Consider the following 144,179-nt stretch of genomic DNA (forward strand, 5'->3'; position numbering starts at 1 on the left):
AGAGGAGACAGAAGCTAATGGGTTGCAAATAAATTTCCTTCCTTCTCCTTCCTGCTTCCCCATACATTGAGAGATCTCCCCTCTCACTGCAGCAAAGCAAAGGAGCAATTGTACTACTTCCTTCATTTTCACAGAGCCATGTCATGTTTTATCATGTGGCTGTAGGAAAATTCTTCACTGATGTGACACTGAGAAACCTTTCTCAAAAAGAATATGTCAATACAGTTGAAGCTAGGAAGCTCACTGTAAGCAATTACATGGAAAAAGGAAACCAGAAGCTAAAACACCCTTTTGCAGCTGGGAATTCTTGAGTAGCACAATACTCACTCTGTCCAAACATTTTAAAATGGCTTGTTCTAAGAATCCAAGGACTCAGTGTCATTTGGCTAAACATCTTCATAAATTATCTTCTAGAGATCTAGCTAGCTCGTTGAAAAAGAAAGCTGCTGCCCCAGGTGAGAAACAGATTTTAATCTAAAACATTTGGACTTCAGGGAAAGCAAATGGCATTTCATATGCAACAGAAATTAGACACAGATTATATTTTACCTGCAGCCGTTATGTCAACATCCAAATTATTTTATCACTGTATCAGCACATTATATAACCCTCAAAACTAAGTGTTGCCCTGGTGAGCACTAAAACTAAAATTCTAGCAACAAACTCAGCTACCTTGTATTCCTAGATTATCTGATAGAAATAACAGGCTTACCCAAGAAAAGTCTGAAAGTCAGCCATGTGATGTTGTTGCAAAGTGCTATGCTGGAAAACTTAGCAGAGGTAGCAAACTGCAGAAGATTATATTCTATACAGTGTAACTCAAAGATGAGCTTGCATCCATAACAGATGAGCATACAACAAGTTTAAACTGATTTAAATGAATTTATATAGCAAACAATCATTTTAGTACCATTGTCTAGAAGAATACAGGTATTGCTACTGTTACTCTAAATAGGTGCTGTCACCTTTAATAGTGAACATTCACTGTTAAAATAGAAGAAAGTGACTTTTGTCTTGGGTCATTTCTCCTATATTTTCTGCATGATTTTTCACGTCACACTCCTTCAGACAGTAAGAGTCTTTCCAGGCTGTTTTTGCCAGCTGTTTTCTTAAACTTCCTTAGGATTAAATGACCTTTGCAAAATTCTACAAAAGTGAGTTTTGATGGCAACTGTACTTGCTGTAGTTGTCACTGTATAGTTGGGTTCCTTTCAGTTTCAGGCATATGTTGGACCCCTTAAAACATTGCCTCACCATGATTATTGTTATTTGGGATACTACTGAAGCAGAGGGAAGTTCAGAGGTCACAGTGAATATCATGTGAAGAGTACATCACATTAAAAATAAATACCTCATGCCCCTTGCACAGCAGAAACCACATTTATGCATTTTAATTGGCAAATTCCGCTTTAAAAGTCAGAATCATAGCACAATCTAGCTTGGAGGGGACATCTGGGTGGCACTTAGTGCAGACCACTGCTCAGAGCAGGACTAACTGCAAAGCTGACTTGAGTTACCCCGGCCTTTATCCTGTAAAATCCCTAAGGATGCAGATCCACAGCCTCTCTGCACTAGTTTCAGTGCTTAACCTATTGTGAATAATTTGTTTTGCTTTGCTTCATAGCAGCATGAAGATAAATGTCGGAATTCTCTGCTGAGTTAGAGCAATTTTACATCATGTAAATTAATTGGCAGCAGCAGGATCAACACAGCTTAAGGCATTCTCGGGGGCACAGATGTTGCCAGAGAAATACCTCATCCTTTTCATTCTGCATTTGGGGGGCATGGGAAAAACAGTCCTTGGGGAGGCAAGGCCATCCATGAGATTTTCATGATCAGCCAACACACAGTGCTGTTCAGGGAAGATTTCTAAGACAGGGAAATTGAGCCGAAGGGAATCTTAAAGACATTTGTACCTAAAGTACCTAAAAATCTGTGCTTACCACATCAGCTGAAGAAGTTTTTGTAGCTGAGGCTATGTAGTGATGAGTGCAATGACCACATGCACAGAGAAACCTTCAAAGTACAGGCAAATAATTAGGTCTCCAGTCACCTGGCTGGAAAACAGAGGTGAGAGTTTTGGCAGGCAGAGCAGTGGAGACTTTATTACTATGGGAACAGGAACTGTACCTTCCTTTGATTTCAGTGCAGTTCTTCATATTAATCGGGAATGTGTTGGTGAGTAATGGTTCTTGTAACTCATCTTTGATGTTGGATCAAGCTGCTGTGTATTTATTCTTGTATTGAAGCACAGAAGTCAAGGTGCTGACATTACTTGATTTTCTTTCAGTTGTAAGATGTATGTTCCCCTGGGGGACCCTTCAGACAGGAAATGAAGGAGGGAGCCTTTCATCCCTGTGATTGTATATCATCCCAAAGGCCTGTGCTCAGTGCTGCCCAGGAGCTATAAGAAAAGTCAAACGATTAAAATTTGCTGTACACACAAAAATATGCATCTTTTTGAAGGGTTTGTTTCTGAAGTGCAACCAAGTTTCTACACATGAGGTAAAAAATGGAGATTAAGTCTCCACTAAATCCCACTGACTGAAAGCCTTTCAAAGTGATGACATACATGCAATTACAGATTGGTGTTTACAGAGTCAGGGACAATCCCTCCAGCACCCTTAATTAGAGGTTATGCTAGGATGTGGTTACAAACATTCAGCTTCATCCAGACACTTCCCAAATCCCAGGCCCTTATTGCCAAAATGCCCTGGGTTTTATAACCGTGGTGTTGTGACTGAATGTGATGATGTGACAAGATCCCTGCTGAGGCTGTGCTTTTTTTTGGAGATCACAGAAGCTGCACAGCAATTCCAAAATGGGTAAACATGCTCAGTGTTCCTTCTCAGCTTGATATTCAAATTCATTTGTGAAAGAAGCAGAGCTGTTATTCTTCCCCAATAAATGTTGTCTTTTGTACTCTTGCATATCTCAATTTGCCACATCCTGGGTGGAACAGCTCCAAATTATTTTAAGAAATATTTGTGGTCATAGCATATTGAGATGAAGAAGCAGTGGAGTGGAGGAACGTACCAAGTACACCTTTATGAGGCTGACATGGAACATGAAGATTGCGATAGCCTATTAACAATACTGGGAACTGCCTAAATAGTTCAATTATTTTACCCATTGATACTCTAGAAAAGTATTCCTCTTACTTGAATTTCTGTAGATGCCTGTTCTTGATTGCTATGTCATCTGAGAGCTGCTAAATCTTTTTGTTTTATTCCTTCTCTCAAATGAATATTTAGGATTTGGGGTTTAAATAAAACCTCATAGATACAGTTTGGATGAAGCCTGTAATTTCAAGACATTTAAACCACTCTACCGCAAGCTTTTCTTAGTTGATCTAATATAAAAATTATTCTGTAATTTACCAAACTTTCTGAGTTATTGTTTACAGGAAAGCCCTGTGACAAGGCTTCAGTTTTCTTTGGGTCATTTTATACTGCTGCATACTTTAATACCACTGTGCAAGGTAAAATGGTCATTTTAACTTCTGTTTAATCTTTGTCTTCTCAGACAAGGTTTCTTTGACTTTCTTTTCTAGTGTAATAAAATTTTCTAATAACTTTTTTTTTTCATTGTTCCCATTGTTTTATAGTGCCATTCTCCTCAGTAATGTCCCTCTACTTTATATTCCACTTCCTCCCAAGTCCATATCTGCATTTTCTCCCAGCGAAATGTCTGGTAAAAAGGGATCTAACTTGTAAGACCTTCCAAGTGGCTTGTTCACTCACAGGCAGGAGCAGAGATGCTCTCATTCTCCATCATTGCTCCATGGTTGTGGCTTCACTGCCACAGCAGTTCAGCACCCCTGGACGTTTAATATATTTTGCCTTGTTACAGGCCAGTGCAGAATGGAAACTGCCCTGTAGCACTTTTTAAGTGGCAGCAAATTTTGTGACTTCTGCAAGACTATTTGTTGGAAGGGACTTTGTTTAGCTTTGTTGGCCAAGTAAGAAATTCTTGTTAGAACCTTTAAGTGTGTTTTTATTTTTTTACTGTTTTCTTTACACTTTCAAAAGTGTTTTTATTTGTTTATTTGGTTGGTTTGTTTTAATTTTATTTTCAAAAGTTTTTGGATTTTATATATTAACTATATGTAGTTTATAAACAGATGGCAACTCTCTGGAACTCCTATATTTAAGTGAAATAAAATTTCTCATGCAAAATAATTATGATGGATGTTTAACTGTCCATTGTCATTTTGTTTTCTGGGATATTTTCTTTTTTTCTTTGCTAACAAAAACTTGAAGTGATGAACTTTGCAATAGTAAGTTTTCTGCTCCTCCTGTAGGACATAAAGAAACTAGTTAATTCTGACAATCTTAATTTGCATGCATCCTAATTATATTATTTTTAGCATTTTGCTTATCACTAGGGTTTTTTGTGTTGCCTCTGTTTTGAGAAGATTATTGTGGACAAGAAATAGTACAGTTGTGATACTTAAAGATTGTAAGGAATTCAGGTATAACAAGAAGATGAAAAAGACATTGTTGAACTATTCTATTTGGAGCCTGCAATTCAGAGACTGATTTTGTGGTATGAAACTGGAGTAACAGCAGATCTGATGTTACAGGATCAGTAAGGGGTCTTAACAAGTAGGACTTCTTTCAGTGAGATGCATGTTATGTACCTGGAAGCTGAAGCAGTGGTGCTGTTATAAGAAGACAGTGGAAAGCTACCACACAAGTTGACTTCTGAATAGGGGTGGTACAAGATTGCCTTTTAAAGCACATACTTATGCCTTAGTAGGAAAACAAAAAAAGCCACTGGGGCCATCTCTCACATGCTCTTTCTGTGTGAACATATAGTCACAGCAGTTTTCCCCGTAAAAGCTTCTGTGATTCCATTTTCCCAGTCATGTGTGCTAAAAAAGTGAGAAGTGCTTGAGAGTGAGAAGTATTAGCTTTTGATGTATTTATAAAATTAGAGATGTTGACAAAATCCAAGTGTGGCTTAGGCTTTCAATGTCTATGTTTTCTTTGCTTAGAAAATTTCCTCCAGGTATTTTGCAGAACCTTTTTAGAGCTACTGTCATCTGCCATTACATAAAAACAGTGTGCCAGTGTCCTAGTCCTATTAATTCTTCAATAGTCACTTAACTTTTAATGTGAATAGTACTAGTGACTCGTGAGGTTTTCTTTTACAGGAGATCTGTGCACAAGCAAAAGTGATGGCAGGATTCAGGTCCAAGTTTATAAATAATATGTTAATAAACTGCGCATAGCTGTCATTGCAGTTATGCCTAGGTTACTGATTAATGCTTTTAAGCACTATCACAGTAAAAAGCACAGTAACAGATCTCTTTTCATGCAGCACAATCTCTCTCACTCACCTGAGGTGGTAGATGTGCTTTCCAACATGCAGTGAGGAAAAATAAACTTCTTGAGTTCTGCTGGAATGGTGGTAGCAGGAGCATGTAATCTCCTGTAAATGCTGTGACCAAAAGTATAATATCTGTCTTTGTCTCAGTTATCACAAAAAAGCACAGAGGAGAAGATCCCAGCTCTCAAGCAGATTGATGCTTAACCCTTATAGCAATGTGTTTCAGCAGACTGTGTCATCTCTGGATGACTGTGTACCCTGTATTCTGAAGGGTTGCTCTGGCTTTTCCACCTGTGTCTGTAGAAAATTCAGTGGCTTTTCCTCTCATGACAGCTAGGTTTACAAGCTTTTTTAAAGTGCATTGAGTGTAGCTGCTTCTGGTCTTAATACTGCTGTAGATATTTCACTGCAGTAAAGCAATTTAATCTTCATGGAACATATTAAAAGAATCTGTACATCACATTACTTGTCAGACCTCTTTCCTTTTGGTCTTCATCAATTCCTACACACATTTCAGTCTCATGTAGTACCTTTTATCATTATTGCACTAGCTTCTAGAAAATATTAGCTCCCTGTATAATTTCACTATTGTATTAATTTTATTAGCTACTTCTCATAGTTCTCTGTTGTCCTTTTTACTCATGGAAGAAAAGCTTTGGAATGATTGCTTCTTGTCTTCTTATTGTCATTATGAAAGCCTATAAGAATATTATTTTATATTTTCGGCACCTTATTGAAGGACACCTGAACCAAAATTAAGCTGTTTGCTTAGAGAATGTATTCTTAAGCTATGAAGTGCAATTCATATCATGCTGTGTTAATTTGACCACCTACCTCCCAAGAGTGATTCTTCCAAACATTTCAGGGAGCACTCACTTTCAGCTTTAAGTCAGGGGCGAGAGATAGCTAGGTTTGGTCCCTCAGTTTCACAATGTCAACTTACTACAGTCGTTAAATATATATATATATGTCTACAGTCCTTACAAATTAATCAACTCACAGATTTTATTGTGCAATGAAGATTCTGCTTTAATTACAGTGGAGCTTAGTGAAAAAGATTGGAGGTAAAAGCATAAGCAGCAGTGCACTCAGACTCTGCCTTCCAAATGGTGTTCAGCAGCTATCATCAGGTTAAAGTTTGGCTTTTTCACCATTTATTTGATGTGGCCAACATTGGAAGTCAAAAATAAAATCTCCAAACTAATGTGTTTTCTATTTGCCAAACACAAATACGTCATTCTTCCACCTTTTCTTTCCCTGAGATCAGTGCCAGGGTTATGGGAAGCTGTGAGAGGTCCAGTGAGAAGTGAAATCAGGACCATAAGCTGGGCCACAGGCTCCTATTTGTCCTTTGCCTGCTCTATATCTTTTTGTCATTGACTGTGTGGGCCCTTCACACAGAGCCCTGTATGGCTCTAGTCTGGTTTGGCCCCCGGTTTATCTGAAGTCCGAACATTGCTAAGTATTAGTAGAACATGCTGGTAGAACCCAATTTCAGCTCTGGAACAAAAATGAAATCTTTCAGGTATATGTTTACTAACAGAATTGCCTCAAAATACCTGTTCCCATCCAGCACATGTCAAGTTTTCAGTATGGTTCTTTCTCATTTCTGGTCAGAAATGCTTAGAGGAACCATGACCTCTTAAATCTTCCTGTTTAAACATTTCTTGCAACAGATATGATTATTTAAAATTAATTTCACTGCAATGAAACTGTATGTTTAGAGTACGATACATTTAGTTGAAAATGTTGTAACTGGCTCTATTTGTTCTCTGCAACCAAACACAAGGGCTTTTACTACACTAGAAGAATGATATAATCTTAGTCTTTTGAGAACTATCTTTTGTTCTCAAAACAGATTTTTAAATGAGGAAATATCAGTAGGTATCTTTAAACTTAAACTGTATTCCAGACCTTGGCAATGAAGCTCTACTGCAAATGAAGAACTGGTTAAATAATATTTTCCCAACTCTGCCTGATCTTACCACTGTCTGTAATTTTTCCAGATTTTTTTCCAGAAAATTTCTGTATGAAACCTGTCACTCAGAGCTAAGAGAGATGAGTAATCAAGTAATGTCAAACCTTTTTAAACAGTGTGTGAATCCCTTCAGTTTGAAGCATTATTACAGCCACTGATCTTTTTATAGTTATACAGCATGTAATCTGTTTTATTCTCTTAGGTATTTCAGGGTTTCCTTCTGTAATTTTCTTTATATATGCTCCATAATTTAAGAAATTTAGTAAACAGACTAGTTTTTATCGAAGACTTTGTACATTTACAAAGTTATGAGAATAATTCAGATAACCTAATAATAATGAAGCCTACAAACAGGGAAAAAAAAAACCCTCTTTTAAAAAATTATAAAGGGGGAAAGGAACTGTAAAGGCTGCTGATGGCCCTGAAATTGATGAGGGAAAAAAAAAAAAGTAAGAACAAAATTATTTTTCTTTCATTAATCTTTGCAGGTTTTACCAGACTGACACTGAAAGCACTAGTGTGAATGACGTGGAGAATGTAAGTAATCACCCTGGACCAGTTTAATGGATCAACCTTTGTCTTATCCTTGTAATCAGAACTCATTTGGATAAATGTATTTAATTAAGAGTGTAAATGGCATGATGGTATGTGGTGGGAAGGGAACTATGGCAACAGTAACAACAGCACTTACTGCCAAGTTGTAATCAATACAGATATTTTACCTTGCAATGGGTGGTGAGCGCAGGTCTTTAAAACTGCGCAGTTAAATCATGGAGGCATGCTCTACTATTACAGTAATACGGTAAGTGCACTTTGAACACATCTTTGTTTTCAGGGTTACTGCCTTGGACCAGAACTTCCTGTTGCCTTCAGTGAATGTTTGGAATACTTCAGAGACTGATGGCCTGATAGCTAGGAAGTAGTTTGATCTGGGTCACTTGCTTTACTCAGTCTTCCCACTCATTTCAGTTTCCAGTCTGCACAGACTGAGAATGGGCTTTTCAGTGTATTATTATACAACATTAAAATCACTAGTGGTTAATCCTAACCTTTTGCAAGAACATACACTTTTGCAGGCTGTGCCAAGTATGTGCCTTCCAGATCCATCCTAAAACTCATTTTTATTGTCTTGACTAAGCACAATGTCTAGTGCCTAGCCACTATCAGTTCCATCCTATCAGTATAGGATGGAACCTCCACAGTAGATGAAACAATGGTAGTGCTCTTTTAATTGGGGTATGTTCAGAGTCTTTGAAGCAGGTACCTGCATGAAGGTGGAAGCATCCCTCAAACCTTTTACATAGCTGCCTATTTTGTAGTGTCTGAATTTCTTCTACCTGAAGTGGTTTGTCAGATGCAAAGCTCTACATGGAGTTAGCATCTAGCCGTCATCCCATTTCAGCTTCTACATGGCATAAAGACAGGCTATAGAATTGTTTTTTGTTTATCTTCTGCTGAAAATTTTGGCACTTGTGAGAGGACAGCAAATGATATGAATGGCATTCTAAGACGGGAAATCTTTATCAAGTAGGAAGACTTTATGTCATTTCCTAGCTATGGTTAGACTTTCATTCCAATCACTCCTGGCTTGTTTGCTCTACACTCAGACCACCTCAAAGTAAGCCCTGAAGGCACTGATCTCCACTGGCCTGAGACATTTTCCAGGCACTCACAGTTCTCGTTCTGTGTAAATTCTTATTGACCGCAGCCTGACCAAAGTGCCAGTTCCTCAAGTGGAACTCAGAACCCAGAGGGGTTAGTCCTGCTCTGTACTTAAAGTACATAATAAAGGCATAATTCAGGGGTTCAAAGCTGCTTGAAGTTCCTCTTATAGTCAATGAAGAGAAACTGGTGCCAGTGAACGTCAATTTAAAACACTTAAATCCAAAGAACAATATTAGACTATATGAATATCACCAAAAATATTCCTTAACAAAATGTTTTAAGTGACCCAACTGAGTTGAGGCACTTCGAGAATGTTACACACTAGAAGTATTAATTTTTCAAATAAAATGTTTCCACTGTTTTTAATGGTCAGAATATACCTTACTTACAGCAGTCCAGTGTTTACTGTAGAAAGTTGCCTGAAAATCTACCTTGAGTATGTCAAATCTCCATTTCTCAGGCCTGGAAGTACCTCAGACACCAAACTAGAAGCCTCCCTACCTGCTGTCACTGTACCACTGTGCAAAAACACAGGCAAGGTTGACTGAGTGTGAATAAAAGAGACCCCTTAGCATCATAGTGAGAATATGGTCAGAAGAGCACCAGCCCTGTGCCCAGACTGAGCCTTGTCCCTGCATTCCTACTCTGAAATCGGTTGTCAGAAGCAGCAGAGCTTTTCAGCCCCAAACTGCATAGGCAGGTCCAGTTTCCAGGTGATTTTTTAAGAGAAAAATAAGAATTTTAAAATTCTTTCTTAAAATTCCTCTGAGAACTTTTAAAATCATGGGAGAAGGGGAAGAAACTTCTGGCTGCTGCAATTGGTGCAGTGGGCTGCAGCCCTGTACTCAGAAGCCAGCCTGCTCTGGGATCAGGGCCAGAGTCATGCAGCACATCTGGGGGCCCCATTGATAGGTAGAATGCTGCTGGAGAGTAGGGACTGCACCCTCCTGAAAATTTGGTCAATAAGTACATGAAAATATACTAGAAATTGCTTTAAGATACAAGCATGTGAATTCTGAACAGCAAATCCTTTGGGGAAAATTCAAAAACAACGACAACAAAAACAACTAAGATTTTACTAAACAGAACTCTAAGCCTTTCAAAAAAATCTCATTCAAAAGTAACTATGTGGGAAAGAAGGGAGTTGGAGCCTAGCACTGCTTTCTAAATCAGCCCTGATGTTAGAGACAATTCTTTGAATTGTTTCACTATTAGGTTGACCAAAATTGGCTTAGAAAGAGCATGGGAGGACTTATTACTAGATGCATTCCTATTCCTAGGCAAATAGAGAAAATATTCTCGATAAAGGCTTCCCAAAAATCTAACAATAAAGAAACCACTGCTAAAAGGAATCAACAGCAATTAACTATAGTGAAGGAAGACACACACACTTTATGTACTGTTTCAGGAGAATCTGTTTGCTTAGATACCAGTCCTCACATTTTGAATTCATTACAAACATACTTCATGGACAATGGGGAGGTAATGAAAACTGTTTAAAATAGCAAAACTTAATACAAAGGTAAATTTGCAATTCCATATCCTAGCTTAACTCATAAACTAATCTGTTTAATGGTTAAAAGTTCAAATTGTGCACATAAGGAAAACAAGGATAAGTTATGCAATAAAACTTCCAATGCAGATTGAATTAAATATCTTGGACTTTCCGAAAGTCAGTTCTTTAATGTGAAATCTCTTCTCCTGAAGTAGCTAACAGTAAAAAAAAAAAAACAAACAAACAGCTTCCTCCCACCCCTCCAATTAAACCAAGCCAAATTACTTTCTCATTATTCATATGTTTACTGTGGCATTTTTCATAAAATGAATATAAAGGCAATTCATGTGATTGGCAAGGACAGACATTATTAGAGTCCACCATTTGTCATTAACTTGCTGTACTTCATGGCACTACAGTTGTGGTTTCTATTTACTTTTTACTTTAATCTAAATCTGTCAGGATTTTTTTAAGATTGAATATATTTCTTAAACTTGTTTGAAGTCATTCTCAAGTTTCTGCAGATAATAATTCCTATTCCGCAGTTCATATGCAACACTGATTGCACCTCTTATTAAACAACCTGCCATTTTCCTTTGCTCAGGAATTGGATGGTTAGTCAATATAACACAAAAGCCTATCTATAACAGCATTCATAAAAGAAGTGAGAGCAATAACAATCCTTTCAAACAGAAAACAAAATTTCAAATGAATAGGTGCAAAATACTCTGCCTAGCTGTAATATTTACAAAAATCATCACAAAAGGGTGCATCCATCAATTTTCTGTAGGCATTGTAGGATTTAAAGAATTTTTTAATCAACAACACAGGAACAGGGTAATTTTAACCTTTTGATCCTGTCTGCATTAAACACATAGAAATCTTTAGGCATTTGCAGCTGGAGCTGAGAATTACATCATTCCTTTTAAAGATAATGGGAGCTGAAAATATTTGGCTTGTCACATGTCATGTACCAGTGCTCTCCCACACCAAATCAAAACCTCATTCACTTTGAAAACATTGTTAATTGATAAAAGTTAGGGAGATTGACATAAAGATGAATCTTTATTTCAGAACCCGAACAACGAATTTCGGGAGTCTCCTGAAAGGCCTTATTCTTCTTAATGTCAGTTCTTATCTAAAACTATCTAGCTTGTTTTGGCTTTCACCTATTAATGAAATACATTGGACTGATAGCCACTCTGGACCAGGAACATGAACCTAGAGATCACACAGGAATGTAATTTTCAGATTTTCCTGTTTATTTTCTCCTTTCATTTCATTGTGCTAACAGTACAGAAGGTAGGCTATCTGACTACATTCTATCAGCTCATCTTCTGGTCCTGACAAAGAAAAAAAGCAGAGTTCATAAAAATGGAAGTTAATAATTCCATACGAATATACTGCACTATTTCAGAATGCCTAAAGGGCATAGATCTATTTCAGCTTGGACAATCATTCATATTGTTTCTTCTTTTTTCTGATCCAGTAGTCTCCAAACATCTCTAAGATATTTAATTCACCTGCTGGGTTGCAGTGAATACAGACAGACAAGCAATGGAAGCAGAAAAGACATGGCTTTATTTATGCTTTTATGTATGCCTTTGAATTTATGGTAATGTGCCAGGATATTGCCCCCGAAGGAGAATCATTATGATATTCTGAGAGATAGATGGATACTGCACTCAGATTTGGATCTTGTTATGAGTAATCTTTGCTTTAATGAGTGTATTTATAGGTACATTACAAACAGCTTATCATCTCAGAAATCAATGAAGGAACTTACAAAAAAAGCTAAAAATTTCTTGCTGCCTGTTGCCCTAATATGTTTTTAAGTAATTAAAGGAAATTAAAAAATTCTGTTAAGGACAGCAGGACCTTGTAACATATAAGAGAATAAAATTCATTTTATGAAACTAAATTTAAGAGGTTAGTAAATGGCTTACAGTCAAGACTTAGAAAAATGTGTAGTTTCCAAAAATATTAAAGGCTGTTTGCTTTCCCAAAACTCTCCCAGGATTAACAAAGGGTCACTTAAGGAGGCGGTTCATTTTATTCCCATGTCTGTGCAGTTGTATGAGGTGGGTGATATTAGCATCCCTTCTCCTTAGTTCCTTCATTCCTAAAACCTCAGAGGAGGAACACCCTTCAGGTTTTACTGAACTGACTTTCCTGCAGGAGATTGGAAGGATTAGGAAAGTTAAAATAGAAAATGGGATTATTGTTTAGTGGCTGGACATGGACTAAGGGTGACAGAGGCTGCTCTGGCACAGCCGTACTGAGTGTCAGTGTCAGCTGGCTGCTCTGTCACTCCTGCTGAGCGAGGGGGGCAGCATGCTGCTGCCACCCAGCTGAAGCTCAGAGTGAAAGGGACATTGCTGCTTTCAAACATGCCTCTGAGAGCTGAAGTGTCTTGTTTAAAATATGCATTTTCACAAATTCCTGTATGCATGTGCCTTTGCGTTCATGATTGTTGTGGCTATTTCAAAATTCTTAAAACCATATTCTTGGCACGGTTGATAATAATTTGTCAGCATCGATACTGAATGGATACTGCATTTTCTGCAGCATAATGGAGATATTCAGAGAGAATGCCAACCCTATGATTAGCTTACCTAATAAATTCAATTTTCAATGGAGGTACTGGATCAAGCTGGTCATCCTAGTCAATTAACCTAAGCAATATTTGAATCAAATGCAATCAGAAAACATAGGCAGTATTCAGAGAAGTCAAGACAGAGTTAATAGGATCTAAGCCACTAAGATGTAATACATGGTCATAACTAGAAACATTTTAGCTCTTTATGAGCTCTCAGTCCTGATTACACGGTTATCAGCTTCAGGCTCACAGTTGTCTATGAACAACCCTTCTGTGTGCCTTTCATAAGCACTTTAAAACACTTCAGCACCAAGACAGAAAATTTCTTCTTGCTTTCTGGAAGACACAGAGTTTTGAACAACTTCTGTCCTAAACTATATTCTCAGCATTGCTTTCAAATATGTCTTGCATGGAACTGGAACTGAGCTCTTGTGCACAGTGAACAGGTTATGCAAGAGCACCCCCTGGATAAAGCAAAAAGTGAAATCATTTCCTCTTCGTCATTCTTACAGATTATTTTGGCAGATTCATTGTATTGCTTTGAATTGGCTTGTTTCACAGAATTGTTTTGTTTTTCCTGAGAAATGAGTTAGAGCATGTGTACGTGTGTTGAGGGGCAGGAGGGAGGAGAGAAAAGGTGTTTTGCTATTCATGTTCATTGCACACAGATACATGATAGCCATTGTGCAGAGTTTATCAGAAAATAATCTGGGTGCAGTGTTATGCACAGAGACCAAAGCAGATAAATCTACCCCCTTGTGGGCCAGTTCCCAGTCTTATTTCTTTTCTCAAATACCAACATCTCAGAAGGCCTGTAACTGCTGTAATTGGCTGTTATCTACACTATGACATTAAACGTAGCCAAGGCATAGGCACAAGTAGTGTCGTGTCTTCATAGTTTAGTTGTTAGCATGCACTATAGCAGTTCTGACCCACACCAGCTGGCATCTTCACAGACTCATAGGTGCAGTCCAAAGCTTAGCAAGGACCAGAGGTGCTTCGTACAGAGGAGTGTGGACACAGCTGCTCTTTTAAGGAGAGAGAATTTAATTGTATTATCATAAGCTGGACCATGGCTCTTGCTTTCAATCTGGAGAAAGACTTCTGAGCTATTTTACTTAATTATTGGCTTTTATGGAGTAAAACAGCATAGCCCTCTTGATCTGCTACTGGCTTGCCACCAAAGAGATCTGGGTCCATGTCTGTATTGTACCATGAACTGCTAGGTTCTCTATGGTCTTTAAGATTACTCCTTTCCCACAAAACTGAGGTACTTAGATACATTTGCAGACCTTTATATATCCACCCAATGGAAAGTAAAGTGGAGAAAATATTGATCTCCTGTGTCAATGAATAGTAATATTAAAAAGTGCAACATACTGAAATCCTATGGTCAGGGAGACTACATTACTTCAAAAGGCAGGAGTGGTGTGCAAGGAGGGGATTATTTGTTCTTTATCTTTCTTTCCCATTCCTCACATCCTAATCTGATTATTTGCCTGTTTCTTTGTGAATCTATGATACTTACTATTACTGTAGAGGTTGTTTCTCATTTCTCAGATATGAGGGATGTGACTTCACATTTCCAGTTTTTAAGTCTTTGTACAGTGTGTGCACTTGATACCTCAGTGAAGTCACCATATATCAACATACACTCCTTATTTTGGGCTGATGTATGATTAAGGGAAAATCCAGAAATAGACTGAAAATAGAATACAACTTTAAAGAAAGGCTGTCTGTTGAGAACTGAAATTTGTATTTGAAAGTTATTATCTGTTGTCATATCCAGTTACCAGATCACAGTAGGGTAATAATGATAATGCACGTAGTGGGACTGTAAAACTTTATGGCCATAGCTCCTAGATGAAGTTACGACTGTGCCTTAACTAAGCATTACTGGAAATGTAGCAATTGTGACTACCAGATTCTGGAGTGTCTAGCAGAGCTTGCTGTCATTCTGTACTCATGTTTCCATTCTCTATGTCCTGAAATATCCCTTCTCTTTCATAATTTAGCTATGGTGCTTCAGAAAGGACTCCATGTGCAATAGCCATAAAAACAGGAGATGATTACTGCATGGTTGGAATGATAAGGCACAAAGTGAAAGTCTTTATGTAAGAGGACTGTGACTTTCAAATTATACAAAAATCAGAGTTCTTAATTTTAAACATAAAACCACTTTTATTCAGAAAAGTTAGGAAGGCATCATGGAAGTGCCTTTCATATTCTTTGAAGTAAAAAAGACACAACACCCCATCCAAAAGCTTAAAATGTATTCTGAAGTACTCCCAAAATGATTTTTAAGCTATTGTGTATTATAAATAAACATAGTTTCAAGGGCTTTTGCACTCTTTTATGTGTCTTTGACATCATAAATCACAGTGGCTCAGGTTTGTATAATCAACAAAGTCCTACATGGAGATGTAACTTCAGAATTTAGAATTTGCCTAGTTTTAACTATACACAATTCTTACATACAGGCTCTGCCTTACTTTCTCAGTATACTATTCTTGACAAGCCCCTGTTAATGTGGAAAAAAGGGGTAGATTCAAATTTGCCCTTTTCTGGACTGGCATTTCGAAGCATCTATTTTTTCACTTCCTAATCTGTCTAACATTTGCTCCCGAATATAACATTCTCATAATATTTTCTGACCTTCACTGCATTTATCTCTTTCCAGTGCAAAATTTCCTGGTGATTCCTGTTTCCTGATAGCCAAATAAAATAATGCTCTTTGTGATTTAAAGCTCCTAGAGGTGAAGTAATTTTCAGGGTGGAAGGTATGTGAGATGTTGCTTTTTATAGCATACAACAGTGAGGGTAACACATTTTATTTCAGATGCTGTAAATCACAGAAGTGTAGTTACAACTCCAAGTCATGATAAATGTGGCAAATGTGTATAGCACAGACAGTTCTTTTGATTCAGCCCACAAATTCTCCTTTAAATATTGTCAGTCTCTAGAAAAGATTGCTATCCAGACATGCATGCACACATAGAATCACAGACATATCAGTACCTATTATCTGGGGAATGGACACATCACGGCTCATTTGCCATGAATAATTTGGTATGCAATCTCTTGCTCGACAGTATGTCACATACATAGGCTAGTTACTCAACAACAAGATATGTTGTTATTTTTCCTTGGATAAACAGACCTGCCAGTTCACAAATCAAAGTAATCTGTTTTTACTACAGTAATGCTAGGAGGAATCTCTTTATTAGTTTAGATCTCCACTGATAGAGGTGTACAAGGACTCCTCACAGTAACATGCATGAATTTTCTCAAGGACATATACACTGCATGTCTTGTTTGCTCTCACTAATCTCTAAAGAGGCATGGTGCACTCTCAGAACGCAAAAGTTAATGTGGCTGTCTTAATTTTACTATCACAGTACTTGTACTTTTTGTTTTCTGCTAAAGCTTCCTCAAACAAAAATAATTCATAACTAAAATGGGGTCTTTCTGGTCAAGGTTTCCTTATCCTGAATGCATGCTTAGTCTCTCCACATTCATAAATAGCTCGAGATCTTTCAGGCATCTGAGGTAATTGTGCTTCACACAATTGTTCTTTGTTGTGCTTTGTGAAGGAGATTACATGAGGGCAAGCTGGAATTCCTGGATATCATATTTCTCACTATTGAAGGGCTATCTCTTTGAATAAAAAAAAGCAATAAGGCTATCTGAAGTGATCTTGGCAATTGTTCATGTGTTTTATGGCATTATACAATTAGATGTAAGTTCAAATCAAGAAGTCCCAGAAAATCAGAGGGATCATTTTCAGATACTAGAATGTCTCTGAAGTGGTGAAATTTTTCTGGATGAACAATACATTTTCTGAAACATAGCTTTATGCATGGAACAATGTATTTGATTAGTATTTTCCTGCATGATTTAACCCTGTTCTATTACTCCTTTGTCAGCAATTGCTGATCTGTTAATCCCTGTAAGCATATTAAAATAAAACATGTAATGGAAAAAAGTTGCTGATCACTTGGGGTAATTCTTAGTAAGTAGAGCCAAAGAGCAAATTACAAAGAATCTAATTATTGATAAATGAATATTACTAATGCAAGTACTTGCTGGTATTTAATAGATAAAATATTCAACACCATATAATAGAAAAATATGCTAAATTAATTTCCTTGTAGTGTGATGAAAATGAGACATGCAATTGAGTGTAAGGGAAAGAGTCTGTCTTCGCTCTTTAAAAAATCATTTGATACTGCTCCTTAGTGAGAGATTAGTAGATCTCCAACCCCTGCGAAATCCACACCCCTATCCACACTTTAAAAAAGTAAGAGAAAGAAAACTTAGTAACAGTTAGATGATGGTTTGTTTTGTTCGTTTGTGGTTTTGTTTGTTTGTTTTGCAGGTATGGAGTGTACCTGTGCAGAGCTAAACTTAATAAAGATTTTTGTCAAATATATTCACAGATAATTTACCATAGTGTATTCATTAAGGGAACGGGAGTTTTGCATGTGTATTATATTCTTGTATATCCATTCTAAACATCCATTATTTTATATATCCATTATATCGTTAGTACTGTGTACTGCCCCAAGAAACAGGAGGCATTTGTCCTTATCCCACCAAGTCCCCCATGACGGTGGAGTCAGGGAAACCCTGTAACTGTTACTTCAGCTACCACATCTTTTCTATGACTCTGAATTACACCTGAGAAATATCTTTCAAACAGCTTTCTGATTAAAACATAAAACCATACTGATTTAATGTAGACATTTTCAAAGTGTGACAGTTTTGTTTCAAAAAGATAGACTGCAATGTCAACAAATGTCATTTCAAATTTCAGGAAAGTTTATATTTTGGTTGTGTTTTGAAGCTACGGCTTTGCTTTCTGTAAGATAAAACATCAAATATTTAAAAAGGTGAATTTGTCAAAATGCATTATTTCAACTAATGAGAAACTGTCAGGATTTTTTGTTGTTTTGGGAGTTCAGAGTGGGTCTCAAACATCTGCAAACTTTCTTAAAGACAAATGAAATGTTTTAGATAAAGAATTTTCCACAACAGGAGCTTTATTTGACAAGTGCTTGAAATTTTACTAATTTTAGGCTTCAGTTAAGAGGGAACAGAGGTACAAATATAGCCTTTTTTATGAAGTTCTATTTCTTCATAGCCACTAATGTATAAAAGTATGAGATGGATTTTCTGTGTCTTATGAGATTACAACTAGCTGTATTGCTTTAGTAACACATCTGCATAGAGCACCTTACACAAGCATATGTTACGTTAATGAGATTTCACATGAATACTTACCTGGTCTGCAGTCCAGCATCCACAGACAGTGTTTGGCTCCCCAAAAGTGTAATGAAACGTGAATGCACTGTATTTTATTGTATTTGGCCATGTTTTTCTATCTTTAAACAAAAAAATTCCACAGTCACAATAATTTTGCATGCTTCTAAGCAAAACAAAAGATAGAAGGACGCAACTCCTCAGTTCCTTTGCTGTGAATGGAAGCAGAGTCAGCATGTTTTAAATGAAGGAATGTTAACTCAGATCTGTGAAAGAGCAAGAAATATAATAATCAAAAAGTGTCCTAGCATTATGTTTGCAGAGTTTTCGGTAGACAGTGTAAACATAGGTATTTATAATATCTTACATCATTCAATAGGGTCAGCATGAACAGGGATTTGGTGTTAACTACCTGCATCCAAGCAAGAGCTAAGCATCAGCTGCTGGTGATGCTTGTAACTCCAAAATCCAGTTTACAGGCTAAGTAGGTACTTACAGCGTTCAGAAAGGTCACAGATTTCAGTCTGCTTTGATACTCACTTACAGCCCATGTACCTCTACTGTTGATTTTGGACTTCTGCCCAAGGAAGTGGAGGAGGAATTTAACATGGCCAGAAGTCTCTAAAACCTTCCCATTTACTAAGAAGGTCCATTGTGTAAAACCTTCATCTTTGCTAAGAAGTTTTATTGTCAGGCATTTTTCTAGGTTTTCCAGTTTTCAACGACTATTCTCTTTTCCCTCTTCTTTGAAGAAAGACAACATCCTGTCCAACCTCAAGTAGGAAAACCGCCCCCCACCATGTGTGCGTGCGTTTTAGCATGAATACAGTCCTATTCACAACTCTTGGCAAATACTAGTGTGTATTTTTAAGCAACTGGTAGCTGGATTTGAACTCTGACTTAAGTGTCAGTATACCCAGGGGTCGACTGTGCACCTTTTTAGCAGAGGAGAAAACAGAGTAAAATCCAAACACGCCAGTTAGGGAGATAATAGAAATACAGAAAAGCTGCATGTATATGTATAAATCATAGCTACAATCACAGAACTGGTCTGATTTTTGGTTGAAGGAAATTTGAGAATTAAGTAGAGTAAAAATCCTACCTCCTTTCCACAAATAAGACACTGACCTCCTGTCTGTTTCTTTTCCTCTTCTTTTTTGTGATTTTCTTCCTTTTTGCCATAGGTGTTACATCATCCGAGGAAAAGACTAAATGCTTGTCTTGCCAGAGATCTCTCTCTTGACGTTGGACATCTCACCAATATTTTATCAGCTGACAGTGCTTCAAGTGACCAAGGACTGAAAGAATTCCATCAAGGTCATTTGATTATCCCAAGTTCAATGAAACTCAGTTGAGAATTTTCATGGGATGACCAGAGGATTCAACATGAGTTTGTTATCTTGTTTTCCAGACTTCTACTGCATGGGAAGCAGTCATAGTGGGTGGTGATTAGGGAAGCCACATAAATTCATCTGGGATATTTTTGGGTAATGAGAAACCATGTAGAGTTTTAGTGCTATCTTCCTGAAAACCCCTATAAAAAATATTACTTAAGCTGAGATTAGTTATTCAATAATAAACACACTAATCATATTTTGTCAATCATAGCAGCAAGGGAAAATTCATCATTACATTAACTTGACTATCACAGAAATCTTGAAGATGTAGACTCAGATTCAGACTACTTAACAATAGATACCTAGCTGAAATATATTTCTTAGGATTATGTCAGCCTTATGCTGTTTACAGACAGAAAAATAAGTAAAAGGTAATTTCTATGGACTGTAGAATGCACTTTCATTAGCTAGGCTCTTCTCCCATATAATCTCTAATTTTAGACTGAACGAGTCTAGGCCAATGTCCTTGTTCCTTGAAGATTAAAGTTCTACTATGGGATGAGATGAAATTAATTATAACCTCATGAGGATATTTCTGCCACTTAAGAATAAACTGCAGCAATCTTCTCTTGTATGTCATGTAGGCAATAACTGAACACAGGCAGAAATACTCTGCAAAAGAATCTGTAAGCAGCCCTGAGAAGATTAGCTGGCTTTCTCCAGCACTAGTGAGGTTCATGTTTCTCTGTATCATATAAGTTGGCTTTCCCCAGGTAAAAGTGCTTATTGGTCATATATACAATGCTCTCATGGTCAAAGAACTGGCACTTCTTCCTTGGTTTTTAATATCTACTTGGGAATTAATCTTGGAAGATTCTGAGCAGATGATTTTTAGAGAAGACAATAGATGTGAGGACACTTGGCTATCTGGATTAAATCAGGGGAGCTCGAAGGAGAGACATGAAAGAATGAGCATATAAAAGCACAACGTACAAGCTGTGAAATACCTGTAGTATAATTAGCAGTTGTAATCAGTGAATGCAAAACAGCTTTTCCTGACAGACTTGCTCAGCTCTTTAACCTCATACCACATATAAAGCAAACCATATTCTTCCTTCCTAATATTTTTAAGAATACACTAAGGCCAGTTAAACACAAGTAAAAATGTACGATTGCAATTGTACACAATTTACAGAGTTTTTGACTAATGAAATATTTATCTGGACTTTGTGGGAATCATGTTATTCCCTTTATTTGCTTTGAACAGTAGCTCCTAGTGCTCAAAGGCCACTGAACTCCATACCAGAATGAGTAAACCAAGAAAGACTATAGTCATAAAATCTGAGATGGCAAAAACAAAGGTGAGGTCTGTAAGCACTCTGAAGAATAGGATCAGGATTCAAAACAATCTTGACAAAAATGCAAAGTTGTTCCAAAGCCTTACAGTATGAAATTTTGTGAGACCACAACAAAATACTATCAATAGAAAGAATAAACCAATAAATGGCTGACGAAGACAAATACTCAGGTAGGCAGAGGTCCAACACAAAAGTATCTGGGACTGCCGTAACCAAAATTCTGTCAGCAGAAGTCAGTGTTTTTATGCTACAGGTCAGGGTAATGGAAAGGCAAAGTTTATTCTAAGATGTGTGCAAAGCAAGAAAGGCAACTATTCCATCATACTCGTGGAGTTTTTGCTTCATGGAGATCATTGTGAGCAGTCCAGGATTCATATGTGCAAAATGCCTTATGGGTAAATACTTGTGCAACAGTTATTGATGTAAGTTCTCTCTGCTCTACTCATACTGGGGAGGGGGAGAAACTGTGTGTCTGTCTTAAAACAGTCCCGAGCTCAAGTTTATAAATTTTACTGAGTCTCAGTTCAGAAACTCAGGTTTTCTGACATGCTTATATGAACTTGCAGAGTGGGTTGATGTTTTGGGGTTTTTTTTCTGTTTTTTTATTTTTTTGGTCAGAGCACAAGCAGAGGAAAAAATATTGGTGTATATGCAATGAAAGACAGAAAAAATGAAGGTATGAAATATGACAGGCCATAGGTGGAACACTGGATAAATAGCATAAATTGGGAATGATAGGACCCAAATGGCTGAAAAAGAGGAAAATAACATGCAAGTAAAAGGAGAATGAGGCGAGAGAAAAATCGACAGGAGAGGAGAATAGGGTACTAAGCAGAGGAAGTTGGTAGAGAGAGTGGGTGCTTTAAAGTCCTTAGTCACGGCTGTCTTACTTGTCACTAACAGCCTTGAGCAGTGAGGTGTAACTAATCAACCACATGGCCATTACCTCTGCTGGAAAGGGAAAGGAGGAAAAAATACCAGCTTCTTCCAGATGAAGACGTATATGTTTCTGTACACATGACGTATTTTCCTAAAATAGAGTTTAACTAGGATGCTGACTGAATATGTTCCTCTCAGAAAGTTTCTCAGGCTTTTAAAAATATCACTTGGTCAACAGACTTGTGTCTTATCCCAAAGGTAGCATCATTTTCAATAGCAGAAGTACCCACAACACCTGAATTTAGGATTATCTCTAAAGGAGAAACTTGTCTTTGTTATTTAGCTTTTCCCTCCCCACAGCTGTGGACAATCCAGGGCAGCCCTTTTATTATATAATACAGCTTGGGTCATGCATACATCTGCTGGACTTTCCTCTCACTGCTATCCATTTAATATTAATGAATATGGAGTGCATGAATCCAGAGACTGACACAGTTAAACGGACAGTAAATTAATCTGACAGGTGACTGACAGGTCCTTCCTCCAGTTTGTCAGCTCCAGCACAGAGGGAACTGTTCCTGCCAGAAAAAGGGATCATGTGACCGGGGGTGGCGTAGGGGGTCTCATGTGCCCCAGCTGGGACCTGTCCCCAGTCCCGCTCCCAGCTGTGCATCTGAGTGACTGCAGTGGAGAATACCTGCAGGTGAGAGGTGTATTCTTCTACTTTGAAGTGTAACAGAGGAGTTGAAATTAAGAAGCTTGGATGAGGGGTTTTTTTACTTATTGTGTGGTTTTGCCCTTCAGACTTTTTGCTGCTCCTTATAAAGACAGATTTTTTATTTTTTTTTTTTTTCCCCCGCAATTACGCTGTATATTGTCTGCTTCTTTGGGGTGAAGAAGATACCGCGCATGTTATTTTTTGGGTGTTATATGAAAAAAAGCTTTGGGTATATATATTCTTAAAGGGGGAAATAATGTGCTATACCACATTCTACAAATTCTTCATGTTCCATAATCCTAGCAACTTGGATTTTGCTTGCATGTTTTTAAAGTAGAAGGCATATATTCAAAGGAGCACAGAAAAAAATTCACCACAAATCTAGTCTTGCACACGCAATGGAAAAGCCAGTAGTACAAACTGTAGACTCTAGCCACCTTCCTTTGTGTTTTCCTGAGGAATAAGGAAGCGAAGTAAGTGTTTTTATAGGAGAATTTTATGTATAAAACCTGGTGAAAGCCAAATACCTTAAAATGGAGTCTGTTGTAAGGCTGATTTGTTAAGATGTCACTTTCTTGCGTCACTGTACCTTGTGTCAAATAAACTAATCATGATCACAGCTCTGTTTCTAGTGGGGAGGGTTTTATACTACAGGAATTAGCCTTATTGCACAGGTACTGACTGTACTTGCATTCTTAATGTGTCAGCAGGAATGAAAAGTTGAACTAGAGGGAACACATTGCCTAAATGACTTCATTAAAATATGCTGTTTCTCTGAAGCTAAAGCATATTAAGGAAACCAACCAGATTAGTGGGAGGTTTCAGCTCCCTTTTTTTTCTTTACTTTTTTTTTTTTCAATGAGGCAGTCTTTACCCTGTGAGAACACAACCAGTCTTAGATGCAAGGATTCCTCCCGTTGCTATACCAGATCAAGCCATCTGCTCTGAGTCTGAGAGCCCTCATTTCAAACAAATGCTGTAGCAACTCAAGGTTCTTGGATGTGCCCTTAACCACTGTATGCCACTGACATAGTGGCTCTGGGCTAAAGAGCCTAGGTGCTCTTTTCCCCTTACTTGCAGCAGTAGCTCCAGTCAAAAAAAAAAAAAAAAAAAGCCACCTTTCTGATTGAATATTTCCTCTCACACATGTACTGAAAAACTGATCAAAATCTGTACCTCTCCATTTTCACATAACCAAAGGGGACAGCACTTGTTTTACTGTGCAACAAAAAAGAACCTGGAAAGTAAGAGGGCTGCTGTGGGAGGAGGTGCTCCTCCTCCAGCTTGCTTTCATGCAAAGTCAACAAGCTACACCCCTCTAAGCTCACTGAAGCGCCTGGGGAAAACAGTCACTTTTGTTATACAGCCTGTATTTTTTTCTTGCATAAAAACAGAGGACTTCAGTGACTTGAAATCTCTTACAAGTACTCAGAAAGAACAGCTTAAGAAGGAAATGACTGTGGCAGATTGACCCTGGCTGGATGCCAGGTGCCCACTGAGCTGTTCTCTCACTCCACTTCTCAGCTGGATGGGGGAGAAAATATAACAAAAGTTTTATGGGTCAAGATAAGGACATGGAGAGATCATACTCCAATTACCATCACAGGCAAAACAGACTCGACTTGGGTAAATTAATTTAATTCATTAGCAATCAAATCAGAGTAGGATAATGACAAATAAACCCAAATCTTAAAAAACTTTGCCCACTCCTCCCTTATTCTGCTGCTCAACTTTACTCCCAACTTCTCTACCTCCTTCCCCCAAGCTGCACAGGAGGATGGGGAATGGGAGTCATGGTCAGTTCATCACTCGTTGCCTCTGCTCCTCCTTCCTCCTCATGCTTTTGCCCTGCGCCAGCATGGAGTCCTTCCCACGGGTGAGTCCTCCATGGACTTCTCCCATGTGGGTCCTTCACACAGGCTGCTCCAGCATGGGTCCTTTCCACAGGGTGCAGTCCTCACAGAACAGACTGGTCCAGCATGGGTCCCCTGAGGTGTCACAACTTCTGTCAGCAAACCTGCTCTAGTGTGGGCTCCTCTCCACAGGGTCACAAGACCTGCCACTAGTCAGCTCCAGCACAGGATTCCCATGCAGTCACCGCCTCCTTCAGGCACCTACTTGCTCTGGATTGGGGTCCTCCCTGGGCTGCAAATGGAGATCTGCTCCACCACAGGCTTCCATGGGCTGCAGGGCGACAGCCAGTCTGACCATGGTCTGCACCATGGGCTGTAGGGGAACCTCTGCTCTGGCACCTGGAGCATCTTCTGCCCTCCTTCTTCACTGACCTTTGTGACTGCAGAGATGTTCTGTCACATGTTCTCACTCCTCTCTTCCAGCTGCTGTTGCACAGATTTTTTTCCCCCTCCTTAACTATGTTATCCCAGAGGTGCTATCACCATTGCTGATCTGCTCAGCCTTGGCCAGCAGTGGATCCATTTTGGAGCCAGCTGGTGCTAGCGCTGTCAGACATGAGGGAAGTTTCTGCCAGCATCTCACAGAAGCCACCACTTAGCCCCCCTTGCTACCAAAACTTTGACACACAAACTCAATACGCTGATTCATTGGCCTTTAAAGTAATTTTGAGCTGGGTCTTTTCTGGAGTATGGACCATGGCTCAAGAAAATAAAAATATATGATATGACTTTGTCAAATTTAGTTTTTTGGGTACTGCCAATTCTGCTTCCTGTAACAGAGACAAGATCAATAGTGCTAAGCAGCAGAAGTGATGCAAAAGATTTGATGTCACAATGCTTTAGTAATAATTTAAACTGGTCAGAAAAAAAATTCAATCCTATCCACACTTGGTGAGTCTGTGAAATTGGAAATGTCAGCAGACAGTGTTTCTCTGGAGTCTGCACGAACCCTTTCTGGGTTTCTGCCAGGGTATTCATCCCTGAGCCCAACAAGCAGGTTATGAGGGATCCGGACTGCCAGGAGCCAATAGATCTGTAGCATCCCCAGTGCATTACTGATCCTGCAGTCAGCAGTTCCAGCACGTAATGTTTGCAGCTCTGCTAGTTGGATCTGCTGAATCTCCTGGATGAGAACACTGGAGTTTCAACATGCCAGGTAATGAAGCGTACAGTTTGTGTTCCCTCACTGGCTGGCTGCCTGTCAGGGTTTCTGAGGAATCTGGGCTTCTGTCCAGATTTGGTGGGACTGGGCTTTTCAGTATTTGCACAGCAGGCAGTCTCTGCTAATGCTCTGGAACAGGACTCTCAGTCAAAGGTTTGACCTTAAAAAGGAAGGGGGGAGGGAAACCAATTTTCAATGAAGCTGGTTTGAAATTCAACTTCTGAAGTGCTCCATGTAATGGAATTTTCTTGCTCAGACTAGCTCTTACAGTTATTCACAGCAGCATTTCTAGGTGTAGAGAAACTCATACTTCAACTACTTGCTGATATAAATGCCTCGCTGTTCCCAGGAAAGGTTAATTTCTGTGAAGAGGAACTCGCAGATGCAAATCCAGTGTGACTTAGAACAACAGGACTTTCTGTATACGAGCAGATAAACCTAGCCACAAGCTAATGGGTCCAAGGAGATAACAGCTGGTTACCTGTGAAGTATATTATCAGCATTTAAATAAGTAAGGGCTGATGCTACTTTACCACTTGATTAAGAAACATTGGAATGCTGTTATATATGGGATGAAGCACTTAACAGTTATAAGTCAGGAAGCTGATTTGACAGCTTATCTTGTAGCCATCTTGCTGTTTCATTATTAAAACCAAACACTTGTGACTATGCATACTAACAGCAGGAGAATTTCCCATCTGTGGTGTAATTGCTTTTGTCAGTTTGTTTCAAAGTAAAAAGGTGCTGCTGTTTCACAGTGAATTTGGTCATGAAGGTTCCTTAATAGCAATTGCTGACCACTGGTGTCCTGCCAAAGTTGTAATATAAAACATTCCCTCTTTACTTTGCAATATACTTGCCCAGACTGTGTGCCTCTAAAGCCAGGGAAGAGGGGAAGTAGGGCTGAGAGCCTACATCAAATCATTTGATACCAAACTTGTTTGGCTTTAAGGTAAGACAGTACTATTTTTTTCCTGGATTTTCAATGCATTAAAAAGCCTTCCTCCGACTTAAATTTGCCTCAGTTAATTTGTCCTCTTTTTCTGTTAGCTCTATTTAGGTTTATTTAATCAAAAAATATTATTTTTAAATGAAACAATTTAAACATTTTGTATTTCTTTTTCAAGCTCTAGTAGTCAACTCGAGCTTGAAACTAATAATGAAATTTAGTGGTAATTTTTTTTCTCTGAGGTGATTCTTTAGTCATTTGAAAACTTGCTCACTTACTTGTTAGAGCCTAGAGATGGACAAATGAGGCAGGCAGGTTCAAATTCTCTGGATTTTGTATAAGAAATGACATGGCTTACAGACTAAAGCCCTACCTGTTCTTGCAAACATCCACCCTCAAGTCTCAAAGAGGAACACACACATTGTACATTGTTAAATACAGGTTTAGGACTTCAGGTCCTTCAGTGATTTTGGTGTTTTCACACCTGGTGCCTTCTCAAAGCTGTTCTTTCCAACAGCAGCTCTTCCATGAACCCTCAGAAATGAAGGAGAAAGTCCTAAGATCAGAGTGTGGAGTGGTACATGTTCTGTAGGGGAAGAAATGCTCTGAACACAACTATTAAAACTGTAGTTAGACTATGCTTATTTAAAAATAAAAAAATTCGTTTAGGAGGACCTATAATTCTTGGTAGTTTGTGCAGTGACAGGTTGGGGCCTTGTGCTCAGCTCCTGTCATCCTTTTCCACAACTAGCAGTGATAGCTTCTTACAGCTGCTGAGGTTGCAATATTACCAAAGAGGAAAGACCTGTTGCAGAAATAAATATGAGAGATCTAACTGTCTGGCAGTGTTTGCTTGTGGAGTGATATTAATAGCATGGTGTTCTGGCTGTGGAATTTGAAGAAGGTGGAAAATTGCAAACACAGGTGAATTTTTGAGGCCATTGTGATGCTTCCATGTTCAGTTGTATCCTCTACTGGAGGGAGTTCAAACCCATATGCATCATCTTGTCCTAGGTACCAGGATATGGGCTGCTCTGCCTGTGCCTGTAGCTTGTTCCAAGGCCAATAGATAAAGTGCCTAAAATATTCTTAGGAGTAAGTACTCTTCCCTTCTGGTAAGTGTGATGATTACCTGGGTATTGAATAAGGTTGCCACTTGTTTTCTCTTTCTGGCTAAACGGACCTTGAATTCTTTTTCTGTGCAGAACAGCTTAAACAAGATGAAGCAACCTTCTAGTGCAGAATGGCAAATAACAGTTTGGAATTTTCCTTATAGATGTGTGAGTTTGAAACCCCTCAAGTAGGTGAACCTGGCTCTCCTGCTCACTTGAGAATGCTCTTCGAATACATTGTAAAAGAAGATACACGTACTGAGATCTCTTCAGTGACAAAAAAGGACCTCACTTTGAGGGGAAAGAGGAAGGTTCTGGGCTGCACATCCTGTCTTGGCAGAGACATTATCTTACAGACTCCCTGAACTAAGCTGATATGAGATGTGTTTCTGTAATCAGATTTTCCTGCTGGCTATCTCTAGACAGCCCTGTAACAAGCACTTTGTTCATGAAATGATTATTATAGGGATTCTGACATCTACTATTCAAGCAGTGTGACACTTAACTTGCACACTTTGAAGACTGGTATAGGAGCCAAACCAGAGTCCTTAATATCACATGCAGCATATTTATATCATAGCTCTTCCTTCCCTTCCTGCCTCTCCCCAAATCATAAGACTCTCAATACTGAGCAAAAAAATTTTCACCAAGTGCTGCAGTAGGATTTCAAAAATGTATTTTTATTTGTTTTCAAAAATGCCACAGTCTCAAGGTACTTTGAATTTTAAAGGAAGATTTCATTTGGCAAAATTCTCACTGAATTCAGGAATTTTGCATTGAGAGATTTAGTCTCTAGAACACTGAGGTATAGGGTTGAATTTGCTTGTTCTGATATATTCCAACAAATATGACTAAACATTATTCTTGTGAATTTTTTTTTTACTTCCTCTGATGATTCATAGCTTAGAGTCTATTGTTAACATTGGATACAGGCCACTTTCACAGCTGAACATATTGCAGATATCTAAAAACATTTTTGAAAGGACTAGATGACAAAATTATTAAAAGCTCTTGATGGTATGTAGTGTATTTGTAGCTCATGAGTGGGAGAACCTGTTGCCTGCTAACCATTGTTCAGAAATTATAACTTATAAGCTCCTTTGCTTACTGAGGAAAAGCCTTTCCTATGTGTATTTTTGAATAATTGAAGTTAAGGAGAAACATACGTGAGAAACATATGTGAGAAACATACGTGGTGAAACTGGCTGATCTCTTAATGAGGAAAGGGTGTCAATAAGGCTTTGTTGTCATAGTAAATGTATATGGCACTTGACGGAAGTCTGTTGTCCCCAATCAAAAGAGTAGTTCTCCATCTGGATTTCTCTCTCTGCCCAAAATTTAATAAACCTTGTAACTGAGGTCAGTCACATTTCCCAGACGGTGTCCCTGATGAAGGGGTGTCTGCTTCCTCCAAATCAGTTGAACAGTAGTGTTTCCCTTTGCTTCTTAACCCACTCCACAGTAAGGAGACTCAATTTCACGTAGCAAAACAATTGGAATCTCCTCTGTGAAAAAACCTATTTGTGCCTGTGAATAAACCAACCTATTTGTGCCTGCAGACTCCTAAATGTTAATTTGCATCAATCAGAAGTTTGCTCTACTACAGAAGAGAGCACATGACTAACTACTGCATTTACCTAACTTTAGGGTTTTTGTACTCCTGACACTGACTGTACTATATGAGTTCTTCCTATATGTTTCACTGTGAAATAAACAGTCTCACTGGATTTCATAGTGCATACATTGTCTCTTTAGTTGGGATTGTGAGAGAGTGTGGCTTTGATGATAACGTTGGCAGGGATTAGAAGCAAAAATAAGAGTCAGTCTTACAGTGACTGAAATGTCTAAGAAGGTCTTATGGCTTCCATAAAGATGGTTCACAATTCTGTTTTTTTGCAGCTGAATCACTATGGTGAAAAATGCTTGGTCTTGAAAGTTAGGACCAGAGCTGTACATTCTTGGCAACTGTCATGGTTTAAGCCCAGCTGGCAGTTTAGCACCACACAGGTGCTCACTCCTGTGCCCCCACCCACCAGTGGTACGGGGGAATCAGAAGAGTAAAAAGGAGAAAACTCATGAGTTGAGATAAAGACAGTATAACAAGAAAAACAAAAGTCGCACACACAAAGAAAGCAAAACAAGGAATTAATTTGCTACTTCCCACTGGTAGGCAGGTGTACAGTCACCTCTGGGAAAGCAGGGCTAACGGTGACCTGGAGAGACAAATGCCATCACTCTGAATGTCCCCCTCTTCCTTCTTTATGATGTTGTAAGTTATGGAATAGCCCTTTGGCCATTTTGGGTCAGCTGTCCTGTCTGTGCCACCCCCAGCTTCTTGTGCACCTGGACATTTCTCACTGGAAAGTCTTTGACTTGTCATAATTATTGCTTGCCAACAACCAAAACATCAGTGTATTATCAACATTCTTCTCATGCTAAATCCTCAACTCAGCACTATAGCAACTACTAGGAAGAAAATTAACTCTATCCCTGCCATGCACTCTTTATTCTACATAATTTATGTCACGCTCAGGTCTCACTGTATCTGATGCATTCTCATTACTCAGCACTATCCTTTTCATCCTTTGATATAATACACAGATATCATTCCTTTGGTCTATGGACCACCTCTGTGAAATGTCTGTAAAATCATCACAGATGTCCACAAAATGTCCATTGAGGTCATCTAGTCCATGACTTTGGGCTCCATCTGTTATAATGGTCACTCAGGACAGGAGAGTTGTTGTGTTGTGTGAAGTTACTGGGCCATAAAGCCAGCTCAGTTCAGATCACTGCTGCACTTGATTCTTGTCTTTTCCTCTGTTGGATCAGGTGGTTCCTGCAAGAGTGATTCCTATAAGATGCAACTCAGATAAAGGGTTATAGCAATTTAAAGATATTTCCACTACAGTCTTCACCCCTAGTCCCTTTGGGCCAGGTTATAGGGAGGTTTTAACATTGCAATGAACTTCTCTTCTTGCTCCTAGCATCATTAGCAACAAGGAGTTCCTGCTATAGTGATATTCACAACATGCAACTCAGATCATGGGTTTAACTTTACTCATGATTTTCTCTACCTCCTCCTCCACCCATGTATTGCAGGTGGACGGTGAAGAGGGACTGAGATTAGTTCATCACATATTGTTTCTACTGCTCCCTCCTTCTCCTTCACTGATCTTTGTGTTTGCAGAGTTGTTTCAGCTTCAGTTCACATTGGAGTTCCAGCCTGTCCAGTACAACACCACAGGGAGAGCAGTGATACCCTGGCCATCTACCAGCCCAGGTGTATGGATATTGCTGTTATCAAAATGTTCCCAGGCACAGCAGAGTAAGAGCATAAGTAATACAGCAAGCAGCAAAAGCAAAAAGGAGGCACTAACGAGCACAAGACTCTAATTTACAGTACAGAAAGCAAGCCTCATGACGAGCACAGAGGCCTATTAGCAGCTAAACAACAATAGCTATCTAGCATATTCCAATCAAATCTATCTTGTTTTGAATACTTTGAGTCCCACGTTGGGCACTAAAAAAGGACTGTCATGGTTTAACTCTGGCTGGCAACTAAGCACCACACAGCCAGTCATTTACTTTCCAGCTCGCTTACTCTGAGAAGAAGTGTGGTGTGTTTTCAGCAACCTCTGGGTGGATGAGAGGTGCAGCAGTGCTGGCTGTGCAACCTATAACCTAGGTGCTGGCCTTCATGATCCCCTGTGGGTGAGAACAGTCTTTTGGCTGTACTGTAATCAAGGAGTACAGTTGCAGCCATGCCCTTGATGTGCGTCATCTAAAGAAGTCCCAGTAGCTCTGCAATCCTGTCTATACTTCCTGAAACCTAAGCTGCTGTCATTTCATTACTATCAGTTCCTTGGCTAGGCAAATCAAATTTACTATGGTTATAAGCAAGAGTTGTTTTTGCAGATGTATCTTGTAAAAGGCCTCAATTTCCCTGTCTTGATTTGATCAGCAACATCTAGTTGCTAAGGGTCTGATTATTTTCTTAAGATTATCCGTGGGACATTATGTCATTCTTTGTTACTGAGGAAAGGACCACATGAAAAGATGGGTCTTGCATTATGCTCTAAAAATAGTGAGGTCACTCCCATCAACAAAAGATAAGATTTTTCAAGTTAAGGAAAACCCTGTGTAATCTTACACAGACAGAGCACACAAGACCAAGGCAAAGTGCAGGAAACACACCAACAAAACCTAATTGTGGGAAAAGACATACAAAATACTTTGCATTAGGTTAACGAGAATATCTTTTTCAATAAAAAATTTACCAAAATTGAAAGTTTTCTGAGAAAAGTTGTAAAATTATTCTGTTGAAAACCAAGGGCATGTCCTGAGCTCTTGGCTTTGGGAAAGGTGAAAGTGAGAGAGAGCCAAAGGAGCATTTATTTATAAAGTAGTATCAGAGTAGTGCTTTAACGTACTGCAAACAAACCTATTGGAGTTCCTCTCCTATGAGATGTATCAGTGTTTCAGTTTTATTTCCAAGGAAACAAAACATCTGTCAAGTTCTTTCTCATAACAACAATTGCCCAGAATGAAGTAATGCAGCAGAATTCATATGTGTAACAAAAAAAGAAAACATTCTTATTTTGGTGCCCCCAAGGACTCCCTGACCAGTTCTTAAGTTTTTGGATCCCAAAAAAGAAGGTGAGGCAGGAGAGAAACACCAAGTAAATATAATAATCATAAAATAAAATTTGGGCATTACATTTGGGCTTAATAAACTAAGAAACGCAGGGTGTAGTTTAGTTAGCCTTTGTATCAAGAAAGATGTGAGGAGACTAGTAGGGGCAAGACCGTGATCACTGAAACAGTATAACTGCCTTGCATAAGCAAAATAAAAGTATTTGAAATATTCAGTATACAGGGTGTTCTGTGAAAAGCAAAGGCAGTGGGAAAGAAAAGGAGGGACTGCAATGGGAGCATTTCAAACTGCCACCAGAGTCCAAACATCTGCAGACAGCAATTTAGCAGAGCTGACATTCTGCATGGAGGTAGGGGTCAGTAACAGTATCTTAAACGTAGGTTCTACACCAGTTATAATATGGGTCCATGTTAGTACCTGAAGATCTGAAGAGTTTGGATATTTTGGGGGATAGGAGGAAGGGAAGGTTTTCTGCTTATGTTAGTGAGATAAACCATGTGATATTTGGCTTATGCAAATCCTCCTATTTTTAGGCTAGTTTGACCTTCACAGTATGCAAACTTCTTTTAAGGACAGTAAGCTTCCGATAAATATTTATTGGCATTATCTACCAAGTAAACTATTGTAAGGGATAAAGAGGAAAGGTTTTACAGGCATTTTAATATCTTCTGAAGTAAAAAGCATAGAGAAAACAAAGCAACAAAAGACCTTACAACTCCTTTTCCAGAAATTTAGTATTTTTTATGACTTGGAAATCAGTAGAAGTAGAGAACATTTTTCTGAATTTTGAGATAGTGATAGGAATTTTTACTAGAATATGCTGGGTGTTAAAAAATCAATGGCAATTTTCAGTACTAGGTTCTCTGCAATTATATTTTAAGATACTGACTACTGCTACTGACTTCTGTGGATACTGCTTTTATAGATTTCACATGATATTTGTGTAAGAAGTATGGTGAATTTTGTTTTTCCTCCTACAAGACTGGTCTGCTAGGTGTTAAGGGTAATTTCAGCAAAAGAAGCTGACTATTTCTTTTTTTGTTGTTTTCAGAATTCCAGGTCATTCCCAGATCTCCTGGGTATGTTGCCACTGGGGTTTATATACATATCTGTGCTAAAACATTGTCCCTCTGATGTCCCAAACTCCAGACGAGTTTGCCCTGTAAAAGGTTTGTCTTGACTTAAGCATTCGAAAAGCAAACAGTTCAAGAGGTTGAAACCTGGATTTGTATTTGTTATGAACATAAGGCATAGGCTAGTAATAGTTTTATGGAATTCCAAAGGCAAGTTGGAAATCCAAGATTTTGGTGGGTCTTGAGAAGTTTGCCAAAAAATATCTCAAAGACTTTTCTGCCAATATCTCAGTCAAATGTGGAGCAGATTCATAATCTGATCTACCACTGATAGCAACTGGGAATTCATAATGTTCCCTAAAACCAACCATCAAAGTATTTCAGATTAGCTACCAAAATGTCTTGCTTGTTTCATAACATGCATACAAATATGCAAATTTCTGACAGTCACCAAGCTAGGACCAAAGTCTGCTTTAAGCATTATTTCTGACATAGTTTCTTTTAGTTTATTTTTCAGTGAAATGAGAAATATTGACACTTTCAACTTGTGGCTTGTCTCTTTTTTAGAAAGATGCACCTGAAGTAGGGTAGCTTTAGGGTGGGGATCATCCACTTGTCCCTGTTCACTGCAAAGGTAGCTCAGATGTAGACAGCTGTGTCCAAAAGAACAAAACCATCACAGACTTGCAAAGACAGAAGCATAGTCCTTTGTTCTTTGGTAGCTCCAACTGTCATAAAGCTGATGTTGCATGTTATAATTATTGCTAGGATGCTGAGAACATTTGGCCAAGGGTTTTATACTACCATTTTCTACTCATAGGAAAATACATGCTGAAGTTGAGTCTGCTTCTTGTAAGGGAGGGAAATTGAGGGAAAAAAACCAAACAAGCAAACAAAAAAACAACAACAAAACATACACACACACACACAAAAGAGTAGACAAATAATGATTGTTGGAGACAAAATTTGAGCCAGGCAAGTTGATTGTATTACCTGGGAAAACAGAATGGCACAATTAATTCAGAAAAGATCTGAAAACTCAGAACAGAGTTTCCTTAGAAATATTACCTTCTTCTTGGTTCTATTCTTTTTCAGTTTCCAGTATCCCTTTGTGAGCTAAAAGTACCATGCTGTATTATGAGTCAAAGGAATATGCTCAGAAAAACGAAGAAAACTTATCAACTTATCAAAAAACGTGTGGGTGTTATGAACTAACTGGCACAATCTTACGCAGGTATATCAGTGATCCCTCTAAAAAAATCCCATGCTAGTGCATATCTATATAATGGATTTAAAAAAAAAAAAAAAGGCATTAACAGCTGAAAAGTGAAATACCTTTCTTGGGATTTTGAACAGGCAAAAACATCAGGCTAAATGAAATAATATATTTCCATGGGTCACAGGAAGTTTACCTATAAATAGAACACCCATTTATTTCATAGCTGGCAGACAGCAGAAAACAGCTCTTGGTGCAGAATTGCTGTAGACAAAAGGCAGAGTGAACTGCACTGGTGTAAGTTGTATGCACCTACACAAAATGTTGCTACTGGGGCTGGAAAACTCAAACTAGACAAGGCTTTACCTCCTAAGATTTTTCTTCTCAGCTGAAAGTCCTGAGAGCTTTACAAAGTCTTAATTCTGCAGGCAAACTGAAACAAGAACGCAAATGCACGAAGTGTTCCAGTTATGTCAATAAACTGCTAGCTTGGGAGCAATACTGTAATCTTGTATGACCTAAATGTCTTTACAGTACTTCCAGGATACTGGAAGTGACATTCAACCCAAGTGCTAAATTTCTGGGTTTTATTCTGTTCTACATAAGAAAATAATTGGAGGACAAGTAGCTCTTCTATTGAACATTAAAATGAAAGAATAAATATGTACCATAACAAATATGAAATGTTTCTGTGTTATTCATCTACATATTTAATTTAAGAAAAATAAGCTGTTACTACAGAGTGCATGGGAGTGTCACTTTCTGGCTAGCTAAACTCAACTTTGTATATGGGAACTTTCTTATAAACATGTGGATTTTTGCCAGCTACTGTACAGCTTTTATGCAGAAGAACAAAGTGCTGCTACTAAAGAGACCAAAATTATTGTAACTGGCCCTCATACCAGTTATGTATGATTCTTCCAGTCAAACTACTCACATCATTTTAAGACCAGAATATGAACCTGATTATTTGCTTCTTTACTGAGGAACTAATGCATTGATTTACTTCCTGCTAATGACTTTTGTCAAGCACACATTTGGGTTAAAAATATATAAGTAAATCTGACCATGCACATTCACATCTCTCAAACTGGTTCCATTGAAAAAGCTGAGTAAACAATTTGGTTAAAATTTCCATGTTTCTGAGCCCTAGCCTTGATAAAACCTGCTAAGCAGGTATCCGGCACACTGCTCCCAGACTGTTATGCTGTGAGATCCTCCTAGAACTGTGGAAAGCAATGCAATTCTTGTTGTGCTAGACTTCAGGGCATATAAACAATGCACTGTACAAAAGAGTAGATTCAGCTGTTTTTCTCTTCATCTTGGAACTTTCTCTATATGTATTCTACATTGACGTCATCACTTCCAGAAAAAAAAAAAAAAAGAAAAAGAAAAAAAGAAAAAAGAGAAAAAAAGAAAAATGGAAAAAAGAAAGGAAAAGAAAGGAAAAGGAAAAGGAAAAGGAAAAGGAAAAGGAAAAGGAAAAGGAAAAGGAAAAGGAAAAGGAAAAGGAAAAGGAAAAGGAAAAGGAAAAGGAAAAGGAAAAGGAAAAGGAAAAGGAAAAGGAAAAGGAAAAGGAAAAGGAAAGGGAAAATAAAATCCTGTGGGTATAGAGGTGTGGAAGAGTTTTTTCATGGTTCACACAGCATCACTTAACACACGCAATTAGGTCTCTCACCTTACCTCACTTGACCCTTGGGAGGATGAGTTTGTTTCAGAAAGACACTCCCCATTTTAGATTCATCTGAGAATAAAAATATCTCCCAGGCTCCCTTTTAGCCTCTGAGAAAAGAACTTAATGACTTGCAATGCTCTACTCGCATTGCTACATTCACATGCAGCTCAAAAAATTGTTTTGCTCACATGGCAGGCTACTGCAAATAGCAATCACATGTAGGTGCTTTATTATTAGTGCTGACTGAATAACCATAACCCTTTGGCTCTGATTTCAGTTCATTCTATGGCCTTCATTGACTAAGTTCTATCATAAATCTTGGCTCCTAATAAAATCCATGGAAATAAAAGTAGTAGCTTAAGTTGGGAATGTGAATATTTTCTCTGTCCAGTGCACAACTCTGGTCTCTAACTGGTGCATCCGGGAAGATCCAGAAGAAATAGATCTGTTGGAATTTTGGCTGCTCTACTGGGGATCTGGTCGTCACCAGATTATTTATTTTAACTGATCAGAACTTATATCTAGGAGCTGCACACAGATGCAGTAAGTCCTCGGGGCTGGTACCATGCAGGTGTATCATGATTACATGCATTGCTGGTAGCTTCTTTGTTTTAGGTAGAAGCTGCTTTAACCAGCCAAGTAAATGCTCTCTCAGCATGTTCCAAATTAGAATTTTTTTTGGTGACCTGTCTTGTGACTGATGTATGACTCTGATCTAGTCTCCAAGGCAAAACCTTGGTGCAAAAAGATTTCACAACATTGTCTTAGATCAATCATGTCCAGATGTCTTTCAAAACTTTTATTCCTTTGGCAAAATAAATAATTACATAAAACTGTACAGGGGTTTTGACTGCTTGCAGGTTGTTGTTACCTTGGAAGATCTTACTGTCTTGGCTTTTATCTGTCTGAGCTGAAGTGACTAAAATCCATTCTTATTCTGTCTCTTGTACAGCAAAGGATCAGGCAAGTGAGGCAATGTACAATTAATGTCTGATTCTGATAGATGGTTTAAGTGTCATTAGAATATAAATCAAACCAAATCAGAAAAAAAATTACTCCCTTGGAGGACTAGAAACAGCGTCCCCAGGTGGATATCTAAAGGCAAATAGGGAAATAGAGCATGTATCCAGAATGCTGATATTGTCCAGATTTAATGTGAAGGAAAAGTGAAATGCAAGGTGGTGCCATTTTGTCCTCTTTTTGTTCTTCCAGTGCTATTCATAGCTTTTATTGGTGGAAAGTCTTTCATCACTTTGGATAGGTTCTCAAACCATCTGACTTGTGTTTTATTTATCTTGGACAGAAACGTGTAAAATGTCCCTTGTCTTTAGTCTTTGTTATGTGGCATCTCTCATGTGGAAAGTCTTTTGAGTACTACCTTCCTCTCACAGTTTCAGAGAATATCTTGTCTTGTTTTAGTTTTTTGTATCAAAATGTTCATTATGTTAACTATCTTTATCCTGGAATTAACAACTTATTTCATTAATGTTTGTAAGACTTGCAGACAGGAGGTGATTAATGTCTATTAACTCTCATTAATTTATATTAGATACATAAATATTATATTAGAAAAGTAGCTCTTTAATTTTGATATCTCTAGAAAATTCCAGCACAAGCCTAATTACATCTCGGCTATCAGTTATTGAAGAAATCATGTCTACACTGGAACCAATACAATTGACTAGACTGCTTGTTGCTTGCACAAGGTGAACATCGTGCCAGGTAGAGAAGAATTTTATTAACTTCTTAAATGCCATGTAAATAGAACACAGTTAAAATGGGTTAGAGGAATAATTTTCTAGTGATAGATCAATAGATTTTGAAGTGCATACATTTCTCAGCATGAAATATGATTTTGCTGAGACTTTTGTTGTCTTGGTAGTGCATGATGGACAAGGTGGTATGTTCATTGTATTATCATAATATACCATACCTACTGATTTTTTAAATTTCTTTCCCCTAGTCTTTTTGCTCTTTCTTGCCAATGTTTCTCTATGCTACTTGCAGCTTTCTGTTTATTTCTTCCTCCACATTCTTTCTTACTGTTTAACTTGTGTCCCACAAAGTTTCTCAGAACAGTGCTAGTCAGATGTGAGGAAATGTACCCAAACCGAACCCAGCAGCTGAATGACACCTGTGTTAGATATTTTGAAGCTCTCTTATGCATTGTCACCTTAAATCTGATAAGGTAATGACCAAGGGTTTTGTTCCTCCTAGGAGGATCATAACCTTTTTTATTAAATGGTTTAAGCAATGTAGTTGTGTATTTAAATAGTGAATGAAAGGTTCCAATACCTGAAACCTAGAATTTAATTTTTCAGTATTATCAGAGATGCCTTCACCCTCTTTAGCCTGTCTCCTCAGAATTGAGTTTAGCCACATTTGTATCTCTTTCTCAGTGTCACTTGGTGTGTGTCTTTTAGCAGAATGGAAAATGACTAGGCAAAAAGCATCCTGTGTAATAATATTGGAGATACCTACAAACACTATAGAGCCATGGGCTCCTTGGGGCTAGGTTGATTAGGCTCTGTATGGTGTTAACAAAGATGTGCCATCCTGCATTTCTGAGTTAGCTGGGCAGAGTCAGACTTTCTGTGGGGCTTGGTCAGGCTCTTGTGAATTTCTGAGCCCTGGTGAAGCAGCCTCTGCTGTTGGGAGCCCGCATCTGTGGGCTGATGGAGGATACCATTTGGCTGACCTGAGTCTAATTTTTCAGAGAACCCTCATTTTAAATACCTGGACCCTACATCTCTAGGGTTATGCAAACCTGATCTGGGAACTTGTGCCAGATGCTACAAAGAGGGCTTTAATTCACCACTTCCTTGAGCTTTCTGTTCTCGGCCTGGAAATCCGCTGTTGTGCAGATCCCTTGAGGACAGAGTTTTCTGGATGGATTACATCCCATGTGATGTGCTAGCCTGCTTTACCTCTTTGATCTGCTCTGGTGCAACACAGGAGTAACTAGCCATTGTTAATCATGGGAGACAGGCTAATCAGTGAACCTGGGAAAAAAATCAAAACTTAATGTACTTTTATTCAGTGAGTTAATATTGAACAAATAACCAAAGTATTTTGTCAGAAGAAGGTCTCAAAATTTGACTTTTTTTCCTTTTCATTAGTGTTTACTGTAAGAAGTTCAGTGTACTGCAGTTCCTTTCATCACTCAAAAAAGTAGGCAGCATCTATATCAGAAGTTCCTTGGGTTTTTTTGTTGTTGGATTTCTCTCATAATCTTTTGGAAGACTTTCTACATCGGTGTCTCTCTTGGTACTTATTTCTTCCCGTATTTTTAATTTATGCCTTCTCCTAATGAAGTTCTTGAGAATCTTCAGCTGCCTGTGACAGGAGTTTCCTGAATGTTAACCTGGGGCTGTGTCCTGTTGTGGATCACAGTAATTGTGAGGTATTTAAAAGAATGCTAAGTAGCTGCATTTTGCATTAGGAAGCATACCAGGCTGTCATTCCAAATCTGCAAGGAGGCATATGTATGCTACGGTTCATCTCCTGTGCTTTATTTCAGTACTTCCTACTGAGAGTCTGTGAATGAAACTGGATTCTGTATTAAACAAAGCTACCTCTCCACTATGGGGAAGTGAACAAATGTAGAAACAACATTTGTGGTATTTCCCTGTTTTTAGAAAACAACGCATGTCCACAAAACCTGCTGACTGAGAGGGGTCATACCATTCTGGCAGCAATCTCCAGTTTCGTGCTTTGATGTTCTTTCCAGTGAGGAGTTTGTGGAAATAGACGTGATCACATCTGAGCTTAAGTTATGTTGTTAGGTTAGTTTACAAGACAAAACTGGGAAGGAGAGGGAAGAATCAGGATCTGCATCACAGTGAAAGTGCAAAATATTCCATATCAAAACACTTGTCCAAGCAAACATCTTAACACCTTTTGTCTACTGTTGTGATATTAAACTGCCTGGGCTTCATAATCTGGCTCCTCCGATTTACATATTCATTATCTGAATGAAAAAAAAAGAAAAAATCTATAAAACAGGATTCATTGTATTATCTCCTGAAATATATTAAAAAAAAGTACTACAGGATCTATTCAATGTTTATTTGGAGAAGTGATAAAAACAGAGTGAAGACACATTTTCAGCAGCACACAGAGGTCCTCCCCTTTGAAGGATTATTGAAATGTAAAGGAAAGGTGGCTGTCAACGATATTCTGGAGATAATAAACAGAAATTTGCCCACTGGGCTGGAGTTCTCATTCTTGATTGCCCAAGGAACTCAACAGGGTAGAAATGGTAGGAGTTATGGCACACCTGTTTCCACAAAATGCCTGTAAAATAACTTTCCGATATAGTTTAGGTTGAGTTTTGTCACTTGGGGCCTTATTAAGATCTGCTAATTCAGTAAGGAGTCCAGATCTTTACCACTATCAGGCTATACTGTTTTTTGAATCAGATCTTCCAAGCTGTCTCGGGAATTAATGACATTGTTTTACAGGCTCATGTTCTCCTGAGTTTTAATTTAACTGATCAGCTCAACAGGGCATCACCAAGGCAAGGCATGCCTTGTCAGACTCTTCTAGTGTAGTTCAACCTGCTGAAACTTTTCCAAGAAATGTTGTACTAGCTGTTTGAATCCAAACAGTTCTCTCATTTTAAATCAAGACTAAGTTGAACTGATGAAGATGAAACATCTGTTTAAAATATGTTATCCAGTTTAAGTCCCAACACTCAAACAGGTGAACTTGTTAAAGAGACTCTATTCACATATGGGGAATATGGAGAAACATAAATTACAGCATCACAAAACAGTTGATATTGGAAAGGACATATGGAGATTGTGTAGCCCCACTCCACTGCTCAAAGCAAGATCAACTAGATCATGTGCTCAGGACCATGTCCAGTCAGATTTGGACTGCTTCCAAGGGTAGAGAATAAACTCCCATAGGCAATCTGTTCCAGTGTTTGGTCACATTTTTTTGTCTACACGGTTGTTCTTGTATTTGAATTTGTACTGGTGAGCCCAGAACTGGACACCGCACTCCAGAAGTGTCTCAACAGTGCTGTGTACAGGTGAAGGGTCACTTCCCTCAACTTGCAAAGCACTTTCTAATCCAGCCCAGGATGCTGTAGGCTGTCTTTGCCTAAAGGACACACTGTAGGCTCATGTTCAGCTTTGTGTCCACCAGCACCACCAGGTCCTTTCCTGCAGAGCTGACTTTCAGCTTGTTGAATTCAAAGACTAAACCAAAACAGGTGTGTTATTGCCCAGAGTTATCTCACATATAACTCCCTGTAAAGCTGATCATTGCTACAGGTGTACACGAGCAGTATGAAATTACTATTTACATAGCTGTAAAATGAAGTGTTTATGTTCTACTATGTTCAGTATTAGGCTTTCAGGTGTCAATAGCTGCCAAATTAAGTGCCACTTCCAAATATGTAACAGGAAAATACAAAGCACTAGTATTTAAAATTACTAGGCTACTGGGATGCAAAATAACTTAAATTATCTAATATTCTCTGCCACAAACTGAGTTTGTAATTTGTCTTATGAGTATACCTGCAGCTATGACAAGTAAGTTCTTCAGTTGAATCTTATTTTATTCCCTTTATATCAAAACCTAAGTATGACCTACAGGTCTGTTAGTGGTGACTTTCTAGGCTGACTTCTACTCAGTCATTCTTTGGCCATTTCATACAAAAGCTGTGGCAGTGAATGAGGAAAAAAAAATCTTCAAAAAATCTCAACATTATGCGTTATGTTATTTGAAGCACACAAAAAGAGTAGCAACAAAAACCTGTGCACAATCCTCCACACAGACTTTAATAAAAGATAGAAAAAAATGCTAACATGCATTTAATTTTTAAAAAGAAAAAACAATTGAATCTACTGCTTAGATGCAGTAGGACAGAGGAGATGCTGAGTTTTTCCAGCCTGAAGGGCTGGTCCCTGTGACCAGGTGAGCAACCTGTTTCTTAGCAGAATTTCACCACTTCAGCACAATTGCTCCCCATCACAGGTCTGTCCCTAGCATGTACTCATGTTGCTGCTGAGAGTGGCAGGTGCCAAGAGACTTCCACCTACTTCTTGCCTCCAGCTGTCTTGATATCTTCCAAACAGATAAACAGAAAGGACACAACCACATGATTTCTTCAGGGAACATAGGCATATGAATAAGGGTTGAACTGTAGCTTCCTAAACTGGGTAGCTAGAGTTCATGATGCAACCTGTTCTGTGAAAAATCTTTTTTCATGTTATTTCTGGCTGTTTCTGCAATGTGTCATCAAATGCTATTCATACTATGAAGCACAATGACTGCATTGCTTTTTTTTTTCTTTCCCATCAAGCTTGCTGTGCCTGTTGATTAAACAGCATGTGGGCTACAATTAGCTTCAATATAAAATGCAAAATTGACTTCTACCTGCAGAAGAGAACCACCATAGTAGACAATGCTTTTTTATTTCATTCTTCAATCACACACTGAGTTCTAGAGCCCATCAGTGTAATCACCATGCAAATACAAACGTGGACAACTGAAAATACTGTTGGTCAGAACCTTGAAAAATGAAAATATTTTAGTCTCAAATTTCAAAATAATTCAGGCTTGACAACTACTTCTATTAGAGTGATCCTTGTCTCTTCCATTCCCTAAACCCCACATTCAACACTTATATATTCTTCTTCTTCCTCCCCAGAGAAGTACTAGACAGGCAGAGCTAAACACATTGGCTTCCAATTGCTTTGACCAGTGAATATCTTTAGTATCTAGTGATAGCTGAGATCATGATGGATACCTTCCTAGTAGCATCTCTCATACTTTTGGTGTATAGTTCTCATAAAATCTGCATGAGCTTTCACTGAGACTCCTACAAAGTCTCAGTAAATTTTAAATTCATTTGAAATTGGCTACAGAGTTCCGAAGTTATTAGGAGTAGAGGCAGAATAGGCAGTTTGTTCTTATTACTTTAGATTTCCAAGGAAACACGACTTTGAATAATTCAAATGGATTTCCTACTACTTTACCAAGAGAACGAAATGAAAAGAGCAGAAAGTTACAAATAAAGACAGCAAACTACCAGGAAAAAAAAAAAAAAAAAAAAGTTAGAATGCAGTATGCCACTATAGGTTCAATATACCTTAGTGAATAAATGAGTAATTAGGAATGAACTTAGTCTACTGAGTTTTCTCAAGGAAGATACATTCTGCTAAGGAACTCCATGAATAATTTTATCCCATTGCTTTTCTCCCATAAATCTGGATGAAAGTCAGCACAGCTGCCTATCCACTGGGTTTGATGTAACTTCCGAAACGCAAACAGGGGGTTTCTAAATGCTGTAGTTTTCTAAAGGTTTTAGTTTGAGTCGTTGCAAATAAAAAATTCCTTCCACTTGAGAATGACACCGTCAACCCAAATGAGTCTTCAGAGCAACTCCTTCCTCTGAGTCTCACCTTTTCATTTTGTTTCTCCATATCTTGCTCAGCTTCCCCACCAGTTTTAAAACTAGGAACACTTTTCCAAATAGAATATCTGATATTCAGATATTTTAAATTTAAATTTAATTGCTCTACATTGTGTAGCAGAACTAGAGTGCTTCATCTGAAGCAGTGACAGTATTCCCATTGTCTTCAGTGGAGCCAGGATATGAGCTGAAATGTTTCCAAGTCCCCTCTCACCCCAAGGCCTGTAGGGACACCCACTGCCCCATGGCAGGTTCCTGCTCTTGGCCACCTGGTCTTTGCTCTGACTGTATGTGCTGCTCCCAAAGGCTTGCAAAGGTGGTTTCAACTGCCTGTAATCTCATTTTGCCCTTCCCACAGTCCCCCAAGTTCTTGTTGAAAAAGCTTTCATTCCATCATTTGCACTTTAGTCAAACAATTATTTTCAAGTGATTGCTCTGCTTCTCACATACGTGCACAGAAATCTCAACACCCGCTTTCTTTGTTGCATACAAAATAAAAATATTTGTTAGCTAGTTCTGAGTTGTCCTACATATGAGTTTATTACCTATAATGGTTTCTTTGAAGCATTTTGTTTCTTCTTTATTTCTTTGTCAGGATCTATTGAAAAAGACTTTTCCCAATCTGAATATCAAAGTTGCTCCCTACAAAACGAAAATGCCTTGAACACTTGACAATCATGATTATATCCATGTCATAAATTCAGCCTTTTCATTCTTCAGCCTTTTATTATTCCGTGTATAGAAATACCAGCTGTGTCACTCACACATCACCTGCAACCAACAAGCGACCAACAAGATGGGTGCTATCTAGAGGAGCTTATAAACAAAACACAAGAGGGCATATATCTCAGATAAAGAGAAATATTTGAAACAAAAGACAAATCTGTGAAAGGGTACAAAGGAAGAGTTGGCATGACCAATGTGACAGGCTAATATATTTTTTGCAGTAGTATTTCCTGATGAATATTGATAATGGGATAATGTATTGTTTGAAGCAAGGAAATGGGATTTTTTTTTTTTTTTTTTTTTTTTTTTTTTTTTTTTTTTGCGAGAAAGATTGATACAAAAGATGTTAAGTGTCCCACATAAAGAATCCAGCAGTTTCAGGAAATGTGTCAATGTGTACTTCAGGTTTCAGGTGGAGGGAAGAAAAAGCTATGTGTTTTGAATTTAAGCAGATAGCGTAGTCCACAAAGTTTCTGATGGGATAGATTTGTCTGAGAATGTCTGAGAAACACCTTGCTAGGTCTCAGCTTGAGTTTCTGGCAAGATCTTTCTGAGGAGGTATCAGAGTAAGCCTGAGAATTTTAGAGGAGAAAGAGACTAAAATTCATTTGCTGTGTATTTGTTCTTTCCTTGTAACGACCTACCGGATTCCAAATAATTCTTAACCACAGTCATGTTGGCTGGAAGGGACATCTGAAGATCATCTGTTCCAACCTCCAGTTCAAAGCAAGGGTGAGTCCAATACCAGGTCAGATCACCCATGGCTCTATCTAGATGTGATGGCAATTCCACAAAGTCTCTAGGCATGCCAGTGCTGCACCCAGCCTCCTACACAAACAGGAGAATGGCGTAAGAGAAAGCAGTGGCTGGGAGGTAAACCTACATAAGCTGAAATTAGACAAACTTTCAAACATTTAACTCATAATTTAAACAGTGAGAATATTTAATCACTGCAGCAACCTTTTAAGAAGTGAAAAAATGCTGCATTTCTTGTTATCTTTATGCACAGACTACTTTTCTGGAATGAATTTTAACATGTATAACATGTACGTCACTGAAGTGCAAGTTATCAGGTTTTGAGTAGACATAAGGGAGAGAAATTTAGCATTATGTGATGTAGAGGAGATTAGGAAAAATTGTGCTGATTCTTTCATCCCATCTATGAATTAATAAAATATGTGTATAGTGATTGTGCACACAAAAATGAGCATTAATATGTCTGACTTGATCATTTGTATGCTTAGTGTCTCCTTTGTAGGCACATATTCTGAACATTTGGATTCTTTCTTTGCTCCACAGGGATCACAAAGTGGCTTAGACCTAAGGGAAGAATTTCAGCACACAGCAAGAGATCTGTAAGAATTTCTGTGTCTTTAAAAAAAAAAAAATCCTGAATCATAAGCTCATTCTAGTTCTGGAAATCCATTAGTGATTGCTTATTTATCACAATGGCTCAGTGTCTTTCTCATGACTAAAAAAAGGTCCTTCCAAAATAATATAGTCTTGCTGGCTGGGCACTATGGAGTGGCTCATATTTCTATCCAGTTTGCTGTCCCATTTTTTAAACATGACTTCTGAAATCCAGAAGTATCTGTCCAGTGATGCTTTTGTGGCAACTTGCAGTAGCACTGAAGTATCAAAAAAACACAGGATTGATTCTAATCATCATCTGTAGCACTTCCCATACTAGAATTCTAAATTTTCCAGACAGGATAATAACACCTGGTAACATGGATATAACATGGATATAACTCTTTAGGCTTTTAGTTTCCATTACAGGCCAATATTGCTTTTTTTGTTTTGTTTTTGTTTTGTTTTTGTTTTGTTTTGTTTGTTTGTTGTTGTTGTGCTTTTTTTTTTTAGGGCAGGGCCTTGTTTTTCTGAAATATGAAAGCAAATGTCCAAATACCATACTAAAACCTTAAAAGCCTTAAAAGCAGATATTTGAGCAGACTAAGCACTTGTGGGCTTCAAAATCTTCCTGTTAGAGATGAAAGCAGCCCTTATATTTTGAGAACTGGGGCTGGCCACAAAGGAGGTATAGTATTTCTCTGAGTTTTGTCCTATGTCTTATCTCATGATGTGTGTACAAAAGGGGACAATGTGAGGGCTGAGTAAACCACTTCTGTGTGTGGCATGTCATGACTTAAAGTTTTAATGATTTATTAACTTCCTCTTTTCTCTTTTTATGTGCTTCTACATATTTAATGAAGCTCCCATTTCTGAAGGTTTTCGTCTCCTTTATCTACCTTAACCCTTCAACAGCAACTCCTTGGAGAGCAGCAACGTGAATAATTCTTCTGCAGGAGTTGATCTAGACTCCCCATTGATGGGGAGTAGAGAACAGTTGAGTTGAAAGAAGGGCTTAATTCTCCACTTGTTCTAATTATCAAGAAGGTTCAGTGGTTTCTCTGATGAAGTCTTATCAAAAGGGTTCCAGTTTCCAATGCAGGAAAAAGTGGATGAAACAAAAAAAAGGAAGTTGGGAATTCCTCTGTGCAGTGCAATTCTGTCTCTTCTGTTGTTCATGGAGCAAGTAATAGCATCAACATTTTCAGGAGACCAGATCATCATGCTCCTTTCCCATCGCATGAGCAGGTAAGAGAGGTACTTAGGTAGCCAAAGCCTGCTTTCACATGGATGACAAATCTCAGCCTGCCAGTTATCTCACTGTGAGTAGGTATCTATGCGTAAGATACACAGCAAACAAGAGTTCTCTGAAATAATTGAGACCAGGACACTTGTGTTCTTCTGACTTGTGCCAATCCTAAACTACGTTACATTACATTAATACAGCCCCTGTAAGGAGACTGTCTAAAAAATGAAACATACTGCTTCTCTGCAAAGAGCACTTTAAACAAAATATGTGAAGGAAGAGAAGTAAAGGGAGGTTTCAATGTGATCTCCAGACCACACTTGTCAATGACCAGATTTCAAAGCACATCTCCTTACTTCTGTCTTTTGGGAGAGAACAGATACACACAGACTTAGGGCACACTAGGTGCCTGTGAATGATGTGGCACAGATTTATTTGAGGAAACTTGTCCCCACACTTGCACTGTTGCAGTGTGGGCTCTGTCCCACCTGCCAAATAAATCCTGCAGAAACGTGATATGTAGAGTGTCTGTTTCCTGCTAAGCAGTGGCCTGTGACCCTTGGCAGCAGGAATCTCTTTCCTCTCCATCTCACTGTGCTGCTCTGTGTCCTCTCGGGTGAGAGTCGAGAGTGTTGCTCCCTTGGAAGGTCTTGGACTGAAACTCCAGGTAGGAAGGAAGTGGCGTGCAGCATCTTTTGTCAGAGATAAAATGTAATTAGGCTAGAGGATGTGCGAATAAAGGAAGTTACAGGAAAGAAGAATCACGTGACTCTGGTGAAGTATTTAAAGGCACTTGTTGCAAAAATAGGATAAAGTAAGTTACAGTACAGGAAAGCTAGAGACCTTAGACACAGACTGTTCAGACAGCCCAGATCTAAAAACCTATCAAAATGTACCTTTAAGTCCCTGTGAATTTTCACAGAGCAGGTGGTTTTGATGTTTTTATTGTTTGCACTTGAAGTCATAACAACTGCAAGGCTAAACTGTGAACCTATGTGATTTTGAAGATGTATACCAAAAAATAACATTTATAATAATAGATCTTCACATAGCATGTCATGCCTGTATATAATTTTCAATAAGGGCAAATAAAGAAAAGTTTGAATCTGTCTGGAATTTTTCTTGGTTGTCAGTAATGATGATTAAGAGTATCAAATCTGCATAACTCAGTTTCAAATCCAATCTAATTATAATAGTTTATTGCTACAATGCAGTCGAACTCCTCTTACTTACATGGTCCTTCTGCAAGTGAAACAAATATTAATTTTCTATGTTGATAAAAATATCAAGGTAGCAATTAGTTAATTAATAAAGTTTTGTCTTAGCAGTTTTGCACGTAGTTCTGATGGTTTTAAGTATTTGATTTAACCAATTTTATGACTGCAATTGACACTATAGGTAGAGAAGACATATCATATTTGAATACGAACATAACAAAAAAGTCAGGGGAGGAGGTGAATAGAGTAAATTCAAAATGACTTACAGCAGAGTGACTTTCCCAGAAGGTCAGCTTACTAAGTTCATTTCACAAGGCATGTTTTTAGCAATTTGGAAATTTAATTTAGAACAGCCTGCTTAGATGTTACGTGAAAATTGGAAGTAATGGCCATGGCTTTGTAAACAGGAAAAGTCTGGTCTAATTTCACATTATAACACAATTTGGGTTAATTTTGACACAAAGAGAACTGAATTTTGGACACATAAATTGATAAATACATAGCTATTAAAGATATCAAAGTGGCTTCAAAATGTGATATTTCTATCCAGTACAATCTATATTTGTTTATCTAAGTGCAGAATGATTTTAGCTCTGCTCTTCCTTTGTTGCAAAACTGAAGAGCATTTGTTAAAAATATCTCCCAGCAATGACTGAAAGGTTCAATAGACATTCAATAGATTTTCTGATATTGGTACTGTCCAGATATAAATTTGTTACGTTTGTTTGAACATAGGAGAAAAGGCATATGACATTTCTGCAGGATTATTTATAAGATCTAAGCAGACTGGAGCAGTTCCCTGTGGACCCCCCATTTCCTCTGCGTGTTTGAGCTATGCTTAGTGCAAGGTCAGAGAGCAGCCATCATCGTAGCTTCAGGAAACTGAGGTGACCAGCCGCTGACCGCGGGCTGCTCTCTCCCTCGCAGCAGATCAAGAGCCATTCTGGTTTGCTCTCAATTTCCTCATCAGGATGTAATGATACATCCAAGCCATGAGCCATTTCCTTCGATTGCACCTTCTCCGCTAGTGCTTGGTTAGATAAGGGATATTATATAGCCTCCCAATCTCTTTGATGACACAATTTATCAAAGGGACATCCTACCCTTCCTTGAGCAACTAGGACTGTGTAGTGCTGTGTACGTGCTCCTGATCATGGGACATCGAACTGTCAAGACAGTTCCGCTTCTGCTAAGGAAGTGCTGGGGGGTGGTAAAACAATGGCACAGGTCCCAAACTCAGTACCAACACGGATCCACAGTGATTTTTAAAATTCATGTGGTACTTGACCCCCCAGAATTTTGTCTTTTCTGGCCTACGTACCTTAGGTTCATGCCTACTATTTCACAGCTGTTACAAAATTATCCTCATTAGTGATCATAATCACTCATTTTAAAAAAGGCACTGAAGTGAAACACAGGTGTCAAATAGCCACAGATACTGATCTCTATGATAATATACACAGAAGATAACCTGTCCACAAAATTTACAATTTAAAACAAGTGGCTCCCAAATTTCTTCTTGCAGCCAGCTCCTGTTTCCATTGGTAGTTAAGGTTTCATGAAAATGGGGTTCATGACACCCAGTTGAGAAGTTGTCATGAGACAACAGGTAGGTCCAAACAAGGGAGGAGATGGTGACATGATACTGATTAGCAAAAGAGGCAGTCTTCAGAGTATCAGGACTTTTTCAGGATTCTTACTGTGTATTTTGGCAAATCAGTATTTACAGAGCAATCATAAATAAAATAGGTTTGGTTGGGTTGAGTTGGGTTGGCTTGGGTTGGCTTGGCTTGGCTTGGCTTTGGTTTGGTTTGGTTTGGTTTGGTTTGGTTTGGTTTGGTTTGGTTTGGTTTGGTTTGGTTTGGTTTGGTTTGGTTTGGTTTCTCCAAGGAGGTTAGCAACAGTATGAAAAAGACTAGGAAAGGCTTACTGAGAATTGTGAAATTTGAGAGTAATTGGTACCACAGGTTCACTGGAAGTAGAAGTCCACAGTTTCAGGGAATGAGAAGGTAAAAGCTCACGTCAGGCCCTAGTTTTTGGTGGTGGTGGTGGTGGTGGTGGTTTTTAGTTTTTTAATATACTTTTAGAGTAATGCAGAATTCTCATCTCCACATCTCTTTCCCTCTTCACACGGAAGAGGGCTGATGTGTTGAAAAGGCAGCCAGTGTTGCAGGTGGGGATGCAGCGATATCAAGGTAGAAGACAACCTCTCTGTTATGACTAAACAATACAGAAACCCATAGCTGCCAAGAAGGAAAAAGGAGAAATTGAAGAGCAAATAAGGATTCTTCGTTAATCACCTAAGAAGTTGACTAGCTTCTAATGAACTGAATGTCATAGGAAATGCAAGTGGAAGGATGCAACATTCAGACTCACACAAAAAGCTTTTTCTATTTAGACTGGCCAGGCTGCTCCTGTTATGGAGAAAGATAATGAAGTAGCAGTTCCCAAGGTTTCTTTGGTACCAAATATAAAATGAAGAACTGTCAAACCTTTTTTATACAGTTGTTGAAGGAAGCATTAAATATACCTTTTATTTAACCCTTCCATATGTGCTGGAAAACATATCAAGCAAACAACAGAATTAAAGCAAACAATAAAAATTAGTCCATTTCAGCACTTCAAAACTGTTGATGATAAACATTTCATCCTCGTACCAAAAGTAGGCAGATGGTCAACCATGCAACTGATAAAAAAACTTGTTTCTTTTGTAAAACTAATAATATTTTAATAAATGATGCAAACTGGCTATGGTAAAGCAGAATAGAAGTGCTTCTTTTCTATATTGAATGCAAATTTGATCACATAGCAAGTCATAGTGTTTTCTAGCATATCACAAGACTTGCCACTCATATATTCATGTCTATTACTTAAGGGAAAAATAGATGTATTATTGAATCTCAGGATTCATGATCCTTTCTCTCAGTACTTGTAATACTAGTTTCTGACTTTCTATGCTCAGAATTCATTCTCTTTTCTTGCTTCTTGAGAGTTATATTTTTTAATAATTTCTGAAGTTGATAGTATTCTCAAAAACAGTACATCCTATTGCATTCTGAAAATTTCAAAATGGAACAGGCCATAATTAGATGAAAATTATTTTAGACTTTAGGAATCATAGCTTACTTTGATTTCCCTTATCTAAATTTCTCCGTACCGGGAAATTTGCTAATTACTCTTATAAAGGTTTTAGTGATAAAATTATTGAGAAGATTTGTCACACACCCTGCATATATAAGGAGATTCACATAAGTAATATAGATGAGATTTGTTTCCTGTTACTTTTGTAAAAGAAAGTGTTTGGAAGGGGTTTCACATGGCACAATAAGATAAAAACAGTAAGATGCTGAAAATTTGGGTCTCAACCCCATGAATCCCTGGGACATATACTTAATGTTCAGTTCTGGGATCATGTCAGATCCAATGGAACCATTGAATTAGCAAACATAAGCATGCTCAAGTTACCTGCTGGATTAGAGCAAATATTTTTTGCCTTGTACAGGATGCAGTTCCTTAGATGAGGATTTAACAGTAAAAAAAGGCTAAAATTTCCAACCTAACACAACTACACCTTCCACAACGATTTGTTTCTACTTTTCAGTCCCAGTTAGAGATTTAAAAAGGCAAGGTATCCATCATTTTAAACTCCATACAACTACAGTGGAGGATTTCTGATTCACAGGTTTCCTACTCACCCCCTTCACCTTCACAAAAGAATTAAAAAAACTTTCCCTTCCAAAAACAGAAGCTACCATGACCTCTTTTATGTCCTTTTTTTTTTTTTTTTTCCCCTAAATATACTGTCAAAGACCCTCCATAGCCATATAACCTAGATGCCAGAGCAGCTAATTAAACTAAGTGACATCAGTTTCCCAGAGCCATATGGGGATGATGAGGGTTTACACTTTCAGGAGTGCCCCTTCCCACAGGTACCATCCGTCAGCCAAAGGCTCAGTGTCAGCCCCCATGGGTGACTAGGCTGCCATTTGGGCTCTGATATGCCGTGTCCTGGGTCCTGTCGTCAGACACCTGGGCCCACACAGCAGAGTATGCTAAGGTTCAGACCAGGTAGATTTTCTTTATTATACTGACCACAAAATCCTGAAAACTTCCACCTTAAATCTTGAGGAATATGCTGTGCAATCCCAGCCTGGAGGCAGCTGCAAGTATATACGCTTTGTAAGTGCAGTAATCTCTGCCCCTGCATTGTTCAGATGGAGAAGTTTCTTTGAATTTCTCTGAAGACTTCAAGATGCTAAGTTAGGGCTATTCAGGGATGTGGAAGAACTGAAACAATGATATACAAGATAACCTTTCAGTGCTCCGGTCCCCTTTTCTGGGTGCACTCTGAGGACACGTCCTGTAGGTGGGGTAGATGTAACTATTAATCAGGTGTAATGATCAGGCTGTAAAGATCTAATTATTTTGACCTTCACTGAAAAGCTTGAGCAGGCTGAAATCGAATGGGCAGGAGTTAAAGATCATTGTGATTATTACTCATTATATGCACTTCCTCATATTCCAATTCATTATACCAATAATAGAAAGACTCATGAGGGGATATTTCCTCTACCCTAAATTTAACTTCCATACCTTTCAGTTTTTCTCTGTTTCATACTCCCTCTTTTTGCTTATACTGTTCCTGAAGTGAAGTTTGATTTTATGCATTGTTGACACCATCTGTGCTTGAAAGAAATCCAGTTCGTTTGGGTTTGGGTTTTTGTTTGTTTGTTTGTTTTGATTTGTTTTGTTTTATTCCAAACCTGATGGATGTATTTCAGCTTATATAGACTTTTCATTCAGTTTCAGGACCACATGCCAACTCATCTTCCTACTGCCTTAGTTATTTTATATAAAGATCCAGATACAGTGGGTCTCTTCTCCAGTTATGCAAAGATGAATAAATATCTGAGAATGCTAAAGGGTTTGGGGGAGTTATCAACCCTCTGTTTCTTCAGAGGTGTCCCTTGGAGAAAAGAAAAAGTTTATAAATGGTGTAACAGATGTGCCTCTCTAGCCGAGCTGAACACATAAAAGTCCTCAGTGCTTCCAATGCCCTCCACTAACAAAGCAATTGGATATTGCATGCACAGCTTGTATTTGTTTGTTTGTTGATGTGGCTTAATTGATGTCTAGAAATCTGACAGGTACTAACATACTAGTAACCGTAGTCTGTCATGGTAAGTCAGGTGTCAGGCTGCATGAGATGTTGGTTGATAGCCAAATTTTTAGACATATAAATATGTCCCACTCTGACCAATATGAAGGGCAGTAAATCTGTTTAGGAGTGAAAAACTCAGCTTCACATCCATATGGCACCTGAGTCTGCTAATCTGTTGACTGTTCAGTGGTGAGCCACACTCAGATTCTCCATTGACACACACTATTATGCACAAACTTCCATCACGGCAGGATCTTCAGACTCCACAAACCCAAGGCCACCCCTGTCTCTAGCCAGCTGTTTACATATTTCTACACAACAAAACAGTTCCGGCAGAATATAACCATTAATAAACTCATTAATCTGTGCACAACATACATTTGAGTCTTCCACGTGTCACACAGACACACTAACACTTGAGTTATTGATTATTTATGGAGGGAGGGAGGGAGCAATGGAGCTGTTCTTCCATTTTTCACTCAGGTAAGGTGGAATGCCTCTCTCAGGAAAAATATATAACATTGACAACCCAGACCTGGCTTTTCATTGCAGTCTGTATCTGGTTCCTGGCTTGGCAGTAAAGCAACAGGGCACACCATGGTCACAGCGTTCAGGGCCACAGAAAGCAAATGTCTCTGATTCCAGCATGAAAACATCACTAAGCCTCTGGACATATATTTTTAATGTTCATTGGTATCCCCCTGTGAGCTGATTAATTTTGTGTATTTGGTGGCATTTTTCAAAAGGTTCGAGAAAGAAGTTGCAGGCGTCACAAACTAAACTAATAGCAAATACAGTGATAAAAATGCCTCACATCCCCATGTCCAGGTTTGAAGTTCAGTCTCTGACTTATTTCCCCTTGGCATGCAACACAGCTGCATTTTGACACTGTAAATTTTAGCTTTACTGGTTCATGCAGGAAACTTACAGGCAACTAATAGTTCAGCACAGATAGCTGATAGGAAAAACTCAAAACTCTCTGATTTGATTTGCAACAACAGTTGGCCTGTGCCTGTACTATTTTGAACCACCAATAGCACTGTTGATTTTTTTCCCCGTCTAGTCTCAGATGAATACTAAAACAAAGAATAGGCCAGGAAAATACTCTATACAGCCTCCTCAGTTTTCCACTACAGATGGCAGCCCTGACCAATGCAGATTTTCTGACTTCTGGCTCAGAGTGGGTGTAAAGATAACGAAAGTGTCTGTGCAGTGGGTGTTTTGCACAAAACTTGTGTAATTGTGCTAAAACATGTCACAATTAACACTTGTTTTCTTCCTTGGGATCAACACCATATGGCCTGTAGCTTTCACTGAGCAAAGTCAACTCATCTCCTTGTTCATCCCTTTTGTAGCATATCAACTCTTGAACTTTTCTAATGTGTACAACAAAAGCACATGTTCAGTTTTACTTTCAGAATAGCTTATGACCCTTTTTCTTACCCATATTCTTGTAAATAGAATAATATGTTTCTTGGCCAGTGTTTGTCCAAACTCCTGTCCCTGGGCATTTTTCTTTATAGCATACAGCTCACATGGAGGTGACAAGATCTGGCAAGTGCTGCAATACACTGCTTTTACTTACCTGAGGTTGGAGGTATCTCTTGATTTATTATGTTTAACCTCTAGCTACCAATTCTTCATTCTGAACTACTTGAAAGACACAGATTGCTTCTCATCTTTTTCCTCCTTTATCTAGCAAGGCTTTTCACATTCCACCAAAAATGCATGTGTTTGTCTCTTTCATTCATTAAATAACAAGGAGCTACAAACAAGTACTGAGACGTGAATTAAAAGAGAAGATTAAATAAACCTTTTTTAAAGAAAATGAAAGGAAATGTTGAGGTGATCTCATCACAATCTAGAAGTATTTACCAGCTGGAGAAGAAACTCTATAAAACTCTATTGGCATCTAAAGCTGGAAAATGTAGTTAGACATATCATGGCTTCACATCTGTTTTTAATGTGTTATCAATAAAGAAAAAAAAACAAACCTAACCAAACCAAGCACCCCCCCACTACCCCCCTGCAAAAACAAAACAAAACAAAACAAAAACAAACAAACAAACAAACAAAAAACCACAAGACCAACCAAACAAAAAACCCACACAACCAAAAAAAAAACCCAAACAAACCTGTCAATTCACAATCCTTGAAATTAACACTGGATGGGCTTTCAAATGTTATGGCTTGGCCAGAAGTGTTTTCTGTCTGCAACATCAATTAGTAATGAATTTATCAATGCTTATTGTTCTCACATTGGTGTCTCTAGTCTAAAACATACTAGTTTTCTTTGGATAAATCAAAATTTGAACAACGTGTTACTCAGTTTTTAGCTTATCCATATTAATTTTATTTTGCCAATCTCTGTCCCATTGCTCAGAGACTTGTTTAAGAGTTTGTACTAGGACTACTGTATTTCAGAGTATTTCAGGAGTGCTGAAGTTCACCAATAGCTCATTTGATTGCCTTTGATCTAAAGAGTTATTTATCGCCTACTGCTGTAAAGTAGGAAAGAAGAGCACATGCCCGTTTTTGGAAAGTACACCCTTTCTGCTCTCACTGTCTACACTCTGGATTTATGAATCTTGGCATGCAATCCTTAAAATAAGCTTCTTCTGTGGAAAAGTGGGGACACTTAATTGAGAGACAACTGAAAAGAATTTGAAGAAGGAAAAATAGCCTGAAGAAGTGGTTTCCTAGGAAAGACAAAAATACTAAATGACAGTTAACAGAGTAGTGGATGAGCCCTCCTTCCACTTGGAGGGAGACCTATGAGCAGAAAACTATCCAGATAGGTACAGTCTTAAACAAAAACAAAAGGGCCTCTCAGGTCACCCAGTTTTGATAAACTGGGACCAGTAACTTGAATGCCTTCAGAAAGGACATGCAGGAGATTAGAGAAACAGTGCCTGTACCAAATGCTAGCATGCATCTCTGTAAATATAACACATCTCTTGGTGTTAAACTCTGTTGCTCCATATTTCACACATTTCCCTATTTAACACCACAGATAGATACATTGTGCATTAAAGCAATCCATAACAATGTTAATGACAGATTCCAGTGCTGCAATGTTTATGTCTAAAAACAACAAAGATGTTGGCATAGTAATATTCTATTATTTCAACTGCAAGTCTAATCAGAATTAGTCTGATTTCTTTCAACTTCTCTCCCTCCTCCTCCTCCTTCCCACTCACAGTGATTCACTTCTGATCACGCAACAGAAAGCAAAAACTAGATCCTAAAAAAAAAAAAATTCAGGTCAAAAAGCTGGAAACTAAAAGTTAACAAGATATTAGATAGAAAGAATAGCAAATATAAATTTTTTAAAACCATTATTCAAATCTGGGAACAAAGAATAAAACAAGAATGGGATCAGTGTAAAGAAGACAGAGCCAGTCTCCAGTGGTCCTCAGTGACAGGACCAGAGGCAATGGGCACTAACTGAACCACAGAATGTTCCCTCTGAACATAGGAAACACTATTTTACTGTAAAGGTGACTGAGCACTGGTATAGGTTTTCCATGGAGGTTGTGGAATTGTCATCCTTGGAGATATGCAAAATCTGTCTGGACCGCTGGGTGATCTAGTCTAGGTGGCTTGAGCAGAAGGCTGTACAAGACCTCCAAAGGTCCCTTCCAGCCTCCACCCTTCTGTGATTCTGAGATTCCGAGATGCTACAACAGAATGAACAGCCTGAAAGTCATGCAAAATTTCTGCTGTTCATTTTTTGTTTATGTTCACTATCCCAGGTTTGTGAGATAAAATTTCCCTTAGAAAACATTAGCTTGGGATAATTTTTCTACTGTGTATTGACATGAAGAGTGTTGCTTAGCTGTATGGAATGAACAGTAGTAGTTTCAGTTTACTATACAGAATAGGCTGCATATTACATTAATATTTGATATTGTTTCTTGTAGTGTTTATTTTGTTGCATTAAAATGTTCTAATTATGCTCATTTTGTCTATTTGTGAACACTTTTTGTTTTGAATGACATCCTATATGCTCAAATCCTCACAAGTCATCTTTGGAACATGGAACATATTGATCTAAGTGTTGCATCTATTTATATCTGCATATGCACTATGGTCCTGCAAAGATCTGAATTTTCAATGGGCCTTTTAATTAACTTTAGCCCAATTCTTCTTTCTTTTCCCATTTTTCTTCCAAAAACTTTCCATTCAATACACAGAAGAGTTAGTCTATTGATGCAAAGTACCTTCTCTGCACAGTAAAGGCTTCTTTCGTCTCACCCACAATGTGCCCAGAGATACAGAACACTTCTGGAATGTCTACAAACAGTTGGGCATACAGGCAAACTATTTTACCACTAGAAAAGTAATTTCTTGCATGTTATACTCTTTCTTTCACTTCTTTACCCTTTTCATTTCCAGAGATCTCTGACTCAGCCTATCAAACTCTATAGTTTTCCCCCTTTATTTTTAAAATAAATCACTGGTTCAATTTCCTCCTGCTATTTCAGAAGTGAAAAACAAAAAAAAAAACAAAACAAAACAAAAAAAAAAAAAACACCACACAAAAAAAAGGGAAATGCATTAAACAAAATTGTGTTTTCTCTGCTCTAACTCCTCCAATCTCAACACTACTGGATACTCATTAGCCAAGAAACAAAGAAAATGAGACCCATCAACATGAATCAGATGTTCAGCAGGTTCTGCACACAAAGTCTTGCCTTTTTTGCTGTTTGTTTTACTTTTTACAGTAATATTTGGGTTTTATTGTAAGAGGCGAGTTCCATCAAAACAAGTATTTAAAGCTGACTTTGTTAGAATTGTAATCTGTGATTAGCATCAAAGAAATGAAGGGAAGGAGCAAAAGTCACCAAAACCCAAGTGCAACAAACCAGACGCTATTCCCCTACTAGCTTCCATATTTGTTGATTTTCAGATTCTTCATCTTTGGCTTTGCCATTGCCAAAGCAGCACTTTTCTTTTCTGAAAATTTTGCCTTTTCCAGCTGTAATTGTAGACTTTCCAGTACTTTTACCAAGTATGAATTAAGACAGCTGAAACGTTACTGTGAGTTGATTAACCAGATTTACAACCCAGGCATCAAAAAGTAACTTTCATTTGATTTGTGTCTGGCTTAATCTATAATGTCTGCACTATGTCGTTTTTTATTTCATTCTCTACTTGTTATGCTGCTCTATCTCTGCCCAGTAAAGCATTCATAACTGCATAGTTATGTTTTGCCTGCCTTTTGTTAATGTTATAGTAGCCCAAGCAGAACTCTACACCTTTGGCTTCATCAACGAACAGCACAGGCAGCTACACATTACTGTTATCTGAGTTCCAAAGTCAGCCCTCATTTTAAAAGAATGCTGCAGTCTCTGAGTCTCAGCTTTCTCAATTCTCCATATGTATCCCTCTGTATCCTGCAGATCTCCTCTATGACTACTGGATAAAATTTCAACAGTGAAGTATTGCTGAATTTCTAAGTGAGATTTTAAGTATATAGAAAAATCCTATCTTTTAATTTAAGAGAAAAATATGTTAATCTCTCTGCCCTTATTAAGTCTGCCCTTTTTAGGAGATTTATGGTATATTTTAGGCAGTGTGACATTTCACGTCTTGCTTCTTCTTTTCTTTTTTGTCAAGTGCCAAGACATTTTTTCTCCTTAAACCAAGGAGTTCTGCAAGATTCTGAATATCTCAAGGCACAGGATGCCCTGAGCACCACTGAATGCTCAAAACATCACCCATTACAATTCAATTTCACTAGGAGCAAAAATGCTTTTGTTGTTGTTGTTGCTTTCAAAAGGAAAAAGGAAAATATACTCCTTTATGCCTTGGCATGTGAGGTGAGATCCACACCTTCATATTAAGAAAGAGATAGCAGAGTGAAAGCTGATCTGCACTGAGTAAAACTAGCATAAAAAAACCCTGGCAATGTAACCCATGACTGCCTCATGCATGACTTCTGCAAACTACTACACGTTGAAGAATTTTGGGCTCTGAACTAAATTATGCCACCTGGCAGCTAGGCCAGGATCAAATCTCCTTTTTCACTGTATCATATCAAGAAGGTATACAAATCCTGCAAAAGCTTTGTGAAGACATGTTTGTTCAGAAGCTTCTTGGAGGGCTTCTTTGGCATAGACTTCCAAGAGTAAGCCAAAGTTCCTCAGATTCATGATGCTTTGAATATTGTTGGAGTTGGGTTAGGGCACTGTCTTTAGAAAATTTTGGGTGTATTTCAGTCTTCTACTTCTCTTCCTAAATTGCAGAGCATCAAATCTCCTTTTTGGTTAAAAATTTGAAGCATTAATTTTATATGTAACTGTGACTCTAGGTTGTGGGACTTAAGGAACATCAAGTCTCAAAATATATGTTGCTGTCTGTTCTGCAAGTTGTAGATCTTAAAAAACAAGCAAGAAACAGAAAGACACAATATGACATTGCTTGAAGATGTAAGTATGCCTGTCTAATATCATTAACAGTAATATAAATGATCACTAAAACAGGCAGAAGAGAACTTCTTCATTATCCAATGGCTCAGAAAATATTTCCCAACAGTGTTAGGTTTCATTTTCCTTGCAGGCCTCACATACTATGTTTATTAATGTAATTAAATGGATTTCTAGTAGCAGTATACTATTTTTATAGACATAACATGAAGAGCTACTCAGAATATTTTCAGCAAAATGCTTCTGTTAAAATATGCTATTTAATTCAAGCCAATTTTTTTTGCTTATGTATATTGATTTACAAGTTTTTGACAGAAGGATTTCTGCAAATGACTTTCTGGATGCTTCAGGAAAATGAGTATATTTTCAGTTTTCAAAATCTAAAAATAAGAGTTATACTTAGTCTTTGAACCGTAGCATGAGGTTTCAGGACTGTCCTGCTTAAATAACGATGAAGTATTGGTCTTAATATCTGGAGACTCTGCATTTAAGATTTTGAAATCGCTGTTTTCTCTAACTACTATAGCCATTAGGGGAGCTGAGCATGACTGTATAAAAGTGTATGCTCACTGCTGTGAGAGGAAAATCAGTAAATGAGAACAGGGATTTTTTACATACTCTGGATTTGAATAAAAATTCTTCCAATCCTCCTGAGATTACCTAAAGTGGAAATTGCATTAAAATGTTCAGAAAAGTAGAGGGACCAGTTTAAATTCTACTGTCTACCTTGATTTTTATATAAAAATATTAAAGATTAAGATAAGATTAATAGCAAATAAAGTGGGGTTTTTTTTTGCAGTTTCCCTTCCTTGTGGACTTCAGTTATGTTTGGCTTAAATTACTAGTTAAATAACACATGAAAGCAGCTTCAGAAAGCACCAGTGATTAATCTGCTTTTATACATTTGTCCCTTCCTGCAGCATACATTTTCTAAAACATGCTTCAGTAGGCAAAGAGCAATAATTTCCTCAATAAAATCATGGGCAGAAAGTCAGGCCACACAACGGTGTCTCCTGGCTGTAAAACCTGAGCTATATTTTAAAGGAATCTCTCAGACAGTGCTAATAAGACATACCAAATAAGGCTTTGCAGATTGCTTTCTGAGCATAAGGCTTAGGAAAGCTGTCAAACACTTGAAATTGTAGGAATAAATACATTCCTCCTTCATTATTTTTAGGCACTTCTCAGATTCTTAAGTAATGAAAAATATGTGCTGTGGTATGTACTCAAGCTGTGCCAAGTATCACATCAGGCAATGGCAGAGCATGTTCTTGCACAGTAATTGGGCAAGTCATACAGAATTATTTCAAATGAGTTGACAGAATGTAAATTCATTAGAAAAAACTCTCATCCACACCATTAATTCCTTGAATTGCTGCAAGGTGAGAAATTCACTACATAACTTTCACACCTGGTCATACTATGTTCTTTTTATTTTTTTCAGTAGGGAAAATTGCAATGCAGTTGGCAACTAGCACCAGGTGTCAGTTTCAAAATACTTGTGGATATTCACCCCAATTAAAATAATGAATTCAGTCATCTCTGCTTTCTATAAGTATACTACTGAGTCAGTTTACTGGCAGAAACATTTGCAAAAGCTAGTGATTTAAGTGAATAGTGGAGACCATTTGCAAGTGAATGTTGGTTTTAGAATATACTTAGAATTAGTTTTCAGCATATATTCTGTCCTGATCCATCCAGTGAACAGAAAAAAATATAGTGATTTCCAAACAATGTTCAGGCTTTCAGTATTAATTACTTGCTGCAAATAGCCTGTATTTACAGAAGTTATTCTAATAAAAAATTTTACATTTTGGGATAATTACAAGAATCTCTAAGCCAGCTGATGAATTACATTATTGAGAGTATGTGCCATCATAAGTTCCCAAAGCTATGTCCTATCATAAATTGTGTCCTATCATAAGTTCCCAAAGAATCTTTTCTGGCTATTGATTCAAGTTACAGTTAATAGGTTTAAAATTAAAATTTATTTTATTAACTGGCATCTCTACCTGTCATTTTATCTTGGTTTGTCATTGGGAGGATCAAAGGGCAAGTGTTGTTCTTGTGTGTGAAGAGAGGACATGACGTGAAACAGAAAATAGAAGTGAGATAAAACAGAAGTTTATAATCTTCTCCTCCCCAGAGACAGCAGCATGACAATACTTTCATTCTGGTTTGGTTTGGTTTGGTTTGGTTTGGTTTGGTTTGGTTTGGTTTGGTTTGGTTTGGTTTGGTCTGGTTTGGTTTGGTTTGGTTGGGTTGGGATTTTTTTTCATGACAAAAATTTAAGCTGGAGTCCTTGTCCTGCAGATTTCTTCATTTTTTCGCTAACGCTTTTTACTTCTTTATCTCTTCTGCCTTTTCTGTGGTAATTTTTATTTTTGTCCCTCTTTTCACACTTTCACTTCCTTTATACAAGCTTTCTTCAAGCCCTGAGATGAGTCTGGGCTGTGGCACAGAACCACTGTGAGATTGTTTCTGCATGTTGGAGAACCTTCCTGAGGTTTGCAGCATGAACCAGTAGCTGTTCCTCTGCAGAGTTCTTTCTCACCCTACAACAGACACATGACGGGAGCCTTGGTGGTCATGTTCCATGCTGGGACAGGCAACACTTTAAAGACCTTTTCCATCCTCAAAATCATGGAAACAGAGTTTAAGCAGGTCCATCTTTAATTCAATATCCTGTGCCTAGCAAGCACACAATCTCTCCAAATAGTAGTGGTATCTTCTACACACATGCAATATCACAGAATTATAGAATCATCACAGAAACACAGAATCACAGAATATTAGGGATTGGAAGGGACCTTGAAAAATCACCTAGTCCAATCTCCCCGATAGAGCAGGAACGCCTAGATGAGGTTACACGGGAATGTGTCCAGGTGGGTTTTGAATGTCTCCAGAGAAGGAGACTCCCTGGGCAGCCTGTTCCAGTGTTCTGTCACCCTCACTGTGAAGAAGTTTCTTCTCATATTTAAATGGAACCTCCTGTGTTCCAGTTTGTACCCATTGCACCTTGTCCTGTCATTGATTGTCATCGTGACACTCACCCTTTACATATTTGTAAACATTAATGAGGTCACCCCTCAATCTCTTCTTCTCCAGGCTAAAGAGACCCAGCTCCCTCAGCCTTTCCTCATAAGGGAGATGCCCCACACCCTTAATTGTCTTTGTTGCTCTGTGCTGGACTCTCTCCAGCAGTTCCCTGTCCTTCTTGAACTGAGGGGCCCGGAACTGGACACAATATTCCACATGGTCTCACCAGGGCAGAGTAGAGGGGGAGGAGAACATCTCTCGACCTACTGACCACCCCCCTTCTAATACACCCCAGGGTGCCATTGGCCTTCCTGGCCACAAGGGCACAGTGCTGGCTCGTGGTCATCCTGCTGTCCACCAGGACCACCAGGTCCCTTTCCCCTATGCTGCTCTCCAACAGGTTGTTCTCCAACTTTTACCGGAAGCTGGAGTTGTCCCTGTCTATATGTAAGACTCTAAACGTTCCCTTGTTATGTTTCATTAAATCTTTCCCTGCCCAACTCTCCAGCCTGTCCAGGTCTCACTGGGTGGCAGCACAGCCTTCCAGCATGTCAGCCACTCCTCCCAGCTTGGTGTCATCAGCAAACTTGCTGACAGTGCACTCTATTCCCTCATCCAAGTCATTGATGAGTATATTGAATAGCACTGGTCCCATTACTGGCTCTTGAGGCACTCCACTGGATACAGGCCTCCAACTAGACTCTGCCCCAATGATCACAACTCTCTGGCTTCTTTCCTTCATCCAGTTCACAGTCCCCTTCACTATCCGATCATCCAGACAACACTTTCTCATTTTAGCTGTGAGAATGCTGTGAGAGACTATGTCAAATGCTTTAATGAAGTTGAGATAGACCACATCCACTGCTTTACTATCATCTATCCACCTGGTTATGTCCTCATAAAGGCTATGAGGTTGGTTAAGCATGACTTCCCCTTGGTGAAGACATGTTGACTGCCCCTAATGACCCTCTTATCCCTGATATGCCTTGAGATGGTGCCAAGGATAAGTTGTTCCACCACCTTTCTGGGGATGGAGGTGAGGCTGGCCAGTCTGTAGTCACCCAGATACTCCTTCTTGCCCTTTTTGAAGACTGGAGTGACATTTGCTTTCCTCCAGTCCTCAGGCACCTTTCCTGTTTCCCATGACTTAGCAAAGATGATGGAGAGTGGCCTAGTAATGATTTCAGCCAGCTCCCTCAGCACCCGCGGGTGCATCCCTTCTGGACCCATGGATTTATGGATGTCCAGATTGCTTAATTGGTCCATAACCCTCTCCTCATCAATCATAGAATTATAGAATCGTTGGGGTTGGAAGGGACCTTCAAAGCTCATCTAGTCCAATCTCCCTGCAATGAGCAGGGACATCTGCAACTAGATCAGGTTGCTCAGAGCCCTGTCCATCCTGGCCTTGAATTTGTCCAGGCATGGGGCATCTACCATGTGACCTGGCAACCTGTGCCCGTGTTTCACCATCCTCATTGTAAAAAATTTCTTCCTCATGTCTAACCTGAATCTCTCCTCCTTTTGTTTAAAACCATTTCCCTTTGTCATATCACAACAGGCTCTGATAAAAAGTCTGGCCCCATCTTTCTTATGGAGTCTCTTTATGTACTGAAAGGACACAATAACGTCTCAATGGAGCCTTCTCTTTCCGAGGCTGAACAACCTCAACTCTCTCAGCCTGTCCTCACAGGAGAGGTTTTCCAGCCCTCTGATCACCTTGGTGGTCTCCTCTGGACCCTTTCCAACAGGTCCATGTCTTTCCTCTACTGAGGTCTCCAGAGCTGGACACAGGACTCCAGGTGGGGTCTCACCAGAGTGGAGTAGAGGGGCAGAATCACCTCCCTTGACCTGCTGGACACATTCCTTTTGATGCAGCCCACAATAAGATTTGCCTTCTGGGCTGCAAGTGCACATTGCCGGCTCATATCCAATCTTTCATCCAGTACCCCCAAGTCCTTATCTGCAGGGGTGCTCTCAGTCCTTTCATCTCCCAGCCCGTATTGGTACTAGGGTTTGCCCCAGCCCAGATGCAGGACCTTGTACTTGGCCTTGTTGAACCTCATGACGTTTGCATGAGCCTACTTCTCGAGCTTGTCCAGATCTCTCTGGATGGCATCCTGTCTCTCAGGTGTGTCAACTGCACCACTCAACTTATCATTCAGGCACAGCTAAGCCAAGTTGAAACCATGACCCCTAACTTCTCCAGTACTTGAAAAATCAGATTCTATCTATGCTCTTCTTTACTAAAATTATTTTTGTACCAGTTAAGTACAGTGAAGGTGAAATAAGATTTAGTTATTCATCACAAGCAGAGTTTGTAATTTGTCTTTGTCCCTGTACTGTCAAAGTATTGAGGGACTTCATACAAATAAATTCTGAATCAGATATTTAATTTTATATAAGCCAAAAATTAATCTAGAACAGCAGTTGTCCTCTGTATAGTAAAGGAGAGATTGATGAGAAATTTTTAAGTCACCATGGAATGCTGATGAAAGAGGTCACTGATGATTGTACTGTGAGGTCAGGAACTTCAACTACATATTTATGTAGCTGAAGATCACACAATGTTGCTGATACTGCCAAACGAATCAAACAAATTCTATTATTGGTAATCAGTCAGTTCACTAATAAAAGGTGTCTGACTTTATTTGCCAGCCAAATGTTAACATTAGTTTCAACAACTTTTGTGAAATGTTGTGCTGTTTTTGAAGTTTCATGACATTTGTCATGTTTTATTTAGTATAGGTGAAATTCTGAACACCAAGCTTTACACTTTACAGCAAACTTCTGATTCAGAGTTCTTGTTTAAACTCATCATTATTCTTTGAGCACCTGTTCAAATGTTGGAGGCTCAGTTCAAGCTGTGTTACTTTTCCTGTGTTTGTTTCTAGCCACTTCAGAGACCATCTCTTCTACTTGCTGAACTGATCCGCAGGCAAACTACTCTAGTGTCCCTTCTCTTTCTCCTTTTCTTGCTGCCCATTAGACTTTGAGATATTAGCTGTTTCAGTTCCCATTGCAACTCCTTTCTCCTTCTTGCTGTGACAAATAAAACTGAACCTGATCTGAACTATTAAACTGAATTATAATTTCAAACACATTTTTCTTCTCATAATTTAAAAACATTCCATTAAAGATACTGGCAGGAAAAAAAACTGATACTCTGAGATCTTGTGCCTCTTGTTTAGTGTTTGAAGAATCACATCCTTTTGGCAGTCATTTTCTCTTGCACAGAGAATTCAATTAAGAGGAAAATGTTCAAGCACCTACCTTGAGTTGTGACGAGCTGTATCTTCTTCAGCCCTTTGTTTTATCAACTTATTTGATTTTCATTCTGATTACCAGGGTCTTATCCTTGTGCAACTGGTTTGGTTATGGGAATCTGGGTTATGTAGAAATTGGAAGCCAAAATCTGCAGCTCTTCCAAATGCCTGCAAAAAAATAAATGGCCTAAAGGAGGAATACCAGGAAACTCATGTTATTGATTAGAAAAACCAAATCTCTCCATCCATGCATTCACTTGTGAAAGTACATGGCCCATAGTTACATCCTCCTTCCACCCAGTTTTCATTACTCATCTATTTATAGGCTCTGCTCATAATCCATTTCTAACACAGACTGCAACTCTTTGCATAGTAATATATTAAGAGGCAAAACAAAGGGGTGTTTCTTAGGTAAAAATTCGCAAAATTGTAGATAGTTAAAATAAACCCCAGAAAAATAATAAATTCACTCTTGACAACTTTAAAGCCTATGACATAGTCAAAAAGTATTTCTCTAGTGCTCAACATCTGGCTAAAATACAATAGTTAGGTTTAGTCTGGGAAGAAATAGTGGTAAGGAACTCAGAAAAAAATAAATTCTAGAGTTAAAGGTCTTTCATTATTTTTTCCTTCTTGATATAAATTAAATGCTATCTATAAAATTTCCTTTTGATCTTTATTGTTAGAAAGTAATTAAATATAAAAGATGTATTCATTGTTGTGCATGTGCTTCTAGGTACTAAAGTAAGTAAAAAGCCAATAATTTGAAATGAGGTAATTTTCAAGAATAATGTTAATTCAATTTTCACTAAGCACTGTGAGAAATAAATGCCAAAAAGAGGAACTCTTGGAAAAATAACCTCACAGAAGCCAGTTATCTCTGCTACTTTAGGGAAGTCTTTGTCTTCCTTGTATATTGCCATATTCTGTGAATCCTCCACACTATTCTTTTTAGCTCTTTCTGAAGGATGGATGATAAGTTGATGCTGCAGAAGCTGTGTGATGGATATATAACAATACCTTGTACAGCATCATTTGCATCCAACATGCTTCACAGATAAAGGTGACCTTCGACGAAATACCCTGGTTTGTTCTACACCAGTTGAAGTTGTGCAAGATGAAAGGAATTGAATGCAACTAGAATGAATTTACGTGAGTCACACAAAGTAGAGATAAGGTACCTTACCAGGTGGACCTGTCTTCATTAAATGATCACCAGCTGTATTTCAGTTCTCACAGGCTTCAAGCCCTCAGAGAACAAAACAAAACAAAACAACAACAACAACAACAACAAAAAGGTAGTGTTAGCAGGGGTGTAAAGTTAACCTAAAATATTTCTCCATCTACGTTTGTGCCAATTTTGAAATTCAGTTGAATGCATAAGACAAGTTATTAAAATAGAGATGTGTTACAGACTGGAAGCTTGGCTGTGAATAACTAGGAACACTGGGATCTGCATTCAGGTTTCCAAGTCAGACACATTCCTGATATACTGCACTCAATTTCCAAACTCTTTATGCAGTTGATGAGGATAAGTATGGATTCCTGTTCTCAGAAACATCAGGTACTGGCAAAATCTAGGAAAATAACATTTTAAAAATTTCATTGCTCAGACTGCTTCAGGATGGTAAAGAGAGAAGGAGAACATGGAGAAAAATCCGACTTCACACTGCAGATGTCAGGAGAGTTGAGGTGATGATGGGTAAGATCCCACCTGGACTACTGCTCAGCCCAAGGTAGGTGTGATGCTCTGAGAGAGAAGATCTGGCCTCGTCAGATGACAAGTGATATAATCAAGATGAAAGTTGGTGATAATAGAGAGAATCTGAAAAATGATGCCAGGATGCTATATGTAGGCAAGATTCATGTATACAGGCCTTCTTTCTTTTTTTAGCTTCTTTGACCATGTTTTTCCTGTTGATTTAATAGCATTTTGTTGCAAAGACATTGCAGCAAGCCTCCATGAACACTGTCTGATCAGAAAGTCCCCAAGAGAAAATTCCTTGGGAGAACAAAATCACGCTGGCTTTCCACAAAGAGCAAGAAACACTTGCACCAAGGCTGTGAAACGGGACTGGAAGGGTCAGGGAGCTCACCTGTTGCTTGGTCCTGGCCCAGTGACATTCCTTTGAGTCCAGCAGAGGCTTAGGGTACTTGCTGCACATGAGGGAGGAAAGCACTGCATTTACAATACACTCAGACAGCAGGTTACCTTGAGTTTCTGACCCAGAAAAATGAAGTTGTAATTTCATATGCTGACATCCTGAAAGATCCATTTCCTCAATTTCTGCTTTTTTTCCAGACCTAGTGCAATTCTCTGCTTCTGCATTAAGCCAGTCTGACTTAGGGCTGTGCAATAAACTGTGCTGCTGAAGTGATCCTCCTTCTACCCTCCTTCTTTTTCTGTATTTTTGGGAAGCAAGTATTGTTGTATTATTTTTTTGCCTCATTCAGTTGAGAGCACTGATCCAAAAAAACTGTTGCCAGTCCAACTGGTGGGGATCAGTCTTACTGTGGGATGACTTTAGGCTGGGTAAAACACAGGGGAGCAATTCAACCAGCACAAACATTACCTTGAGTGCTCATATTCAGCAAGAATATGCTGAAGAAGATATGGGCAAACAGTGATGATAACAGCTTTATCAAAGAATACAGTTTAACCAGTCTGTGTTTCTAGAGTGAGAGACTTTGCTTTTGCTTTCTGATCCAGTTCATTTCTGGACAGAAATCAGGAGTGGAGCATTTAATACCCAAAAAGTTACTTTTATAAGCTGAATATTAGAGGCCCTATTGCAACCTTAATAAAAAAATTCACTAATCACTTGGTGAGCTTTTCAAAGTCTCCTGAATGACCTAAAAATACAAGTCTGATTCTTTTGATGTACCTATTCCCCCAAATCATTGGTCATATATCCTCATGTGTATTCTTGTTTAAGCCAGTTGAAATCTGTCCAATTCAGAAAGACATTAAGAGCCAAAATACTTATGGTTTTCAAAACATTGGGGTCCAAATCCTGCTACTTTAACAAAACATTGCAAGGTCAAAGTGTTACCAATGTTATTGCACATCCTGCAGAGGAAAAAAAAAAACAAAAAACAAACCACAACATTCAGCCCAAATTGACTGATGTATGCTACTAGAAATCTGTTTGCAGAGTGAAATATACATCAAGGGCACTCTGCAGCAACTAGATTATTTTCAGTTATTTGGTTATACTTATCCTGCTAACAAAGATGTAGTGTTATTTAGTTATGGATGTTACCAGTGACAGGTAGTTTCCTCCATATTGATGATAAACTAAAAAAAAAAATCCATGGAAAGAAGCTGGATAAGAAGTAATTCTTACATCTCATGGTACTATTTGCAATTTCCAATATTACCCTGGTTTAATTTGAACCAAATCAAGGTTTGCTAAAGGTTTAAACAGAGAAGTGTGATTGTACAGTGGTTAGGTAATCTGCTATGATGTGCTTGGCAGTTTCAAATCTCTGAGCCATCGGTGCCAGGGCAACCATGTCAGACTTTCTCAGCAGAGCAGCCCCATCATGATGCTGCAGGCCCAGACCAGAGATGCTTCTCTGCCACCTGTTTGTTCTGAAGTGGAGGTGTTCCTGGTGGAGACAGGCACCTTACTCACCCTGATAGTCTCCCTCTATAGTCAGAGGTGAAAACAAGTCCTTCAGGAAGGAAATGCAAGGATTTCTACTACTTTTCTACCCTGAACCTTCTTTTGAAGTAGACACGATTACACACAATGTGAGTATACTTGCCTTAGTCAAACCATGGGAATACCTCTGAGTATCCTGTGTCAAAATAACCAAATAGTTTTGTCAAGGCACACGTGAAGGTGGCACAGATTTAAATCCTAATGTGAATCAGGATGACTGTGGTCTTCCTCGGTATTCCAGTTAAGAATTTATCAGTAAATACTCTATATTTTTTTTATTAGAAAGCCAATCTAATAATGCAGAAAAGTATTTACAAATGTTTTATTTAGACATGGCTCAATGAAAAGAATGTCTGTCATTTTTGTGAAGAAAAATTAATAGACAATTTTCCTAAATGTGCTATGGTCTGTTATACTAATGAAATTTCTATAAATCTACTCTGTTTTACCATCCATTCCCTTCTCAGCTGAGCCTCGTAACCTCTTAAGGGTTGTAAGAGCAAAATTCAGCATTCTGTCTCACCATTTGTTCACACTTTTTGCTCTATTCCTGTTCCCATTTTCCCTCTTTTCTTTTACTTTGACCTGTCCTAGACCCATTTATTGTTTGATTTTTTTTTTTTTATTTTTTTTTTTTTTTTTTCCCTCCAGCATACCCTTCAAATCTCTGGGGCAGATTGTGAGCAATTGCTCAGAGAAACATTCCCATTGTCATTAGCAATAGCTAATGTGACTGCTCATTAGCGGTAGCTGTTCACAATCTGGTCGGTGTTATTTAGCTTTGTTTCCTTTTTAAGAAAAGCTACTGATTTTCTCTCTAAAGCCCACATCAGTCCTCAGTTTGTTATTTCTCCTGCTTTCTGTATCTATATAGATGTCTACACATGCTCTGAGTGCTTATTCTCTCCCATTCCCTGTTAAATAAAATCTTAGGTATTCACATATGATACTGAGATTCAACTGAACAAATACAAAGGCTTACATCTGAAATAGTCATACCAGGTTCCTTTTACGCTCAGTGTAGTGAAAGAAGCACTTGCAGCACACAATTCATCCCATCAAAGTAAACTTCTAAAATGGGTCAGATGAGTCCCATCTTTAGCACCAGCAGTTATCCAGGGAATCTCTCATTAATAGATTGCCTCCATCATTCAGATTTTTCCCTGATATTTCTTGCTTAAAACATTCTCATTAATAAGTAAACAAAAGGTGCCATACCTACAGCTAAATAACTTGGTCTATTTTACAAACGGTCCCTATACTTTTGTACAGGAACTTTGTATCCTCTGTAGCATTCACACCTCTACAGGGAGTCACAATAGAAATTAAACAGTTGTACAGTTCACAAAACTGGTCAGGGTGAAAGCACTTTTCTGTCTTGTTCAGTGGTGAAGAGCAGAGCAGTAAAAACAAGTTGGACATACCACAGCTGTGGCAATGGTAAGTCACCAGTATGTCCATAGTCATCTTTTGCACAGTTGCCAGCCTGGACCACAGTGAGCTTTTGTGACATAAGCAGACTTAAAAGTGGTTGCATTTGTATGAGCAATATTCTTTTGTGTCTCTCGAAATCCTAAACTTTTCAATGATTACTCAACAGCTGGAACACTCCAGCTAAAATCCAAATATTTCTATTCAGAAGAACTTTTGGGTGTTTCATATGAGTTACAGTACAGAAGTATCATGTATCTACACAGACTCCGTGTCCTATGATGACTAATAAGATTTCTTATGAATAATATCTAGGAATATGGAGAAGCCTTACAGCTTTTGCTGCACTATGGAAGCTGAAGCTCTGATGGGTAATCCAGTGCATGTGAGAGAATAAGGACATGATGTAACTGAACAGCAGCTCTGGTGAGTCACCAATGAAGCATACCCAACTGTAGTATTTCAATGTGGGGACATTCTTTTTTTTCAACTAAAAAAAAACAATGACATTTTAAAATAAAGACACTTTCTTACTGATTATGCATTCATGGCCCTAGTTCTCCATCAAAAATGTTCCTGACTGATTGTTCCTAATGCATCATATTAAGCCACTCACCTGCAAGTGTGTCAACACTTTAGAAGAGCCTGACCATATATAGGGGGTAGCATTAAGCATTGCAATGTTATATGATGTTGGCTTGAAACCAAATTCTGTCATCATATACTTGTCACCCGAGCATCAGAAATTTTTACTGGCTACTGTGTTCTTTTTTGCTTTCATGCCTTGGTGTGCACAGAGGCTGGAAGAGCTGCCACAGGGTAGAAAATGTACTGATATTACAAGAAGAACATTCAGTACAAAGAATAGACTAAACACAATTGCCTTTTGCACCCCAGGCCATCAACAAAACATATCCTCATGGAACTTCTATTAAAGAGCTGGTCACACTGCTGAAATATTATAGCTCCCTTTGTGTTCCTCAATCCGTGATTCAAACTGAAAACTAACAAAAAATAAACCCCATCGTGACAACTACAAAAGCAGCTGGAAAATGTCAAATTGTCTGATGGTTGTTACAATGTTTTTTTGACAAACAGCACCTTATTTTACTGAAACATCTCTACAAATTTCACAGACATGTTTTGCCAAGTAGCTGGAAGGACAGACTGGTAGTATTATCTGATACTGCCTGACAAGTGACATGCATGTTCCCATTATTGGACTGGCCTTAGAGGTCAGTGTCTCCTCTGCAGGAACTGGAGGCCAGAATCAAAATTCACTGGAGATGATAGGAAGCCTTTCTATAACTTATAATAAACATTTTATCTGAGATATAAAGTTTACTTTTCATAGGCTTGGACTCACATCCATAATCCATGAATATTTAGAAATAACCCAAGTGAAAATCTGAATATTTGGAAGAAGTCCTAGTTTATTGAAAGAGGCTTAATAAAATGAATGGTATGAACTTTTCATCCCTCCTTTTATCCAATGAGTAAGGCTCCAAAAAGTTTTTTTATATTTCACAAGGAACATTTCATGAAACGAAGGAACAATGAGAGGAAGAAAACAGTACTGAGAACATTTTCAGAAGTAAGTCTTCTGGAGGAAGACTTACATGGAAAAACTGAACTTTAACTTAGCCATTATGTATAATTAGAATAGAAATCATTATTCTGTAGCATTGCAGATGCAACTCTTGCTGCGTTTTCAGTCTTTTCTGTTCAACTGACTAAGCAACAGCCAGTTTTACAGCTGACAGAAACAGTATCACTATGAAAGAGCCAGATGTGGTGTTTAGTGCTTGCCTCCTCACCTGTAAAGGGCCAAAGGAGATGCGCCTTCTGTGAGCTCAGATTTTAGTAGTTTCAAAATGCAAGTCCACATATCATTTCATATTCTCCCCCATGGAGAGAGACATGAGAGAACATGAATGAATGTCTAACCTATATACAATCCACGTACCCAAGGGAACATTTTCTTTTTATCTTAATTAGGTCAGGATCCCATTAAGTACCCTCTGCTACTTCTACCTTCTCACTAATGTACATTAAAAGACTTGGGTCTGCACTCTGGGTAAACAAACAGGCTATCTATTCTGGGAAAACTAGTTTGAAAATACGATGCTGATGTTTTGTTTGTTTTGGATTCAAGAGGGATAGGCCTTTGCTGCACTGAAAACATGCACTGCTACGAGCTTCTCTGTCTCCAAAGTAGCTTGTTGTCATAAATATAATTCTGTATAAATAGGTTTGCATCTTCTGCTGAATTGAGTTAGCTGGTACACTAACTAGGTTTGGGTTCTGGTGTTTTGTCAATGAATAAGCACAGTTTGCTATATAATTGCTTTACTGTCTTAAGGCAGGCAAAAGAATTTGTCCTCCTAGAATTATAATGTTTGTGATAAACAGAGAGTGGAAAAGAAATAGAAGGCATATATCGACATTTACATCCAAAGGCAGGAGGACACAGGCAACTGCAATGAAAACTTGTACAGATTAGCTTAGTAATACCTCATAGTTCCTCAGACCAGCCCTCTGCATTGCCCGTTGCCTGTTATCATTTCTGCTTTCACCTCTTTCCATGGTTGCCAAAGAGGTATGAAGTCTTCCCAAGGAACAGGAATAGGATAGCAAAGTCATTTCACACAGGTTAATAATCTGCTCAAGATTAAACCTCTATCCATTTGTGTCACTAAAAACTGAGGCTTTCACTTCCACAATTCATGCAAGAAATTCACTTTTGTTCGCCCTCTGATAGGAATTCGCATTATGACACAGTCTGAAGTTGCATTCATAACTCTGCATTCACAGCACGCTGTCATGCCAATCCTCCTCTCTAGTAGCGAGATGAAAATGATAATGCTTAGGAGTGAATCAATCGCATTACTGACACAGAAGAAGTACTGCCAATTTTTTCCAGCAGGTTTACCTATGTTGTGAGTGACCTACCAATAACTCCCTCTTGAAGTCAAGTCCAACACAGTTAGAAAATCCAATGAGACAAATGACACCTTGTTTTTAAGAAGGAAATGGCTCCAGAGAGAAACCAAAACAAATAGTTAAGGAAATATTCTTATAACCTTTAAAAAAAAAATTTCTAATCCACTCTTTTCCATGAACATTTACTCACTTTTTTTTTTTCTAATAAATATGCCTTCCCACACTTGTCGTTATGCCATGAAAGATCTCACAGCTCTTTTTTTAACATATGGTCCTTTTGCTACCTACTCTTTCTCTAGAACTACATTGGGAAATGATGCATAAATACATCCTGTTTTTCACAGCTAGAAAAGTCACCCTGCTCAATACTCTTCCTTATTAACACTTTTTCACTTACTGGTGCAGCTGGATGCATGAGAGGAGGTTTAACATTTTCATTTTATACCAATGAGTGAGAGGTTGAGGGTTTTTTTTATTTCCTCACCAAATGCCAAGATGCCAAGATACTCTTAATGCTAGTATGTTAAGACTTCAGATGTAGATCTCAATACTCCATCTGGGTCCCACCTCTATTTAAATACTTCTTAGCACTTCAGAAACTAACACAATTAAAAATTAAAATGAGATGGACAGAGCAAACCAGAACTTCATTGCCATGTTGTATGGTTATGCAATGAATTCAGAGTGATTTAAAAATAAAGCTACAGTAAAATACCAAAGACAGGGATGAGGAGTCCTTGTAGCATCTGGATTTATACATTTTGATTATACCAAGTCTTACTAATGATTGTGATAGGTAACAATTCCCTAGAAATATTCCTTAAAATAAGTAATTTACTTGATGAAATGCAGATGAATAGTTCATTAACTTCACTTTTGACAACATACTGTCTAGGTTCTGGTCTAAAAGTATGTCCCTCAAAAAATAACAGAGTAACCCATCATTAAAGATACTCAACATTCAACAGAGGGAGATCAGAGCAACTACAATGTTTTGAGTACTGTCCAGGGGCAGATGAGATAAGTTGAGAGTCTGTGGGTGAGAATCAAGGGGCAGCCTGCCAGGGGTGATACTGTTGTGAGTATCTATTACAGGCCACCAGATCAGGGTGAGGAAGTTGATGAGGCCTTCTACAGGCAGCTGAGAGCAGCCTTGCAGTCACAGGCCCTGGTTGTCGTGCGGGATTTTAACCACCCTGATCTTTGCTGGAATGACTACTCAGCCAGCCAGCCACAGTCCAGGAGGTTCCTCCAGTGCATTGATGATAATAACTTCCTGATGCAAATGGTGGATGAGCCAACTAGGAGAGGAGTGCTGCTGGATCTCATCCTCACTAACAAGGAGGGTCTGGTTGAAGTGGTAAAGGTTGAGGGCTGCCTTAGCTGCAGCAACCATGAGATGGTGGAGTTCAGGATCTCATGTGACAGAAACAGAATACCAAGCAGAATTGCAACCCTGGACTTCAGTAGGGCCAGCTTTGGCCTTTTCAAGCAATTGTTAGGGGAAATCCCATGGGCAAGGGTACTTGAAGGTAAAGGGGCCCAAGATAGTTGGTTATCATTCAAGGACCGCTTCTTCCAAGCTCAGGATCAGAGCATCCCAGCAAGTAGGAAGTCAAGGAAGGGAGCCAGGAGACCTGTTTGGTTAAACAGGGAACTGCTGGGCAAACTCAAGTGGAAGAGAAGAGTTTACAGATCATGGAAAAGGGGGCTGGCCACTTGGGAAGAGCATAAGGCTGTTGTCAGAGGATGCAGGGAGGCAACTAGGAAAGCTAAGGCCTCCTTAGAATTAAACCTTCCAAGAGGGGTCAAGGACAACAGAAAGAGTGTCTTCAAATACATGACAGATGAAACAAACACCAGAGGCAATGTAGGCCCACTGATGAATGAGGTGGGTGCCCTGGTGACAGAAGATGCAGAGAAGGCAGAGTTACTGAATGCCTTCTCTGTCTGTAGTGCTGGAGGCTGTCCTGAGGAGCCCCGTACTCCTGAAGCCCCAGAGGAAGTCAGGACAATGGAGGAGTTTACCTCGGTTCATAAGGAGAGGGTTAGGGACCAATTAAGCAATCTGGACATCCATAAATCCATGGGTCCAGAAGGGATGCACCCGTGGGTGCTGAGGAAGCTGGCTGAAATCATTGCTAGGCCACTCTCCATCATCTTTGCTAAGTCGTGGGAAACAGGAGAGGTGCCTGAGGACTGGAGGAAAGCAAATGTCACTCCAGTCTTCAAAGAGGGCAAGAAGGAGTATCTGGATAACTACAGACTGGTCAGCCTCACCTCCATCCCCAGAAAGGTGATGGAACAACTTATCCTTGGCACCATCTCAAGGCATATCAAGGATAAGTGGGTCATTAGGGGCAGTCAGCATGGCTTCACCAAGGGGAAGTCATGCTTAACCGACCTCATAGCCTTTATGAGGACATAACCAGGTGGACAGATGATAGTAAAGCAGTGGATGTGGTCTATCTTGATTTCAGTAAAGCATCTGACACAGTCTCCCACAGCATCCTCACAGCTAAACTGAGGGAGTGCGGTCTGGATGATCGGGTAGTGAGGTGGACTGTGAACTGGCTGAAGGAAAGAAGACAGAGAGTCGTGGTCAATGGGACAGAGTCTAGTTGGAGGCCTGTATCTAGTGGAGTGCCTCAAAGGTTGGTACTTGGACCAGTACTGTTCAATATGTTCATCAGTTACTTGGATGAGGGAATAGAGTGCACTGTCAGCAAGTTTGCTGATGACACCAAGCTGGGAGGAGTGGCTGACACGCCAGAAGGCTGTGCTGCCATCCAGCGTGACCTGGACAGGCTGGAGAGTTGGGCAGGGAAAAATTTAATGAAATATAACAAGGGAAAGTGTAGAGTCTTACATATGGACAGGGACAACTCCAGCTTCCGGTAAAAGTTGGAGAACAACCTGTTGGAGAGCAGCGTAGGGGAAAGGGACCTGGGGGTCCTGGTGGACAGCAAGATGACCACGAGCCAGCACTGTGCCCTTGTGGCCAGGAAGGCCAATGGCATCCTGGGGTGTATTAGAAGTGGGTTGGTTAGTAGGTCGAGAGATGTCCTCCTCTCCCTCTACTCCACTCTGGTGAGACCACATCTGGAATACTGTGTCCAGTTCCGGGCCCCGCAGTTCGAGAAGGACAAGGAACTGCTGGAGAGAGTCCAGCACAGGGCAGCAAAGATGATTAAGGGAGCGGTGCTTCTCCCTTATGAGGAAAGGCTGAGGGAGCTGAGTCTCTTTCGTTTGGAGAAGAGGAGACTGAGGGGTGACCTCATTAACGTTTATAAATATGTCAGGGGTGAGTGTCACGAGGATGGAGCCAGGCTCTTCTTGGTGGCAACCAGTGATAGGACAAAGGGTAATGGGTACAAACTGGAACACAGGAGGTTCCATTTAAATATGAGAAGAAACTTCTTCACAGTGAGGGTGACAGAGCACTGGAACAGGCTGCCCAGGGAGATTGTGGAATCTCCTTCTCTGGAGACAGTCAAAACCCACCTGGACACATTCCTGTGTAATTTCATCTAGGTGCTCCTGCTCTGTCAGTGAGATTGGACTAGATGACCTTTTGAGGTCCCTTCCATTCCCTAATATTCTGTGATTCTGTGATCACTTTTTTCATGAATAAGCATTGGTACCTTCACATGTAAACTAGTTCCTTCATGGTGATATTTTGTATCACCAAATATCATGCTGTGAATCTGGATGGTGCTTTGGGATCTGTGATCTATAAGAGCTCTTTTGTAGGAGTATCGTCTTTGCTTAAGCCCAGAAGTCAACTGGAGAAGCCTGTTCCTGTTCAGGGGCAGAGACCCATTCATTTCAGATTCACTTCTGCCTGTAAGCATTTTCATGAAACAGTAGCTTTTAATTTGATGTTGCTAACACGAGACCTTCCTCTAAGACTGATTATGCCCCTGTACAAGAACAGGCCAGAGGCTCTCTCAGGGTCCATTGCTGCCTTTCTATAAGAGACATGGGGATAATAAAGCACAACCCTTTTTTCTCATCCAGCTGCAAATCTCAGCGTTCCTGATCCAAAACCAGACCAAAATGGTGCTTGCTTTAGAAAATTATTTCAGCTTGCATATAATTGTGCCTTCAGTAACACTTCTTTTCACTGGAAATACTCTGGTCATGTCTTTGTTACAAATAGTTTGGAATTTTTATAATGTATGGAAACTATTAAAAGCTTGTCACAGCCACCCCACTGTAAACTTAAAGGCAGAGAGGCTTTTGAGCATTTTGTGCATCATCATGCACATCTCCATTTAAATACAAAGGTCACTACACAAGGAAGCTGTCCTTCATCAACATGCTTTTGTATTGCTGTGCAAAAACTACTTTCTGAACTTTCTGTACTACCAGTTAATCCTCTGTATGTGGGTTTTTTTTCCCTCAAAGTTGCCTTCAACACAACTCTTAGGTCACAGTGGCAGCACTTGAGGCCTTAGTTAAGGTTAGAACAGCAGCCCCGAAATCCCCGTGAATTTTGGAAACTGGTGTTTCAGAAGTCTGCAGATTTGGTAAATAATTGATAAACGGCACTAACAAAAGCTCTTACCAGCAGAGCGGCAGAAATAGCAAAAGCTTCTATTGCAATAATAGTAAAACTATTCAGCAGGCTAACAGATCCCATTTTTTCATAGGGATTTTATATCTGTTTTACATTTTCACCTCCTGGATTTTACTGTTGCATTATTCTGTTAGTGAGTAGGATGTAGATTTCCAATAGTTGATACTTCTGCAAAGAATATTGCCTGATGTATATAACTGGTCTAACAACTGTAATTACTAGATATTTGCTGACAGCAGCATATTCTTTAAAGGCATTAATGTGCCCTTGTCTTGTGGTTTCTACTACGTGTCTCTCAAGAGTCAAACTAACCCTAGGGCTAGACAACAGAGGAACAGACACCTTTTTCAAGTAAGTCAGTACTGAAGATCTGAATAAATAACCAATGAATATCTAAAACAAACCCAGCTGTATTTCACATTTATATGCATGAGCTCCGTGTTCATCAAAATATCTTTGTGATCACAACTTTAAGACTCCTAAGAATCGCACGAAGGACATTTTGACAAGTTATTTTCCATAAGCTGCTAACCGTTATTTCCAGTTTCTCTTGCCGTACTTTGTCAGAAAATAAAGGGTACATTAAAAAATGTACTGGGAAAAAAATATACAACTTAAAATACAGAAAGCTTCTGGCATCATTAACAAAATGTCACACTGAACACTGAATGGGCATCTAGCTACCTGTGCTAATGAGGCGCAGAGAGTTAGTATTTTTCCACAGTGTACTGCATTTCCAGGCTGCTGAAGCGTCATGTAAAGCTCACATTATCCACACAACATGTAGGAAATGAATACACTTTTGGAAAAATAAAAGCAATTTTAAATTATATTGAGCTGTCAGCATTCAGGTGTCCTTTTCCTACTTCTTCTACAATTATATTTTTGAAGAGAGCAGCAAACGTAAAATATATGTTTGCTAGACTCCTCTTACTGCCTCAGTGACTGCTATTGTATTATACACATGTATAAACGAATAAAGATGACATTATACAATACTAGTACAAAACTGAGCAGGAACTGTTATGGCAATGTTCAGCTCCATTGTACTGAGAAAAATGAGAACCTGTTTCTTGCAAATAACCTCGCTGAACCAGTGGCTGGAACAAATACATATATAACAATAGCACTGCAGAAGAGTAGGGGTAATATACCAGCTTGTTTATCCAGTGAGCTTGGTTAAATGTCATTGGCAGATCAGCTGCCTTGTTCACATCAATGATTTACCTACAGGGTTTTTTTTGTGCTATGGCACCTGAAGCTGAAGTTGACAGTTCCCATTCAGAGAAATAATTGTCTACCGTTGTTGTGAGAATAAATCAAAGAAAACATTGGCATTGTTTTTTGGGTAAGCACCTATAATTGTACTAGACATTTTAAGAAACAGCAAGCTAAATATGTTTTGTTTTCCTTACAGTAATAAAAATTGGGGGTGTGATTAAAAACCCTGTCCCAAGCCATCACAAAATTGTCCTTTCTTCAATGCATAAATGCTGCATACCCAAAGTTCCTGTGCTAAGCCTGTGCCTCTTGCATCAGGGGGCCTATGGTATCCACACTCAGTCACTTCTTGACAAATGCTTACATCTCCTTGCATCCTCCATCTAGTTTAAGCAGAAAAGTCTGGAGAAATTTCCTGAAAGACTTTGCTCTATTTCTCAGTTGAGATCCTGTCATACACATCTAACTGCTCCCACTTACAAGAGTCTTTTCAGCTATTGCATTACAAAAGCCTGCTCCAACTTTAGAGCATTCTCTTGTGCTCTCCAAAACATAGTGAGTTTAAAGTGGTTGTTCACAAGAAGCAGTTGGGAAAACAACTGTTCTACGAGCAACCCCTGATGAGGAAAATGTTAGTTCCTTGGCACAGTCCACTATTGCAGCTATGAATGCTGCCATACTGTTCCCATACAGATACCATTTCTTGTCGATAGGATGTAGCATTAAGTCTTGATGTCTGGTCATCAGAAAGGTAGGAGCTGGTCAGACGGTTTACTGCAGCTTTTTAAATCAGAACTGCAGTCTGCTTTTTCTGACAGAGAGTCACCAGGGGAAAGATAAATCTTTACTCAAATGTGATGCAAGGGGAAAAAACTGAAAGGCCAATGCTGGAACCCAAAATAAGAGTTTTCTATGCACGGCACACAAGACATCAGGTCAGTGGAGGATGTGAACCATTAGAGGGGACTGTCAGTAAGACAAACAGGTTAGCTGTTTTTTCAATTTTCATTCTCAGTTTCTGATCCCCGGTCTTCCACACCAGTGTTCTCCAAAGCGAATCTAAAATGTACTGTCGGGAACACTTTCCTCCAGAGAGACACTATGGATAAGTCAGTGCTAGGAGTGCCTCTCTGCACACCACTTCCAGTACTGTTCATGGAGGCCATGAGACACCGAGCACTGTTTTGGTGGGCTGCAACAGGTCTCTTATTATTTCAGGTACCATGAATTGGAAAAAAAAAGCACACAAAGCATTAGTAATGACAGAAATTGAAACTCTGTGAGCTTCATGATCCGATTCAGAGCATGTAGAAACAAATAGGCAAAAATCTCTGTGCATTAGTTTCATCGTGTGCAAGTGAAGGCTGAATTAAACCAGCATCAAAGACTTTCAAAATGTCTTTGCTTACAAAGATGGTGACATTAACACAACACCTCCTTAGAAATGTTACTCTGAAACACTCTGTGCTCAGGCAGCCCTGGAATGGCCTGACCCAACACAAATCTCAAACACCCAGAAAGCAGAGATAGAACTCCTGCTAGCCTGTCACTTTCCTCCTGCATCTGCAATTAGCTGTTGTCTTCTTTGCTTACCTTCAGGTGTTACTGTTAACTTCTCTCCAAGTGCTTGCTGCAACACAATATAATTGTTCCAGCAAAATTTGTTTTCTTGATATAAATGCAAGCTAATGCTCCTTTTATTATCATATTGTACTTTCTCATAACTATCTGAAGAGTCTGTAACTGATTGATTAGGTAGACATTAATTCTCTTGCATTTAACTTTGCTTTTCTTCTTTGATGGGTTTTGTTTGCAAGGAAAAAAGCAATGATGTCAGAAAATACCATTAGTTAAAGGCACACAAAACTATCTGTTCTCTCATTCTCTCTGGTTTTACATGCTGCAAGATTCTAGCAAGAAAAAAAAATATTGTATTCCACTTTTTGTTGTTGAATTAATGGCTTCATTTGCAACAACCCTCTACTTACATTCCACTCTGAACCCTGGTTTTATTATTCAATTGTGAGATAGGCATAGTGACAGGTAAATTATTCTGAATCAGAATGAAATAGTTTTCTTCCCACTCAGATGTGTGGATGTGAAAATGGACACAAAGAATTCCATTGAACAGCAAGAATATTTTTGAGCCTTTTTGAACTGCTGAATTATTCCAATTATCTAAAATGACACAGAAAACCTCTACCCCTCCTCCATGGGGTTTAATAGGGATGATGTGCTCATGGCATGTAAATAAGCACTTGTTTAAATACGGTGCAATGTTCTCACCATGGGCTGCCAGCAGTCATGTTTCATGCAGCGTGAAAACACAGAAAACACAGAAGAAATTGAACGTCAAGGAACAAAGATCCCACCATGAACTTGAGGCTGGGAGAAATGAACACGGTCAATACCTACCACACTGCTGTTAGGCCATAGGCAGCTGGGCAGCAGCAACCCCAAAGCAGCACATGGTGGGTATGCTGCCGTGTGAGAGGCATGGGAACTACACTGACAAAGGGACTGAACTAATAGAATCATAGAATAGTTTGGGTTGGAAGGGACGTTAAAGAGCATCTAGTTCCAATCTCCCTGCTATGGACAAGGACATCTTCCACTAAAAGAGGTTATTCAAAACCCCATCCAACCTGGCCTTGAACACTTCCAGGGGTGGATCATCCATGACTTCTCTGGGCAGCCTGTTCCAGGGTCTCACTGCCCTCATAGTAGAAGAATTTCTTCCTTGTATCTAATCTAAATCTACCCTATTTCAGTTTAAAGGCATCACCCCTTGCAAAAGCTCCTCTTGAACTTTTTTGTAGGCTCCCTTTTGGTACTGGAAGGCTGCTAAAAGGTTTTCCTGGAACCTTCCCTTCTCCAGGCTGAACATTCTCAGCTCTCTCAGCCTGTCCTCATAGGAGAGCTGTTCCAACCCTCTAATCATCTTCATGGCCCTCCTCTGGACTCGCTCAAGCAGGACGAAGTCTTTCTTCTGTTGGGGTCCCCAGAGCTGAACACAAGACTCTAGGTGGGGTCTCACCAGAGCAGAGTAGAGGGCCAGAATCACCTCCCTCGACCTCCTGGTCACGCTTCTTTTGATGCAGGCCAGGACATGGGTGACTTCCTGAGCTGCAAGCACATATTGCTGAGTCATGTTGAACTTCTTATAAACAAACACACCCAAGTCTTTCTCCTGAGGCCTGCTTTTACTCCATTTTCTGCCCAGCCTGTCCTTGGGATTGCCCTAACACATGTACAGGTCCTTGCATTTGGCTTATCATCCAGGCATAACATCCTGTGCTAGCTTCAGCACCAACACTCAGCTTTCCTGACAAAAGATGAATTGTGCCAAAATGCCATAGGGACAGTGTTGTCCCCAGTGTTACTCAGAATGACATTGCTCCCAAATTAGACTGATGTAACCTACTGCTTCATCTCTTCACTCAAACATCAGGGTTGCCAGGAAGAGTCAGAAAGCCCTGGGCCATTAAGTGTAATTGAAGACGCTTGAACATTTGGCTGTATAGTATCCAAGGGAATAGCTCTCACATTAGCATAATACAAAGCCAGTTTAGTAATTATGGTGGCACTTCTAAGCTGTTAACCATTTATTTCTTAAAACAGTGAATCCATATGAACATTTTAACATTTGGCTTTGTACCAGGAAAAAAGTTCTAAAAACTCTGAAAAAATGTCGCAAAATAGAAGTACTGCAAAACTTGGTTTTCAAAGTATGGAAACATCACACTATTTTTAATCCAGTTATGTAATTTATCATTCCTCATTTTCTGATTTCTGAACTGTGTCATGATGTCATCACACGTCATTTGTTTATACTACCATTTCCAATTTTCCTTTAGTTTCCTTCTCTCAGTGTATCCCTACACAGTTTACAGGGGTTTGCATTATGGAAGAGTGAATGTGAAAGTACATTGAACTATCTATGGCAATAAAAAACAATGTTATCAGTATTTTAGAGTGAATATCAGAAATTATCTTGGGTATACTCAAAACTTAGAATATTCCTTCTCCAGAATATTTAAAAGAAAATACTTTCCTTTTTTGATGTTATTTTGTTGTTGTTGTTTTGGTTTGGGTTTTTTTTGTTGTTGTTGGTTTTGGTTGATTGGTTGGTTGGTTGGTTTGGCTTGGTTTGGCTTGGTTTAGTTTGTTTTTTTAATGGAAAAGAAAATCTTTCAAAGAAGTCAGTATTTCACTGGATAAATCTTCAGTTTTACAAGACAAGCATTTTGCCCTCTGTTAAACACTGTGATAAAAATTTCTGCTCAGTTCTATTTTCTGCACAAGCTGTGTCTGTTCACACCCACATGGAAAATGTCCCTGTGCCAGGATCCTGCCTTGTGGTGATGGTGGCACAGGGAGGAGTGCGAATGCCCATCCAGCCAGATTCTGTGGTCTGAGAGGAGTGGGAATCTCCCACACATACCTCAGACCCTGGCAGACCATCCTGCCTGACTCTATCAATCCCCTGGCATCTCCCACTGCTTTCTTGAGAATAATGCAAAAATTCATTTCCAGTTAATCGTCAGATCCTATTCAGGCTTCAGCAAAATTTCTGGCAGCTCCTGAAGCACCCAAATTCTTCACTATTAAAAAATACTGTCTGGCTTAGGATCTGTCCTGTTTACAGCTGGGATAGGGTTAGTTGTCTTCCTAGTAGCTGCTATAGTGCTGTGTTTCCAATTTACTGTTAGAATGTTTTTTTTTGTTGTTGTTTTTGCCAAGCAACATTTATAGAAAGTCAAGGACTTTTCAGGGAGAAGGCTGCAGGTGCACAAGAAGCTGGGAGAGAGCAAAGCCAGGACAGCTGACCCAGGCTGGCCAAAGGGGTAGTCCTTACCATATAACATCACGCTCGGTATATATACTGGAGATGGCGGAGGGGCAAATATTGCTGCTTGGAAATGGACAGGTTATTGGTGTTACAAGTGATAAGCACTCACACTGTGCATCACTTGTTTCATATATTCTGTTGCCATTGTTTTTGTTGTTGTTATTATTTTCTCTTTCTTTGCTGTCCTATTAAACTGTTCTTATCTCAATCCATTTTTTGTTTTGTTTGGTTTTTCTTCCTTTCCTCCCTTTCAATTCTGTCCCCTATTCCATTTGACAGGGGGCTGAGCGAGCAGCTGTGTGTGTGTTTCCAGACAAATTATACTTTTAGTAAAAAGTTACTGATTGGTTTGAACTACTAAATCTACTTAGAGATAATGAAGGGCAGAAAAAAAACAACTTTCTTGTCCCTGAGTCAATGTAAAAGCCAGAAATAGAATGAGGGAAACTTCAGCAGGACCCAGCCTGTGAGAGGCATCTCAAATACCAGACTGAAAAGTGGTAGGAATGATTGGCATCACAAGCCAGCACTCATGAGCAGTTCCCACACAATGGCATCCCTGACTGAACAGGAAATATCTGTGTTATCTGCTTGGCAATGGCTAGCAAGTGTTGACTTGTTACCAGCATCTACTGTACAGCAGAGTAACATCATCAACATGAAATTGTGAAAATAGAATGTATTTTGTTATTACCTGGTATCTAAAGGTAACCAACACTGTTAATAAAATCTAAATTTGCACCAGCAGTATTTGAAGATTACATTTAATCTATAAATAAGTTTAGACTGTAGATTTTGACAATTTGTCACATAATGATCTTAAATAATACAGACCAAGGCTCAGGTATTAATCACAGAAGCTCTTTAAAACACAAAAAACATGCAATATAGGTGGCAAATGTTTTAGAGGGTGTAAATTATGAGATATTTTGTCATTATCAAGCTGCAGGCTGAGACTCATGCTATAAAGACATTTTTTGAGCCTATATAGACATGCGATTTTTTTTTTTTTTAATTCAAAGGGTTAGATTTTTATATGATGTAAAACTGGTGTAGCAACATGAGATTTAGCCATTATATAAGGTGTAGCAGACGTTAGTCCCACATACATCTATTTATTCAATGTGTGCATTATAGAAACTTTTGAGTTGGTTCAGAGCTACAAAGTTCTGCACAGATGTGAGAGTATGAGCTGAAAAGGTATCTCAAGCTGTATTCCAGGTTCTCCTAGCTCCTTAATGTCTTGGACAGAGAAAAACCTGTAAGACATAAATGCCTAGTTTAAGTGTCTTTATTAGTCTTTCCAACCTGTACATACATCCATGCATTCTCTATAATCTAAAAATCTGATTCATTGAAAGTGATTATATAAAAATAGCAAGACTGCAGCACTGCCAACACATTTCTTATATGTGTTTCATCTCTCTGCCTTACAAATAAAAGAAAAGTTTTCTGAGAAAAGCCAAAAACTTTCCAAGAGCATGGACTGTCATCTTCTGTTTCATGTATCATGTTACACCAAGGAAAGTTAATTGTCTGTGCAAGTACTGGCTGCAAAGTACTAACCTTTATTACTAAGGTAGAAAAAACATCCATTTGAATTTCAGATCTTTGATTTTAAACACCAGCAAATAGGGAAATTAATTCTTTCTACCCACAAGGCAGGCAAATTTACTCTGAAATTAACAAATTCACAATACAGCCTTTCAAATTCATGTATCATTATACACTTGCATTTGAAGAGAGTTGTTATAGACTTCAAGCTCACAGCTTATCTCTGAGGGTGCTGCTGGCAACCTGGTACTCAGATGAAAGAAGGGACACTGAAGAGGTGTTAATACTCAATTCAGAGAATCTCTTTTGCAGTTCTGCACAGATGAGTGAAAGCACAAGGACATTCAAATCATTCCATTGCTTCCCTGTGTATCTCTGTCAGTGTCTGAGGGAAGACAAAGAAGGCAGCAGAACAGGCATTTCTGCTCTCCCTGTCCAGCTGTGTGTGGTGTTTGGCTGAAAGATATCTGCAAAGACCAGTCCTAAAACTGAGGAGAGGCCTTTTCCCTCTGTCAGTTCAACTGGTCTGCTCCATACTTCACCATTATTAATCCTAGCATCAAAACAAGCCAAGGAGAGTTCCAGGGGACTTCCCAAGGGCACTGGTTGACATCACTGAGCACTCAGCAACACCCTTCAAAACCAGGGGGAATGAGAGTCAGAGGGCTGGCCACATGGGTCCCCGAGGAACAGGGCTGAAATCACCAGCACAGCAAGTACAGATTTGCTGTCCACATGTTACAAGGCCATTCAGGACTTGGCCTGGTAAAAGAGCTCAAAAGGATGTACCTACTGCAGTCCGCTTACCAAAACCATTTAATCCAAAGTGAATTTACCCATCTCAGGGGAAAAGACTTCAGGTTCAAATAGCTTAGATACCTGCAGGGACCTAACAGCTCTGCAAAACTAATGAATGGTCTAAAATAGGGCTTTCTCCAGTGGGAATTATTCCTTTTGTCATAAAATATATACATATTAATTGGACTAGAAGTTCAAACTCTGGTTTTTAATTTTCTTTGTGAATCTCTTAGCCAGTGGGCTCCACAATGCTTCCCTCTCCCCAATGAATCTTTAATTATTCTGCAGAAAATAGAAGAGCTTCATTACCTTCCCTATTCTTATTATTAAAATAAATTCATTAACCAGAAGAAAGAGAAAGGGATTCAGTTTCCCTCAGGTGGGAAATCTGAAATGAATGGAATATAAAACATAACATGTAGTAATTTTAAACATGACCATTTATAGCAATTTTAAGCCAAGTTTTTCTTTTGATTTCAGCAGAGTAAATTTGAGTTCAGACTTTTAGGAATGTGACCAGAATTGGTACTTAATGAGACAGGACCAGAATTTGGACTTAACCTTGAGGTTGAGAGGCTCTTACCTTAAGAACGCCAGGAGTCTGTCTCCACCAGAATTTTACAAATTCTTTAAGGTTTTTCTTTCTGTTTCCATCTTAACAGTGACTTGGAGTGTCAGCACAACGTAACAGGGGCTTAATAGAGCAAAATAAAGATGGTATAAATTATTCATTATCAAAATAATACTAATAAGATTATTTATGTATTACACCCCAGGGAAAAAAATAGCCATACTCTTGCAAAGGACTTTGTAACTTTTTCCTGTCTTTGCCCTTCTCACACTCCACCACATTGCTACATGCTCACCACTGTAAGCTTGTAGGTGATGAATGAAAACTCATAAATGAAACGTGTTCCACAGATCCTGTTTAAAACTAGTCATTAAATGTATTACAGTCTACGTGTGCCCTTGTGTGCTCAAGGAGAAGCCCACAGTGGGCATGTCTTTGACTATCCCCAAGCTCACAGAGATGGGCACGTAAAGGTATTTTACAAAGGAGTAGCTAATTTTTTAATTTTTCAAAATATCAAAACTGAGCATTCTCATGTTGTTAACGTTGTCTTGGTGATGAATAATGAATATGGATAATAAATAATTACCATGAAAATAAAAAATGACACTGGTTTGTATTACTTTTTTCACTTTAATCCTCATATTTATGTGTATGTTCACTCAAATGTCTGCTACAAAATTTTCTATCAAGGAACCCATCAACTAAAAAGCTTTGAACCTCCTGCGTCGTGATCAGTGATTCTATAGAGCAGCACCAGCTCTTGTACCTCAAATTCCAAATTACTTGGATCTGATTTGACCTTGTAAGATCATAGCCACCCTCCTTCATTCACCTGATAAGCATGTGTTTTCATCAGTGAGAATTCTTCAAGAGAACAGTTTAATAAAGTTGAATATAATAACTTCGAATTACAGGGAGGATACAGGAATATATAAGAGGCTGACAATTCAACTAGATCATCCCATTACTCAAATCTCCTACCTTTACAGACCTGTCATATATACCCTAGCTCATTATTAATACTCAGTGCAACTAAGAATGTTACAGAGGAACAAGAGATCCCGATGTGGTTGGGAGCCTAATTTTCTTAAAGCATGAACTGGAAAATGTCTATGTATGTCCACTGCTGAAAAGAGACACTACATTTTTTACTCTGGGCTAATCTATTACATTTTTGCATGTGCACAAGATGAACTTCCTAATGAAAATAAGAAGTTGCAACCTCAATAAAGCTGTAGGTCTTTTTGTATTTGCCTTGCGAACAGCTGGATTCATCTGCTTTAAGCTTCCTTGATTTCCAACAGCACAGTTTGGTACAGAATCTCCAGTCCCTTCACAGAAGAGAAAAGAAATGCTCAGTGACAGTGTTTATGGTCCATTGTACATCATGAGAAGCCAGCAGGAAAACTTGTCACTGGAACATTTGTTTTGTGGACACACACAAAGTTACTTTAAGGGAAGAGAAGATCCATCACTAGCACATGCCATGAGACTTTTAAAATAATTCTAATGAAAATCAACTATAAACAAAAAGTATGGAAGGAAAAATCTGATTATTTAACAAAATAAGGAAAAATCCCAAAGTCATGAAGACATCTCCTGCAGACTTAAAATTAAGGAGAGTGAGTAAAATATTGCTAAATATGCCAGGAAAACAGTATTTGATTGTGCTCTCTTCCAAAGAGATAACAGTTATTACATTTAGATAAAAACATAGAAAAGATATAAAAGATGGCTTTGTGATCCAGAAATGACTTTGTAAGAAATGCTCCAGAGCCTTTTCCTCTTGAATCTTACCACTGAATCTGTCCAATACTGTGGGGATTGTCACTGTTCCCATTGACATCCTGCTCATTAGTGAATGGGAATGACTGAGCCTAAAGCTATCAGTGACTTTCAAAGACAGCAGCAGAAGCATCAAGCATCTAAGCACAGGTGCGACGCAAAGGGCTTACAGTGATTAAAATGTCTGGCAGAAACCAAGCAGCATCTTTAAGACAGAGTTGGGAAAGTGCCTCTCAGGAGATACAATTGACCTGATGAGGGGAAGAGGATGGACTCTCTGCTCTTATTTACTAATGGTCTGTTACATATTGAGTAAAAAGGGGTAGAGTATTTCATCAGGAGTGAGAGGAAGTAAAACCAGTTTACTTTTAGAACAGCAACACACAAAGAAGCCACAGCATATGCTAGAAAGCTAATTAAATTGGCTTTTTCATATGACTTTAACATAAGATGTTTCACTTGAAAAGCTAAAACAGCTAGTCAATATTTGTTGACTTTGCTGGTCCTTGAAGTTCACCTCAACCAAGAAAACATACAGCAACAAGGTTAGTAGCAGGGCTCAATATACTCATGGAAGGTCCACAGACTTTCCAGGCTGCTCCATCAGGGAAGGTGAGCTGGAACCTGAGGGCAAGGGCAAGGCAATAAGGCAACAAGGCAGGTCTGCTACCTGTCAAGAGGTTCTCAACACCAGTTTGGGAGCAGCAGGGACCATGGCTGGGAGCACGCACACCTACAACATGGTTCAGGTCAGGGCTGTGTCTCCTGGACTGTGGATGCCCTTAGTGGGGCACTGAGTTGCATGGCCAGAGCCATGACATTCTGCTACAATGACACCACCAAAAGGCAAAGAATAACAAAAAACAGAAGCAAAGCAAATCCTCTCTAGCATCTGTAAAAGCTACCATCTCTCCACTTCGGTATCTTCTTCTTGAAAGAGGAGGAGTTTCTTCCAGAAATACAATAACAGTTGTGCAGTGTATTTATTAGGGTCAGATAAACAAATTCAAACAACCACTTGAAAGCAAACAAAAAAGTCAGATTCAATACTTTATAGTTAATTTTCTTTTCTGAGTGCTTCAGCACTTCCTGTTCCCAGAGCAGCTGAGAAGAGAGCATGTATCAAATCTCAGGAGAAAAAGAAACTAGGTCCTTTTAAATTTCCCATTTGATTCCAGGCCTGCTCAGAGAAGATCCAAGCAAAACTTCAGTTTTTTCACCACGTGCCTTAACTGAAGTGAACTCTTCAAACTTTGCTCATTACTTTATCAAACTGGAGTCTAATTTATGTTTCATACTCACATACTATGTTAATGCCTCAGAGGACTCGTAGAAAGTTAAAATGAAGGTTGAATGTGGTTATGAAAGATTTTCCTTCAAACACGCCTCTAGTACAGTTTGTTGGGCTCATCAAAGGGCTTCACAAATGAGGCATTGGTGTGAATATGACAGCAAGCTTCTTCTGTACTCCAAGTGCTGAAGGTGTCCATCTAAATAATTAATCCTACACCACCAGCAAAGATCCAACGTGCAGAGCCACATGTATAGCATGTATTTAGATAACAACTCAGCCAGTTTCTCCATCACACATGCAATTGCACTTAGCAAGCTGAAAATGGGAGGTTTTTAGAATTTCAGACTTACCTAGATGGCTTTTTAAAAGTGTTGGACTGCTAGCACAACAATAAATCACACTGAGCATGTATGGCAGGGTCACAACACTAGAGAAATTGTACTATGAAGCAATAAGAAGACTGGGAAAAGTTACACTATTTTGAGCATCTTTTCCAGGTGGTAAAAAAATAAAGATATAGACTGGTTTTCATTTTAATTTCATAACCTCCCTTCAACCCATCTGTTGGAACCATCCGTCATTGCCACCACACAGGCCCAGAGGGGAGATGAGCTGTCTTTCTCCTGCTCTACTACCTATAAACCAAGGAATAAAGAGGCATGAACTTCACTGCAGCATTACCAGGCATTTCACATACCATTTCTCCTAACAGCCTGTTTTTCAGTTGTTCTTTAAAGCATCTTATGACATCCTCTTGGATTTTCCTGCAGGCCTCTTCCTTCTGTTGCCTGTGACAGAGCTGTTGTTCTGTCTTTGTGCCAATTTAAACCCACTTTATACTACTTTCTCACATCAGCATATGAATAGGTATTTCTAATTCCCTTTTTGACTGTAAAGAAACATGTATATATAGTCTAACTGAAATCAGATTCTCAAAGACACTGTTGATTAAATATTGACCTAAGGATTTTTATATTTAAGAACTCATCCACACATCCTAAATAAATGGCATATGTCATATTGCCAGCATTGCACCAGAATTTTAGGTGTTGTAAGGTGTGCAGGGGTAGCAAAGAACATCTTTGGGCATCATTAAAGGGTGACCTATGATTTGATGAAATCAAGAGTTACATTTTTCATAAGCATTTCCATTAAAAGATAAGGCTTCTGTGATTCCCCATGTGAATTTGTATTCAAGAATCCTTCTGAGGAGGGATACGTGTGGGGGCTGCAGGGGTGGAAGAGATTGAGGGAAATGGTTCACATCCACATTTTGCTCCAGATGCCAAAATATCTTGCTATGGCTCTCTGCCAGAGTAGTGCTTTCAATATTTAGTGAGAAACATAGAGGGTGGAGGATATTTGGCTTTAAGCATGCTTTAACAAATAAAGGCATGAGAAGAACACCTGATAGTATGCCTGTTCAGACACTGGAGCAAAAAATATTCTGAAAAAGGCCGCTGTAATATGATATGGTCTATAAAACTTCTTTGTACAAATAATTAAGTTGATGGTGAAAAAAATATATATTTGGAGCAATATGAAACTTTCATGGGTGTTATCTTCCAAAATACAAATTTCCCTTTGAGGGAAGGAAATTTATCTCTCTTTCCAAATACATTGCTAGCAAAACCAAGCCCTTGTGTGTGTGTGTGTGTGTGTGTGCGCGCGCGCGCGTGCGTGTGTGTGCGTGTGTGTGTGGGGGGTGGGGTGTGTGTGTGTGTGTGTGTGTGTGTGTGAAAAGAACAGGAAAAAATACAGAACATAGTTTTTACTGTAAAGGATGTGACATGGTGGAAAGGATATTCCCCAGGTAGATAGACATTGCCAACATTCTTTTTTAGAATAAAAAGCAAAGGAATATATCTGGAAATTTTCAGCTGCTCACGTGTTTCAATTCAGCTTCTAGTTAGTCCCTTCTCTGGGGCAGAAAGTTCCCCTTTGTACAGTGGTAGGAAGGGGAGGAGGAGTCACCAGTCCCAAAGCCAGCATGGATACAGGCTGCAAGTACGCACTTTGTGAAGGCACAGTAGCTGGAAAATACATTCTTTCATGGCTGAACTCACATGGTGCTCTTGGACTGACAGGTGCTTTCTATCTGAATTCCCCTCTGAAGATTTATAAATCACTGGAAATGCCTAACTGAAGTAAAAGAGCAAGCTTCCATTCAATTCATTGAGACTTGGATTTTTATTCTTAAATATTTAATCAGAAAATACCAAGAAAACTCTTGAGCCACAGATAGATCCAGTGTTAGCTGGTATGAGAGACAGAGACCAAGACTGTTCAATAGCTCTTACAGGTACTTCACGGTTTCTAAAAATAATAACTCTTCTGTGCTCTGTAGCAGTTTTTATGAAAGAAAATATGAAACCCAAAAATCATTTATTTTTTAATGTACTTGGTTTTCCAAATCCCTTCCCACAGTAAGCTCCTGCAGGTAATTAGACGTGAAACAACACAAGATGCTCTTCTTTTAAAAAAATGGCAAAGAGGTTCTCCCAGACACTTATTCCTGTTAAGCCAAATGCACAAATCCATTCCAGGTTACCCCAATATGGGCAGGCAGTACTTCCCACTCAGATACAAGCCTCAGTTAAGATGCAACTTTGATTTCAGCTGTTACTCCTGTATTAATTACTCAAATAATGATACCACTGACCCTAAATGTGCCATTGTGTGCAAAATCAATACTATTGAGACAGTTTTTTGGAACAACTTCAGCTAACTCCCTCATGGGAAAGGATGATTTTTTAAAAATCAATCAAAAATGAATATCTGGGTTGTCAGAAAGTCTTCAGGTATTCGTATGGGGGGGGGGGGGGCGGGGAACAGAGAGAAAAAAATCCCAAAATATGGAGTTCAAACATAGTGTGGAAAAAAAAAGATGAATGAAATATTTCATTTTCAATGTTGTTTTTTTTTTTTTTCAGAATTTGTTTAATTAGGAGAATGGGAAATATCTCAATATTTCTGGGTAAGTCTAAACTGGTTCTTTTAACTTGTGCACTTTAAAATACTAGATAATTTAGTCCAAGAGTAACATCCCTCATTTTATTTTATCTATTAATTAATTCTGGTGAAAATAAGCATTCAAATGGATGACATTTAAGCAAAAGTGTTTTATAGACCTTTCTGATTTCCCACTTCTCCGAAGGAGTGTGCCAGTTATGGAATATCTCAGAACAACAAGTGAGGACCTGCTGTACACTGAGCAACAGGCAGTGTGTTGATTTCAGAAATTCCTGCATACAAAAGTGGAAATTTTTTGTAATAAAACTTCTACAGAGTTCTTTTTCAGAGTTTTAGCATGGGAGAGAAAACACCACAGTACAGTAAAAGCCAGTATGAGAAACCAGGTTTGGTCACAATGATAGGTTTTCAAAAAGTTCTTGAAACCTTTCATTTCACAGCACTTCAGTGATCTGTTGAAAATAGACATGGCCTCCATTTCTGGAAGAAAAAAAAAACTTAGACATGACAGCTCCATTATTTAAAGTTTTTCTTCCTTGTGCTGCTGAAATAATCGGTGGACTTAAATGAGAGTGAAGGACTATGCAATTTCTTCTGCAAACACTACATTTCACTTCTGGTTAGAAATATACCTGTTCGGATTCATTTTTTAAAAAATGGGTCAAAATCTAAAGCCTAATACAAAAGCATATATATACATTTGAGAATATATTTGACAGGTTACATATATATATTTGAGGATATATTTGACAGGTTCTATCAGCAGTCACCTCACTTTTTGAAAGTAATGCATGTGCACAGAAATACGCAATATAAACTTCCTTCCTTCAATGCTGAAAAAAAATTCCTTATTCTTCAAACCTATCCTTTAATAGCATATTGAAAAAATATAGCAAGATATATGTCATTTAATCTTATTTTAATAACATACACTTAAGCTGTGAAAAAATAATCCATATTTCTCTTTCTGATTATTTAGATTTTCATTTAAAATGTTGCATTGCTTTTTATTAAGACTTGTGCAAAGAAACGAACTAATTTTTGTGTTAGAAAAAACTTATTAAGAATAGTATTCATGCCTCAGTGTGGAAACATTTGCATTGCCGTGAAGTTTAGATCCCATGTTAGGAACATATGTAAGATTCATTAGAAAGAATGGAATATTGTGATTGCTTGGAGTAACCTAGGAATGTGATGTTCAGAGAATGTGCCTGTAGTTACACAAACCAGTACAATGGGTATCTTTTATCTGACATTATGTTATAATACCATAATAAACATGCAAAGACTGAAATTCAAGTGTAACTAAAAATTATCTATATGGAAAGAGAAAAGCCTGAGAACTCTCTGGAGGGAGGGCTAGAGAGATCTGATTTTTTAAAATTCCAAGTCTTTAAAATTTGTTTTCACAGAGCAGAATACCAGAAGGAAAGTATAAAGGAAACTAAAGAAAATGGGTGGCTTTTTTGAGTCTTGGTGTCACTGAGCAGAAGAGAGGGAGGAATGTACAATTGCAGAACAATGAACCCAGTCCACCCCACATTCTCCATGAGATCTTTGGACATGTAAAATTGATAGTTTTTGTATTTCCTTGATTTCTTCAGAAAAGACTGGGAAATGGGCTGTAGTCATACCACCTGCTTATAGCATAGAAGAGTTATTTCCTAAGAAGTTAAATTAGTCAGTCCCCAAAAATCATGTCCTTCAGGCAAGGTGCTTAGTCCATTTGCCCCAAGCTGCCCCTCTGGCAGGCAGTTGCTCTCACTGCTCACCACCTGCAACCCTGAGGCACCAGCACCACAACTGATCACCCAGGTTTTGGATGACTGTTCTCTTTGCCCCACTTCATCATGCTTTACTGGTAGCTTCAAAAGTGCAAACAAAAAATGCTGAATAATTATTAATCAAGCAGGCATTTTTGTTTGAAGTCCAAATGTTTCAGCATCTTTCAAATTCCAGAAGTCGAAAACTAAATTAAATGAAGACCCACTTGGGCACTGCAGTGACCAGCATGCTCACATTGCCAGGGTGCCAGCACCCAGTATGTGCAAAAGCTGTATGTGCAGAAGATGAAAGAGAGTTCACATGCAGTCATTCACCCACTGGATGATTATGGTTAGACCCAGTGAGAGGCAACCTTTCTGAAAAAACACAGCAGAGCTGAGAAAAACAAGGTGGAGGATGAGGCCTGCCTTGCCTCCTTAGGCACTCTGCCGAGGGGCATCAATGCTGTATGTGAAATATAGGAACTTCTGAGCCCACCCAAAGCCAAGCAGCCTGACCACAGTGGGATGTGTCCCATATATCCATGACTCAGTCCATAGGAGCCCCTTCTGGCTGTCTGAATTTGTACATTTTCCCTTTCCTAATCCATTTGTATTATGTAAAGCAACTACCCAATCTCAGCAATTTGATGCCTTTCCTGTTAAAAAAAAAAATAAAAATAAAAATAATAAAAAAAAATCTGCAAATAATTTAAACCGAAAAATAAGGAACTTTTTTATACCTCACATTTGAAAGATTCACTGCATTTTCCTAAACAAAATGCAAATGGAAAAAGAGCCAGGGCCACCACAATTTTGCACACCAGCAGTACTCCTAGGACATTTATATAAAAGGTTTGGACAAGTCAGAAATTGTTGAGAGTCTAAGTAACTCATTTGAGAATCTAAACACTCAACATATGATGGCATCCAGGACAAAGGAGGGTGCTCAATAACGTTTTGTAATCTCCAGCTCTTTATTAGATTATTTCAAATTTTAAGCCCTAACCCTGTGCTCACACTTGGTGCCAGACCAGGCAGCATGCTGGAGGTGGCATAGTACCCAGAATCCCCCCAAAGCACATCATTCACAGATATGCCATTCCATCAGAAGCTCTAAAAGCAGTCAGGAACTCCAGCTGTGGTAGCACAAGATTGCATAAACAACAGCCCCAAGGTAAACATTTTAAAAGTACATTCAGGGGCTGATAATGCACGTGTGCCCACTGGCATATCAGATGTTAAAATGACAGTGTTGTGTCAGATGTCATAGGTACAACAAAAACCGTGGCACTTCCCAGTATTTTACTTGCATTGTCCACCAAGAACAGGTCTGTAGGATGAAATCCCATGCAATGCACCCATTGCTGGCACTTCCGCTGTTCCATGGAGCTTTACATATGCTTTTGAGATTACTTGGTTACTTTAGTGCATCCACCAGTTCTAAGAAAAACACAATCTATTTTACGTGCAGCCCGCTTAAGCAATTTTTCCATCTCAGCCTCTCTCACTAAGACAAAAGTCACCTCCCCTGCTGCCTGGCCCCCTGCCTGCACAGGCAGGGCTTCCTGCCCTGCTGTGTGAACCGGTGGCAGCCCTGGCATCTCTGCAACTTTTGGGCCAAGATGAAGGGGCCTGATAGTCCACAGTAAACATTCCTTTTCCTATTATTTTCATGGGATATATCACTGAGTGCAATCTCAGCTGCAGATTTCAAAATAACTTGAAGTAAATGCTTTTTATCACTGTTACGAGCACGTAAGTGAGCAAAATTGCAAGCAATATTAAGTGTGCAGCTTAACTGACTGAACCTTATAGGACCATGCTATTGGCACCTACCTTATGCAATATGCCACAGTCACGAAATTGCTGACACTCCTACACAAAATATCATAAAAGTAAGGGGAAGAAAGGACTTCAGGTGCATGAGAGTCTTCTTTGTCTACTTCTCGGTGGTGTTTATTTCATAAGAGATATATCTGAGCCAGGTCTACTGACATAATATGCATGCACACTTATTGTGGTAGTTCCCCGAAGTGTTAGCATTTTAGAAAGAGCTGATATCTTTGAGGGCTTTTGTCAGCCATGTTCTTGATATCACTCCTGTTTCGTTGTTAGTTGGACTTTCTTTTAGTACAGCAGGGCTTGTGCCATGATTCATGTGTTTCAATATTAATCTCTCCCAAGGATGTAGACTGTCAGATTAATTTCATTTGCAATTTAAAGTTTACACAAACTGCTTGTCTTTGTTGTTGTGCCACTGATGTCTCAGTCACTCCCAAAGCCAGTAATGGTTCCCAAGACAGAGGAATGTTGCACTGTTTGCAGTCAACAGCCCCACAGATGTGATAAAGCTCTCCCTGGCATGCACTGATCACCTCCAGCTCCCACAAAAATCAGTGTAAGGCAAACTGATGCATGATCAGGCGCATGCAGGCACTCTTAAAAGACAACTGAAACATCAGAGGCCTCAAAGAGTCAGGAAACAGACCACTCAAGGACTAGCTAAGTGATAGCTGGTCATTGCTAGACTATGTGTCTTGGTCATCACCACTGGAAGTAGCTGATTATTACCTGAATTGCACACAGACTTTCTGGATTCCATATGTTTAAATGCCTTGTTTAAAATAGCCTCAAGAGAAGTTTTAATTACAGCCACGAGCAGCCAAAAAATTCTTGACAAGAAGCCCACTGAATTGTTTCCTGGTCCTCCAGCAAATATATGTCTTTTAAGCAAGATTTCTTTTGAAATCCCTTTTCAGACAGACCAACAAACGGTATTAGAACATGTATGCACATTCACTCAGAAAAGACATTATAGAGGTTGAAAGCCCACTCACTCTCTTGGTAAAAAACTTAAATTTCAACCAAAACAGCTTGGTTTCTCACATTTGCTGATCATTCACAGTCTGAGACCGTGAACACTTCTGAGAATAAGTAATAGAGTATTCTAGGATTCCATGAAACAACCAGTGTATTTTCAAAGGGGTTTATACCAGTCGCCTTTTCATTTAGATGCAAGCCTAGCACATGTGGCTAAAGTATGCCATCATCATCTACATGTTTAAAGTCACTTGAGAGAGCCTATACTCGGTGCTGTGCTTTCAGCTACATCTTCATGATTTTGCTTATTGCAATAGCCAACAAGTATTTTTCCAATTCACCACCTTCTAAGAATGATCTTTACCTGGTAGCATTGGTAATACATTAAGGAAATCATTATTGACCAATAAGCCATGAAAGATTTTTAAAGGATATGGAAGACACAAACAGCTGTCTAAATAGCAGACAATATTATGAGATTAGGAGGCTAAAGAAGTCCCTGTCCCGAGTTCTGACTTTTCTGCATTGAACCATATATTTAAGTGTAAGCTTCAAATCAGAAAGCACAGTTGAACAACAGCCATGCACAAATGTAAATGCAGACCATCTTCATCCTTACAACCTACTCAGCATAAAGTATATAGTTAACACTATACCACAACAGTAGATTAAAAAAAAAAAAGGAAAAATTTTAAAAAGAAAACACCATCTTTTTTTTTTCCCCAGAATAGTGCTGCTATATGAAACTGAAATACAAGTAAAGCAGCCCAAATATTAATTTTGCAATAAGGCCTACCTGCAACAAGTAAAGCTTATAATTTCCAGAAATAAATTGAACAAAGTCAGTTGTTCTAGCTATAGTTTCCTGATTTAGCTATATTTTAGCCTCCTAGGAGAACAGATAAATAATAGACACAAGCAAGGAGCAAGAACATTTGCAAGAATAGGAGATCAGACAAAGTATTATAGCAATAACACATCAACAACTTTATAGGGGTTTTTTAGTGTATTTCAGGAACTTGCAGCTTCCTAACTACTTTCACTCAAGAGAAATAAGAATTGTAAAAGATAACTGCTGTTTTGTTTTGTTATCACACTGCAGAATTTGTTTTAAATGTAATGCTAGTGTTGTTGAGAATGTTGCAAACAAAATTTCAATCACAGGAAGTGTTGGCGTTGATAATATAGCGGATGAGATTCACGCCAAAATAAAGGCACAAATCTATTCTAACTGTTCAGAGTGTGTACTCAAGAAGCCACAAATTTAAACTTTAGGGACAAATCACTTGCAAAAACCAAAACTGGAATTCTTACTGAGTCCTGGCAGTTCTTGCAGGTTTAGGTGTTTTGTTTCATCAGAGGAAGTTGTACTTTGGCCCTCAAGTTTAACAAGAAGTCCAGCAAAACTATCCAAGAAGTCCAGGCTTCTCCTGCTCTGACCTTAACTGCTGAAAGCCACCCTCCCCCACTCCCCTTGTTATTGTTGTGATTCTTGTAAACCTGGAATCTTACTTCCAGATTCTTCAGTTTACAGGAATCGAACATGCTTGCACTTATGTTCATCAATGCAAGATGTCTGGATGTACATTAGCTGGTCTTTTCAGAAGGAGGAAGCCTTTCAAGTTCTCCATGGGCGCATTATGAAAACGATAGACATACTTTAGATTATATCATTCTTGCCATCTCATTGCTTCAAGGCATAAAAATTCCTTCCTCTTCAAGTTCTCACAGCACACCTGCTTGGATAAACGTCAACTTCTCTGAGAAAAATAAACGTTCACAGAAACATTTTCCTTTGACCTGGGACTCCGCCTTTTTCCGGAGGCCAACTGGCAAGGCCATATCCTCCTCAGCTGTTCGAGAAACACCCAGTAGTCATAACTACCAAACAACTAGTTATTTGGGCTGATGGAGGTCTCTAGTGGAAAATCAGCAGAAACACAAGTTCATCTCTGATCTTCAAGATCTGTCTGACAGAACACAGACAAATACAGCACTTCCCCCTCACCCAGCAGACAAGAACAGACAACAGAAACTTTTTGCTAAACAATTTGCTATGCAAATAAAAAAGAATTGTTGGAGAACCATCTTCTTGGGCAGGTTGAAGCTTTTGTGTACATCAGAGCTCAGGTGCAGGTGGAAAGAAGGGACACCCATTGTCGTCTTACTTTTGGTAAGAAATGGTCAAAGAAATATTTCTTTGAAACAAAGCCAAGAATTTCTGGGCTTGTTGAAAATGCAGTAACTCATGATCAGTGGCTCTACAATTCTTATCTCAGTTGATATAAAATAATTTCCCTAGTTGGAAAAGGTAAAAAAAAAAAAAAGACATTATACACACGGGAAATATTATGCAACTGTATAAATTAACATAATCTTGTTAGTAGTTTTCTTAATGGCTAAATTGCTAGAAGCAATATACAAGCAAAAGCCTAACCAGCGTAGACAAACTCACCAACAGACTGTGACTAAGAGTAAGAGTCCCATTTTTGAGTTGCTCTGGCAGCATCTGCACGTGAATATATTATGTGCAGGTCCAGGCAGACATCACAGCATCACAGGCAGCCCTGCGTTGCTGCATGCTGAGCAGGCCAATTTGGTCACAGTAGAAGGAAAGGAAGCAAAACCTAAACCACATATGGCTCTGAACTAGATTTTATTTTTTGGCAAGTTAAGCTATTTACCAAAACTTGCTGATTAATAAGAAACAATTACACTCTGATTTACAACTATTTATCATACATGTTCGTCTGTGAAATAACTGTTCACTGAAGATAATTCAATTAGCATGGCATTCTTCATCTCAACATGGATGACAGTTTAAACCTTACAAAAAGGAATGGGGTTCAGAGTGTCTGGTATGTCTAGAGAACTCCTCAACCAAAATCAGCACAACCCACCACTTCTGGGGATGCACAGAAGGATGTGGCACTTATGACGGGGACCACAGTGTGTTTCACCTCTTGTCTGATCCTGTGACAGATTCCATACACCTTCAAACTGAAAACCAAGCAGTTTTTTATTCACTAAATATTCACTCTGGGCAAATATTTTTGTTTTACAGGAGAAGAAGTCAATGCTGATTTAATTATGGATAAACAAAGGACCCAGCATTATTGAAATTCACATAAGTCTGCTTTTATAATAAAAAAAGAGTTCACATGCACATATACATGCATATACACATGCACATACCAATGAAATAGCCTGAGGAAGATAAGAAATAATTCCCTATTACACCTATAGTCAATTATGCAGTAAAGAATGGAGTTTTGGGGATGGAATATTCCTTTTCTTGACCTCTTCATTCCCTAGTGCATATTATAGTTCCTGTGTAAGTCAAAGTAGTCCAGTACTAGGTGCTTTATTCATGCTATGTCACTGGAATTGATGGGATTGCATAGTGCAAGGATGGTGGACAAGAGTGACATCATCACTCTGCTATCAACATCTTTTTTCCAAGTGTCTTCCTCATGCTGAGTTTCTTTCAGTCACACAGGTTTTTGCCAGTAATGGAAACTGGTCTTGGATTAAAGTATCAGTTTTCTTGCTCCCTGTGATCCCAAATTTCATATGGGTATTAAATATTAAATGGAATCGAGCAAATAAGACATGTCGAACAATTTCTCCATCCCTAAACATCTTCCAAGAGGATGTACTTTCCTCATTGCCATTCAGACACACAGATAAATTCTTTTTAATTTTATAACATCAGCTTTCAAGAAGTAACTGGATCTTAAGAGTTGTATGTTGTTGCCACGTGGTGGCTGGTGTCTTAAATCATGTTTTTGGGTTTTGTTTTCCAGTCAGATGGGCAAGCAAAAAAATGTAAAGTGCAGGACCTGTATTTATTTATTTCATAAATGCAAGGTTGTACCCTTTCTTCTGTGTGTCCAGGCATCTCTGTGGAGCCCTGCTCTCCAGTGTCCCACAGCACCCCCCAGCAGGCTGTCATCCCCAAACGTGCTGAGGGTGCCTAGCCTCCCACCCCCTCGGTCACCTGCATCCTCCCAGGGAGGAAGATGCTCAGCACCATCAGCCCCAGCAGGAACTGCTTACAACCAGCCATGGGTTAGAGTTTGACCCCCCGTGACTTGGAAATATATCACTTCCTACTGCTCCAGTGAAGACTTACACAATACAATCAGGGGTCCTGACATTCCTTGTAAATGAATATGAAAGAGATCAGGCACATTTCAGACAAATACATTAAAATTCTGGCTAGGCTTTGTAGCAGTGTATTTCCAATATTTCCATTACTTCAAATAAAAGGTCATTATAAAAACTTCAAGACCTCATACAATAATTGAACATCTTCAGCTATGTATGTATTTACAATAGAACTTTCAAATTAATATTTTACTCCAAGATTCCCTTCATGAAAGAGACTTGACTAAAGTCTAGAGGTTCTGTGGGCCTGGATACCCTCTTTGCAGAGATAAATTGTTATCTGTCCTCATATCACCCCACAGGCTTTGTTCAAGATATGATGAAGTGTTATTGTACCAACAAACTCATTCCTTTGCAAAATGCAGCACTTATAGGTATTACAACAGCTGCTAAGATCTGTTTTGCACTGTTCATTTTGATTATGAGTGTAGTTTGGTACAATGTCTCATTTGTCAGTCTGTTGAACTGAAAACGATCTTTTTATTTAGCAGAAGAAAACTGTCAATACCCTTTGAAAGGGAAAAAAGGTATCTTCTGCTATTACCAAACACCTGGGTTAAGAAAGCAAGTACTTTTTCAGATAGCAAGGGGACCATAGTTAGGACTTGCCTTTAGACTTCCCACTTGTAAGAAAACCAGACATTGAAAAGCAATTATCATTGCTTTTCTCGAAAGAGTTATTCTTTTCTCTTGGACTGAAATAGCTTGTGACTGTTGCAGAAAATGAGGAAGTATACTTTTAATAGGTTTTAGCTTCTCAAAGGAAAAAAAAAGAAACAGAAAATATGAAAATTCAGTGTTAATGTGATGTTTTAAAAATAAAAGCACTGAAAGGTCTCTGCCACAGGACACCCATTAACCTTAACACAACCATGGACTGCTGTTGACTTCTTTTCCCAGTGCTGTAATTTTTGCAAAGCACCATTCTTGAGAAAAGCCAATTAAGAAGAATTTTAGGGCAATCACTCATGCTGCCAGCTCCTAACATACCAGTGGGAGAGGAAGGCTCACCACCACACAACCCAGGGATGCTACCTCTAGTCTTCTGCTGTTAAAGGGGTTCATATGAGGGAAAACAAGCCTGGCAGCATCGTCTGCAGCTCACACTGCCCCACCCGATTTTCCTGCTCACTGTGGGAGGTAAGAGAGCAGCACATGAATGGTGCTGGAGGCCACTGGTGCTGTGCAGCAACATGGGGCAGAAGAGCAATGATGAACCACTGGCAATCATGAGCCCTTCTGTGGGCATGGCTCCCTAAAGACAATCTCTGGTCCCAAAGACATGCTCACCACCTCAGGTGTTCACTGCCTGCTAACAAGGTATCTTCAGTGTACGAAATCCACTTCATTTTGGCAGTGTTAGGCTCAGGACCTGAATATGGACACATACAGCTTTAATTTTATCCCTTAAAATGATAAAGATGCATTATTTTCACCCTTGTTTGCGTTACATTATCTGCTACTTCTCTTTGTCATTAAGCAGATTTTGCCCCGTCTGCTAAATCCTTCACTCTGAAGACACAAATGCTGCTTTGCATACTTGTGGAGAAGGAGAGGGAAGGGTTGCACAGAAAACTACCCTGTTGCTTTAGGAGCAACCAACCAGTCAGACACAGGTGTGTGACAGAGTATCTCCAGAAGAGCTGAATATCTGCCCTAGACTGATTTTAGCTATGCTGATTAACATCAGGTGAAAATGTGGGTGCAGAAGTTAAGAAACAGAGGAATGTGTTTTGCAGCTTATGTTGCAATTTCGAGCTTCAAGCAGCAGGAGGAGGGAGAAACATCTGGCAATAGCAAATACCCTGAGGACAAAGACACCATACATTAATATTATGGGAACTATTTAAGACTGTGTTCACTGTATGCTAAAAACTGGCCAACTGGCAAATTGTTTCCTTTTACTAATCTGATGTAATGAGGTGCTTTGTTGAAAAGGGAAAAAAAAAAAAAAAAAAAAAAAAAGGAGTTAAACAGAATAGGAAAAGACAATTGCAGAAGACAGGACTGGTATTTTACTTTCCAGAAGCCAGACCACAGCAAGCAAGAGCAGTGGTGGGGACATGGGCACAGGGGTCCAGAGAGGTCAGCATGGTGAGGGCCCATCTGCTCCCACGGGACAGTTCATGACACGTAAACTGGTTTGTGCACTTTGCAGGAAAACCCAGCTCCAGGCCAGACTGGCTTGGGAAACGGGTCAGCAAGTTTCCACCGAAGTCAGGTGACTTTCACTCCTGAGAGCAGTGCAAGCATTTCATGACCTGTGTCAGCCAGGTTACCCTAGAACTGCACTTCACAGCATTGCAGCTCACAAACTTTGTATGCCTGAGTTAGTTTGGCCTCCAGCTTTCATGCAGTTAAAAGGTGATGGTTATTTGTGTATGTGTGATTGGATGGCTGGATTTGATGATCCTGTGGGTCTCTTCCAATCAAAATAATTCTGTGATTCTGTTCTACGATTCCATAAGTTCTTAAGAAACTTGAGATTTGCTATGATGAAAGTCCTATGGAAATCATTCATATAAAAGACAACACATTAGAGGTCTTCTCCTTTCTTCCCCCTTTCCTGTTCTTTAAAATCTTATCTGGAGATAAAGGGAAGAAGTACCTTTGTACAGTGTCTCTGTATATTTTAATGAGTGAAGATTCTTTGTGCACACTCGTGCATTTGCCAGGTTCCCAGGGAGGCAACCACGATGGTGTCATCATCGCTTTGAAACTGGAGGCAAAGCTTGTCAGGACATCTTCTGAGGTTTTACTGGGAAGCCTTCAGGGTGAAGAAAATTGGAAGTGACCTTTATACAGAATTACTATGCATGCAAGTAGGCTTAGACAGAGAAGAAAGGTTCAGAGAAAGGTTTCTGTTCATTATTTTTCATATTTCAAGCCAAGTAAAGCAAACTCATTTCCCTAAGAAAGTGCTGCCTTATGGAGCAGGACAAAAATGTGATTTAGTCAGCAAGAATTACTGGATGTTATAGCAGAAAACATTAGCAGCAGTATGCAAAATTACATAGGGTTTTGACTTGCTGCAAACATGACCAGTTCCTGTTATAATCTACTATCACATATTAGTATCTCACTATAAGAAAATAAAGGAAGGGTGGGCCTAAAGAACAGGAAAGACTCCATAAGTGCTAATGAGCTGCAGGACTGTCTCACCAGGAAAGTTGTGGAAGCTTCTTCCCTTGAACTTTTAAATAGTTTCTGCTGGTATCCTAGAGGAAATCACTTTACCCACCCCTTGCAATGATTTAAACAATGTTTATCAGTTTTACTTAACTCTTAAGATAGCCTGATTTTTCTGAGGAAAAATCTATGGGCAGAAAGGAAGAGCAGTGTATGTTGCTGCTAGTAGAAATTAGGGTTAAATTTGAATATTATTAACTGTATTTGACCTCATTTTATTAAGTTCATGGTTTATGTGAAAAACAAAAGAGAAATAAAATGTATAGGTATATTCTAATATCACACAGTTTTTTCTCTTTCTCCCTTACTCGTATACAAGCAAACAAATAAAATGAAAACAATAAAATAAGTGCAACAAATTAAAATCCAAAACCCAAATGTGGTGTTTTATTTGTGCTTTTGGAAAGCACTCTATGGACCACTTTTCAATGTCCTTTGCACCACGAGTGTAGAAAGAGTGGAACAGAGGATGACATTCACTTGGGTTTTGCTCTGTCATCTTCATAATAAGGTAAGTGCCATTGCAGACTACGTTACGTTAACTACCTTCAAGCAAAAATGTGAGGTAGACCTACAATGCAGTTCAGGGCCAGTGCAAATCACATCTTGCCCACAATGTTATTTGCGAGAGCTGTGCTCTGAGCCTTTGTATAATTTTTCTCACGGCTGTTCTCACCAGCCAGCACCTCCTCATGGAAGAAGCCCTGCAATCTGCTGGGCAGAGCCAACTCCAAGACCTACCACATGCATCCTGCTCCCCACCACGGGGACTGCTCCACACTGCCTGCTCTCCCTGGGACTGGCCTCCTTCTGATACAGGGACTGCAAGGACAGCAATTTAACAGTGTCCTCTGCCACACTGGTGTGAGCAGGTTCTCCTTGTGCATGCAGATGGCAGCATGAGTCCCACTCCTGCGCTGTGAGGACAAAGGTAGGCAGTTTGTGGGGCAAGGAAGGAGTAAGACCCCCGGGACAGCAGTGAGGGCAGGGCAGCAGCAAGGGATTGGAGACCCTTTGGGGCAGGAAGGAGGAGTCACGGGTGCCACAAGGGGAGGAGAAAGGTGACCCTCATTGGGTGGGTGCCATGCATGGCAGAGTGATTTTCCCCCCATGTGGGAGGGTAAACCCTAGTTCCAGCTTGTAAATTATTCCAGTGTCAATGGATGAAGTAAGAAAGTCCAAAATTCATGAGTCTTTGCAATTCCTCATGCTATGCCAGGCTCCAAAAAGCCCCCTGACAACTCTGTGCCTCAAGCTGCTGAGACTTGTGGTTTTGTTCTTGCAGGTTTAAGTGGATCTTTGCTTTACTGATCAGACTTTTAGCATAATCACGTTCCTGCATGGGATCCAGGCCCAACAGCATGAAAAGAAAAGCCTCATCTGACAGTCAAGAAAACATCGCATAGCAACTGGAGATTAACAAATCCAAACACGTACACTTTAATAGGAGGCTGAAGGGCATGTTCACAGTAAATACGTTTTTAATGCACTCTTCTCTGCTTCTCTTTGTAAGCTGTTTGTTTGTTTTTGAATACAAGCATGTTCAGTAGTTGAATCATGAACGTACCCATTGGCAGATGCAGTTGGCACAATGCACCTTTTGTCTCACATTTTGCCTGACTGTGGTACAAAACAAGCTCTTCCGTGCTGAAAAAGAGTCAGCTAAGACAGGAGTGGGAGGTCTCGGAACTGCCTAAATTCCATGGCAGCCACCGTTGTGTGGCTTTTTTTTTAATGTTGTGAAAACACAGTAGTGACAATTTCTGTTTGTGTAAAGAATGAGAAAAATATTTAAGACCATTGACAAAGGAGTTCAATAGCCCTTTTTGTCTTCTCCTTTTTACTCTAGATCACATAGAAAAGTATCCATCTGTGTTCAATTAGTAACATTCATTTCCATTCAGTTTAGATAAACAGGATCATTTTGACCAGAATTAAGATGACTATGTGTTGGGGTTGTCAAAGGATGTGAATCTGAATCCAGCCACACTTAACCAAAAGTGTTCAGTGCTACTATGTTCTCATGTGCTCCTGCTGCAGTCATTTTACTCCTTCGTTCCATCCATCCATCCATCCATCCATCCATCCATCCATCATATATTAAACATTCTAATTACATTGAAGCTGTTCACCTAACCAATAAAATTGTGATTTTTTTTTTTTTTTTTTTTTAACATGGAAAAAGTTTGGTTTAGCTAAACATTGACATAAACTCTCCAATTTTCTTAAGATTACAGTTGCCTTACCTGGCAATTTCATCCACACAAACAAATGGCAAATCCTCTTGTAAAATTTCTTATGCAGTCTCACCAGGTCAAGAAATGCCCCATATATCCTATCATCATTTGGAACATTGCAGAATCTCCTTTTCTAGACCTGGCCTTAAGTTTGGGCCTGATGAGCAAAATGGTCAAATGACTGGAAGTTATCTTCTAGGTATTTGGAAATGAAAGGTGATACATCTGGGAACTTTCTTACAATCAAAGGCAAGCACCCACTCAGTGGCTAAGAGGTAGATGAGATGGAGGCAGAAAGATACCTGCAACAGGTATTGCTAAGTAGTTCTCTGATGACAGGTATAAAATGCAAATTACAGGCAAATGACCCATTACAGGGCAGGGTTCTACAAATAAGTAGAAGAATGTGCTTTAAATAAATAAATAAATAAATAAATTTTTTAAAAAAAGGTAAAAACTAAAGAGGAAAAAGAAAAAAGAAATAAGAAAAAAAGGGGGAAAAAAGAAAAAATAAGATAATAAGGGGGAAAAGGGAGGAAAAAGTAAAAAAGAAAAAGGAAAAAAAAAGAAAAAAGAAAAAGAAAGAAAAAAGAAAAAGAAAAAAGAAAAAGAAAAAAGAAAGAAAAAGGGAAAAAAAGAGGCAAAAAAGAAAAAGGAAAAATAGAAAAAGAAAAATACTGTTGTGATATCACAAAGTAATCTGCATTGAGTTTTGTAAATAAGGAAGGTACATATGTGTATCATATCTCTGCTATTCAGGCTTAAGATGAAAGGCATAGAAGATCCATCGTGAATGAAACACTATATCCTGGTGCTATAGCAAGGGCAAAGGTAAGAGATCAAGAAGATCTATACAAACCTGATGTGAATGCAAGACCTGGCATTTCATCCCCCTGTTTCTAAGGAGCCCAAAGCTTGACAGTCAAAGGAAAGTGGCTTTATTCACACCTAGCAAGACAAAGTGGAGACAAGTGGAAAGGAAAAAAGACCTGACTGAGACATAGGGTATTTTTGCTTAGTGTATTATTAGATTGAGAAGGTGTTTCTGATTTAAGAAAAAAAAAAAAAAAATTCTTCTTACAATAAAGCATTTTCATATATCCAGGCCAGCTCCCACGAAAACAGGAACCAATGAGTCCTCTCCACCAAGGCTTCTACAAGTTGCTTGCATCTTTCCACAATTCAAATTTGACCTTGTGTACTCTCTGTCTGACAGTACATACAAGTAACCAATTTCCTTAGTCAAGTCCACACTGTTTCTTCCAGGGATGAGCAGCCACAGAACTGTGTCCCTACATTTTTATTTCTTTTGCAAGCATCATTGCTGGGAAAGAAAAAAAAAAAAAAAATAGGTCTTAGTGTGACAAGAGAACTGGTCAAAACCAACAGACATAAAACAAATTACACTTATCTCTGTGTAAATTACCCATTTCATTGTGTCTGTGCTGCACAGCCTCCACGCTGACTCATGTCATTACCTCATGGGAAACTCCTCTAAAAAGTGATGAGCATCACTTCTGCAATGTACATACAAGATGTCATTACTTGCATCTAGCAGTGTTGTTGACCTAATGAAATAGCTAGAAGTAAATTTTCTGACCAGTAGAGAGAATGTATAAAACAAATTTGAAAAGAAATGAAGAGGGGAGCTTTAGGAAAGAAAATCTTATAAGTGGTAGGGAAAAGAATCTGAAAAAGTACCATATTTTTCATATTATGTGACCACGCGAGGAAGGAGGGGAACTGGGAATTTATTCTCCCTTGTCTGTCTTTGCCAGCTTTCCTTACTTCTTTTTCATTAGGAACCACTGGAGAAAAAACTTGTCCGAGGGGCAGTGACCCACTAACTCCTCCTCTTCTCTGTGAATGACTGACTGAGCACCCAAGGTGCTGGCGAACAACAGAACTGCGTGCAGGTACAACAGATTGGATGTCTTCTGACAAAATACTTTGGTTGTCAGAAAGCAAGGAATCATCAAAGCAGAAACTGCTTGCGGGAGGAGACTGACATTTAAGTAACTCTCAAATTTTTTTAAATAAATAAATAAAACAGCTTCATGAAAAGATTTACATTTATTAAACAAACTGATCTGACAATTCCAAGATGAAATATTCACCTTCCTTTCCAAAGCAATTTCCCGTTTGAAATTTGAGTTGTTTGAGTGGTTTAAGAGCAAAAAAGGTCAAAATATCTATCACTTCAACAAGACCTATTACAAAAATGTATTCAGTAAGCTGATCAAGGTACTTTCATCTGTATTCAGCATAAGAAGTTTTTCCAACATTACAAAAAATCACATAGGGAAAATTCTAAGTTAGGCTGCCTTCTGTGGTGCAGCTCAGCCAGATTCATACACACAAGCAAGCCCTGTCCTCATAAGCAAGCCTTGAAAGCCTGGATTATAAGCATCATGGAAAATGCTTGTATCACTCTATGGAAATAGGGCAAAATACTCACAGCAAGGTGCCTGAAAGTAACATGTTTGCAGAAAATGGCATCTCACCTCTCTCTCAATAATGCATCTGTCAACATGCCTGCATATTTATTCCCAGTTTCTAAAAACCACCATCTTTTCAGGTTTCCATTCTTTAAGGACAGCTAAACAAACTCTACCCAGAAATCCCTTATGAATTTTCTGGGGCTAGAAATTTTCTTTGCTTGGCTCTCATCTAAATTATTGTTTTTTCACTTTCCCATGAAAAGCAACCCTTCCTTTTCTGGACCAAGGCTGGTGAGACCCTTTTAGCTTTACTTCCAGCACAGGTCAGGAGGAAACAACTTTCCCCCATGACTGTGGTAAACTGTGCATTTTCAACCTTCCCACAATGCTGATACAACCAGTGGAAACTACACAGCTACAGTTTTGCAGTGCTATGAACACTCGGTTTCAGCACTGAGTTTCCCTTGCCACAAACATATGCTATTTGAAGCATGAGATCAGTTAGCTCTTCCTGACGAAGCATGTTACAGTAAGCAGGCATTGGTTTCATCATGCAGGCTCCCCAACATTTTTTCGGCTGGGAAACAACTGTGAGAACAATGGAGGATACGTCGCTGACAATAGGTGCAATGTCATTTACATTTCTGACAAGCTCTCAGCATTGCTTTATTTCAGCTGAGTTCCTGCCTCCATTATGTGACTGCAATGTGCTTGCCGAGTGATGAAATGCTGGCTCCCTGACAATAGTTGAAGCAGGATACACCCAGTATTGGTTGAACACAAGGTGACTTTCCCAGCTTGTAAAGGCCTGGGAAAAGACATGAATAGTGCTGGTTTAAACCACAATATCCAAAAGGTATTGTGTTCTTCCTTATACATATGCAGCAAAAATAAATAATGGCCAGGAGGCTACTGCTGTTGTTCACAATAAGGACACATAAACTTGGAACACAAGCCATTTCACATTGTTGGAGAAGCTTCCTTGGGGATCCCTGGGATTTTTCTGCAGATAGGGAATTCCTTTGTACTTCTCAGGCAATGGTTTAGAGAGAACAGTGTGCTTTACTCCTTCCCAGATGATTCCTATTGTCCAGTACTGGGAACTCATCCATTTGCAAGACAATGTGATACCTGCTGTCTGGGTAGTTAATACAAGTGCAGAAAATATACCAAGAAGGAGGGGTTCTGGGCAATAGCTGTGAGAATCCTCAGCTGAAGACCCACCCACCACACAGCCCAACGTGGGCTGACACTTCCATCAGGAAGTTGGGATTTACTCACCTCCCCTTTCACAGTCCCCTGTGTGCACTCCTGACAAAATTTTAATGGGAGATCATGAGTAACCAAGCAGAGGAAAAGCTTAAGATAGATGTCACAGCTCCAGTATCTCAGCTCAGCTGCTTTCTCACTTATATGTGTAAATCCCATTGTCATCTCAAGGGCTGCATGGCTATTTTTGAGGGCTGAGCATGTTCCTTACTGTCTACACAAGAGCACATTGCATTGTCAAACTACATTTACCAGCCTGTTCTCCCCACCTCAGGGAGGTGTCAACACTGATGTGTCTCTACAACAAACTCCCATTAGGGCTAGTTTTAATATTGGGCACAAACCACCTCTTCACCTGGGCCCCCAAGGAGGTCTTTCAGCCCCAAATGAATCCCACATCACTGCAGCCAACCTGCAAACCATGCTCAAGGCAGCTAAACTGCAGGTTGTGTGAGCCTGCCTGCATGAGACAACAGCAATAGCTGAGTAGTGTTTTGCTGAGATCATTTTATGATCATTGTGAAGTGCAGATATCTGATCTAGACATTCCATTAATGAGTTTAAACAAAATTAGAAAAAGAAAAAAATAACAACCAACTAAAAGCAAACAAACAAACCCCGCACACCTTTAAAGTCCTTCAAAATCACTCCACTGTGAAACCTAAAGTATGACAGAAGAGTTTGTTTCCAGAAGCTAACACACATTTTGGGGGTTTGTGCTTGAAAGCCAGAGTTCAGAGCATACAGAGCTGGCTGGTCCATTCTCTGAAGCTCAGGCACTCCCAGGAGACTCCTGTGAGACCTCGATTTACTATTACAGCAGGGATTTCAGAAGGAACGTTGATAAAACCTCAGCCTTATGATACTTTGGCAGTATTGTTCAGCTTAAAAATACTGTTCTGCATATGATCTGGGCATTGCCTAAAATCCCCCTCCTCCCAGAAGCAGTCTGCCTGCAAACTGAGTGAGCAGGGAGCTGCTGGGACAACAGGGGCAGGAGAACCTCCCCATCTGTGGACCCTGGGGCGAGGGGTGGCTGCAGGAGGGTGTGTGAGGTGCTGGCTGACCACTGCTTCTGAAAAGTCTAGGACTGTGAAATGGATAGATTTGAGGAATTTGTTTTGCATGTCATCCTGAATTAAGTATCTTGCCCTTTTGGTCTACTTAATGTTATCGGTTAAGACAACCGATTCATGTCTGTGAGTGAGGAAAATTAGCCCTCAAGGCACAAAAAGGTTTCATTTTTCTGAATTGCTGAACAATGGCCTAAAACAGTGATTTATTACTGACCACTTGAAATTTTAATCTGCCTAAGAAGAAAAGGTAGATCATTAATTTTCTTTTGTTGTTTTACCTATAATTTTGAGATATATGTAAACTGAATAATATTTTTTCAAATTTGATTTAATTATTTTCAGAATCTCATCATCCTATCCGAGCTTCAAATTATGTTAAAGAACAAAAAAACCCTGCACTTTATATGAAGGAAGTCAGTGCATTATTGTTACTGCATGACTTCTGTAATTTGGATATTCACTGAAAGAGTAAGGTCTTCTCAAATGTTTTGAAGGACCCCTGAAAAATCTTTGAAAACCTAGAATCAGATGCTAAGAGGCTTTGCTGTGATAATGTGCTTCTTTGACGGTCCAATTAGCATTGCCAAAGAAACAGAGTTACAAATCACAGCATCAAGTTGTAGTTAACACTAATCAGGAAAAGCAGTGCTAACACTATAATGATATATGGGAGAGATCTCCTGACATCTGGTTTAATTTCTGCTTCTTTCTCAGGGATGCCTTTACTTGGTCTCTTACTGTCAGAGAAAAGGTGGAGCAAATCCTCCAAGTTGAATTTTATTCCTCTGTCTCTAATTTAGGAGGCTGAGACCTTCCAAGCTTGCTCTTCTAGAAAAGGTTCATTTAGTAAAACATTTTTTATGTGGTCCAAAGCAAAAAATGGCATTGTGTAGGAGATTACCAAGGAAAGGTTAATTTTATATGTTTTTCTTATTGCTGGATGATTGCATGTTATTTTTGTCTCCAATAATAAAATTTGTTAATCATACCACTGAGTCACTGTGCTTTTGCAACTCCTACATAATAAAAAAAATGTTCTCATTTGTATGTATTTATTTTTATGCACACCAGGAGTATTCTGCACAGAAGCACTCATGTACTTTCAGGTCCTTTACTTGCAGTTGCATTCTTTTGATTATCTGCATTCTCCGTACTTAGTATTGCTCATCAGTACTGCATTGTTTATAGGTTCTGATTGGCAGAAATTGACTCAGGACAATTGGATTCTTTGAATATGAAGATAAATTATTTCATCATAGCAGAGGGATTCATCTGCACAAATGCCATTGATGTGCTGCTGCTTTTTCATTAATAGGCAAATTAAAGTCACAGTCCACACAAACTCCAAGAACAGGTTATCTGAACATGGTAAACTGGTGGTTAGGAATCAGTGCCTGCTACAGTGAAAATATATGACATGGAAAATCTTTAACTGGACTGGAAAGAAGTTATCTAAAAATAACAGCCTTTGTTCATGGCATATACTTTTTTTTTTGATACGGACTATGTTAGGCAACAAGAAACAATTGCTGACCACAGAATTGCAATGCAGAATGGAAAAGGATGCAAGTAGGGAGACTTTTGGTCTCACTGTGCAACCAGCAGAAGTAGAAGGGTACACACCCTCCTCTGAACAACATGAGCATTCAGTGCAATAGTGAGAGAAATCAAAAAGTTCACAGATGCCCCAAGCAAAGATCGAAGTCAGACTCTTTGTACTTGCATGTTGTTGACTTGCAGTGGTGCCTACCAGGCTAGGGAGGCCCTTGAGCTGCTCAGGCTTACAGCCCACAAGCTGGCTTTCTGCAGAGTAGCTGATCCTGGTGCTAAAGATGCTGGTGAGGCTGGTGCTACTACGGGCAACTACTCTGAAGACCAAAGAGGCAACACCGCCAGCAGGTCTGGAAAGGCCGAAGAGAGCACATGAATCTGCAGCTTCCAGAGGAACTGGGCTCAGCAGTCACCTCACTCTCTGGAGCTATCAAAGCACAATGAGAGTGCATACCTGGACACAGGCAGACATGTGTCTTTGTTTCTTTGTGTATTTTGAGACAGCCTGTTTGGGAGAGTCAATGCAATAAGCAGTGTAATGATGGTGAAACCTTGCTAGAGATTTGTTGCTGTTGCAAATGTGCTTTCATCCACCTTCATGTATTTTTATTTCATTTTTAAAAAGTGTCTGTGCACAACTATAGCCAGAAACTCTTTCCTATTTCCTGTCCTACTGATATTTACAGGCCAAAGTTTGGGGTATTCTGTTTGCTCATCCGTGACCCCTGAAGGTTGGGAGACCAGACCTTGTAAGTACCTGTGTAGTGCATCCCCAGCTGCAATACTAGTTGCTCAGATCAAGTGGAATTGTCAAAGCGGGGTTTCTCATAGCAGCTCCCATATAAGCCAGGGGAGGAAAGAAGGAAATCACAAGAGATTAAACCCATGGGCAGAAGTCATATGACAAAGTAATTGAAGTGGAGGTATGGTAGTGGGTAAGAAATGTCCTGGAATACCTAAGAGGTGTCCTGTAGCACTGCTAAGCTTTGGGGAAATGAACAGGTGAGAAACTTAGTAGAGATAAGGAAACAGCTAGAGGAATTAATAGATGTGCCTTGGGAAATGAAAAAAATGTCACAACTTCTAAGAGAAAAGCTTGGGAAGGTAGTAGTGCCAGCTCTGTTGGGGAAGGATGAGAAAGGGAGTAGAGAGGCCAAGATAAGCAATAGGAAGATGAATAGCAGGAATAACCAAAAGACAATGCCAGGCTTGAGTAACAAGCTAATAAAGCCAACAGAAATACCAAGAGCCTGAGAAATAACCTTGAGGAGACAATTAACATGAAAGCCATTTCATGGGAGCCAGGAGCTGCGGTTTGGAAATCAAGACATAAGCCTCTTTCTTCAGGTCACACAGAAAACTTGGGCATTTTCTGGTATTGATGGTCTTTGCCTAGTTTTCTCTTAGCAAACAGATGACAATTTTATCTGATTCTATAATATGTATGCTGTGCATGCTAGAATCATAAAGAGCAGTGGCTTTCAGTGTTGTTGGTGAATACTACCTAAAATTGCTTAGAAATTCTATGAACTCACAGTCCTTGCTCAATCCAACCTGGGCTCTAAAAATATAAAATCATGAAAACCCTTACATAAAAAAATATGAAACACAAGAGTTCACCTGCAGAATTCTTTATAGTCTGAGGGTACATGACCTTCTCTCCTAGCCTTCTCATTCCTCCAGAGATGCTGGTTGCTGGTGCAAACCTAGCACAAGGTTATGTTTGCTCTCTACTTCTTTAGCCTGATAGACCATGGCAGGGACCTGGACAGAAGATGAAATACCCCCAGCTCTTTCATGCACAACTGTCCTCAGCTGTCACCCTTCATTCAGTGACCCAGCATGGGCAAAGAAAACTGTAATCACAGAAAGAGAGTGAATCTGAAAGGACTAAATTCACCTCTGCTCAAGCTGGTAGACATGAGTCAGCCATCTGCTCCCACCAGAGGGACTTTATCTTGGGAATTACCATCTCACCTCTCTGAAGGACTGTGTTTTCCAGAAGACTTTTCTCTCATGAGCAAAGCCAGCAACAGCAAATCCATAGCCACTTTTTAGACTGAGAGACATTATGGGCTCTGTCACTCTGCAGGCAACCTGGTGACATCAATAGTTCTCTGTGCCCATAAATTTCTGCTGTCCAGAGAGAGTGCGTAAGTATATATGTATACTTTCTCTGTACACTTGGGGTCTAATTCTGCACAGTCACTGAACCTTGCAAAGTCATTTAGCCCAGTGCAAAGTTTGAAGGTCCCCACATCAGAAGGAGAAACTCTTCTCTGTTGTAATTTTCTGTATTTGTTCACTCACTGCAGAAGGATGAGGAACATTTAATATGTAAATTAACGAAGTGGCAATGTGAGTAATTTTACACCCTTACATTCTGAACATATTAAGTACAAACTGGATATTAGCATCGACTGGTGAGTCAGCTCCTCTGAGCACAGGAAGAATCGAGATCATATTCAATATACAAATTTCAATCATTCTTATTAAAAAGCAAATATTTGTTCAGAAACCCTCATGATTAAATGGCATGAAGATTGACTTAAAAATGAGTCATAGTGCTGGAATACTGGCAGAATAAGGCGTCTTTGATTGTTTTTTCCACTACCAAGGATGGAATTTAAAATTATTCATTTACTTGGTATTAAGACACCAGTCTGTCTACCCCACCACAGTGACTGTGACAGTAGCCAGCAGTAGGTGCTTAGGAACATGACAAATAGAACATGAAGAGTGTGACCTTTCTGCTGATACATCTTCTCAGCTTCTCTCAGTGATTTAGGGACTCGTCAAGCTGGAAGTTGTGCCAATAATGGACTATGATCTGCAAAGTTGCCCAGGCTGTTTTTTAATCCATTTCTGCTTTTAATGAATCTGTTACAACAGACTCCTTAACTTGATTATATACTTTTTGGAGAGATAGTTTATTTTTTATTTGGTTATAACTTTTTACCTGACCCCACCAGTCTCTTGCATTGGGAGAAATAATTCTCTGCTTACTTCCTCTGTGCCATTTATGATTTCAACATTTCTGTCATATCCACCACAGTCATGTATTACCTGCTATTATCTGAGATGAAGAGATCCTCTTTATTTCTTCTCAGACAGAAGTAATTCCACACCTCTGTTTAGCTTTGACAACATTCTCAACCTATCTTCTAGTTTTATTGTTACTTTTCTGAAATAGGGTGACCAGGTTTCCATGCAATATTCAAGGCACAGATAAATCATGGCTTTACAGAAGCACAGTGCAGCTTCCTTTTATTTTTCTTTTCCTTTTCCTTCTTTATTTCTTTGATAATATTTGAGAACTCCCACAGTTAAGTTACCAACAAAGCTAATACTTCTGTCTGGAAACCATCCCTTGCTTATACTCTTACACCATAGAACTAAAAGCTAGTAATAATTTCTAACAGTATTATTGGGGGTTTAACCCCTAGTGAAACAATTTTTTCAAAAATCTTTTTCTTGAGTGCTAATTCAGAGGTTGCTGTTTACTTATAATTGCTGTTTTTCCCATGTGCATTACTTCATACTTACCAGCATCAAATTTAATATGTCCCTTTATCATCCTGTTGGTCAATGCTCTAAGATCTTTCTGCAACCCTGTGCCGTCAGCTTTTGGTTGGACTGTCCCAACAACTGTGTAATCAGCAAACTTTGCCAAATCACAGCTTATCCCCATACCAGATCATTTAAGAGCAATCTGGTCAGCACGTCAGTACTAAAGAAGCTGGAGGTGGACCTTCATTCCTGCTGGCGATCTACTGTGAATGATGACGCATTGTTGTTACTCTTTATTTCTTATCTGTTAATTGGTTGCTTTTTAATGGAAAAATAAGCTCACTTTTCTTTTGAGAATTTGAGTCTTTTATTCTTCAATAATGAACCTTTCCAAAGCCTTTTTTATGTTCTGATTCATACTTTGGATCTATATATGGACAAAATTTCAGCTCCTTAAAACAATTCTAGTAGGTTTGTGAGACATGACTTGCAAAAATGATCCTTTCTGTTCCAAAAGGAAGCCATACATGTCTGTGATAAATGTTCAGTTCTGCTATTTTGTTACAGTTGTTATAAATTTGCAAGGTACAGAAGCCAGACATTTTGGTCTGTGTCTTCAGCGACATTTCTCCATACCTTTTTTAAAGACTAGCACCATGCTATTCACCTTCTGTGACTACTGAACTATGTTTAAGTGATGTAAATATTTATATCAGAATCCTTTTATAATTCTCGCATGAATACCATTTGATCCAGGCAATTTTTTACTATTCATTTTATGAATTTCATCTAAAACTTTTCTAAATTAACTTCTAAATTGACAGTTAAAACTCTAGATTCTCTTTTTCTGTAGTGATGGACCACGGGGCAAGTGCCCTTCTCCAAGATCAATAGCAACTGAAATAATCTGACTTTTTGTAGTGACTCTGTTTCACCTGAGTGTTCCTGTTGAGCCTGGTTATCCATGGCTAAAAAACCCTCTGACTTTGTTATCGCTCTAATTTAAAAAATTTGAAAACTTTAATGCCACTTTACTTGCATCTTGAAATGTGTTGTGTGTACTGCTTGGAAGTACCTTAGAAATTCCTTCTTCTCTTTCATAGAAATACTTGAGATTTTCCAATGTCATTTTGTTTTCTATGCTCCTGTGACCTCATCTGCCTCCCTTCCATTTTAAGGTTGCTGTTATCATCTTGGCTGTTGAATAATTCTGTAAAACAGATTCTAAAATTGTTTTATTTAGATAAGGAATTTCAGCCCATAGGAATTACACAGTGCATTTCCTACAGCTGGCCTTGTACCATGTATTGTACCTTCACATTATGTTGTCTTACTCTTTATATTCCTTCCAGGAAGTTTGTGAAATATTTATTCTAATTCGTATTTCTTATGTTTAGATACTGGTATTTGTCATGAATCTCTAGAGAACTTCAGCATATCTGTGGGCAGGTATAAATCTGCATGTTCTATGTATTTGCATTATGGTGTTCAAGCTTTTTTTGCTGTGGAAAAATCAATATGACTTAGAGGATGAGATAGTTCTGTATCAAGGCTAAGCTATTTGAATCAGGTAGGCTAAGTGTGTTAACCACACCACACATCAAAGAAGTAATGATTAAACGTTATAGAGTTATTCCTTCTCAGACAAATTATCACAAGATATCTCACAGCAGCATCACTGAGCTATGAGCAAAATCATCCATAAGTAAAGCATCAAACTCTCATTATCACTGACTTTGCTATCAAAGCTTGTAATACAAAAATATAACCTATGGAGATTAAATGATATTCAAATTATAGTAACCCAAAGCAATCATCTTAATATTGCCAGGTTTATACATCTTCTTGAGATTAGAAAGGAAACTTCTAATGTACTTTTCATCTCCTTTTTTTTTTTTTAATTCCTTGCCAAATCTTTTTCTTTCATCATTCATGCACAGTGCATCATCATTATAGTCAGGCTGTGCAAGAGTGAAAGGCTAATTTTCTTCTTTAGAAAAGAATTGAGCATTCATAAAATATACTGCTGTTATTTTATTGGGTAACCTTGTGAAAAACTATTTTTCTGAAATTTGGTATATAGGATCCTAAAACACATATTTGGAAGCTAAACATAAACAAATTGCCGTGAAATTAAAGACTGTACCAAAGCATGCACAGAAGGTAGCAGATGTAAACGGGTGCTCAGTGCTAATACATGTGCATGGTTGTGGGTCATTAGCTGCACGTATTTTACACAGCATGGCTGGCTCATCATTTTTGGAGGAACTGGTCTGAATATAAGCAGGTCTTCTCTCCTCTGGAGGTAATTAATGAAGACTTAACAATTTCTTGGTGTCTTTATTTTCATCACAGCTTACATGTCCTCTGCTATTGCACAGGACTAAACTTCAAATGTGAGATGCTTGAGCCAGTGTCCTTTCTGGCCTGTGTGTTTACATTGCCAGGCATGGCTTTGGACTTTGTCTTCAACAGCAGAAATAATTCCATTAAAGACAGCCTATGCCACATGGACAGCTATTTAAACAGGCTCCTTGGCTCGGTGGTTACCACCACTACCTGGGGTGGGTCCACCAGGTGGACAGCCCTGCACAGCTTCCTCCGCAAGTACATAGGTGCTCATTTAGAAAATGACCATGCAATGCATTTAAGCCTTAGTTTAATTCCTTTCCACTCCTGATGCCAAGGGAACTTGAAGGCAGGCTGAAGTGCTTAGCATGAAGTGCAGCCAGAAAGCAACAAAACTGTGCAGAGGTAGCTCTGCCCAGAAAGGCAGCTGGTGTTATCCCTCCCTAACTCAATGAACACGTCAGGAGTGCTGTCTGACTAATCACCTCTTTCCAGGAAAGTGGTGTCAAAAAATAATATCTGCTAGATAGCTGTAAGTTTTTCGTATGTGAATGAATGCACCATCAGACATGAGAAATGTGAGCAAGCTCCAGGGCGGTGGTGGCATGGGGGGGACAGTTAATAAAAGAGGGAAACGTCTAACTTCTGTTGTCTCCCTCAAAGAAAATACCATCAGGAACGGGAATCCTCACACTACTGAGTTCAGAATAAAGCCTGTCTGGAGAATCAGCACTGTTATTCATGTTGAACAGGTTTACCTAGCTCTATGGAGATGGGTTGCAGTCAGCTCTTCCCAGTGCATTCTTGGTGCAGAAGTCTCCTTACCTTTTGAACTTGCAAAGTGCCTGAGCACAGCTAACTCAGTAAAATAAAACATGCGGTATATAAATAAATTCACTTTTTAATTAGCTCTCCTTCTATCTCCACTTCTAATACTGACAGATCTTGAATGGGCTTTTTGTTATTACTATTGACTTTAGCCTTTTGAAATATTGCTGAGTGGTGACCCAGAGGGGTGGAGGTACAATTAGATTCAGCAGCACTTATGCCATCATCTGTTTGGTATGTTACTTCCTTTCGCTCTGATGTTGGGAAGATCACACCCAGCCTTTGCATTCCTCTTCAACAAGTTGTGTCAAAGAAAGGGGAGAAAGGAAGCTGCCTCACATACCACTGGATATCAGAAAGGAAGGTCTTAATTAGGATGTCAGGATGTAATTTCTACAGAAATCAGCCCTTTCTTTTGTCAGTCCTGGGTCCAGTTGTCATAATCATTTCACTGACATCGTCTTAAGGCGTGCGGGCTCAAAAGATAACACAGAATTCTCTGGGGTAATTTAATTATTTTGGCTTATATCTAAAAGGGATGTTGAATTCTTAAACTTAATAAATCCCTAAAAATGAAAGAGTGGTAGAGATATTGGAAGTGAAATAATGGAGTTGGGTTTGGATAGCATTTCAGAGAGAGGTGAGGTGATTAAAACAGTGTACTAGAGCATGCAAAGTTAACTTGCTTAGTGCCATACAATAGCAATGCGTTCCTACCCAGCTGAAATTAAGATCTTCATTATTTTCTTATTCACAAATTTGAGAAATATAGTTTATAAATTTGTTGTCTATACCTTTCCTATTCTTCAGCAGTAGCCATAATAAAAGTAGTAAATAACCAGAAGGCAGAAGGCTGTGAAATGCACAATCACGGTCATGTATTAGCAATATTCCCACTTAAGAATTTTTTAAACGAAAAAAATAATTTTTCGCCTTTTTTTTTTTAGTGATTCATACGTAAAACCGTGTATGTATTTCTGTGACTCATTAAAAATTTCTTCAACTGACTCATTCAATTTAAAAAGGAATGCATAGAAAATCCCTTGTAGTATGCCCATAAACCTCCACGGCAACGTAGTAATTCAACATATTAAATAAATTGATATAGCACTTACAGTATTTCACTCATAAGAAACAAAAAATCTGCTTAAGCAGAGTCAAACAAGCATTTATCTCACAATATCATTTTCCTTTTGTTTGTTACTTGCTGAATTGAGGACCATGAAGAGTAATGGTCCATCAGGACCATTTCGATACTGAAAAGTAATTTATGTTAAGTATCTCTCATTCTTAGAAAAATAAGGTGCTTCTTAAACCTTTATGCAATGTTTTAACATCTCCAAGGCTTTTTTCTTCATTGCTTGATGTTTATGACAGAAGAAGAAAATTAATTGTAACCAGTCATCTCAGGGGGGTTAAGAGTCAGTTATAGAACTGTAGCCACAAAATCTGTGTAATGATCAAAGCAGAACATGGCTTTATGCCTTTTCTGTTGCCATCTTATAGTGCTGGTCTCCAATGTTATGACTGCACCCATGAATTTGGAAACTTGAATTTACCCTTCAAAATCTCGACAAAATGCCACATTGAGAAAGGGCCAAGTTTGGACACTATGTCACAACCATTCCAGGAGAACTGGTGGATGTGGTCATGTCATGGACTTCCAGCAGCTCATAAATGGGAAGATATATGATTTATAAGGAATTTAATCATGGAGTTACGTATCCATTATTCTCCATCAGATCAACTTCAGTCATTTTATTTTCCCACACATTTGCTCTTGAGCACAGGCCAAACCACTAGGAACATTGTTACTGGTTTTGTTTTGATATACTTCATCTCCTATGACCTGATGCCTCTTTGCTTAAAGAATGGTTTATGGTGCTCTAGTTTTAAATAAAATAAAATTTTAAAAAAAAAAAAAGCCTTAAAATACCACTTACTCCCACATTAGAGCCATTTCACCCTCAGAATGGGGTAGACTGGACTTTATGTGAATTAGTGCTAGGCATCACAGAGGCAGTAGAAACTTGAGAAATTGTGACCACATTTAAAACATAGTCCTATTGAATACAGGAAGGCCAATACTCCCTCAAGGTTCTTTAGTGGTTAGAAGATAAACTCACTCTCTCACCAACTCAAGGAAAACTCAACAAGTTATTCCACTTTTTTGATTACCTGTCTTTCCCGAGATGTTTTGAATCATAAACATAGTCATTATCACAAACAGTTCTGATCTAGTTATTATTTAAATTAGGCCCTGCAAGATCTAAACCATTACAAAATGTGGTCTTTCCAGTGACATTTTTGGCCTATGGATATTTTTGTTAGCATTTCTGCATCTCTTCAGAAACACTATGCAGCAACCAAGGGTAAAAAGCAGGATTGGACAAGGAAAGACAATTGTGTGGTTCTAGCTTCCCCTTTTCTTTCAGGTAGAAACATAACAATTATGCTAGGCAAATTGTAAACAAGGGTGGAGATAATAGAAAGGATGATTTGTGTGAGAAAGAAAACCGGCACACTATTTAGTCACTGCAAACACACAAGTGTTATGGATGTTACTGCACAGCTTGCTCTATTGCCTACAAAATAAATGTGTTTATGACTACTGAATACGGTTTTCTTAATACTAGCACTACATGATCTAAAGGAAAACATGACAAATACATTCAGCAAATCTAAATACATAATTTTATAACACTGGCTTCCATTTATGCCTGCCAAAAAAGTGTAGACCCTACTACAGCCCAGCATATAATGTGGATGTTAAAATTGTTCTCCAGGTTTTCAGTAAGAGGGAAGAAAATCCAACACTTAGTGATAGAGCTCATGTTTACTAATGTTAGAAACTTAAGTTCAAATCCTGCAGAAGGTCACATTAATTAAAATTTCTTTATGACCTCATACAATTCCTGATCTTAATATTACTATGGATCGAAACAATCTTTATGACATTCAGAAGTTTAGGTTTGTATCTGAATGTTGTCTTTCTCTATTTTTATATCCTTTTTCTTTTCAACCCACTGTATCTGTGAGATAATCTACTCCAAAACATAGCATCTGTATCCAGGGGACAGACCATTTACCTGACCTTTTTAACAAGATAAGGATTGAACTTGGGACTCTACCAAGATTTAAAACCTTTAAAACATTTCAGCTTGTTCTTTATATTCCACAGGTCTCAGATCATAAATGAAGTATTTCAACACCACAATAGCTGTTCTTTATAGGAAAGAACAAAACAACATAGGATTCTACACTTTTAAGTATCCTCTCCTCATTCCTGCCCAGCTTTCTTCTTGTCCAAATCCAAGAGTGGCTGTGCAGCTTCCCTGATTCGGAAGCTTCATCTGTAATATCATTTCCAGTCATTCTAACCACAGAAGAGCATGAAGTTCACCATAAAGTTTCCCAGCCGTAAGAGTCTTCTACTTGAACACTAAAACTGGAAACAAATTACTTTTGTGCCAATGAAAGGATGTAGAGTCATGTACTGATCTCAGAACTACATTGGTTCTTCCTTCTGCAGCAGAATATCCCCAGTCTGTTTTGAAATAATGATGCTGCTTAGGACAACGTAGTTGATTAATGTCTGTTGTGCAACATAAGAGAGAACTGAAACAGAGCACAAAGAGAGACCAAATCCCACTCAAATTGGTATCAGGTTCTGATCTTTCAGAGTGGTTTCTTTACTAAATAGAAAAGTGGTTTCTTACGTGGAGTTAACAGACTTGTTAAATCCCATACACACAAGAGGTTGCACAGTGCTTAAATATTCTCAAGAAAATCCCTAAGCACTTGTGGCAGAATGCAAACCCCCTCTCCCCCTCCCTCCTTCAGTAGGGAAGGAGTAGGCACATCTCCCTCTATCTCTGCTACTTGAGGCTAACAGCTGCTTTTGTTTGGCCCCAGAGCACCCTGGCCAGGGCCATTAGGAAAAGGGAGTGCCGTGGTGCCAGTGAGCCACTGGGCACCTGCGGCCAGTGTGGGGGATGTTTGGAGTCTTCAGGAGCACCCACAGCCAGTGTGGGGGTGCAGAGAAGCTTCTAGAATGCCCACAGTCAGATCTGATCAGCCAATATAAAAACGTGACTCTCGCCGAGACTCCGCCCATTGTCGCGGGTCTCTCGGTGCACGAGCAAGATGCTGCCTCCTCGCAGGATTGCGAGTATATTTATACTTTTCGTGCACATATGCACGTGTAACTTTCCGTGCTCAATATGAGCACGTGTAAAATTAATCCTCGCAGAATCGCGGGTGTATTTTCCTTCCGTGCACATTTGCACGTGTAACTTTCTGTGCACATTTGCACACTTACTTTCCGTGCTTAATACAAGCACGTGTACTTTCCGTGCACATTTGCACGTGTAACTTTCCGTGCTCAATACGAGCACGTTTATAAATTATTTCCTCGCACAATCGCGAGTGTATTTTCCTCCCGTGCTTCCACATAAGCACGTGTAATATTCTGTGCACATTTGCACGTGTAAGTAAATTAACCCTCGCAGGATTGCGAGTGTATTATAAATTTACCCTCGCAGAATCGCGAGTGTACACTTCCCGTACTCACTACGAGTACGTGTATCTCTTTAAAAATAATCCCACACCGTGTTTAGGTAAGTGTGTACTTCTCCGGGACTCAGGGATGGCTCCAGCATTGTTTTGGGTGAAGCCATGTGCATGCACTCTGTAGACTGCCTGTTGTATTAGTTGCTGCCCCTTAATAATTTTCCTCAACTGATATACGAACCTATATTTAAGTCACTTTTGGAGTGCTAAAACCCTGTTTCTCACCGGTTTAATAAAAGTTGTTTTGGACCCTGTTGTCCCTTAAAATAACCTTGGGGTGCCTCAGCGACAGCACTGATCACTGAGTGTACCTCCCCTAGCCTCATCAGTGCCAAAACCACTTAGATCTTTTCTCCCCTGGGATCTGCCAAGTTAGTAATTTCATTGTCAAAACAAAACCTAAGTGGCCACTCTGCAGTCAGGCAGGTCTGAAATATTGAACTCTCTTAACAGCCTGGCAGTGTCCTATTCAGGAAGCAGTGGCAATGGCTGTTCACAAAAGCATGGATTGTGAACTGCTTGAATGGTAGTCATGAGGGCACAGACTCCAAGTGCAAATCTAAAATGGCCAGTAGGATGAAGAAAGGAAGATAAACTATCCACCAGTCAAACATTTGATATAATCTTCATTGCAAAACTCTAGTTCAATACTGGTAAGTGGCAGTGGCTCCAGAAGTTTAGTGCTCTCTCCCTGCTGTCCTTCCCTTTCCGTGACATGCACACACATACGTATTCTTACTGAGGGAAGGTAGGCTGTCTGCACCTTTTTCTGATATGACTAACAGCGCTCTTAATTTTTGCTCCAGAAAGCTAGGTGGTACATTACAGATTCCAGGTACCAACAGACTGCATACTGCACTGAAAGGTTAATGATCACCTGTACTCCAGCAAAGAGGAAAAGCTATAAAATAGAGTATGTCACAAATAATTCCTCCTGGAAAGACAAGTAAGTAAGATAAGTAAGCCTGGTTGTTTTTCATCAGCATAGCATTATGAGGGAGGTTACGCGGCATCTCATGTCCAACCTTACCCTACAATGCAAGAGAAGATTTGGATCGAAGCTTTAAGCACAGCAAGACCCACTGATGATTGCGTAGGAACTTTATGGAGAGCAATGGTGGAAAATATTGTGAAGACTCTTCTGTAGACCTTTACCTAAAGCATATCAGATGGAAATGGATTGAGACCTGCTTTTTCTGTTTGGTTGGTTCTTGTTTGGGTTCTTTAGGTTCTATTATAAACATTTCTAATTATCCTGAGCTGGAGATACTACCAAGAACTCTGAGACAACATAGAAATATTTTACCCCAACTTACATTAACCTTGAAATATGAGTAATCAATTCAGTCAGGGAGGAAGTGTAGTGGGGGAGAATCATTCATACTTTTTTAAAGTAGGGCTATTGAGTCAGTTTGGATTATCTAGACTTGTTACCCACTAAGCCTTCACTGCACCAAGAGAGGCATCAAGTACTGCTGGCACATTCCATTTTTTCTGAAGACAGTACATTTCAATTTTCTGAAGAAAAGAATAGTTTCATTCCATATAGGTGAACAGAAACAAGTATAAAAAAAAAATCAATAATATGATGTTCCCTGCAAACCTTAAAATCTTCTAGAACAGGTAGACTGTGACAGCTGTGAAAGGCTCAAGATTGACTCCTCTATGCAGACAAACCTTTCAGCAACTTGAAGAGCTAGGAAGATAGCCATGAAGGACAGTCTTAAATGGCTGCCAAGAAAAAACAAGCCACACTTTGAAAATACTTCAAAATGAGAAGATGAACAATGCCTACAGAATAACAAATTATCAGTGGACAGTGATACAGAATAAAAAGCAAACATTCAGCTTCCTGAAGATTGTTCTGTCACTTAAAAAAATCTCAGAATGGGAAATAATATAGAACAGTCTCTATCCACCTTTTTTTTTATATCTCATGTCTTGCTTGTCCTAGAGCTTGAGGACTCATGAGGCAAATAGGACACAGCAAAGGTAGGCTCACATAAGCAGAGAGAAGAAAGAGAAGAACTCAAACATAAACTGAAAGAGCTTCACTGATGAAGAATATAATCTATTAGCACAAATATCCCTTCCCACAAGCACTCACCATAAATACCAAAAATTGACAGCACAGCCTGGCCTGTGCGAGGAGTAAGAGGTTCATGTCTTGAGGACATCCTGGGGGATGTTCCTGCAGATAAACCCAACCTTTGGATTCTGTCTGTAAGCAGATACTCAGAACTCTCTAGGGCTTGCAGAATGATTGATGTTTCTAGGCTAACAAATAACCTTGCAGCTATCCCCCTAAGAACAATACATGGCAGTCATACTGGCAGCTACATTTCAACAGAATTTGGTTTTCAGGAATTTTCTCTTTATTTTCCTGTGAGAGGCCATGAAATGTCCAAAAATTGAGTCCTCCCCATTAAACAGGTAACTATGCTGCCTTCGAGACTTAATCAGAGAATTTTAGTGTTTATATGAGGGACTCTTTCTACTTTAGATCTCAGACATGGCATAATGGTTTCAATCAGCTGCACAGCCTGGAGCCCAAGAGGCAGGATTAGACTTTGGCTTTGTCCTTTCCTCTTTTGGAGGAATAAGATTTGGAATTAAGACATTGGTCTCTGTGTGAAACACCTAAGTGAAAACATGAAGTCAGTTCTTATTGATATGGTTTACAGAGCAGATATACACAAAACCCCATCTCTCTTGGGTTCAGGTTCCCTCAGGGGAAGAAGAAAACATCTTTTTTGGATGCTGTTAAATGCAAAATGAGTTGTGTTCAAGGTAAAATATTGTGATGTAGAAAAAATCAATAAATTTAAAATCACATCATACGGAGCAGGGGCTGCCTTGCATAAGACATACATGCTTTGCCAGACTGAGTTATTAAGTATTAACAGCTCTTCAGGTGTCTGGGACATCTTTTCAGGTAAAACTGTAATTTGCTCATGGCTTCAGAGACCATTCCCTGTTAACCTATCTCATCACTGTTTTCAAAGGTTTTGGGGAATGTTTCATCATCACATTGAAATTTTGCATAATTCAGATAATAAATCTTTACCCTCTTACAGAAATGTAAAAGAAAGAGCATTCTTTGGCCCGGAAACTCAAGGCTGAAAAAGATCATGACTTCTGATTAGAGCTCTGCAGCTCTCTTTCGAAAACAATCTTGATCATTAGACTAATAAACTCAGTATAATAATGTTAACATAAAATACGAACACGTATTTCACTTTGGAAAAGAAAGCAGGATTCCAGATTCTAAATATGAGGGATGGTAAGGGTGGGGTGTCTCACATTTCATGTAAAATCTGTTTTCTAGAGTTAGTTTAGCTCATTTATCTATTCATCTGCACTCAGGGAGGAGGCCTTATGAAGTTTATGGCATAAACACGATCCCCTCTTTATCACATAAGATGAGGCTACACTATTTGTAAAACAATTTCAAAGGGAAAAACGTCTTCATAGAAGAGAAGCTGATTTATTGATAGGCTCAGGTGGTTTGTCATCAAACGTGTGTTTGAGGCTTAGCTATTACTTTCATTTATAGCACTGACTTCAAAAGAAATATTTGCTACTTGAAAATATTGATTAATTTCCCCCTCCCAGCTTTTTCCTCATATGCACTGAGACCTCCTATAATTTTTGCCAGACAGCAAAACACATATTAAACTGGAGATTCAAAAGTACTGAATCCCAGGCCTGTAAATGAAGTCGAAAAGCCAAAACAGCAAGTGCACAGATGAAGCTGAATATCTCAAACATTACTTCCGCAGACAGGTTTTGTCAGATCTTGGAAATTTTTCATATGCTTACCTCTCTCAGGAGGACCTGTTGAAGCACTGAAGTGACAGCTCCTTTCTGAGCAGTCCAGGTCAGGGTTATTTTAGGCCATGCCTGATCAGTACTGTGCACCACAAGCCTCTGCATGCATTAATGGCCATGCTTCTCACCTGTGGCAGCTACCACCCAAGTAGGTCACCTTTAATAGAAAGAAAATAATGAGCCAACCAGAAAAAAAAAAAAAAAAAAAAAAAAAAAAAATTGTAAGCATTAACTAAGCCAATGCCAACAGTTTTAAAGCTGACAGAGCATATTTGCATAAAGAATTTAAAAACAGACCAAGGCAGCTGATGAGCAACCAACAAGCAGTGGTTCCAGTAGAAAAGCAAGACAACATTGAAGTTTTTAGACTCTTAAAGATTTGTTGAATATTAAACATGAATAAAGAACAGAACTCGAAAAATTTCCTAAGAATTTTTGGGACTTCAATGAATCCACCAACCGATCAAGGTAAATTAAGATCACAAAATAAAAGACACCAACGCAGGTTGGCTAACCCATAACTCAAGTAATATTCACCTGTCAGTGTGACACAGCTGCAAAATAAACACTATCAAACATACACATGAATGTAACTGAGGAGAAGAAGATACAGTATATAGGCAAGTGGCTTTTACTTTATGAACTTTGTCTCTCACCCTCAGTGCAGAAATTCTAATACTTAAGAGGGGTTGCAAGAGTTTAATTCCAGGATGGGCATTGACTGACATGTAACATCAACACAGCTTGTTCAGAGCAGAGCAACACAACAAACACTCTTTCTTATCAACCACACAACACAGAGGTGACTAAAAACCACAGTATCGATCTTGTAGGAGGGAGAGATGGAGACAGTCGAACTCAAACAAAAAAATCTTTACAAAGATCACACAGATATCATGAATATTTGATTTTTAAATTATGTTTCCTCTTGTTCCAATACCTCAATGCAGGATCATATGATGATCATACCTAGGCCTTCCCTAGCTTAAACAGCAATTGCTACTGGACTGCGTTAAAGTGTTGTGGTGGTCTGGTATTAACACCCCAACACACACGTACCACTTCTCTCTCCCACCTTCCTCCCTCCAGTGCCCACTATAATTACACAGAACTGTAAGTCCTTCATGGAAAGAAAATTTTAAAACAACAAAAAAAGGAAGCCTTCATTTTGTACTCCAAGTGACATGATATAGCTTAGCCAACTTAATCCTTTTGTTTTCCCCCAGAAAAGGCCAGTCTCATATTTACTAAGCTCTGACCCCTGTTTTCTCAATGCCATGCATTTCCTCAGGAATGATAACAGACGCAGTTTTATTCCCTCTTTCCATTAAGCTACCATTACGTTTTCTTGTCAGGCTTGTCAGTGGATTTGACTGCTGCCCTATTGCACTTCAGCTTCATTTCCCTGGGAGAATCAGATAAAGGCAATTGTTTCATTCCTGGGAAAATGCAAAGTAAAGAGTTTGATGCACACAGGACAAGAACTACACCTTCACTGTGAGCGTTATCAGGATGAGCATGCATGTGTGATACACCAACAACAGCAAGGCTATCAGAGTGCAGATTGTTTAGCACTAGAGATCTGTTCTGATAGCTATTCTTGATTGAGGCAGCACCGTGTTTGTCAAGATTTGCCTTTCTGATAACTGTTTATTATTGGTGCCTGAAGTTTGAGTTGATTTAGAAAACAAGTATGGTTTAAAAACAAGTAGCAAAACTGAGGCCATGCACCAGCAACAGCAACAATAGCAAAACTTTGAATAACCTGGTGTTGAAGATGATGACTTCAAGAGCCTGAAGTCACTTTACTAATCTCAGGTATATGACATGAGATTGCTGTAAAATAAGCCATGTTTCAGGCACACCCTTTACAGGTCATGGACTGGAGTTTGCCATTATTTTTACACCACCTGGCTGTAATTCCAGTGATTCGTCTGTTACATGTCCTCTGCCTCTTCTATGTACTGAAAAGCGAGGGGTGTAAATACGACTTTACAAGCAAGAAGTAGCTTGCTATATCTTAACTTCTGAAGGCTTTACCTAGAAACCCAAACACTAAAACCCTAAATTATTTAAAATGCAATAACTTTTATACCTTACATAAAAGATTATGATTCCACATTTAAGTTTGCAGAAGGAAGACAAGTTATCTCAAATTTTTCAACAGGGCCAGTTTCTTTTATGCTTTCAGAGCCTCTGTCACTGACCACTGCTGCTGAGAGCCTGGACTGGATTGAATGTACTGCAGGAATAAGCCCAAGCAGCAATTTCTGTTTTCTTATGTTTAGCAAAACTGACTCTTGAAAGTTGGGACTCTGCAAAGTTATTCTTGATAAAACTATCACATTGTCACATTCAGAGAGCCCAAGGAGTATATACAAAGTCTTATAAGGCAGAAGTTTTCAGGGTTAAGGGAAGCTATAAAGGGGTCAAGATGTCTCATCGGTGCCACACAAATCCATCTTTTCAGATATAAGCTAGCAAAAATGCTTGCTTCATTCCTCCCACCAAAATCCATTCACTTGCCATCATCTTTTTATGGCCTCCTCTGATTACACAAAATAAGCAAGCCTCTCTCTGGAACTGGCATGCAGCTAGGACCATTGCTACAAAGGATTTTTCTTCCCACATCACTTTCCTTCACATGTTATCTTTTTCTTCAGCAAGCTCATAGCTGGCAAAAAGGAGACCTCATGCAATAGCATCACTGGTGGGTATCTCTAGGCCATTCCCATGTGTGTATTTCTAGCCAGAAACTTCCCACATGACAGCTGTTGTGGAATTGTAATTCCAAAACTGTGTCCATTGTGTCATACCATATATATGATTCTGGGGAGTTGAGTTGAAAGACATTTCAGTGTTCTGCCACCCACACCCTGCAACAGCAGATGAGTTTCAGTTCAGACAGAGTACCTACATTTTATGGAAACAGCCAGGAGAATTTACATGGATTTAACAAAAAAAAAAAAAAAAAACAACTCATGAAGAAAATAGGGAAATTGGCACCAGGAACATTTTGCAAACAATTCAAACATTAAGCCCTTTGGCTCTATTTTCTCTTATTATTCTTAGCAACTGGTATTTCCAGGAGTCAGGAGTGCTGATACACTTAGCATCATAGGAAGCATGAATAACAGGTTCCTCTAGCGGGTAGTAACTGGAAAAAAATTATGCACATGCTGGACTGGCCAGCTAGAAAACCTGCCTGGCTGAAAGTCACAAAATGTCTACCACTCTGTTTTCATTAAAAGTTCTTTTCAAAAAATAATCTTTTTCAGTTATGTCCACCAATGCAGACAATCTACATCAGTCACAGTAATGCTGTCATGCTCTCACTAGATAATTTTAATCATTCCTTTAAAAAAAGACCCGTGTCCTGAATTTTTCAGTACATTGTTTCTCTGATTTTCTTATCTTTAGCTCATAGACCTTTTTGTTTTCAGTATTTAACATGTGCATGGAAACAGAAAAATGATCTGAAGGATTTTGATCCTTCATTTTTATCCATAAATTAATTCATCATCTATCATGGAAAAAAAAAAAAAAAAAAAGTGGTGTTTTTTTCTTGTTTTGTTTTGTTTTTTAATCTGAAAGCAATGTTACTACGAGAGTTGAACTAGTGGTAATTACTTTAAATATAATGATCTCTAAATGCCTGTTCAACCAAACCAAAGTAAATGTTATTCACTAGAAGGGAAAAAGAAATACATTTTCAGTCAAGCTGCTGTACTTTCTAGATTGCATTTAATGATAACATGTCATAACTTCTTATAACACATGCTGTCTCAGCATGACAGATGGTGCAGTATCACTTCTTTTATATAGTGGTCTTAAAAAGAGAAGAGCCAGTGCTTCTCTCTTACTGGATTTAATGATGTATTAGGCATGCAAGCCTCTGGAGAGGAAAGCTAGGTGCATTAATATTGACAGAGCTACTTCTTCTTTCCATTCCAGGATATGGTAATGTTTTGTAGAAAAAGATGTGCCCACCATACCCTCTCATCCACAAGTATAAAGGGAAGTAAATTAAAATCTAGGCTCCCAAAAGTCAACCACAAACATAATGATGGGTGTAAAAGCTACCTGTAAACAAGCAAATAAAAAAGCCAGAGTCATCATGCTATATTGCAGCTCCTCCTATTTGGCTGGCCAGATGCACATACATCAGCTTCTCATGATGCAGTCTGACCCAGCTATGAAAAGCAACCCTTTTCACATGAAGTGTGGCTACAAAAGGAGTATTAGGAAGAGCAGATGTATGCGACCTCTGTGCTGGGGGAGCTACTACACAGACCATAAGACAATGTTCTTTTTAAGATACTGTCTGCTTTTATACAGCATATGGACCTATTTCTACACCAGTATAAACATAAGGTGTTTGGGGGTCCAGGTGGACATTAAAAGACAACATTTCTACCTCTACTTTTTCATTTGAGGTCTTCCTGCAATGGCAGGTCCTGCTCCTCTATTCTGGACAGACAGTGACATGGAAAGGCACTTGTTTGGATGCACTGCCCACAGAAAGAAACAGGTTGTGTCATGAAAATAGCCCAAATGATCAGCACGGGATGATGGGTGAACTCAGGTACAGTGATCTTTAATGCAATTATTCAGAAACAAAACGAGGTGGTAGGAAGGTTTACAGAAATCAGGAGAAGAGTGAGTAGGAATGTCCTTCTTCCCATCAAACTATAGCCAGAGTTGGTCAGAGTTGGATGCTTGTCCTCTCCACTGAAAATATCCAAGATTGCAAGATTTTTGCCGTTCCAAGATAGGAATTCTCTGTCTGCACTCAAATTGCCCAGGAATGGGAAAGCTGCATTTGGATCACTTCTCTGCCTCACTCAAGCTGTAGCTGGTAATAAGACCTGGCTGAACAGTGCTGACAAGTTTCAGATGATTGCTGTGTTCATGTAAAAACATTACAGTCTTCACATAAATCTACATCTGAAGGACAATTCTCTAACAAAAAGGTAAAGAGTAATGGTTTAAATCATACTTTTTGCCACTGCTTGCATATATTCAGCAGACCAGGCAAGAAGCTGTTTTACAGCCTTTCTGACCTCAATTGTTCAAAATAAGCAAACTGATTTGGTATAGGCTTATCCAGCCTAAAACTACCTGTGAAGGTGGGCTGAAGTACATCAAAGCAGAGAACAGCAGGGTGACCTGAAGAAAGTAGCAAATGAAATTTTAATGAGTGCAAAATAATACACATTGGTAAAAAATAACCTTAAATAGTTATGCATAATGACAGACTATGTTAGCCAAAAACATGTAGGAAAGCTATTACATGAAAAACATCAGAGATCAATGATTATCAAACAAAACAAATAAAATAAACTTTATGAAAGCAATATAGGTCAAAGTGTATAAAGTAATCCCACTGGTGTGCGGAACAATGCTGCAAATGTATTTCCTGGACTGCAGGTAGTTCACACCAACATAATTCATGGTGTATGAAGAAACTAAAAAGGTGCAGACAGAGGAGAGTCCAGGATGATGGCAGGTTTTGGAAGAGCTTCTGTAGAAGGAGAGACCAAATTAATTCTTCTTTTCTTTGGTCTTTCTAGTTTGTCATTCTGATTAAATCAAGTTAGTCTTACATTTCTTCCAGAGGAATGCCTCGCAAAGTTAAAGAAAAGAGGTAAATGAAAGTAAAATAATATGAAGGCAAACCAGGAAGAGAGTATGGTAGAAACTACAACATGATAAATGCCATGAAAAATATATGATTTGTCTTCTTACAATACAAAAATAAGGAGCCATCCAAAGAAATAATCAGACTTAAACAAAAGGAAATGCTTTTTCCACGTAACTCTTTCATTTAAGTGTGGAATTAATTACCACAGGAAGTTGTGGAGGTCACAGCAGAAAAGGAATTGGAAAAAGGGGAGGGAGGGTTCATGGAGAATAAACTCACTTGTGGCCATTAGACACAATGGTCCGGATGCAAACTTTAGTACAGGAAATTCTTAAAACATCAATTGCTGGAGGTGAGGATAACCACTTGCTATATCCCCTGTTCCTCAGCCTCCTTTTTAAGCAATTATTGCAGGCCACTGCTTGTAACAGGACTCTGGGCTGCTGGACCTCCAGTGAATTCATATGTGAATTCTTCTGGTCTTGAGTTATATTGCATTAACCACGGTGTAAGAAAATTCTTGTGAGTTGCCACCATGAAGAATGTTACAAAATCGTATTTTGGAATTTGTATAACTACTTGAAGGAAAAGAGGCAATTTTCTGAGGATGGAATAAGAAATCTCATAGTAGCTACAAATTACATAATTGTGAGAGAGATGCTACAGAAAGGAAATCCTGAGTTTTGCATGAAAGAAGCCTCCAATGAGCAGCACCTGAGTGGAGCCCTGTTTCTGCATCGACACTAAGCAATATGGAACAGCCATAGTAATACCTGTCCAACTTCACCCAAAAGCTCTCCAAGGAGGAGCAGTGGAAGTACTATACATAAATATCCTCTAGTTTTTTAATTATATGAGTCTGAATTATGTCTAGTCTTCATCAAATAACAAAAATACTGATTTACATATCAAAATCATCACCCAGCAAATGTATCCAAGAGCGCAAATGAGGGTAAGTACCAGCAAATGCAGTGCTGTCCTTGCAGTACTACTGACAGCACAAAAAGCTGAGCATTCTGGTCACATCTTCATCAAAATGTTTAGAGCAAGAGTTCTGTCACATGCTATGTTAAAAAAGCAGCCTGCATGTATGCTGCAAGAAGGTTGTGATCTAACTGCCTAAAATGAGAGAGATTTGTTTGGAATATTCATAGTTCTATCAAAAAAGTCATGTCTTGTGACTCATGAGGGCTAACCCCAGAAATATAGTGTTGCTCAACAAAACAGACCACAGACATTCCTCACTACTTCAAACGATGGGGCATGCTCTAGTCTGCTGAGAAATGCAACTATTAATAGTGAGCACTGAACTTCACACTAAGACAAAAGTTCGGATTTTGTTTACAGCCCCAGTTCTCTTATATTTCACTCAGGATGGGTCTAATACCACATAGAGCAGAATGCTTCTGAGGTGTTACAGAAACATTCAGGAACATGCAGTGTTGTCAAAAGGTACAAGGAAAAGTCCAGGACAAAAAAGCTGAGGGAGTAAGTCCCATCAAGTACTTGTCTGCTAATGAGGGAAAATCTCTTCTGTGTTCATTGGGACTGAATAGCAGAGATTGATGGTGACATTGGGCTGTCAGGAGCTCAAGTCCTTAGAAACAAAATGCAGGACTGGCCCATACCTAGTTAGACACACATTCAGGGACACCAGTACCCAGGTACCATACCTATGTGGGCAGAATACTTCATCAATCACTCATACAGATGTTTATGTGAAACAGTACAGTAAATTACATCAAATTTTAACATATTATACTCAAAATCTGTATGCCAATTCTCACATTCTCACAATTCTCACACACACACATAAATCACCTGTTTTAAAGTAACATTCCTCATTAATATTTTCCTCTATAAAACTGTAATTTAAAACTATTCTTTTTTATGGAGAAGCATGATAATATCTGGTCAGTTTACAAAGACATTAACTATCATTTTCTTTAAATTAAAAATCATGTCTGTGTATTTGCTCACTACATTAATCTACTATTGAAAGTGTACTTAAAAAGAAAAAAAAAAAGCACACACCCAAGTGATCAAAAGAAAGTTAATTGTTGAGACAGACTTATGATAAGAACCAATGCAGTCAGCACTTTAAAATCACCAATCAGAAGAACCGGCACCAACAGAGGCCATTTCTATAGTGCTCTGATATTTACATTAGGAGACGTTTGTGCAAAGCCGAGCAGATTTTCCGACTGAAGGCAGACAGCCACACACGGAGCGGGGTGAGGAAGGAGGGGCGGGTGGGGGAAAGTGGGCAGCGGGGGCCACGGGTGGGAGTTCCTCTTCCCCAGCTCAGAGTGCAGCAGGAACAATGCTGAGAAAGGCCGGCAGCTACGCCCAGGTCAGCGGAGACGGACAGACCCCACCAGTGCCATTCCCCACCGCATTCTGGCTTTTCAATAACATTTACCCATTCGCAGTTGTGAACTACGGAGCTTTATTTTCTCATCCAACTTTGTGACTTCAAGGGGAAACACAAAACATTTGCTTAGACCTTACCTCTACAAACTACAAAGGGAGCAATCCTTATGCATTATCACTAGGCATGCCCTAGCTGACATCCCTGTAACCTTGACAGCTTCTCTGTTCCAAAGACACTTGCAGTTATTGCAGCATATTTCAGGTGCCCAAGCTAGGCACGTGGTCATCCCACAGCAGCTATCAGGGACCCCAGGTTCTACACAGCTCAAATACCCTTTTACCACAGCTCCCTCCTACACCCTTGGGTAGAGCTCCCTGCCTGACCACATTCTTCCTCACTTTTCTCTGTTAATACCAGTATGGGGTGGTTTCACACACACACAGCTAATCTGGGTTGGCATCATCAGGTTATTGGTTTCTCCCAACTCTCTGGGGTTTCTTATAGGGTGGCACAAGAAGGTGCTCTACAAATGATTTAATCCTTCCCTCTCCTGACACGTTTGTGATTTTGGGAATCTAGGCATTGTTTTTGTGTAAAAAAAAAAACACTCTCCATCACCGCGTGGCAACTGAGGTTGGGGAAATGGCTACACAGCAAAACTGGCATCCTTTGCAATGGTACCCACAGGTCACTGTGGTTAGCAGGCTCCTGCTGCCCCTGTCCACTTGTCAGGGCATCAGCCTCATGCCCAGTTCCTATGGCTGCAGCACTTTGCATGGCATTTGAGTACTGGCAAATGAATTAAACCTCCATCCCACCACACAATGCTTGTCTGCAGTCCAAGCTATCGGCCACAGAGTGGTTACAGTGCCTCAGGCATCCCCTCTGGGCAAGCCATTGCCTCTCATTCACATCTTTGCAGCAGATCTCGAGCACAAAATCTGCCCTGCTCTTTGCTGTTCTTTACACACAGCTTGCTGTGTACACCCTGCCCACAATAGGCTGTCCCCTCATCGCCAGCCCAGTGTGTCAGTGACCTCTGGAGGTTCACATATCATCTTCTGCTGCATCGCAGCCCACAGACAGGACCTGCTGCCACCACTGCTGCAGCAGGTCCTGCCCATCCTTCCTGGGGAAAGAGCTATTTGTTCAGAGGCCAAGCTGTGGAAACACCACCTGTGTATTGCACTTGTAAAAACTGCACTTGCTTTTGGGAATGAGGAACGCATCACAGAGCTTGCCAGACACGGTGGGCAGAAATTAATGGGCAAAATGCAGGACAGAAGACCTGCTGTGCCCATTACCAGGCACAGTTGTCTGCAGAGGTGGTCCATACACTGCTCACACAAGTTTCAGCTCCTTGACAGCAGAGGAAAGGGTATGGTCACCATGAGAAAGCTATGAAGATCTCCTCCAGGGAACAATTGAGAAAGGAGGTGTCCTCTATTGAGCAAAGAGGCAGCAAAGACCCTGGGCTGCTAATAGCACCACAGTCCACAAATAGCTTCAGGTGAGCTACAATAACACAAGTCTCTTGGTACACCTAACATATGTCAAAAATCATATACTGGATCACTACGAAGACAGACAAAAGCTAGGCTGATTCCTTTCCTCACACACACACTGGCCAGCAAGTTTTGTGCTTCTCTTCTTAAATGAAAATGCACACATTCTCACCCTGTATATAAAAAAAAAAAAGGAAAAAACAAATCCTCACTTGTCACATACTTGTTTCTGTTCCCTGGCACTACAAGTAGCTATGATGTGAGGCACTTCTTCACCTTGAGAAATGGGGCTATTAGAGAAGTTCGCTTCTGTTCCCTAACAGGGATCTGATCTGCAGCCTTCTGCTTTGGAAGGGTCATCAGCTGCTGATGCAATTGTCAGTCTGGGTTTTCCTGCAGTTTGTGGTTAAATGCTTCATCATCCATGACAGGACACAGCTTTTTGCATGTTTTCATAGAAATACAAGGTTTTTCAGAACATATGACATGCTGGGATGCCAGTTGTTGAGGGAATAGCCATTGTATGTAGAGGGAACAACCAGATGTGAACTAACCCGTAGTTAAACACTACAGGCTGACTCATATGTGTGGCACCACTGCTGGGGCTGTGTAACATATAGCTGTTCAGCATAAGCTTGATGCATGTGCCCCAGTTTAACCATGATTCGTTCCCCACAAGAGAAACCCTCCAAACACTCTCGGGTTGCAGGATCTTCAAAAACACAGAGGAGTACACAGAAGAGAGGGTTTCAGTGTATGTATGGAACATTCACACAGTTCTTACAGCCCATGAAATGGTCCCTCTCTGTACTACAGCTGCCTCAAATAACATTGACAGGTGGAGAAGAGGGAAGGGTTGATTAGGGTTAGAGAGGGGCATTTACATAAATACACAGGCATCCCACAAATCCTCAAATTCTTGAAGTGTCCTGGCTGAAATTGGAGCACCCAGCTACTGCTATGTGTTGCATGATAACTCAGTAGCCATCGGTCTTAAATACTGCCTTTCTTCCTGCATCTGGAAGTGCTTCACAACCTAGACAAAAAAGAAATTAGAGTGCTGTAACTCATTCACAACTAATCCTCGTAATGGATATTCTCCAGATAAAAAACATTGTGTATTTTAGCGAAAAATGCTGAGCACTGTTCGCTGGCCCAGCCCCAAGCACCTGGCACTGTGGTCCACCCTGCCACACCAGCACCTGTCTTTGAGGTTTTCCATGATCTCCAGCACATAGGCAAACTCACACAATCATCTTCAGGCCTCCCTCTGACATCCTGCCCCTCACCTTATTGCTGACCTCCATTCATCAGCTAGGCCATCCCTTGCTATGAACCTTGCCTCAAAACTATGGCAAAATGAAAGGAGTGGAATTCTAGAATACTTCCTTGCAAATGTTTCTCATCATCAGGATGGACAAAGCCAGTGTGAACAATTCTGCACCAAAGCAATAGCAGCTAAAGTCAATGGGTATTATTAAGCATGTTTTTAAGCAAGTGCCACAGAGGTTATGGTCCATCAACTCTCTGGCACATACCTTGTGTAATGGCTTGCTGCAGTTTGCCTCTATTCATGCTGCTCATGTATGGCCATCTTTATTTCCCCCTTGCAAATCTATTTCTAATTCAGTCACACGGTAAATGTATTTCGTATTAAGCCATCAAGCACAAAGCAAGAATAACATAAGCTAATAAAATAGTCCATCAGGAGCATGTTGAAAGAGTAAGAAAGTCTGTTCTACAAACTTATTTAAAGAAAAGAAACAATTATGACAACTCTAGTAGAAAAATAAATTGCCATGCATGTTGCTGATGCGATAATGTGCATGTTAAACAAAACCTCCTATCTCCTACAGGTTTATACATTAAAAGCTGTGAGAACAGGTTATTGCAAAGGGAAGCATTTTCTATAGCTACCTTATTTTGGGGTTTGGTATTTTATCCCAGCTCCCGGGGGGGAAGGAAAAATGAATCTTCATTTCATCCACATTACAACTGTGAGTAGAACTCATCAAATCAAATTTCTGATGTCATGTCTGTGAAAATGAATATTTTAGTCATGGAATACGGTAAGGAGGAATCGTTTTTTTCAGATTGCCTGGTTCTTCCCAGTGCCAGAAAATACACCCTCTCTCAGGGGTAGACAGATGTTTTCACACAGAGGATTTTCCTGGAGGTCAGAGGGGAAGAATCTGAAAAAAACAGAAGATATATAGATATATATATATATATGTATATATATACCACATTCTCTCCATGCATCAGATTAGTACCCTTCCTTACAGGCAGGGAAGACATATACCAGAGCAAAGGGGAGGGGAAAAACAAACAAACAAAAAACCACACCACACACAACCAGAAACAGGCCACCACAATATATTTACAACACTGTGTGCAGTAACAGGCCTGGCTGCAATACGTGTAGGAAAATCTGCTAGAGCCATCATGTCATGCGTAGGAATAGATGTCCAGTTTTCTTAGCCAGGGATTAGAAAAATATATTTGTTTTCAAATAAGCTTATCCTGCATGCTGCCAGGAAGTAGTTTAATGAAAGCTGCCACTCAACCCTGTTTCTTTTACCATGAAGTAAAGAAAACAACAGCACTGCTGGAAACACTGACAATGGCGACTGATTTTTGTGTTATCTGTTGGAACTTGCTCCTGGCGCTCACCCAGCTCTACCTGACTGACTGCGAGCTTTGGTGAGAGCTAGCACTAAGAATAGCCCTAATCACTGCTCAAACATTTCCCTCTTCAAGGAAACCAACACTGACCTGTTACACTTAGTATGATCCTATTCCAACCTTCTAGAAATGCCCTCTGTTTTTGTTTGAGGTACTTAAAGTGTTCTATTCAGTTGCATCATGAAGCAGAAAATCTGTGTGATCATGTGTGGAAATGGTGTGCTGAACACAATATAAATAATAGCTTTGACATATTTGTAAAGCTCAGGAAGATTCTTTGAATCATCCTCTGCTTTACCAGAAGCTGGGAAGTTGTATTTTGACTAATGACTCAATCTCTATGGCTTTGTATTGAGGAGAAAGAGAGAGGGAGGAATTGAACTATGTATCTGGAAAAGACTGCACACCAGCCAAAGTACAATTCAAACTAAAAACAATGCAAAAGCAAGAGTGACTTAAAAGAAAATAAATCAAAGTCAAAATGTAACTGTTTAGGGGAAGAGACAGAAGAAATCATTGTTTCTTTTTGCTTGCAGAGGGCCTCCATCACCTGCCTGTGAGAGAACAAAGAAAGCAGATTAAAACCCAGACAGTGTGAAACGCTGACTGAGACTGAGGCTTAAAAACATGTTGGTGAGATAAACAGCAAGTAGTCATTCATATTTTGATAGCACATCAGTGTTACCCTGAAGCTGTGGACTGGCTGGTTGCGCAGGGACGGAGGATGAGGAGCAGGGGAGGTCTCCCTGCAGCTCCTCACACCCCAAGCCAGGGAAGGTTTCCTTTTGCTCACAGTTTCCTCTCACCACAATCCAAACAGAGACGTGGGATTTTCCCTCCACGTGGCCAAGACCTGTGCTGCTGATAACAGAGCCAAGGCAACCCCAGGGCTGGGGCACTTCCCAGCCAGCACCCACGTGCCTCGCAGAACAGAAACACAGACTGCAAGTCAGGCAAGTGCTTTGCTGAGCTGAAGCCTGAGCTGCTGTCCCTCGGGTGGTGGTATGAGGAATGTTTCCTACCTCCAAAGGCTCCAGCTGTGGCTAGAAATGACACGACAAAAGCTGGTGTGACAGAAGTTGGCACAGAAGTACCGACTGGAGGTCTTTATGAAAACTTTACCCTTCCAGTTCTCCGAAGTTGAATGTAATATTTATGCAACATCAGGCAGTTTGTTAAGCAAAAGCTCACTCATAACACTCAATAATTAATAATTTTTCTTCTTTTTGTCTTAATTAGTTTTATTATCCCTACTTTATTTTTCACCATTTCACATTTTGTCTTTCATTCCACAGCTGAATATCAACAAGAAGCAACACCAAGTTTTAGTAATTCTGCATTTTCTTCTGGGGCCCCATCTCCCCTGGTTGTCTCTAGGCTGTAATTTGTCACGGATAAGAAAAATTTTATCCCTTGCTTAGCAACACTAGGTACTGCAAATATAAAAGTAGCCATCACGTAGAGATGACATTGTCTCAAACTTTTAATTGAAGCCTCTGAGAATTACAAGCAAGTCTACTTAAAAATATCTTGCAGAAAAGCTACCAAACTTTGATATGGCTTTTGTTTTTTGAGTTGTTGTTTTTGTTTGATTTTCAAAGAAATTTTGCGTACATTTTAAAATATTTAGGTGTTTTAAAAAATAAAAAAAATATATAAGAACAAATGTCAAGAATAACAATAGGAAAGTATACCTTGACTTTTGCAAGGTTTTTGACATGCAATATTCTTGCATCCAAAGTAGAAATAAGGACAGGCTGAGTGAACCACAAGACGGGCTGGGAAACCAGAGGGACATTTAGGATTTAAGATCAGTGATCAGCAATTCACAGCCTGATTCGAGGTGACATTTTTCAGCGGAGCCTGCTGGAGCCCCACGCTATTGAGCATCCTCCCCAATGACCTGGGCAGTGGGATGCAGTGTGCCCTCAGCAAGGCTGGGGAAGACAGCAGTGTCACCAGCAGTGCCCCGCAGCAGGGCCAGTGATCTGACGGAAGGGGTGATCCCTCCTCTCATTGCTCCTTGATCCCCATCCAGAGTATGGTTCTTCCCGTCATCACACAGGCATTGAAAGATCAAACGATGAGAGCTTTTGGACAGAGAAAATACTGAGGATTCAAGCTGGCTTGGTCAAACCAAGATCAAGAGTAAATTTAGATACTGACCCACTGAGAAAAAGGAGATGGTCTGAGAAGCTGAAGAAGGAAAAATTAAAGCCTGGCAGGATTATTCTTTACAATAACCCCCTCTCCTCTATCTATGTTGCAGTTTTTCAGTCTGCATATAAGTCTCTTGCAATCAAAAAAATGATGGGATCATGAGTTTGTGTAAACCTCATGACAACCAGAAGGGAGGAGATCAAGCGAGAATACACCTTCAAAGTGCCAGGCAGGGGAGAGCAGCATTGCTGATGGAGGAGGAGACGCTGTCGGCAAAAGT

The sequence above is a fragment of the Streptopelia decaocto genome (assembly GCF_964273445.1).
Source record: "Streptopelia decaocto genome assembly, chromosome: Z".
Taxonomy (NCBI): Eukaryota; Metazoa; Chordata; class Aves; order Columbiformes; family Columbidae; genus Streptopelia; species Streptopelia decaocto.